At 48.6% G+C, this 105348-nt stretch overlaps 2 protein-coding genes and 1 long non-coding RNA gene across 6 annotated transcripts; 2 read left to right on the forward strand and 1 right to left on the reverse strand.

Moving 5' to 3' along the window:
• The first annotated feature begins 2828 nt into the window (after positions 1–2828).
• On the forward strand, positions 2829–25033 carry LOC102099445 (semaphorin-3D-like). Its single transcript, XM_005522194.3, has 18 exons — positions 2829–2987; positions 13844–14040; positions 18682–18842; positions 19524–19586; positions 19796–19915; positions 20234–20336; positions 20443–20571; positions 20884–21029; positions 21255–21369; positions 21521–21590; positions 21747–21891; positions 21968–22190; positions 22311–22399; positions 22913–22954; positions 23223–23380; positions 23606–23670; positions 23851–23981; positions 24063–25033. The coding sequence occupies exons 1-18, from the start codon at positions 2857–2859 to the stop codon at positions 24474–24476; spliced, it is 2502 nt and encodes an 833-aa protein (XP_005522251.2). The 5' UTR covers positions 2829–2856; the 3' UTR covers positions 24477–25033.
• A 108-nt stretch (positions 25034–25141) lies between these two features.
• RAD54L2 (RAD54 like 2) lies at positions 25142–96101 on the reverse strand. Of its 4 annotated transcripts, XM_014251709.2 has the most exons (23): positions 92706–92819; positions 71672–71878; positions 46510–46708; positions 45148–45287; positions 43452–43583; positions 42479–42711; positions 41803–41985; positions 41399–41532; positions 40491–40687; positions 39724–40066; positions 38326–38503; positions 37597–37848; positions 36929–37047; positions 36516–36631; positions 35411–35510; positions 34878–35083; positions 33512–33687; positions 32596–32792; positions 32287–32483; positions 31715–31804; positions 31080–31172; positions 30399–30863; positions 25142–27803 (listed from the first exon to the last, which is right to left on the reverse strand). In XM_014251709.2, the coding sequence occupies exons 2-23, from the start codon at positions 71820–71822 to the stop codon at positions 27736–27738; spliced, it is 3969 nt and encodes a 1322-aa protein (XP_014107184.1). In that variant the 5' UTR covers positions 71823–71878; positions 92706–92819; the 3' UTR covers positions 25142–27735. The 4 variants fall into 4 exon arrangements, with proteins under 4 accessions (XP_014107184.1, XP_087917868.1, XP_005522250.2 ...); XM_088061742.1 differs by lacking the exons at positions 25142–27803; positions 92706–92819 and adding an exon at positions 96038–96101 and having other exon boundaries at positions 29379–30863; XM_005522193.3 differs by lacking the exon at positions 25142–27803 and having other exon boundaries at positions 29379–30863.
• LOC148183205 (uncharacterized) lies at positions 52081–52910 on the forward strand. Its single transcript, XR_015773643.1, has 2 exons — positions 52081–52341; positions 52492–52910. It is a non-coding gene; the product is annotated as an uncharacterized LOC148183205 (long non-coding RNA).
• Positions 96102–105348: the final 9247 nt, after the last annotated feature.

Genomic DNA, 105348 nt, shown 5'->3' on the forward strand with positions numbered 1-105348 from the left:
AGGGAGAAAAGGCAGAACAAGGGGGTTAAAAGGGATTATTTAATTTAAAAGGAACAGGCAACAGGAGCGTTGGACTGAGAATGGGACCAATAGGGAGGTTAAATCCACCATTTAGAGGTTTGGAGGCACTGCTGCCTGGACCCCTGCCCAAGGAAATGTCGATCTCTGAGCTCTGTCAGTCACACAGGTTGATATGCAGGAGGCTGCTTCAGACACCTGAGAAGTTCTGGAGCAAGAGCTTCTTTTTTCCACCCTTTTCTCAATGTAGAGCAAGTAGATAGTCTTAGATTTCCAATATTTATTCATATTAATATTGATACAGCAGTGACTCAGGCCCTTTTCAATGAAACATATTTATGTAAAGAGCTGGAGCTATGCTTTGTAAATAGAAAAAAACAGTAAGTTGTGCTGAGGGAAGTGTTTGTAAAAGGGAAGAAGAGAGAAGCCAGGGAACGCATTTCCCTCTGCAGCAGTGACCTGCCTCAGGGACAGAAGGGCTGCTGGAAGGAGGATGAGGCTGGGAGCCACCCCTCAGGTACCAGATGAACATGACAGTCTTTCTCATTTCATGTTTTAAGACTCAAGAAACAGGAGTTCAGTATTCAGAGGAGGTTGCTGCTCAAATCATGCCCCCATTTTTAATGTACGTTCTCCATTTCCTTATTTATCCATATCCATACAAAGCCCATTCTGTTCTTTGTTCCTGTACTGGGGATGTTAACGCTTTCAAATGTCACCAAGTATAATCTTTGTGAAGCTGCACTTTAGTGGACTTCCTTTTGGTAGCACAAAGGTTCAAAGGAAGATGAATGACACTATAGTCAGTCACACAGTGCCCGGAATAGCTGGAATAAGCATTGACACAAGCCCTTGTCCAAGTTTCATGTGGATTTTTCTTGCCAGCACATTTTGAAGGGGTTGTGGTCTGGTCAAGCTACTGCTGGTGGTTGTATGGGTCTGTGTATGTGCTGCTCTGCCCTTTTTACAGCCTGGGGGTGGCCAGTCCTGTCCAGCTGTTAAAGTGCACCTCTTTCCCTGTGGAGTGCTGCAAGGAAGCTGGGAATGCGAGCACTGCCCCCCAGGGACAGAGTCCCCCCGTCCCACACAATGGAAGGATGGGCTGGTCCTGAAAAAGCAGAGGGCTGGGTAACAGCTTGGAGCTCACCCCTGGAGCTGCCTCAGCCTCACCATGGGCACTGCTGCTGCTGCAGACACCCGGTGAGCACCTCCCACCCCAGGACATCCCCCTGCCCACCTACAGCAGGATTTCACACTGCCCCATGCTGGGCTCCATTACCAGGGAAGGAGAGGATCAGCCTGAGGAGCTGGAGCACCTGTGCTGGGCTGGTTTGGACTCCTGTTAAGGAGGGGCAGCAGGAGCAGGGTCACCCCAGCTTGTGACAATGAGCTGTCAGAAAAGCTGCCTGTACCTCCTGTCCAAGGTCCCTCCACGAGATGGGGCTGCCCACCTGGGGCTGCAGTCTGGCCAGGAGAGAAGGCTGGACCCGCAGCACAGCTTGAGAGAGCACTCACAGCACTGACCTAGGCTTAAATGGAGTCCCCAGTCCAGTGAGCAGCAGATGGGTGAATGAGAGCTCACCTGAGGCCACTTAGTGTCTGCAGGGCCTCAGCAGGGACTTAGGGAACTCCCTTGGGTCCTTCTATTGCTGGGGCATAGGAGAGGGGCCAAGCAGCTCTCTTGGCAAAGACAGAAAAGGCTCTGGGGTGCACTCCTGAAATCCATCTCACAACTTCTCTCACTTTTGGATTGTGTCCTGGAGCAGCTCAGGAGAGGTCTGGCTTGGGCCAGTATCCACCAGATTCCTTTCAGATGAAACCAAACCCAATATGCTCCAGGAATGCACCTCATGCTCCCCAGCCACTGATGGGCGTTCAGGATGCAGGGTCAGCCCAGAGCCTGTCTGGAGCTAAAAATCACCTTGTAAATCACACAATCATTTAGATTGGAAAAGACCTCAAAGATCACTCAGCCCAGCTGTTAACACTGCCAAGCCCACCACTAAACCATGTCCCCAAGTACCACTTCTACATGATTTTTAAATCCCTCCAGGGATGGTGACTCCACCACTTCCCTGAAGAGCCTGTTTCAATGCCTGACAATCCTTTCAGTGAATTTTTTTTCCTAATATCCCATCTAAACCTTCTCTGGCAAAACTTGAAGCCATTTCCTCTTGTCCTGATTAAAACACAACACATTTGTTGCCTGGGGAGAGCCTAAACCCCCCCACCTCCTCCCAGGCTCCAGCCTGCTGCCAGGGAGTTGTAAAGAGCAATAAGGACTCTTTGTACCCTGTTTTCTCCAGGCTGGTCCCCCCCAGTTCCCCCTTCTCATCAGACTGTGCTCCCAGCTCCATTGCCCTTCTCTGGACATTCTCCAGCACCTCAACGTCCTTCTTGTTGTAAGGGCCCCAAAACTGAACACAGGATTCAAGGGGAGATGGTTAATACATCCTTGGATCTCTGTGTCTGCTCCTGCTGCACTGTGCTTGAGCATTGGAGCCCAGATCTCCCCACAGTTGCCTTTCCATTACATTTCACTCTGGAGTTGCTCATGGACCAGAGCTTTCCTCTCCATCCCTGCTGCCTGTGTCCACGAACCTCTCCCTCCACCGCGCTGCTCTTCCCAGTCCACAGCAGGAGCGCTGCTGTCCTCTCCCCCTCCATGAGGTGGGCCTGCAGGCATGGAACTTCCCGGGAAAAGACGAATATTTCCCTGGGACTCCATGGAAGCCCGGCAGCTCCGGCCACACCAATGCCACACCGCTAGATGGCAATTGCGGCGTGTGCATGGAGGGACGGAGCAGACGGAGATCCCGCAGCCGGGGCTGGGTATGAATGAGGGGCTGCCCCCGGCTGTCCTCCCCACCTCCGGCTCCTCCTGCCGCCTCCAGGTGCTCTGGCTTCACTGGGAGAAGAGGCTGGAGCCGGCGGCAGGGAGAGTATCGAGGCTGGGATCCCGCTGGCCGGTGAGTAATGAGCAATGGCTTTAATTGTTCTTAAGCTTGGGCTGCCTCGGTTCGCTCTCCGGGAGAGCTGGCTGGGGTTCCCAATGGGAATGTTAATTCCCAGCGGAGGGTTCATCAGTCCTGAGTTCGTCTGCTTTCACTGTCAGCTCGGTTTTGTTTCACAGCTTCGTGCAGAGTAACTCATGAGTGACTGATCTTATCCCAGAGGTCGCTCTGCTTGCCCTAGCTTGCCATGAAAAGTTCTACTAATCTTTATAGAATCATGGAATGGTTTGAGTTTGGACCCTAAAGATTACCTTATTCCAATCCCCTGCCACCATCTTCTATGTTTGTGTTATATCTTTTAATGCTGTAACTTGGGTCCCAGGAGGATTTGTGCTTTTTTACTATGCTGAAACCGTTCCTAGAGCTGATTTTTCGAGGGTTTCTCAGCTTCAGTGCTCTGCTTTGCTGCTGAGGTTTAACAGCCCAAAAACCTACACTGGGCTAATTGTCACTAGCCCATGCTGGGGACTTTGCCACCGCTCAGAGATAACTTTGTCAGATTTCTCCTTCCTCACCAGATAAAAATCAATCATTGCCTCCAAAACAGTTATGCTGTTCTTGATCTAAGGAGAAAAAAAAAAAACAACTAGCCTCCCTGATCAGTGAGAGAATTGTCTTCTGCTTGGGCTTTATAAAATCCATTGGGACAGAGAAATTGCGTTTCTTCAACCCCCTGTGCAACGCCTCAGCTCTCAGAAACTCGGGTCAAATGATACAGCAGGCAGAAAAGAAACAGAGCCTGAGAAATGCTGAGTGCTCTCCAAAAGAGTCCCTTAACTAATGATCCTTCTTCTTGGAAGCATCACAGATCTTGGGTATGGATGGCTGGGAGTTGGGAGCCTTGCATGCCTGAGTGTCCTGAGAGTGATGGGAGGCTGATACTCAGGGTGAGGGAGGAAAGAGAAGGCTGAATAGTTGTTTATGTCCAGAAACAAATAACAAAACACTTAAATTAAGATAAAGGGGGTTCTTTCTTTCTTTATGTCCTTGAAATAAGACCACCCTTGGTATGAATCACAGCTCCTGAGTGTGTGGCAGCCCTAGAAGGCAGCCAGGCCATGGGATGCACTGCCCACTGGAAATCAGCTCCAGTGAGCCTGCCCTTAGTTAAGAAGTTTATTGCATTTAAAGAATCACTGCATTGACCCAGCTGCTGAGTGCTGTCAGGAAAATACTGCTAAACTGGAAAGCAGCATTTTTTTTTCCTGCAGCCATGTGCCCAAGGGAAGGGGGGAAGTGCTGCAGGAGGTCCCAGAACTGTGGTCGTCCCTCACACATGCCAGCCACGCGCCCCATGCACGAGCCATGGGGAGCTTTCTCTTGGCCAAGTGGAGCGTGTCCCAGCTTTCTGCCGGCCACTCCTCGCTCAGCCTTCAAAGGGAGGGGGTCAAGCAGCCCTGACGGGTCACTGGCTTGACACGATGGGCTGCTAGAACAGATAGATTACTCCTGCTGAGCTAACGGGATTGAAAACGACAGAGACACAAACAGCCCGCTGATTAATGAGCCAGGGACGGGGAAGTCAATCTGAAAGCCAGGGCAGAGATATCAGCCCTATAAGAAATATGGGAAGAATTCACCCCTAATCTAATCTCTCTGAATTCCACAAGCGTGTAAGACAGGGATCATTTGCTGCAGTTCCTTAGGTTGAGAATTAAACAGGAAACCCCCAAGGATGTGAGATGTTCTCCCAAATACCAACATGCCTGTGCACAGAGGCTGGAGAGCGGCTGCCACTGTCTGAGCCATCTCATCTGGCTGGACAAGAGGTGATGCCCTCTTGTCCTGTGGTGCTGCCAGCAGCAGCATCCAGGTCCAGGACAGGGAGCTGGAGCCAATTCTGAGGTCTTTGGCAGCTCTTTCTCTTTGCCAAATCCAACCCGAGCCAGCAGGGCTGACAGAGGTTCCAGATGGGGGTTCTGCTGCCTCCATCTCTGCTGTGTCCTATAACACCCTCTCAGGGGCTGTTTACAGCAAGCACCAAGATTTATTGTAAATTTTGGCTCCCAGACTCTTGGAGCTGCCTCTTCCTCCAAGTTTGGTCTCTCCCCACTCCATCTGGGATTACAGGGAGAGGTGGTTCAGAGAGCACAGGGCAATTAGATCCTTACAGACACTCACTCATGTGGCTACAAACCTGCAGAGACACAGAGGTCAGTCAGCTGAGTCACCTCCTGGCCCAGAGGGCAGCCAGGAACAGCTTTTGGATGGGGAATAAGGGTACAAACCCAGCCTCACCTGCCCTTTTTGAGGAGCCCCCATTTGGAGGAGGTCAGATGAGGAGATCTTGCTCTCCACTGCTTGGAGCGGGGAGCAGAGGGGAGTGGGAACAGGGAGAGAGGATGAAAACAGTGTTACTCTGCTCTGGACTGGGTCTCCATCTTTGGTCCTCTCTGGTCCTTGCAAGCCACCTGATGCCTCCCTGCTCCTGCCTTGCCCACTGGAGCTGCCTGTGCCTTCTCCAGCACATTTTTACCTGGGGAAACTGAAGCACAGATGGTGAAATAACCTGTGTGATAGGGCTGGACTCACAGTACAGGGGACCTAGTCATTCTCCCTCCCTAAAAGCCAGATGATCCCAAATCACAGCCATAAAGCCCCAGCATCTCCTTGCAGGTAGATGCCGTGAATGATAGAGGTTCAGTAGTACCCAGAAGGGAGCACTCTATACCCTGGCAGAGATAAGCCTTGATTATTCCCCAGTGTAGTTGCTGTAGGATATTTGGGCTCTGCCACTTCCATGCTCAGCGATTCCAGGTACCCCCTGACCTCCCCCAGCTCCACTGTACCTGCAGGCATGGCATGGAGCACAACTCTTGCCAGCATCAGCCCTCATTGACTTGGGAGCCTGCCCAGGATCTGGTTTCCCTGGAATGACACCGTTCACAAGCACTCAGCCGTGTGGGATTATTGTTCTGCTCTCGTGTGCTGGCGAGCTGCCATTTATTGTGCGCAGGAACTCCCCTGCTTCTCCCACCCTCGGGTCCAGGTTTAGTTCCCCTTTTTCTGGGAGGAGACCACTGATGTCAGCTAACTTTCGTAGTGTGAAAAGCAAAACAAGGGCTTTCGGTTTCAATCTGTCCCTTCCTTGTCCTCTGAGGGGAGAGCCGGCCTTCCCACGGTGTGCGCTCCCACGGGGACAGCTCTACCACCATGTGCTGAAGCCCCGTGAATGGAGTCAGTGCTGAGCTGCTCTTTAGGGGAAGCTGAGACACTTGGGGTCAATCCCTGCCCTGCAGTGCTTCCCAACTGGACATGAGCAGGTCACTTGGTCCACCTGTTCCTCAGCTCCACACTGGAGTAATGACAGCCACGGTGGCCTTCCGTGGTGGAACCCTGTGCAGATGAAGCATGGAGGGCAGAGAGGCCTCACGTGAGGCAGAGGATGCGCAGGAGGACGTGGTTTGTGGTGCTGTGTCTGCTTCTGACCCTCTGGAGACACTGGCACAAAGAGCCCTGCTGGGAGGGGGTTCCCCCACTTGTGTCCATGCTCTGGGCTGGCCTCCCCCTGTGTTTGCTGGGCAGGGAAATGACAGAAAGCAGGGGAGCTGTGTGCTTTGGAGCATCGTGCTGTGACAGCTGGCCCTGTCCCAGACCCTCCAGCCGCTCTGCCGCACTCTTGGGAAGAATGGCCGGGCTGTGGTGATAGGCCCAGTGTCCAGCCCAGCGTCTCTGCTGCTCGCTGATCCCGGGAAATAGCGGGCACAGCCCCTCACAGCCCCGGCACAGCCCCCCATAGCCCGGCACAGCCCCTCACAGCCCCCCCACAGCCCCGGCACAGCCCCTCACAGCGCCCCCACAGCCCCGGTACAGCCCCCCCATAGCCCCCCCATAGCCCAGCACAGCCCCGGCACAGCCCCCCATAGCCCGGCACAGCCCCTCACAGCCCCCCACAGCCCCTCACAGCCCTGGCACAGTCCCCCATAGCCCCGGCACAGCCCCCCATAGCCCCCCACAGCCCAGCACAGCCCCTCACAGCCCCGGCACAGCCCCGGCACAGCCCCTCACAGCCCCCCCACAGCCCCTCACAGCCCGGCACAGCCCCCCATAGCTCGGCACAGCCCCTCACAGCCCCCCCACAGCCCCCCACAGCCCCGGCACAGCCCCTCCCAGCCCCCTCACAGCCCCCCCACAGCCCCGGTGCAGGCGGTCCCCAGGCCACTGCCGGGCTGGGATGGGGGCCGGGAGCCGCGGGTCCCTGGCTGCCGGAGCACGCTGCTCTGCGAGCCTGGAACCCGACCCAATCCAGGCTGTAATTCCCGAGGAGCCCAGCCAAGAGGCTCTGAGGAGGAGCAGATAACAGGTCAGGCACCTTCCATCCTCATTAAAATACTTTCTCCGGCGGAGCCCCCCACGCCTGCCCAGCCTGTTCCAATTAGCGCAGCGGCCAGGAGCGCCGGGAGCTGGGCTCCCGCTGATGAAAAGAAAACACTGCAGAGCTTTCAAGTGTCGGGGGAGGCGGGAGGCTCCAGCTGGGACAGCCAGTGGCCCCGGGAGTGCCACCAGCAGCCGTGTCGCTGGCTGGCAGTGGTGAAGTGGCTCATGAGCTGGGTTACTGAGCAGCAGAGCAGGTGTTTCACGGCCAGTTCCTGCCTGGAATGGGGAGATGTGGTAAAGCTAAAAGCTCTCTGAGAGGTGCTGAGCATCCCTGTCCAATAGGTTTGTAGGTGAGAAGCAATAATCCCAGCTGAATGAAGAAAACCAATGTTGCGGATCCTGTGGGTTTGCTGCGGAAAGATTTGGCATCTTCGGGAAGCAATCAGCACCGAGTTGGGAGTGCTGGGAAAGGCTGCAGCCTGCCCAGGAAACAGGAATTATTTCCCGGGGCTAGCTCTCCCTGGAGACACCCCTGGGGATGGAGCTGTATCTCCCAGCCCTTGGGTCTCTGCTGGAGCTCTTTGCAGGGGTCCCACCAGGAGCCCAGTCAAGCCCATCACCTCTTTTCCAGAGGCCACCAAAGGAGCAGCAGCCCATGACTCTGGGATCCAGCTGGTGACACAGGGCTGGAAAGCTCTGGATTGGAAACCCTGAGTGTCACTCAGTCCTCCTCCCAGCAGAGGCTTTACAGCCAGTCCATGGCAGGAGCATGGCCAAACCTGCCCCTCGCTGGACACCCTGCTGATTCCTGGCCTTGGAGCCCCTGCCAGGTTTTAGTGCACGTGGGATTTACCCAGGCTGAGCCTGGAGAATCTGAAGCCCAGAGAGCAGCTCCTGTGTGGGGCAGGGCTCCTGAGCCTCCCCAGGGCTCCTGAGCCTCCCCAGGGCTGTGCTGAGTGTCAGGCCATGTGGCAGACAGGTGACAAGGCTGGGTTTCAGCACTGGGGTATAAATGGCTCTGAGGAATTCAGTGCTGCCTCTGGCGACCCCCGAGGCTTTGGGGACCTGGCCTGGCAGCTCAGCAGGCAGTACACAGCCTCTTCTCTGCCTCATTTGGATACTTTAACACAGCCTTAAAGCATGGCAAGCCCCTCCAATTATGAATTGTCTCCTCTGAGGAGAGACTGCAGGAGCTGGGCCTGTTTAGTCTAGGGAAGAGAAGACTGAGAGGGAATCTCATTAATGCATATAAATATCTCAAAGGTGGGTGCCAAGAGGATGGTGCCAGACTCTCTTCAGTGGTACTCAGAAACAGGATGAGGAGTAATGGCCATGAAGCAAAACACAGGAAATTTCACCTCAACATGAGGAAGAACATTACTTTGAGGGTAGCAGAGTACTGGAACAGTTCCGCAGCAGTGTCATGGAGTTTCCCTCTCTGGAGACGTTCCAAACCCACCTGGACTCATTCCTGTGTAACCTGGTCCAGGTGACCCTGCCTTGATGGGGGGAGGGGGTGGACTGGATGGTATCCAGAGATCCCTTCCAACCCCAACAATTCTGTTATTCCGTGAAAGAAATTTAAGCTTCTCAATTGCCCTGGAAGGAAAATTGGGAATTTAGTATGCCAAGTCAGCCCAGAGTTTAATACAACAAGTTAACCCACACTTGTCCCACCTCTGCTTTGTCCATGGAGGAACCCAATCCTCTATGAATTTGCCACTCCCCACTGGTGTCCCAGTGTGGTTTGCCCACTCCGGGAGCCCTGGCGTGGACAACAGGACTGTGGCACTGCTCTGCGCTGGAAGCTGCCTGTGCTCTGGCAGCATTTTAGGTGAGAGCAGACCTGCAAGGTGCAATAAACGCTGGGTCTCCGCTCAGCTTTCTCTGCACACTGGACTTGCTGCCTCCCTGGGGCTGGATGCCCTTGGGGTAAATTAGGAGGAGGAACAGTGGAGGTCCCGTTCAAGCAGCACATTCAGGAGCACCTACAAGTCCTGCAGGGGCTGAAAGCAGGGGCTGATCCCGCCCTTCACTGTGCCTGTCACTGTGCCCTGAGACAAGACCACTGCTGGGCCACCTTCCCAGCCAGATGCCCAAGAGCCAGGCCAGGTCAGGCTTCACCTCTCAGTAGCAAGGGAAAGGTAGGGACTGAGCCAGCAGCCTCTCAAGAAAGGGATTAGCAGGATGTAAGGGGAAGCCAGCTTCTTATCCCTTCATAAACAGTTATTAATACCCTGGCCAGCCTCAGGCTTGGCAGTTCCCCATTTGCTTTCAGAGGATGTGGTCCCGACTGGAGCGTGCCTGGAGCTGCTGTAACTTCAGGGAGACAAACGCTGTTAGAGGAGATGTTGTGCACAGGCAGCGAGGTCCCTGTGATACACCCAGCCCCCGGGGCTGTCCCTGCCCCACTGTCATTGTCACCCGGTACCCAGGAGCCCGCAGGGCTGGCATCCCGAGGCTCTGCAGTGTGCCAGCAGCAGAGTGGTGCTCGCACACCCCAGCAGCGTTGTCCGGCAGGGCAGGGTGGTCTGGGGCTGACTGCAGCCAGGGGACTACACTCTCGAGAGGCGATAGAGGAGGAGATGTCCCGGCTGGACGGGATCCTGCTGGCCCTGGCTGGGTAGTGGCAGAGACGCGGCTGAACCTGGAGCAGCCTCAGCTTTCTGCTGCTGCCCAGCGATCCCTTCATCCAAGCCCTCCAAAACTCGGCTCCCCTCGGTCTCTGCGAATCTGTGTGGACACGTGTGACTTGTTACTGAAGGTTTTGCTGGGACCCCAATGCCACCCAAGCTCTGGCACTCGGTTTTGCGGTCCCAGCTTTGATGTCATGGAGCAGGACCATCACGTCCTCCTCCCACAAATCACTCAGCACCACAGGCTCCCTCAGGGGCTGGCTCTGCCCCAGCCTGGCAGCTCAGGGGGAGGGCAGGGAGGGCTCATCCTTGTGCCTTTGTCCTTCCACCGGAGAAAGTCGACAGCTGCCTCTCCCTGCAGCTGCCGGGGTATCCATCATCCCGCATGGGATGGAGAGGGACAGCCAGAGCCCTGAGCTGAGCAGGGAGGGGACAGGCGGTGATTTAGGGACAGCTGCGGGCAGGGATGCTCGGCGGGGCACAGGGCCAGCAGCTCACGCTCCCCTCACATGTGGCTTCACATTCCCCGAGCATGTGGCAGGGACCCAGCTGACCGCAGATGTGTGCTCAGGATGGGCACCAGGGCTGAGCCCACTGCACCTCCTGCCCTGGCTTTGCCCCTCAGTTTCCTTGCCAGGCTGTGACTCCTTTGTCCCAGCTCCCAAAAGCGGCACAGAGGAAAGCATCCACACCAGGGCTTATGCTAGGAGAGGCAGGACAGTCTCAGGAGCGTGGAGCCAGGGCTTGGGTGCTCGGGAACCTTGGGGAGCACCAGCCCCATGCGGGGGTCTTGGCCCCCTGAGGCTCCCCCCTCTCGCTCGGGTTCCAGCCCAGCGCTTCTGTCCTCTCTGTCCCCTCTGATGCTGACAAGGGGTGCAGCTCCTCTCCTCCCCCCGCTCCTCTCCCTTGAGGCCCCCCAGCTGTTGGGGACCAGCATTTCGCCCCTGGCCCTGCCAGCCCTGCCGTGTAACTGGAGAAGGCAACAGGCTGTCAAGGGAGCGTGGGGATTATCTGGGATACAATCGGGGCTGTGAAATGAGCGGAGCGCATGGATGGCAACGCGGCCGCCCCTCTTGGTGCCGCAGAGCTGAGTTCAGCGTGCTCTTCCCTTTCAAACATAATCTACAGCTTGATAAACCCGCTGCCAGCGCCCTTCCCCCTCTCAAATTTGGGCTGGTTTAAACTATTCACGGCATTGCAACACAAAGGAGTTGTCAGGAGGAAATTGGTGCTTTCATGGATAAATGATTCCCTCCTGTACCCACGTCTTAAACAGAAGGGATTTGTCTTTTCTCTGGGCTGCTCGCTCTCTGGCAAAGCTTTCCAGGGGATTTTGTGTGACAGCCCAGAACCTCAGACCTGCTGGACTTCTGTGGAGAACCCAACGCAGCCACACAGTAATTAAAGGGACCTAATAGAAATTAGGGAGAGTGACTTAGCCAGATAGTGATAGGACAAGGGGGAGATGTTTTTCAACTAAAAGAGGAGAGATTTAGATTAGATATTAATAAAAACTCTTTACTGGGAAGGTGGTGAGGCCCTGGCGCAGGCTGCCCAGAGAAGGGGTGGATGCCCCATCCCTGGAAGTGTTCACAGCCAGGTTGGACGGGCTCTGAGCAATCTGATGATCTGTGATTGTCTGGAACAAGAGGATCTGTAACGTCCCTTCCCAACCCAAACCGTTCTGTGATTCTGCCACTTCTGCAGATCCCCAGTAGAAGGGGAGGGAGGAAGGGAAGGCAGGAGAAGGGGAAGGAGGGCACAGGGAGGCCTCTGGGACCAGGGCACCTGGTGGATTGCTGGCAGACTCAGCCCAGAACCGTGGTGTCACCACCTGTGCCATCTATGCCTGGCACTCCTGGTGACTGCCAGCCCCCCAGAACAAGGCTGCCATCCCCCAAATCCTCCCCTGCAGGTCCTGCCATGCCTGGAGTATGAAATGTTAACCCCCTGCCTCCCCTTCTCTCGGCAGCCCACCCTCATCAGCACTTCCCTCTCCAAATGGAGATGGAAAGAGTTGCAGCTCTGGACAGTTGATTATTTAAAGCTGTCGGGAGTGTTTAATTTAACCCTGGATTCAGCATTCCCAGCTTGTTTCCATCCACCAGGCACCCGAGCTCCCCCTCTCTGTGTAAACTCTGCTGAGCTCTCACCTCCAGCAGATTTGTTTCCCTGTGTCCCCACGCTGACTGGCACAGTGAGGGATGTCCTTGTGCCAGGGGCTATGGGCACAGGATTTTAGCTGGGTGTCAGGAGGTGGATGTGCCTGGGCACGATGGAAGGGAGCCCCTAAATTCTCATGAAAGGATGACACCCATGAGAAATGTTTCTTACTGGAGGTTATCCTCTGGCAGATTTTTTCTTTCCTTATGTGCTGCAAAGCCCTGACTTTCCTATGCCTGTACACGGCTCTTCCAGGGCTCTGGGATCCTCCTGGACGTCTGTGGCTCCTGCTGCTATCGATGCTTTTGGCATTCCGAGAGCAGGAGACGGAGCATTGCTATAACCGAGCTGTACACGGGAGCGCGTGCCTGTCCCTAAAGCTCCTGTGTGTGAACGTGTCCTGAGGCAGGAGCAGTGCCCTGCCTGCCATCTGCAGAATCCCAGCCTGCCCTGGCATCCCCTGGGTCATGAAAGATTCCTCCAAGTCTGCCCTAGCCCAAAGTTAAGCTTAGCACAGACCCGGTTCCATTTATAGAAGCCTTCAATTAGAGGACAGCATTTTCCCAAGTCCTGCAGCAACACAACACACTTGGGCAAAGGAAAAAAAACAACTCCCTGTCAGATCCCAGCCCCGTCCTTGTGATGACCCTTGGGACAGCAGTGTTCACTCAGAGCATGGCTGTGGGTCCAGAGGACAGCTCTGGGACAGCACTGCTGAACAAAGGAAGAGCTGATGTGCAGCTTGGCATTGCTGCCTGTTGGGGAGGCGTCTGTGGGAGCAAGCACTGCCTGTGGATCCCCATGTGGCTGATGGGTTCCCAACAGAGAACCTCCCCACAATCCAGGAGCAGTTTGCACCTGGCTAAGCCCATCATGCTTATGGGGTGGTTTTTTTCCCCCTCCCTAGGCAATGCCTGACGCATGGAAAAGTGTCCAGGAAGGGCTGGCTGGGCAGAGAGAACAGCCCCAAGCTAAAGAGAGACAGAGCACAGCACAGCCACCACCCTGAGGTCACATCCATGTCCCAGCGTGGTCTCCTGGTACAGGGGAAGGACCTGGAGCAGCAGCAGGTTGTGCTGACCAGAGTGAGATCCAGGCAGTAGTGAAGGCAGGGAAGGGGCAAGAAAGGAGCTGCACCCCAGCTCAACCACAGTTTGCTGCTGGGAGGGAGAGAAACCCCAACTCCACCAGACCAAAACCTCCTCCCCAGGCAGAGCTAAGCACTCCTTCTTGTGCAAGGCAGTTGGAAAAGCTTGGCTCCACCATCCCTCCCACTGCCCATCGCTGGGATAGCAGGAATCCCCTGCTTCTTGTGCCAAGAGCCTCTGGCCAAGCTGAGAACAGACGAATATCAGGGATCCTTCACCAGGCTCTGCCAAGCACTGTGGTCTGAGCAGGTACTGAGCAGAGGATGGCCAAGCTCTGAGATCCCTCTGGAGGGTGCACTACTGCCCTTATGTCAGTCACCTCCAGGATGCCCAAATCCCGGTGCTCCCAGGTGGGCATGCTGGCATCACCCCTCACACCTCCCCTGGGCAGGCTGGAGCAGCTGGCCTGTGAACTCCCTGGACATGGAACGTGCTGGAGCTTCCAGGGGGGTGGGAGGTAAGAGGGTGTCCCAGCCACAGCTGCCTTGCCAGTGCCCACACTGGTGCAGTGAGCACAGCTGCAGCCTTCCCTCTTCTCTGCTTGCAGCCGGTGTTGGAGGTGGCATCTCGGCGCTGGACCATGGTGCTGTGAGGGCGAGCAGACCCTGCCCTGTGCCAGCATGGGGGCTCTCCCTGGCCACTGGCTGCCCCTGGCCACACTCCTGCTCGGCCTCCTCCTGCAGCAGCTGGGCAGCAGCAGGGCATGGAAACAGCACGCTCCACGCCTTCGCCTCACCTACAGAGGTAAGGGCTTCCTCGGGGTCTGCACCTTGCCTGGGAGGGCTGGGAGAGCACCCTGCAGGTAGAAAAAGGGGGGCTTGGGGAGACAGGCAGCCCTCTGGTTGTGGCTGTAACCCCTTCACACTCTGGGCCCCCGGGATGTTTCAGGGGTGCAGCTCCAGGCACAGTCCCTGAGTCCCTGAGTCCCTGCTGCCATTGGAAAAGGAGGTTGAACAGAGAATGTCCTGCTCTGATCCAGCAGAACACTGGGACCAGAGGAGATGTGTCCTTCTGCTCAGACTAACTGTGGACCTCTCTTGGTGTGTCCTGGGCTGGGGCTGAGCTGGGTACCCCTGGGGAATGACCCCTGCCTTCAGCTCACAGGGACACTGAGCCCCGGGACAGTCACAACATCCTCTTCCTCTGCCTCCCACCAGCACAGTCCTACCCCAGCTCAGCCCTTCTGCTTTTGTCCCTCCTCTTCTGGTAGGAGAGACTGATTCCCTGTGCAGATCATCTCCCTGCTGCACCTCTGCCTTCCTCCCTGCAGCTCTCTCTGTTTAGATGATGAGTTCTTCAGGGGAGGCACAGTTTGCCCCTCTCAAGCGTGATGCAGAGGGGGGACTGCTTTGGTGACCTGAAGATGCAGCAAGGACAGAATGACAGGCAGCATAAAACAGAGAAGTGTGCAAAGGGAGTACCTAGAGAAAGTCTACAGGGGAATGGCCTGAGCAGCTAGAACAGAAGCCTGCCAGCCTGGCAGTTTCTCACCCTGCCATGAACCTGCAACATGGATGTGGCCGATTGAGCTGCTTTCAGCTCCTCCTATATGAAAACCAGCAAGTTTCTTTGGAGAATGGCAGCTCAGCACATCCCCAGTGCTGTGCTGGATGTGACCATGAGGAGGGCTGGACCAGCCCTCTCCACACGTGAGAGAGGGTGGAGCAGCTTTCCCATGGGCACGGCACTCCAGGCTCCAGGGCCACGCTCTTGGCCAGCTCCATCACCCTGAGAAGTCCTGCTCTCCAGGCAGGGACAACAGCACAGTGAAAGATGTCCCCCATTTGTGGCTGAAGAGCACTGGATCTCCCAGGGATGCAGGATATCTGTGTGAGGAGATAGCCCTGCTGATAGCCCAACTTAGAAACAGCTCAGCTCTGCCTTTCCTTGGAGCCAGAGGAGGCAGATGGGGCAACAGGAGAGAAAGGGGACTGCTGACTTCAAAGCCCCACAGTGTCCTGGGGCCAGGCATGCCAAAAGCCCTCAAGCCTTGGGCAGAGGCAGAAGAGGAAGCTCCCAGCATCAGGAGGGCTCAAGGACGGAGCGAACAATGGTGAAGGGATGTGACTCATGGACAGCACCGGGCACTTTCAAGGACACAATGCCTTGAGAAGTTTAGGTTTAAAAACCCCTAGAAAAAAAAAAAATAAATAAAAGGAGACCTTTGAGAGTCCATCCACGGGATCAGCCTTGCGCTCAGATCCCAGCATGGGGGTGGCAGGCAGAGCCCTCGGTGGGGCGGGGGGAGAGGACGTAAGCAGGGTCGAGAGAAGGAAATGACAGCAGCGAGGGCCGGGAGAGCACAGGAAGGATGGGGCACAGGGCACGGGGCCAGGAACAACAGCAGCGGCTCCCACCCTGCCGAGGAGGAGAGAGGAGGTTTATAATAGCACACAGGGGCAGCCTGGGCTCGCCTGGGTCAGCCTGGGTCAGCCCCAGCGCTGCCTGAGCTCAGCCTCTCTCTGCCCAGGCTGAGCAGAAGTGAAGTCCCAGCACGGCTGCCAGCTCCTCCTGCGGGAATATCCCTGGAGCTGGCAAACGGGTCCTGTGCCAGCCTCTGATCTGCAGCCAGGCAGGACTCAGGGGCCACACCACACAGCAGGTGCTCCGGAGCACGGGGAGGTCCTGGGGCTCTGGTGTTCACACCAAGGGCTGCCCTGGCACATCCCTTACCAGCCGTGAGGGGCCAGAGCTCGATTTAGCACCAAGCTTCCCCTGGGCTTCGGGGATCTCCTCCGTAGGCTGCTGTGCCTGGCGAGGGGGAAGAGGAGGGGGCAGCCCCCCGGCACAGCCGGGCTGTGACCCCAGGAAACTCGGGGTCACCCTGCACAGAGGATGGTGTGGCTGAGGGGCAGGCAGAGATGATGGATGGGACCCAGTGCTTACAGTGGTCTCAGCAATGAAGACAAACAGCATGGCCTTGGGAGATAGTGAACACAAAGGAGAGGATGTTTCTCTGGGCTCACCCATAGGTTTGGCCATGGCATGGCTGCTGCAGAGCACCCCTGGTTCCCTGTCTCCAGGGTCAGGTTTGGGTCTAATGAGCTGAGGGTGAGAAGAGGCTGGTTTTGGTGCAGCAGCTTCCTGGGTCTGGATCCCAGCACTCGCTGTCCCCTCGGTGAGGGAGCAGAGTCATGGGTCAGGCTCAGACCCTCCTGGTCATTAACCTGCCAGAGGGTGCAAGTGTGGGGCAGTGAGTCCTTCCAGGGCTCTCCCACGTCCTACCAGAGGCAGCAGAGAGGGTTCTTCCATCAGCCTGCCTGACCTCGTCCTCAGACAGGGCTGCTGCAGCTCAGACCAGAGAGACCAGTCTTGTACCCATTCCTCCTAATTATACTCATGTTGCCCTTCCACCCCAACCCTTCCCCAGAGCCCTGCTTGACGTTTCCCCTGGACCAGGCAGGTCCTGGGAGCATTGGCAGACACAGGAAGGTGAACGATGCACCGCACCCTGTTGGAGATCCAGCAGGGACAATGGAAAGGCCAACAGGAATTCAGCTGTTAATCCCATTCAGCTGGTGGGAAATGGCCTGGAAGCCTTCTGCCCTGTATCCTGGGTACCCAGAGGAGGGCCCTTGGGCACCCAGGCAAAGCAGGGAGTGCAGTGGGGCTGTGCAATTTTTATGGCAGCAGGAGGACGAGAGCCAGGAGCTCCCTGATGTGGCTCAGAGCTGCTGCTGGCAGAGGAAGGTTTGTGTCCCCGCAGTGCCAGGAGCTCCCCGGAGCAGGGAGATGGAAGCTCTAGCTGGGAGCCAGCCTGGCTGCTCCATTCTGTCCCAGCAGGGACCAGGGGACGGCAGCGGCGTCTCCAGCCCACAGGCTCTGGCCTCGCTTCCCCTCTGCCCTGGAAGGAAGTGAGACAAGCTCCCGGGTCAGCCGGTTCCCTTTGGATGGAGCCGTGCCTGTGCCCACGTCCACCCCACCTGCAGCCGCACGTCCACACTGCACCCACCAGGCTTCCCCTGAGCGCCTCCTTCCCTCTGTCCTGACACACCGCTTCCCTCCCTGACATTTTGGGCAGACTTTCAGCTTTCTTACAGGTTTCCCTGAGTTTTCAGCCACATTCCATCTCCATTTAGTCCCCATCCACTGCAGCCCATCTCCATCTCCCCCTCCCACGGCCCCACTTTTGCTCGTTACTCAGGAGCAGCCTTGCCAGAGTAACCAACCCTCTATCCCAGCCACGTCCTGTCACTTTTGGAGAGGGAGGAGATGTGTTTTGGCTTCTGGAAGCTCCAAGGACTGCCTCCATGCTGGTTTTTGCCCCCCCTTGATCCTTGGGAGCAGGGGCTGGGGGGTGGCAGCTGCTGCGGTGCTGTGCTGGGGCAGCCGCCGCTCCATCTGCACTGGGGGATGCTCGCCCCACAGCCAGCCCCCAAACCTGGCACTGCACATCACGGACCGATACTGGCCCCAGGGATGTTGCTTCCGGAGTTTTAACCAAGACACAACAGCTTATTGTCCTCCTCACACACCCACAAGGCCACGACTGTGCCAGAAGGGCCGGGCGAGCTCCGGCTGCTGCACGGGCGGAGCCGTGGCCGGAGCAGCAGAGCCTTTCCCACTGTCCTGTCTCTGCTCCCAAAGGAGTGCACTGGCTCTATGGCACCCTCGGATCTTTCCCCGAGCCAGTCTAATGCTGGGTTTAGGCTGTGCCTCAGGACACAGAGTGGGAAATGTGGGGTGCTTGGTTGGGGTGGCACCGGAGCCACAGGTGGGGATCTCCCCTACAAGGTTCAGTCCCAGCACATCCACCCACCTGCCTGACTCTGTGAAAGCTGCTGGGCTCTACCCCACGCACAGACTCAGGGGTGGGTGTGGGGGGTGTTCAGACCAGGTTGTGTTGGCTCTGTTTCCATACAGCCTTTCCTTGGAGGGATGCTTTGCCCCAGCAAACAGCAAAAACCTTTTTAAATGTAAACTCTCTTGATCTGGAGCCCAGGAAAAACATACCAGGAGTCACAGCAAGCGAATCACCTCTCTGCTCCATCCTCTGCCCACCTGGTTTCAGGGTGCAGAGGCTTTGGGTCTGCAGGAGTTCCTCTGGAAGACAGGCTGGAAGCTGAGGCCTCTGACCTATTGGGGCTGAATCCCTGTCCTGCCCTGTGCCTGCAAACCAGCCCAGCCAGGGCAAGGTCAGCGCAGCTCTGCTCTCTGTAGGAGTGACTCTTTCCCTCAGCTTGGCTCGTGGAGGAGGCTCCATGATGAGCTCAGGGGCAGTGAGGGTGGTGGGTTTCGCCCTGGCAGTGGCAGGAATATCGTGTACCCTTGGAGCAAGGATGGGTAACCAAAGCTGTTCTAGAGAGGGAGGCATGGGGCCTCTTGCTGCTGTTGTGTCATTCATGGATGGGTTTCTCTTTCTCCCACCTTGTTTGTGCTCCTCAGACCTGCTGAAATCCAACAGCTCTCGCCTGCTGCTGGCTTCAGGGGATAAGATGGATTTCCAAGCCCTCTTGGTGGATGAAGACAGGGCCTGGCTGATGGTGGGAGCAAAGAACCATATCTTCCTTCTCCACCTGGACCATCCCAGCAGGGAGCCTGAGAAGGTCAGTGCTGGGAGGATGGTGGCACTGGCCAGGCTGGCGTCTTCCTCCCTGGGAACCACTCCTTGTCCCAGCACCAGGGCGTGGAGGTGGACGTGCTCTGAACTGGGCTGTTCTAACCTCACCAGGGACACATTTACACCAGGATGTCTCAATCAGTGGGGTCAGCCCATCCCTGGTGGAGCTGAGCCCTGCTGGGAAGGGCTGGCGCCAGAGGGTGGCTTGGCTAAGAGCTGTGACCTGGGTGGACTGCAGTGCCCGGAGCCCTGCTGTCACACCTAATCCCTGCTGCTGCTGCTGCCTCAAGAGCTTCAGCAGCGAGTCCACTAATGTCATCCCAAGACATCCTGCTGGCCGGGTGCTCGGCCGGAGCCCAACAAAAGAAAATCCCATTAAGGCGCTGCAGCCTGGTGTTCCCACAGGCTGGGATCCAGGAGAGCCTGCCCACAGCCTGGGTGGGCCACAGCACGCCCAGGCTCTGTCCCCACGCCAGGTTCACTCCGAGTTGATCTGGCAGGCTGCCCACAGGGCTCTGGGAGCTCAGGGGGGTGTCAGACCTGTGCCAGAGCAACCCCACGTCCTGCACCTGAGCCTGGCAGCGCCTGTGGGCTGAGCCTGTTCCCACTGGTGCCACAGGGGGCCGAGGGGAGCAGGGGCAGCATCCGTGGGGTCTTTGTGTTTCAGATTTTCTGGCCAGCCCCCAGGGAGCAGGTGGAGCACTGCCAGCTGGCAGGGAAGAACGTGGAGGTAAGTAGGGCTGGCATGCCCCACCTTGAGCCTTGGCAGCTCAGCACGGATATTAAACAACCCCATTGCCCCGAAAGGGAGCCTGGGGGTCTGCCTGGAATGGTGCTGTGCAGCCAGCCGGAGCTGAGCCAGCTGAACAGCTGCCAGGACAGGGACTGGCCAGGCTCCTCACCCCCAGCTCAGGCCTGACAAACATCTCCCCTGTGCAGACCGAGTGTGCCAACTTCATCCGCCTCCTCCAGCCCTTCAACCAGAGCCACGTGTTCGCCTGCGGCACCGGCTCCTACCAGCCTGTCTGTGCCTTCATCCAGCTGGGAGCCAGGGGGAAGGTGAGGGACACCCTGGACACACATATCCCTATGGCAGAAGGTGCCAAGAGATCCCCTCTCTCTGGGAACAGGGGGAGAGGGAGCCCCAGAGCCTCAGGGGGCAGGGGAGCAGCCAGCCTGGTGCAGTTCCTGGCATTCACATGGAGAGAGCAGCTCTGGCTTGGGAGTGTCAGGGTGTCCCAGTGGGGATGGGACCAGGCATTCTCCTCAGGAGCCCACTCATCACAGACACACCAACCTCCTTCCCACTCTTCCCCCCAAGTTCCACCTTGTTCCCAGGCTCCCCCTGGGCTGACATCTCCCCCTTGGCTCTGGCAGGATGCCAGGGCTCCCCGCATGCAGCTGGTGAGCCACTCCCTGGAATCGGGGCGAGGACGGTGCCCGTACAGCCCCCATGAACCCTTCACGGGGCTCCTCATGGGTAAGAGCGAGTGAGGAGCACAGGGGATGGTGGGAGGGGGAGCACTGGGAATAATCTGTGCTGGGAGGTGCTGCTGCTTCCCACCCACACCCCCCTGACCCTGCAGGTGGGGAGCTGTATTCAGGCACCTCCAGTGACTTCATGGGCAGCAGCGCTGCCTTCTTCCGGACCTGGGTCCATGGGGCCGAGCAGAGCTACATCCGCACGGAGCAGAACCAGGACCACTGGCTCCACGGTAGGAGCAGGGGGACCTGTGGGGAATGGGAGCCTCTCCTGTCAGCTGGGGAGAGGCTGGGGCCAGCACTGGGGCCAGAGTACTGCTCTGGGCCCTCTGTCCTTGCTGGGGAGAAGCACTGATGAAGCCCCTGGTGAGACCCATGCTCCAGCACATATTCCACAACCTCAGCACTGGGAATGGTGTTCTGCCTTCTCGGCTCTGTGTCCCCTCAGCACCTCACACTGTTCCCAAGGGCTTTCAGGGCTGTACCACAGGGTGGGATCAGGGCACAGGGCCACACTGTGGCCACATTGCTCCTTCCCTCCGCAGAGCCCACATTTGTTGGTGCCTATGCCATCCCCGATACCCACAACCCCCATGATGATAAAGTCTACATCTTCTTCCGTGAGACGGCCATGGAAGCTGGGCAGTGGGAGCGGCGGCACATCCACGCCAGGGTGGCCAGGGTCTGCAAGGTCAGTTTCCAAGGCCAGCACCCTGTGGCCTGTTGTTGTCCCACCAAAAGTGGGCTTTTACCTGCTTTGGACCAAGGAGCAGCCCAAGCAGAGGAGTGTGAGGGTGCCAATGCACACCTACCACAGGGCAGAAGGCTCAGGGCGGGGGGTGTGGGAATGAGGGGGGCACAGCACTGGAGGAAACTCAGAGAGGCTGGGCTGATCCTGGCTCTTGGTGCCTGGCAGAACGATGTTGGTGGGAAGCGCAGCCTCATCAACCGCTGGAGCACGTTCCTGAAGGCCCGCCTGGTGTGCTCCATCCCCGGGCCCCAGGGCACTGAGACCCACTTCGACCAATTGGGTGAGTGCCCAGCCCTGTCTGCAGCCGGGAGCAAGGCAACTCCACCGCGGCTGTTCCCTCCAGCACGCCCCCCCAGGATGCCCACCTGCATCCCCTGGATGGACGGGTGCTCCAGCTCTGGAGTGCCTCACCTACACCCCTCTCTTTGCAGAGGATGTTTTCCTCCTGCGCACCCGGGACCCGCAGAACCCCCTTGTCTTTGGGCTCTTCACGGTCTCCAGGTGAGCAGGACCCTCATCAGGGCTGGCTGTGTCAAAGGGATTCCTGTCACCGCCTCACTCCAGGGCCCACAGGGGACAGCGTGGGCTCAGCGGGGTGGGTGTGCATACACCTGGTCCCCGTGGAGCTGACACCGAGAGCCCTGTGCTTCCCGACAGCGGCGTCTTCAGCGGCTCTGCCGTCTGCATCTACTCCATGGCTGCGGTGAGAGCTGCCTTCAGCGGCCCCTTCGCGCACAAGGAGGGATTCGACTACCGCTGGGTGGAATACAAGGGACGCGTTCCCTACCCCCGGCCCGGCACGGTAAGGGAATGGGGAGCAGCTGCAGGGGGAGCGGGACAGGCTGGCCTGGCCCTAATGCAGCCCCTGTGTCACACAGTGCCCCAGTGAGACGTACGACCCCCTCCTGCAGTCCACCAAGGACTTTCCCGACGAGCTGATCAGCTTCATGCGCGGCCACCAGCTGATGTGGGAGCCCGTGTACCCTCAGGGCCGGCAGCCCGTGCTGCTCCGGGTCAATGTTCCCTACCGGCTGCGGCGGCTGCTGGTGCACCGGCTGGACACCGAGAGCCGCCACTACGACCTGCTCTTCCTCGGCACAGGTGGGAGCTCACCGCGGCTCTGGGAACGCTGCCACCGCGGGGCAGCTTGTGTCGCACTCGGGTTCCTCCAGCCCGGGGGGCTCCCGACCCTGACAGCTCCTCCTCCCGCTGCCTTCCCAGATGACGGCAAAGTCCTGAAGGTGGCTCTGGCCGGCGGGGTGAGCCGTGGTCCCGAGGTGATCAGCCTGGAGGAGATCAGCGTCACTAAGGTACGGGCAGCCGGGGTGGCACCGAGGGGGGCTGAAATGAGATGGTTGGACCGCACAGCCTCCCCTCCCGTGGCCGTGGCACCCTCCCTGCAGGCTCTGCACTCTCAGGGAGTTTCTCACCTCACTGCTGGGGGCTCCCACCTGCCCTGGGCAGCTGAAAATGTTACAAGCACCCAGAGGTGCCAGTGGGGCTGGAGCCATGTCATCTTCCAGCTCCCCATCCAGTCCATGAGGGAGCTTGAGGGTTGCACTTTGGAGCCCACGCTGAAATGGGAGGGCTGAGCCCAGCTTTGAAAGCAGATCTGCTGGGCAGAGCTGTCCTGGGCTGCCCACACCAGGCAGAGCCAGCCCAGGTCCCGGGCTCCTTGCACGGAGCAGGTGGAGCTGTGACCTGGCCCAGGGGCCTGGCATCCTGTAACCCCTGGGGACACAATCCTACTTGGTACACCAATCCTCCTTGGGGCACCCAGGAGGGACTGATGTGGCTGCAGCACCCTCTTGCTTCCCCTCCAGGTACCTTCTCCCATCCTGGACATGAAGTTATCACCAAAGCGGGTGAGTGTCCCTTCTTCTCCCTAAAGCAGTCCGGGAACAGGCACAGAGGCCAGCTGGTCCCAGCCACTCTGCCGGGTCCCTTGGCCTCAGGGGGTGCACATTTAGGGAATGGGATCCTGCCAGGGCATTAAGGGGGAGGCAGGCTCTGTCTCCCACCCCTACTGTCCCCCAGCGTGCCCACCCCAGCACGGGGCAGGGGCTCTGTTCCCTGCCAGTCCCGGCCTCCAGCCGTGGGTGCTGACTGCCGCTGTCCCGCTTGCCCGAGCAGCAGGAGCTGTTTGTGAGCAGCACCCACGGGCTGCTCCAGCTCTCCCTGTACCGCTGCGAGCTCTACGGAAAAACCTGCACCGACTGCTGCCTGGCCAGGGATCCCTACTGCACCTGGGACGGAAAGACCTGCACCCCGCACCTGCTCACCGAGAAGAGGTGAGCGTGTGCCCGCACCAGCCCTGCATCCTCCTGCAAGGTGATGCTGTTGGGAGCAGGGAAGGGCAAGGGCAGCCCTGGAGCTGGAGTCCCATCAGCCAGACCCCTATTGCCGCTCTGCCTGCCTGCCACCCACCCTTTCCTGGCCCCCTTCTTGAGGCATTGCCACGGAGGGGTGCCACAGCCTGGGGTGGGACAGCCACAGCCCTCTCTGCTCTCCCGCAGGCGTGCCCGCTGCCAGGATGTGCTGAAAGCCGACCCGCTCAGCCAGTGCCAGGACACGGCCGAGGGTGAGCGCCAGCTCCGGCGGGGGCAGCCGGCTGTGCCCGGGGAGCGCCGTGCCCAGGAGGGCGGGGAGCACCGCGCTGGGAAACCAGTGCCAACTCCGCGGGCTGGCTGCTCCCTGCTGCCCTCCCTCCCTCCGGTCACACAGCCCCCCACTGAGGGTACTCATCCCCTCCCCTGCACAGGGACTGCTGCGCTGGAGAAGGTGGTTTTTGGGGTGGAGAAGAACTCCACTTTCCTCGAGTGCCTGGCGCGCTCCCCGCAGATCACGACCCGCTGGCTGGTGCGGCGCGGCGAGGAGACAGCACCGAGCGAGGTACGGGACAGGGAGCAGGGACGGGGAGCAGGAGGGGCTTTATCCCCCAGAACTGACCCACGAGCTCTGTCTTCGCCCCAGGTCAGAAACAACGGGCATTTCTTGGTGCTGGAGCAAGGGCTGCTGATCCGCCAGCTGGCGAGGGAGGACATGGGCACCTACGAGTGCCAGGCGGTGGAACGCTCCTTCTCCCGGCTCCTCACCCGCTACAGCCTCCGCATCATCAGACACGAGGCCGCGGAGCTGCCACCGTACAAACGGAGCAAGGGGGATGAGCCGGGAGGGACCCACCAGAGCCCCCGGCCCCGGATTGACCTGCACCCGGGCTCCAAGGGCTTCCCTCGGGCCCTGGGGGCACCGGGCACCAGCCTGGACGCCTATTGCAATGCCCTGAGGCTGCAGGAGCGCCAGCGGCAGCGAGCCTGGCACAAGTGGCAGCACCGGTCCCCGGACAGCAAGAACGGCCGGGTGCGGAGGCACCCGCAGCGCCTGTGAGCGGCAGAGGGAGCCGGGGCTGCCCACAGCTCCCTCCCCGGTCTCTCCAGGGCCCTTCTCGCACGTCGGCACCAGCTCCGGGACATCTCTCGCCTTCCCGTGCAGAACCGCCTCGCTGTTACTACCTCAACCCCCGCCAGCCCCGCGGCCTCTCCGCGCCCCACGGGGCACCGGGGACAGGGCACGCAGCCTGCGCCGGCTCCCCGAGACTCAAAGCTATTCACCTGCAGAATATTTATTGTCCCTGTTTTCCCCTGGCCCCGACTGATGATCAGCAGCTGCAACAGAGGACAGGGAGGGGCGAGGGCCAGCTGTCCCAATGGTTCCCTGACTCCCGCAGCAGCCAGCCCAGGCAGGGCCGGCCGTGTGATGCCTCCCTTCCCTCTGGAGGCGGCAGGATGCTCACCCGGATGCTGCCGAGATGTGGATGGAGCCCAGATGCTGCTGGAAGCAGCAGGACACAGCTGCTGGCTGAGCCTGGGCTCCAGGTGTGCAGAGATGCTCATACCCAGCCCAGCTCCAACCCGCACCAGCTTCAAACCACACCACTTTTTTTAATTTTGACATTTATTTTACGGGGGGGGGGGGGGGACCAAAAAAGAGAGAAGCAAAAGGCAGTTATACCAACTTACAGTTTATTATTTTTTTAAAAAATGACATGAAACACAAGTAAAAATAAATACATCATATAAACAACAAATTGTTCAAAGTCTCTGTTCTGGGAGATCAGGCGAGCACATCCCGTTCGACAGAGAGAAGAGGGAAGCACATGATCATGCGTGGGGCCAACTGACCGACCCACCCTGCTAGCAATACTCCTCTTTCCAACCACAACAAGACAGGCCACAAACTAAGGCGGTAGTAAAAAAAAAAAAAAGAAAAGAAAAAAAAAAAAAGAAAGAAAAAGAAACCCAAACCAATAGAAAACCCCAAATGAGACTCAGTGATGGATTCTTTCAGGCTCCCATGGATCTGCCAGACTCCAGCTCTGGGTACCACGAAGCTGCCAAGGCAGCAGTGGTGGTCGGGGAGGTGGCAGAGGTTGCTCTCCCTCACTTGCCCCATCACCCCTTCACAGGGAGCGCTTGCTCCAAGATGCAAGGAGCCATCCCTCACTGTAATCTAGCTGGACTATGGTCCCTGTTTAACACCTGCTCCCTGCCCCAGCCCTCCCCCACCCCCGGTTCTTCCAAGACTGGATCAACAGAATTTATTCCAGAGTGGCGAGAAATACCAGCTGTGAAGGTATTTGCTGTACTTGTCCCTGTTGGCCTGGAAGCCACCCCCAAACCAGCAGCAATTCTTGCACATTCAGCCTCTTGAATTTGTTGCCCAGAGAAGCTGCGGCTGCCCCATCTCTGGAAATGCCCAAGGCCAGGCTGGACAGGGCTTGGAGCAACCTGGTCTAGTGGAAGGTGTCCCTGCCATGGCAGGGGGGCTGGAACAAGACAGCCCAAACCATTCTATGATTCACTGACATCATTAAGTCAAAATATACATAATTTCTAGTGGAGACCCTGTGGAAATCCCACCCTTTGCTTGCCGGAATATTTGCTTTCTCCAAGTAGCTGCACCCAACCTCCCCACCTTCCCAGACACTCCAGGACAACATGCAGCAGATCCTGCCCAACATGGGCCAGGCTGGGCTGTGTTGCCCCCACCCTACAGCCCCCCAGGAAGCCCCAAGAGCCACATCAGTAGTGGGGACAACAAGGCCACCAAGCCCCGTGCCATGGGGACTGTCCCACAGTGGTACCCAGCCTTCACCTGACTGTCCCCAGGACAGCAAACCTCACACCAAAGGCAAGGGCTGAGGGCTGGGTGCCAGTGCACAGGGCAGCTGACCATTCCTGAGGCCCCCACAGATTTGCCCTGGCCTTGGGCTGTGCTCAGAAATCTTCCTTATTGTCCAAAACTCTCTGCAGAGAGTCCTGCACTGCTGTCCTCAGTGTCATCCACAGCCCCTCTGAGAACCAGCAGCTGCTTCCCATCGGGTCATTTGGAGACAGAAATTCAGCAGCAAAAGAAAAATTTAACCCGTGCAGGGAAAGCCCCTGTTCCAGGCTCAGGAAAACCGAGAGGACCCTCTGCAGCAGAATCACATGCTGGGGAGGAGAAACCTCTGGGGAGAGCAGATGAGGGAGAAGAGCAGGCCCCACAGGAGGGGAGTTTAAGAATTTAGAGAGCTCCCCCACTGGGGATAACCCACACCCTCCTGTGGCTTCTGTGGGGCAGAGGAAATCCTTCCCATGGCACTGTGGCAGAGCAGGTGCCTCTGGCTGCCTTGGAGCAGCCCCAGCCACACATGGGAACTCCCATGGGAGCCCTGTGGGCACCACGGCCATCCCTGTGACACCTCAGCCGAGGCTCTGCCAGGGCCCACCCCCTCACTAAGGGGGGGCCCAGGGCTGGTGGATGGGGCAGAGCTGGGCCCTTGTTGTGCAAGGCCCCTGTGCTGCAGCTGCTGGGGCTGCAGATGTTTGCCAGCAGCAGGTCATACGCAGGACAGCCCCACCACAGGAGGGTGCCAAGGGGTGTACAAGCCACGGACACACAGGAGGTGGGACAGCCCTCACACCTCACCCTGGTGCTGGGTTAACAGCCAGCCCGGAGCACAGTCTGCACCCTGTGGCAGCAGAATGCCAGTCATCCTCAGCTCCTACAGCCACAGGGCTCAGGCTGTGCTGGGGGACCACTGGAGAACATCGGGTGGCAGCACAGGGACGTGCCAGGGCGTGCTCTGGAAGCCCTGGGCGCTCTCCTGGAGAGGCAAGGAGCAGAGAGGTGTGCAGTCACCAGTACCACATCAAGACCACAGTGCTGACTGCCCCCAGCCACATCTTCACACCTTGTCCCAGCACAGGCCCCATTCAGAGATGACGTGGGAGGGTCCCTTGGATGAGCCCCACTACCCTAACCCCACAGGAAGGGCTGGGGTGGCCACAAGGCTCTGGAGGGTCTGCTCACATTCCCACCTCCCACACGTGCCCACAGGTCTCAACACTTGCTACTCTTGACAAGGAAAGCCCTTGCTAGGTCAATTCCCCAGATCCACAGGAAAACTGACAGCCTCACAGGGACGCAACGGACATCTGGGCAAGCTGGTCATACAATCAGTGTCACAGGGTAGTGCATGAGGTGGACACACAGAGCACAGGAGGGCATGACTCACAGATGCAGCACTGTCAAGTCTTTGGAGAAACTTGCATGAACACCATCAGTTAATTTGCTTTGTTACTTTTGTGGGGGGGTTTGATTTTTATTTCCATGGTGCATCCAAAGACAAGTTGTCCAGCAGTTTGCTCAGAACCCCTCGGTTTTCAACTCCTAGGATATGTTAAAGAAGAAAGCACTATTTTAATGTTTGTTTTTTTAAAAAAATAATTAAAATAATTTGCATAGCTAAACTGTTGATCTAAGGCTTCTATGAATGGTGTGGTTATGTTTGACAGACAATGTCCATTAAACAGAGAAAGACACTAGGAAAGCCCCATAACATTTTTTATTGTGTTTCCGTAACACACGCGTGCACACACAACCCTCTCTCTCAGGAAGGGAGGTCCCCATCTTTCAGCACCCCTTTGGTGGAGGATGTCAGGACATCCTGCCCTTTCCTACACCTAGTTGGTCCCAGCAAACACCAGTGACTGCAGCTTCCATGGCCTAGGGATCCCTTACAGGCTACCACCAGCTCCAGGGACATCCAAGGCAGGCGAGCACAGCTCCTGCATGGTGACACCCAGATGTGACACGGAGGTTCCTGGATTTCAGGTGTCCATCCTAGTGTGTTCTCACACACAGTCGCACGCTCCAAGTCCAGCTGCACCTGGGTATCCCAGCCTCGCCCTAGGAGCCCTGGCCCTGAGGAGCAGCTGGGTGCTCGCTGGCAGCACCAGAACCAGGCCCTGCACTCCTGGGGCCAATCCCTGTGTGGGGAAAGGCGCTTCCCCAGCAAGAGCTCTGTTTTCCCAGCTCCATGCACCTCACAGCTCTCCTTCTCACTGGGAATGAGCACAGGAGGCTTCCACATGTGCTCCTCCACTATGACAAGAGGATTCCATCCTCCCTCCAGCTGCTCAAAACCCAGAGCAGCTCCTGCCCTGGCAGAATGTCCTGATGGAACACATCCAACCGCTGCCAGCCGGTCAGCCACAGGCCACCTCCACAGTAGGCCCTGCTCCTAGGCTAGGCTTTGGTCAACCATCTGCTTCTCCCCACACAGACAACCCAACAAGCGACCACTGCGTGATGGAGGCCAGCTTTTTATTTTTTTAATATGGAAATTAATTTAAAAGTAGAAAGAAAGATTCCCCCAGACAATAAATATTATGCCTTCATGAAATAAATTAACGTAGAAATTCTGTGCAGGGGAAAGTCTCTCCAGTCACAGATTCAACAGCAACTGGCACTGGTCCAGTGTCCCCTCCCAGCCTTCTCCACTGCCTAGTGTTCAGAAGCAGCAGTGAGCCCACCCACCCCTGGATCTGGTGGACCACAGCAGGGTGAGATGCGGCCGTCATACAGCCTGGCAGGGTACGGGGAAGTCAGCAGGATTCCCCTCTGATGGCCACCAAGACCAAGACATGTGGGATTGCTCCACTCATCTGGCCTGGCACACAGAGGTGGCATCAGACCCACAGGGCCAACCTACCTTGGCTGGGACTCTCCAGAAGGGCCTCAGGGAGACCCTCACCAGAGCCCCGGCACAGGAACTTCCCTGGAGCCCTCACTCTAGTCTCATGTGAATTTGAAGAGGGTGACAAATTGTGGGGTATTTTTTTTTATCTTTTTTTTTGTCTTTTTTTTCTTATTTTATTTGACATCAATCCCCTCCCTCCCTGCCCCAACATACACAATGTAGATGCCGCCCCACTCCCTCCCCATTAAAAACACTTTGTCCCCAACCTCTGGTGGAGTCACCCCTGGCCCACCCCTCTTGCAGTGAGAGAAGTTCACAGATAAGGCAGTTCATGTGAGAGGGAGCTCGGCCCTGCCAGTGGTCAAGCCTGCTCCTCCAGGCCTGAGAAGGGCAGTGACTCACAACACCAAGCCTCCACGGCCAGACAAGACAGAGAACAGAGACAGACAGACAGACAGAGCGTGGGGGGAGGCACTCCTACAGTTTGCATTGCTGCTTCCCTCCTCCCCGACTCTTGCTCCCCCGGCTCTCAAAGGTCCACTCTATCCCTCTCCCATCTCCCAGCCCCTAATACAATTCTTATCCTTACAGCTATAAAACAACAAAACAAAATGAAAAGAACAAAACCACCCCCACGCCACACCCTTCGCATCCTTCTCCACCCACTGCCGTGGCCCAGAGGGAAAATCCTGACTCCCAAAAAGGTCCTGGAACTTTTGCCTCCTGGCAGAGCTGAGACCAAGCAGGAGCTGGGCCTTTTTATTTCCCTGTGATCTCTATGACATCGTCGTCTTTGTCCTCGTCATTAGAGCTGCATCCCACCTCTGGGACCTCCTGGGGTTCAAACTGAGGCACCTGGGACCGAAGGAGACCCCCAGCTGGGTAGCCCGAGTGAGGGGACATGTAGCCAGGGTAGGCAGATGCCACGCTCCTGGGAAGGCTGCTAGGCAAGACGGGGGCTGGGAAAGGAGCGAACATCCTGGGCTCAGACAGGAGTGACTGCGTGAAGGGAAGCGAGTAATTGGGCAGCACCCCTGCCAGAGAAGGGTTTAGCATGAATGAGGGGACGCTGGCGGTGGCTGAGGTAGCAGCAGAAGAGCTGGCGGTGCCGGCTGTCAGCAGAGGGTCAGTAGTCACAGGGAACACCAGATGAGGGTCTGGGAGTAAATTGGGCAGCTGGTAATAAGAGGAGCCAGCACCCATGTACAAGGAGTTTCCTGGCTGGGAGGCAAATGGATGGGTTAGGTTGTGGTTTAAAGAGACAGGAGGCATGGTGAACCCACCAGAGACGGGGAACCCGTGTTCGTACGGCTGCACGGACGATGGCAACTGGCGCTTCTTCTGCTGCCTCCGGGACTGCTCCTCTGGAGCCGACGGCGACGTTGACTTGCGCTTGTTGCCCCGTAAGTCCAACACCGGGTGGGCATCGCCGTGCTGGCTGGTGGCTGGCAGGGCCGAGGACACGGAGGGAGCCATGCAGTGAACTCCCACGCGCTGCTCGGCTCCTCGGGCGGCGGCGCCGGGCGCGTTGTCCGTGCGGGCGGCGTGGCCCTGCGCCGCGGTGGTGCTGGGAGAGCTGTGGCGCGACTCGCGCGCGGCCGCCGCCTCCGCGTACTGCTGCAGCTCGCTGATGATCTCGGGGCTGTCGGGGGAGATGGGCCGAGTGAGCTCCTCAGCGCTGGGGAGCTGTGGGGATGAGGCACTGTGTCTGCCATTGCTCGTGGACTCCAGGGAAGAGCTCTGGGAGCCTGCAAACAAGGAGTTAGGGCAGGTGAGAAATATGACCTCAGAGAAACATCCGCGGGCCAAGAGGCAACAGTGGAAAGGAAGGTGGGAGTATCTTGGGGATATGGCAGGGACAGCTCTAAACACAGACATGATGGAATACACCAGGGAATACTGCCCCAGACACTCCAGTAGGAAAGCACATGTGCAAGGCCCACACAGCACCCACAGGCCCCTACCTGAGGCAGCTGTCCGACGGTCTTCACTGCCCTTTGGCTTCCCAGTGGTCCGTATGGCAAAAATCCGACCGTCGCTGGTCCGGATGTACGTCCCTGGAACAGAGGCAGGACAACTTCAACAACTTCATTACAACTCCAGTCTCGGCTCAGGACCTAGATCTACGAGCCTGCAAGGTTCCTTGGGCAAGAATAGGACAGCAGTGCTGCACAGGCCCAGTGGAAGGGCTCTCCCCTTCCTCACCCTTCACTTTTACCCCTTCAGCTTTCCTGGACTGGAGATCACCCCCCGCAGTGTGCCAGTGGGAAATGTGGAACTTCACACTTGAAACACTTTGCTCTGGGAGAACCAGGGAGTGTTTGGTGGCCTCAGGACTTGCAGTGAGTGTTTTAAGAAGAAAGAACTGAGCCACGAAGTTCAACAGCTCCTCTCAGGGACAGGAGCAGCCACAGCTGCAACAGTCATGCAGCATCAGCACACCCAGATCATGGGCTGCAAAAGTCACTGCAAACTCTAGACCTCCTTCCCTTCTTGTTTCTTTTTTTCTCAAGGGATTGATTCAAGCCTTTACATAATTTTCTTTTCTAATTAGCACTGTCCAGGACCCTATCCACAAGTCTTAGCAGGACAGAATTACCTTTTGTCCCTCGGATGATGTGGATGCTCTCACCAGCACTGATTCTTGCTTGTACATCAGTGGATGTGTTTGTACCCGGAATCACAATATCTGTCAGTGGGGAAAGAAACAGAATACTGCCCATTAAACTACATGCCAGACACACATAGGAGAGGGCAGGTGCACCACCAACTCCTTTTTTTTGCAGTGTAATTGTCTTTCCTATATGCCTTATATGCCATGCTATAAGCAAGCCCTGGGTTTATTTCTACACAACCCAGTAAGGCAGCAGAAGCCATTCTCTCCTGGCACAGCATCTCCAGAACCACCAGCAACAATATTGCAGGTCCTAGCAGGGAAAGTTCACTCCCAACAATCCACCAGGTCCATGGCTCTTGTATTCCTGCAGGGAAAGTCCTCCAGGCACAGAGGAACCACTCAAATACAGAGAGACCTTATCTTTGCCTCTGATGCCCATCTGCCCACAGCCCACATGGACATCAACAACTCACCCTGATCTTCAGTTCATGATGGGCATCCTCAATTTACCATGGGCATCATGACCCAACCCACTTCGAGCAGTAGCAACTCACCCGTGGTGGTAACAATCTTCTGCACAAAGACACCAGCTCGCTGTAGATAGTTGATGGGAAAGTTGACAGCAGGGTTGGAACTTGAGGTTGATCCTGCACTGCCCACGGGGACATGCCGGGGCATCATTGGAATGGGGGTGGACTGAACTGGGCGGACGCTTGCCACTGGTTTGTCCTCACCCTTGAGGGCTGGTCGCCTAGTGAGAGAGGTGGGAGGAGAATGCAGCACCCATCCCACAGTGATAAGCATCCTCTGCCCCCTCATTTCATGTCTACAGCATGAGGAGAAGGGAAGGGGCAGGTGCTCACCAGTTCCTCTGGCTAAAGGCAGGGATGCTTGTCAGACTCTGGTCACTGGCTGGGTAATACTGTGCGTAGGACGGCCGGGTGTAGGGGACGGATGCTCGCTTTTCCTCCTCATAGCTCTTCTTGGCTGCTTTCTTCTCTGCCTTGGTCAGTTTGTGCTCCTTCCGGTCGATCAGCAGTGACTCGTGCTGAAAAGGCTCCTGCAACCCCACAGCACAGCGGTTCTGGCACCCACACACCGCAAGAGGGAACCAGCACACCCCAAAAGGCAGCCGCCTGCTCCCTGCAGCAGCCTGTCTCCTTCCCAGGCTGGCAGAGCTGCCTGTGGCAAAGCATGTGTGGGAGGCACTGCTGTGGATGTGACCAAGGCTCATCTTGAAGGGTGACAGTCAGCTAATGCCACCACCTGCCCAGGCAAGGCCATCACTTACCACGAGCAAAACCCAGGAGCTTTGGCTAGACCACGAGCACAAGCACGGAGCCCGCCACGATGTCACACAGCCCCCAGAGCCCCGCAGCACCTGGCACAGGTGCGCTCTGCAGCAGCACCCCACCAGTGACACTCCTGACACCAGTGACAGACTCCTGTCTGTCCCAGCTTTGGCTTAAAGTCACCCCAGGAAAAGAGCTGGCAGCAAGCTGGGATATTCCACTGCCACCTTCATGCCCAGCACCAAGCTGAAGTAAGGAGTGCCTGACAACTACCCCCAAACCTGTACAGGACAGAGGCGCTTCTCGATGAGTGGAAGATATCACAGGGAAGGGCAGGGATCTTTGGGTCCTCTCTAGAGAGTTCTCTGCCTATTCCCACCAGTACCTAGGTGCATTCTGCTTGCCACCATGTCCCCATCACACCGCCAGACTCCTCTAGGCCCACTCCTGCCTGTGCAGTGCCAGCAAAGAAGCAGGCTGGTCTTACCTTGGTGATGAGGTGAGGATACTTGAGACAGGCTAACTGTAGAACAGACTCCTTCATCTTGCTTGGATTGAGGGAGAGCTGAGCAGGGTCAGATTCTTCTTCCACAAAATGCAGCAGGTTCTCCACCTCCCGTCGAGTGAAATTCAGCACTGGGTTCAGATCATCCACCACCCGATCTGGAAGAGAGAGAGAATGGAGTGAGCAGACTAGGGAAGAGATCAGCACTGCTTGCCTGTTGCCCTTCCTATTCTTCTGTCCTAGTACAGCTCCCTCCTTGCAATCTACAGAGTCCTCAGAAGTATTCTGTAAATGTCAGGGCAAGGAGAAAAATCATCATGTTCAGAGCTCAGCCTGTTTGACCAAGTCAGGATGACAAGTGCCTGTGCTCCAGACTGCACAGCAAAGCTGTGCAGGTCACCAAGCTCCTGGCAAACACAAAACTAATTATGGGTAGTGTCCCACCTCATGTAACAAGGCTGTAAACATACACATCCTGGGACAGCCACATCAGTATGTGTTCTCCCACAAATCCCACTAAAAAGGCTCAAATTAATAACTATGTACTAAAGTGGAAAGGTCAGAAAAGCAGCCACATTCCCTCACTCACAAGAGCCTGAATGTTTTCCTAGAACATTCCCTCCTGCACACAGGTCAAATGGGAGCACAAGAAGAAAACACCTATCCAGGACTCTCCTGGGAGCCAGGCCAGCTGCCAGGGGACTCCACCTCAAGTGCACAACAGCAAACTGAGCTGATCATGCTGGGCTGCTGCCTCTGGAGTTTTGAGCAAAGAAGGAGACAGTGCTCTCTTTGGGTCACCACAACCCTCAGCTGCAGATTCTATGAGAGCAGCTTGACAACAGGCACAAGCAAGCACAAAAGATATTTTTGTTACAAAGGCAGGTCAGAACCCCAATGAATTATTCTTGGAAAGCACTATCAGTCAAAGGTATTAATATATGTTTTAATTTAGCTATTTTCCCTCTCTTACAGCAGGAAAAATGAAGATAGTTATTTTAGTAGTAATACCCAGCTTAAGATGAGCAATATCCAGGCAGAAGGGAAAACAGGATGAGCACTCCCCAAGTCTCCAGTCTGTTGCAGAAGCCAGAAGAGGAGCAGAGAAAGTAAATGGCACAGCAGTGAACTGGGACCACAACCTTGCTGCAGGATGCTGGCTCTACCAGCATGAATTTCTTATGGGATCCCATGTCAAACATCAAACACAGCCCTGGAATAGTGCTACCACCCCTTTGTCTGCTCTTCAACCTTTAGAAAAGAAGTTACAAAACCCACAGAAACAGGACTTCCAGGAGCTAAAAGGAGTGAAAGCTGAGAGTGGAACGTTGTGCTCATCCACACTTACCTGACATGCCCTGCTTGGAGATCTGACGGTCATAGATCTTCTTCTCCAGGGTGTAATCAGAAACCAGTCTGTAGATGTGGCACGGCTTCTTCTGCCCGTAGCGGTACACCCGGCACACGGCCTGAGCATCGTGGCACGGGTTCCAGGAAGCATCAAACACCACCACTCTGTTTGCTCCAATGAGGTTGACACCCAAACAGCCAGCACTGGAAAATTAAGGCAAATTTTAAACTGCTGCCCTGGTCAATTTTTAAAACTTCTTGGCAGGGATAACCAACACAGCCAAGAGTCCATAGAGAGTCTATGGAATGTTTCCTCCAGTCAAACTTTAAACCCAAGCTCAGTTTCCAAGACTGTTAAGCTGTTGCAGAGGCCTAAGGCTGAAATCCTACATCTCTAGGGAATTCAGAAGCAGATGGCACTATCATACCATGGAGAGCACATTACAAGGGAAGTTAAGAACTGAAAACCCACATGCATCCAGAACGTCAGGATGAGTCCTCCCCTGTGCCCTCCTGCTCCAGCCAACTCACCGTGTGGACAAAAGGAAGAGCCAAACAGAGGCATTGCTGGGATCATTGAACTGGTTAATCAGCCGCTCCCTTTCTGAGGCAGAGGTGCTGCCATCCAGTCCTGAGAAGGGAATTAAAGACACATGTAAAAGCTCTGTATGTTTGGGGGATTTCTATTGGAACAAACCCACTTCCCAAACACTGAGCTTTAAAACTGGTTCCAAACCAATTAATGTACTCCAGGATCTCAACTGGACCACTCTGTACCTGTAATATGCCCAAAAAGGCAGGTGCAATGCAGCCAGCCAGGTTGGGACTTGCTCAGCTGAAAGATCAAATCTTTCAGTTACATTAAGTAAGCAGTACTCAAGCTTGTCAAGGCCAGGCCTGGGAGCACTACAACACATCTTGCCCTTTAAGGCTCTGCTTTGGCCAAAGTGGACAGCAAACAGGAACAAAGGCCTCATGTATGCAGGAAGTTCCAGGAATCAAGAGAAAGCAAAATTGTAATGCCTTTGGCAAACCCCCAGAAACTAGACCTGAGCACAGAGAATGCTGGTGTAAAGGAGTGCAGGGGGTGTCATGTCTCTGCTCCTGGGCAGCAGCTTGCTTCTGGCAGCTCTGCAAAAATCAGGAACACTACATCCACCACTCTTCTCAGTCTTGGCCTCCAAAGTAGCCACACAAAGCAACAACCCATACTAGAGAAAGATTTAAAGCTGGGGAAGAGGGGAGAGGAGTTCACAGCCTTGAGCAAGTGAAAGCATTCCACAGTGATTCTGGTTTTGGAAGCAAGATGTAGCAAATAGCCAACATGAAGCAAAAAGTATCTTTTGCAACTTTAAAAAAGCAGTAGTGTGTTAGTGAGATGTCAAAGATGTCTAACATCTTCTAAGTAAGACGTCAAAAGAGGATTTGAAATTACTGCTTAGCTGCTATCCAACTGACATTATCTTCCAAAACAACTAAAGTAAGAACAGTCTGAAAGATGTTAATCAGAAGAATGCTTCAGAAGAGCATTTTCACACCCAAAGACAACTAAAAGAAGATGGTGGGCAACTTTCAGGAATTAGTCCTTCACACGATCGGTGTCACAACAAAAGAGAGGAGGACTGGATGCACTCACTGTAGTAGTTGATGTTTCGGACCCAGTTATGAACTCCTCCATCTGAGTCTGGAGGACTCGGCATCGGTCTTTTTGCCAAAAACTCTTCAATGACAGATAAGGTGGACAAGCTCTGGCTGCAAAACCAAGATCTCTGTTCAGAAAAACGCCCCCCACAGCAGAAGTGGAGTATCAGAAGCCTTCCCCAGCCGTGACAGTGCTGATGGTTGTCAAACCCTGTTTGTGCAGCACACCCCTCACTAGTAAATGTGACAGTGGCACAAGTATATAATCCACAGATGAAAATCCACATTAATACAACAAAGGAGAAAAGGGGAACTGCCACACCATTGTAAAAACCTCCTAGTACCAGGAGGGATCCAACTGCTCCAGTATTTATTTACCGTAGGATCAGTTGGTGATACTCTGCTTACCTGAAGACCAAGATCTTGTCTCCAAGCTTCACACTTTCCTCAATTAGGTGGAAAAGTAACACCATCTTGGGTGAGTTCTCCAGGACTCCCGTCTGGTAATCACACAAGATGTCTTTGGCCTACCGAGAAACAGGAGACTATTACAGGTGGAGTTGCTCATTCCCTGTTTAGTTCAATAACCCTGTCTCAAGGTGAGAGAAATGAATCATGGCAACGAGGTTATTTACATCCAGTTGTTTGAAGTGATAATGTTACTCCCAACTACTGCTGCTACCTCCCATTCCAGAAGCTCCAAATGACAAACTTTCTCGATGAATGAGTGTTCTCTTAACCTCTCATGACTCTTTTATCTCAAAGAGCTTTCCTCCATCCTTCCAGATTTACCACCATCTTATTTAGATCAAACTTCATCCTAACACCTTTATTTAGGATAACGAAGTCCACTGTGTTTTTGGTCAGGTAAGAACAAAGACATAAGAGTGCTGCCTACAATTCTACCTCATGACAGTCACAAACCTCTCCTAGTACCATGCAGATCTGCTTATCAAGATGCTCTATGGTAAAGAGAACATAAGAGAAACCCATAACTCAGAGGAGTCTATTCTGCTTCAGAAAACTGTACAATCTTTCAGACTCTCCAAATAGAGTTTTCCAGCAGTGACACTCACCCACTCGTAAGTTACGACCTGATTTGCTCTCTCCTGAAAAGGGTTGAAGCCAACACTCTGCAGGAACTTGCTATTAGTAGCTTCTCCAACTGGTGATGCCAAAGCATTACTCTCTGTTTTGACTTTAATTCCCTGAGGCTGGCAGCGGGAATTAGTGCTTGCTGTGCCAAGGTCATCCACATCCAAATCCTGATCATTTGCCAGATTCTCCTTTTGCAGAGCTTCATACAACACATCTGGATGGTTCCAGATCTGAAGGGATAAAGAAAGAAAGATTAGACCTGCACCGGTCTGCTGCTTGCCAATGATTGTGACCTGAAAGCCCCCACAGCTATTCAAAGGGAAGAACTAATACTTCTTCTGGCTCTCTTAATTTTATAAGTGCCCAATTCTTTCCTTGAGAACAAACCAGGAGGTCACTGTGAACTCCCCACAGCATTAAGGCAGAGAAAGCTGCCTGTTTGCACTAAGCAGGTATGGTTATGCAGTTTCAGGTTATCAGCCCAGACTGTTTCAGCTGATGGTAGTATGTTTCTTGCACTGTGTGAAAGAGACATTTAACATCCCTGTACCTCAGTTCTGGAAGCAAAGATAACAACACTGTTGAACCACTGCAGAGCACTCTGGGGAGAGATGGTGGCCAACCACACTTTCACCTCCTCTTTTGATTCATATTCCCCTGTCCCAAACATATTAGAATCTTTCTTTGCATCTTCTGCCAAAACCTACCTTACAGCAGACACAGAAAGCTTTGAGTGGGTTCAGCCCCAGCCAGCCACTGTTGCCTGCATCTCGGAACCGGTTCATGAACTCCGTGTAAAGGGCCCGCTGGATCTTGGACAGACGTACCAGAATGACGTGTTCTTCCTTAGATGGGAGCTGAACCTTCAGCACGTTGTGGCCTCGCCTGTGGAGGAAATAAAAAGAGTGAGATAAATACAGGGAAGGGAATTTCTCAATATGATCTCCCTGTGGCTGCCTGTAGGGTAAGATTTTGACTTCTTGCCCACCCAGCTGCAGGGAGAAGGACCTCAAAATTGCATGTTTCTCTAATGCATGTCACTTCTGAGATACTCTCCCTGCAGCCAAATACCAATTGTAAGCACTATTATAAAGCTCTCAAACATTACAATCCTGTAGCACAGGTCACAGAGTTAACAGGGTGATGAAAGTCCTGTTTTCCATGGTAGCTGCAAAATAGAAATAAGATGTAAAGTCTATTTTCAGCTCTGCCAAAGATTAAGATGCTCCAGACCACCATCTTAGAAACCTCATCTGAGAAAAAAAAAGTGATTTGTTTCATGTAACACTTTCAGATCACTGGATAAGAATGTCACAAAGTGCACATCCAAATTGGCTATTAAGCCATGAAAATAAACCTGAGGTCACTCTGGGGCAGTTAGAGGTGTAGTTCTCCATTATCAGAGTCTGTGGTACCAAAACAAACCAACTTCAGTGTGGCCAGCAGGGCCAGGGGAGTGAACCTCCCCCTGAACTCAGCACGGGTGAGGCCCTGCCTTGAATCCTGGGTTCAGTTTTGGGCCCCTCACTACAAGATAGTGAGGTGCTGGAGCATATCCAGATTCAGGCAACAGAGATAGGGAAGGGTCTGGAGCACAAGCCTGAAGAGGACAGCTGAGGGGGCTCAGCCTGGAGAAGAGAAGGCTTTGGGGGGACCTCCCTCTCTCTCTCCACAACTTTCTAAAAGTAGGTTATATCCAGGTAGGGAACAGTCTCTTGGTCCCAGGTAACAGTAACAGGACAAGGGAAAATGGCCTCATATTGTGCCAGGGAGGTTTAGATTGGATATTAGAAAACATTTCTTCATGGAAAGGAAGAAACTGATATTCAGATATTGGAACAGACAGTTCAGGAAAGCGGTGGAGTCACCAGGCCTGGAGGGATTTAAAAGACTCATAGATGTGGCACAAGCTTTAGGGGTGGCTGTGCTGGGTTAACAGCTGGACTTGATGATCCTACAGGTCTTTTCCAACCTTAACGATTCCATGATTCTGTAAGGCGGCAAGATTCAGTTGTACTGCATCAACTCAGCAAACAAGCCAGGTAACTTGTGATGAAGGAGCTGTTTGCATGGACTACACCCCTGAGAAGTCCCCGTGGACTCACCGCTGCACGAAGCCCTCCAGCAGGCTGTGCAGGACGTGGCTGCGGTAGCGCATCAGCCGCACGTCCTGGGGGGTGCTGTCAATGCACTGCCCGTTCAGGATGGGCCGCTCAAACATGTTGCTGAATTCCTGCCGCGAGCCCAGGAAGTCAGGCCGGACAAAGTCCACCATGCACCAGTACTCAATGAGGTTGTTCTGGAGCGGGTACCCTGTCAGCACCACCCGCCGGCGCGAGCGGATGTTCTTCAGCGCCTGGGAAGTGCTGGCATGGCAGTTCTTTATGCGGTGTCCTTCGTCACAAATCACCACATCGGGGCCCGGGCGAGACAAAGCCTTCTCAATCCCTGAGGATGAGGGACATTAAGTGTTAGTTAGAGATTAACAAAGCAAAGTTCTGGTTTTATAAGGTCATCAGCTTCACAAAAGAGGGGTATTTCTGAAAGAAAAAAAAGCGGCATCCATGGGTGCAGAGAGCAAGGCTGATGCAGGAGATAACACATGACTAGACACTAGTTCTGATTTAGCAAGATGTGGTAATGAGCAAACATGACTGTCCCTTGATTTCTGTTCAATGACCTGCATTGCATCAAGTTGGGTGTCTCACATCAAATCAGAGCTCAACAACCTTCTGCCTCCAAAGACACAATCCTGCCCAGCAAAGTTCTATCATGTCAGTGACACTAAAAGCAAGTTATAGGTTGCTTCCCTGTGCTGACAGCCAACTGGACAGCAGGGTCACATTCTCCCTCTTGAGGGCTGACTTCCCACCTTTCAGAAGCTCCTGCTGCCGGTCTTCCTCATCCAAGTCAATAATGACAGGGCCAGTTTGTTTCTTTGTTCTCTTCTTCCTGCCAGTGGCAAAGGACTTCTTCAATGAGAGGAGACGGTACATCTCATATCCCATCAGCAGCACACCACCTTCTGTCACCCAGTCATTCACCACCTTTGCACGTGCAGCTGTCGTCCTGCAAAACAACCAAATAAACTGTAAGCTTTACTCCAATTGCAGGTTGAATCACTGGATTGGAGACTGCTGAGAAAAAATACCCATTCAATTAACTAAAGCACTTTTTTCACATCAAACCAGATGGAGGTTTACAATGAAATTTCTTTAGGAAACAAACAGATACAGAGTGGGGGGAAAAAAGCCTTTTATGTGCCATGGATAGCAGGATTGAGAATGACAAATCCTTACAGGAACTGAGGTGTACAAGTTTGTCATGCACAAAAGCATACCAAACTCAAGAGTTCCCTTTTTATAGAGCTGTTGAGTTTGCCTCTGCAAAAACCATTTTCAGAACAAGCTGCCAATGCACATGGCTGTAATCTTCAAGTTGTTTATCCCCTGTTGTCTCTTTCAATGCTGCTGTCCCCCAGACTTTCTTCCCTTCCAGCCTGCTCAGAATTGGATCAGATCAAGAAACTATCTCCTCTCAGTCCACCCCAGTACATCAGCTCCTGGCCAACAGCAAATATATAGCTGCAGCAGCATCAGCAGATTCAAATATATCCCACCCAGAAGGTGAAGACACCAACAGGTAGGTGTATAGACACAGCCAATGAACTGAGAATTCCCCAGGACCACTGCACTGCCCTGATCCATGCAAGGAAAATGACCCAGAAAGAAGCAGAGGTCCCTGAGCCAAGAGCTCAGAAAAGCTTTTACTGTCACCTACTTGTGTTCATCATTCAGGATGTGGACTTTGAAGGTGCGTGGCTGGACTTCTTTAGAGTTATAATCAGCAGGAAGGTTTTCAGGTGCTGGGAGCCACATGTTGAACTCTGCTAGCCAGTTTTGGAGCGTATTCACCTGAAAAAGTTAGCCACGGAAGGATTAAAAACCCAATTGAGTCACTTGGGATTTTTAAGAGCAAAAACGAGGGAATGACACCCGATGTGCCCAGATGGAAGCAGCAGCTCACAGCATGCAAATTCAGGAACACAGGGAATGATAAAGGGGGAAGAGCAGCAAGGATGTGATAGAGCTTGATGAGTGATGGGACACTAATCAATCTTCTTGATACAAAGAAAGAAGTAGTGTAAGGAAGCCCCTCAGCCAGCCCTTCGTGTGGCTACTTACAGGTACAATGGCAAGAACAGTCTTTGCCTCCGTGTGCCGAAAAAGTACATCCAAGAAAGAGATGACCTGTATGGTCTTGCCCAGGCCCATGCTATGTGCTAAAATACACCCAAACCCACTGCTGGTTTTAAATCTCTCCAAGGACTCGACCAAGTTGTCATAAAGGAATCGGATCCCACCAATCTAGGCAGAAAAGTAGAAGAAGTCTTAGAATGATGGCACACGAAAAAGCCCAAGATGGGTATGTATTTACAGAGTGGCAAGTACATGAGGACCATGAAAACGTAAAGGGGATGTTTCAAGTTCACTAGACTAGTCTAATCTAGGGAAGGCTCAGGAACTCAGTGTTTTTAGATGCTCATAGCATTTCTTGAGAATATGTCAAAAAAATAAAAATTAATTTGTAGCCAAAGGATCTTAATTAGGGTTGATTAGTTTGTTTATAAATATAATTTTATTTTTTAAAAGTTCATCTAAATATACAAAGGTCTGATAATAGCAACAGCTGAAGTTATACAGAGCCCTGGCCTTCCTCTAATTCAGTTTTATCTTTTGACTGTCCACAACAGTCACCACCACAACCAGACTGGTCACAGAGCTCACCAAAGAAGTTCTGCTGAGATTCCCAGGCAAGCTTGCCCTAATTTATTGCATTTTCAAGGCTAACAAAGCCTACCTGATGAGGTTTTACTGCATGTGCAAGCTGGGGAGCCAGGAAAATGTCCTCTTCATTTGGTGGATGATTTATGTTGACAATGACTTGCCCCAGAGCATCTGACTGATTTAAGGCATCATTCACATGAGAGCCACTGCTCTCTTCATTGCCATCCTCCTCCCCCTCATTGCCAGAGTCACTGCTGTCCACAATTTGGAGGGCATCATCCTCTCCTGAGCTCAGCTCAATCACTTCTGTAAAGTAACCAAAACCAGAGAGAACAAGGACAAAGTTAACTTGACATCAGGCTTTATCATGAATGGAAAAAAACTGTCAGGAAATAAGGCTACCTCCAGCTTTTGCAATTCCACCCTGGCCTAATGATGTATCCTGAACAAGCAGGTGTGATACAGGCACACACCAGACCTGTCAGACCAGCATATGAAAGCATCAGCTTCCCTGTCTTCCAAATGTTTCAGGGAACATTAACTTTGGCTGATCCAAAGAGAACATGAGATGGTATCTAGGAGTGTTTTACACTCTCTTCTATATGTTTTCTTAATTCCTAAGCCCAGACATGAATTTTATGTACTGATGTAATGCCTAAGGATCGCCAAGGAGTCCGGTTGAACCCATTTGGGACAAGGGACACAAAAACCACTTCCAGCTGCAGATCTGAATACTTAAATGCTCCTTCTACAAGCAGCAAATGGTGCCACATCTCCTGTAAGCATTCTTCAGCAATGCACTGAGCAAAGATAGGTGCATTTATAAAGCAGGAATAAACACAAGTTCAAAAGAGGGCCTGACAGGTCATTTTATAAATGTTGTTCTAGGACTCACAGGCCAGAACTGCTCATATAAATGGAAATCAATAGGTCTACAAAAGTCTGAAGTGATTCACCACTGGAGCATCTGACCAGATGAGAACAGACTTGTGGCTGAATAAACAGCATATTGTGAGAAGAGCAGGCTGAGGCAATTGGTCACTTACCATCTTTAATGCTATTTTTTCCTTCAGTATCATCTTCACTGCCACTGCTGGTACTGTCGAGGCAGATCACTTCCTGAGCCAGGACCTGAGGGGGGAGCTGGGTCGCTTCTGCTGTTCGGAAAACGATGTCCTCTACAAACATGTATTACAAACAATAAGTAATTCATAATAATGGGGAAGGAGACAAAACTGTTCAGAAACCAGACAGTATTTCCTTCCACTTAGCTCCAATAACTTAGTCCTGGAATTTTCCATAACAGACTCTCACTGTCTACAATACTGCTATGACTCAGCTTCCTGGGTCACACTCTCCTCCATTCTCAATATGCTGAAACAATAGCCCATTGCTGATGGCAACCTCTGTTTCATGCCCTGACTGGGGCACACTGACCATGCAGCATGCTAAAGCCCTTTGTTTCTCTTTTTTTTGGTCTCAGTAAAAGCTGTGTTTCATCCAGAAGAGAAAGTACCAATTGCTGAAGGGATGATAACTGTCCTTTGTTAGTAGGGACACTGTAATAATTACATCCCACATATGGGGGAAAAACAACTTTTGCTGATCAAGAGCATTTGTTTGTATGTTTTTAGTGCTGTCATTTGAGGGAGAGGCGAATGGGGTCAAACAGCACCACTGCAGTGTCACAGCAAGCAACGACATTCCCTGGGGCTGAACCTACCCTGCATAAGTGTTTTAAACAGCTCTTATTCCTTCTCCCACATGTAGAAGTGTTTTTAACACTTGCACATAAGGGAGAATATAAATCTCCTCAAGAGGCAAGGCCAACTCAAGAATTCCTTACCCTTGCCCAATATCCAGCTGCACTTCTCTGCCCTTTACACCTTTTGAAGCAGTGATACAAGCTAAATCACCAAGATGCTCCAGACTGGGAAACAGTGCAAGGTGACGTATTCACACAAAGACATGAGTGATGCTTAACCATTTATACTGTCTGCAACTCACTGCCTGCTGAAACATGCAAGGAAGGCCAAGGTTACATGACCAATATATGTGCACCCAGTCTATTGTTCCACTATCCCCACTACCAGAAACATCCGTTACCAGACCGTTCCCAGGACAAACAGGATCTGGCATTTCTGCCAAGCCTTTTGATTTAAGCTCCCATACCAGATGGAAAGACAAGAGAGCTCTGCTTCGACATCCCCCTTGTCATGGGGTAGCTTACACTTAATATATGTCAAAATATCTTCAACGATCATTACCTGACATCTTTCATCAAGCGGCCACTGTATCTTGATACAAAACAAACACAGAAGTGCAACTGCCTACACCGAACCTACAAGTGGTTTGGAACTGCTGTTTACACTTGAAAGTCCAAGCACAGCACAGAATCACATGTTTGGGGTTAGAAAGACCCTCCAAAGGTCATCTAGTCCAACCCCTCTACACTGAGCAGGGACATCTTCAGCTACATCCGGTTGCCTAAAGCCCAATCCAACCTTGAATGTTTCCAGGAATGGGACATTTACCACATCTCTGCACAACCAGATGTGGTAAATTCCAGAGTTTCACCATCCTCATTGTAAACCATTTCTTCCTTGTATCTAGCCTGTATCTACCTTCATTTAGGTCAAAACTATTGCCCCTTGTCCTATCATGGACAAGCATGGCACTACCTTCTTCATTCAGCTTCTATCCTGAAAGCTCTTGCTTTGGCTGGCACCTCCCAGTGCTTACCAGGAAGAAACTCCAGGGGTACAGTTGGTATAGAGGCTGGATAATCCTTCCGCTGCTGCTCAAGCCGTTTCCGTCTCTCTAACTCTTCCTGCTGGGCTGCCTTTGTCACGGCTTCCAGTTGGTCCTCACGCAACAGCTTTCTGAACACGGGAGCAAACGTGATTTGGTTACACTTGATTTCTTCCATAGCAAAGTAATGAAAGGAGGAAAAACATCAGTGGGTAAGCACATACTTAAACTAGGTTACCAGAGACTAGTTCTTCTGCCTGAAAGGATGTTTTTTATTGATATGCAGTTTATAGACACAAAATGCACCAAGTCGTGCAAAGAAGATATATAGGAAGAAAATGCATCAATTCCCCCACAAAAAGTCATCACCCTGATTCTCTTTTGACAGCATTTTCAGGAGCTAGGATCGCTAAGGTTTTAACAATCATTTCGCTGCATTCTCCAAAAGCACCCTCCCTTTACAGGTAATCTTATTTACTTCCAGAAGTTGCTTTTCCCCTGCTTCAATGTCACATGTCCAGTTCTGGAAATGAAGGTGCTTCTGCCAGAGGAGAGGTACAGTAGTGGTAAAATCCAGCTCATTCAAACTAGTCTTTAAAAACACCCAATCCCACACTTCAGGGACATCTCCTTCATCCTAATGAAGTCTCATTTTCCAGTGTCTATTCAATGCTTATTCCTTCAGCTTTAAGAACATCAATCTGCACAAGCTTAAATAGGAACCAAAGACCACCAGCACAGGGCATGAGAGCCACTTGTTGCTACAGGAGTTCCTGCTCCATTAGTTCTCCTCTGAGCTTGTAAAATTCCCTTGAGCAAAATTTCTTAGCGATTTACCAGCTCACAACTTGTCCCAGAATATGTGGTGAATTACACAATCAAACAATTACTGCTTTATAAAATCCAGGTGAAACTGACTTTCAACATTTCAGTTGCTAGCTGTAGCATCAGCATTCCTGTCAACAAGTACCCAGGACAGTACAGGAAAGGACTGTATTTTAGGCTGTTTGCAACAGAATTCACCTCAGCAAATATCTGAAACTGGTACTTACTTTATGGTGGTACTGTTTTTCAATTACATCTCTCAAAAGACAGCAGCAATTACACAATTTTTGCAATATATTCCATAACCAAATAGTCACTCTTCTGAAATACCAAACAAGTCTGCACCCACATGCAGCACTCCAGTCTGAGATCACTCTACTCCCACTGGTGAAATCCTAAGGTTTTGGAAAAGAAAAACCATCTGGTTTGCCAGCAGTGGCACAATGTAGCTCAGAAGCAAAGTGCAGAGATTCTGTTTTCACCACCATATGTGACCCGAGCTCGCTCTGTCCTGCTGCTGCTGCTTACCTTATGTTCCTCCGCATGTGAGACGGTTTCTGAGCCCTCTTCTTTTTGGTGTCCTCAGAGGCCAGGCTCTTGTGCTGGTTCTGCAAGAGTTGCTCTGCCCGCTCGCTCTGAGATGAGGTAGTTGAAGTCGAGCGCTGCCATTCTCCATCCTCCGCGTGCTCCGCATGGTCACCGCTGAACACGGCTTCCTGGGGTTGGTCTGCAAGGGGAAGAACGTGCCATGGGAACAGCTGTGCCAGGCTGGCAGCTGGCTTTTCCATGGGCATTCAGCAGGATTTGAGCTCTCACTCATTTGCAAGCATTTCACTCTGAGGGTCAAAACTGGGGTCCTTTCTGACAGTCAAAGAGAGTTAAAAAGTTTTACAGTGAAGGGTCTGTCCCTAGTGAAAGCCAAGACTAACACCCCTCAAGACAGCCCAAAAGTGTCCTGACAAGAAAACAAGGCAAAATTATTTAGGTCCATGTGGAGCACTTCCTGTCCCAAGAGTCTGTTTTTCTATGAGGACCTGATAAGCTCTGATCAAAACAAGGAACTTAAATCTCTTTCTTTGTTTCACATCATTCAAGACAGAAATTTCCATCTATACGACACCTGTGTAACCATCTCCCAGGTCAACAGGACACAGTATGTGAAAGGTTATCTGGATCAGGTAATGGGTGATGGCTCAGCAGGCAGTTCAGTGGTTTTAGCACCAGACTTCACTCTCATGGTTTAAATGGTAATTTCCAACAAGCTTTTTGTCAAACAAAACCCAAGTGGCAATACTCTTTCTACATTATAAATCACATGCATTCCTTTTCCTCTTCATTCTCCTATTTGCAGACTTCCATTTGTGCCTGATTCCACTCTTAAAATGTGAAATGACACCTTGTTCTAAGTGACACTCCAATAGGCTGCCAGTGACCAAGCTAACGCTTCCAGAGCAAAGAAAGGAAATGTTTCTGTTCAAAAGTTTCCCTTGAAGCAAACTGTTTCTGACAAGCGTTGTAATAGCTTCTTTGAAGCATCTTGTCCCCTTGTGTCAGGCAAAGAGATACCCTGAACTTCATCTTGTAATCAGCTTTCTTGCTTACATTGTGTATCTGAGCTAATGACTGAACTGAAATGACACTTAGACAGTACTTTGGAGGAAAGAAGACATCAGTGCAGAGGAATGTGGCAGATGAAGTAATACAGATCCAACAAGCATCACATTGTGACTTGAGGGATCTGGAGACAGAGAGCATTCCTTCTCAAAATGCTGGGAGCTTAAATGAAGGAAGCTTCAGTACAGCACATTGCACCTACAGCTGTCATGTTGATATGCCCATTAAATTAACCTTATTTCCAGTATCATCTCATCTTAAAGTCACATCTTAAAGACATCTTAAGAGGTGTCATATCATCTTAAAATTGAGATGACTAGAAGTAGATTCACACCTTGTTCAAAAGCACCAACTTTGCAAACTTCTTCTCCAGACATCCTACCAGACCCACCCCAGCATTTGCTGCAAGGTTTTGTCAGAACACATTTAGGACTTCAGAGCTCAGCCCACCATGGACCAGTACCAGCAGAGGAGCTCAAACATTTCTGTGAGTATCTGTCTGCAAGCCTTACAAACCAGGTGTCCACAGCTTACAGGATGGAACAGATCTCATGATGAATGCAAGGAGAGTTATGCATATGAAGATAAAGGCAAAGGGGTTCACTGCTACAAGCACAGCAGTTCTCCTACCACAGCCAAGGTCTTAGAGCCCTGTGCTCCCACCATGCCTCTTTAGATTTACAAGCTCAGATATCAAGCATCAGCTCACTTGCAGACAGAGAACGGTGCTGGGAATAAAGCCAGTTTCTCAGGCTTCCCAGACAACAACTCTGCTATTTGAGCTACAGACACATTTTAGTCACATTACCTGCAATTCTTCAGCACTGTTTCCTTCCCCCCACCCCTCTTGACTCCTGGTTATATAACTAGATCAAAAGATTGGATGAAATAGGGCAAAGGGAAGCAGGGAGGCTGCACACGTGATCACATGCTCCGGGATGAGTCATTAAACCGGAGACAAACACTGCCATGGTTACACTGCTGCCATCTCACCCTGTGCCTGGAGGACCTTGACAAGGCACCAGAGAGCACAAAGCCATGCCTGTTTGGAAGAGGAAGCGCTTCCCTCCCCATACTCCAGCAATTGCCCACATCACCTCCTCCAGCAGCCACCCTGCCACCTGCACTGTGCCAGGGAAGGGTGTCTTCAGGACAAGGATGATAATAGCAAAACCCAAAGGCTCAGGAGCCCAAATTATTACGTCTTCTCTATGTGTCCAGATGTGTTGTATAATCCCTATGTAGACTCATTCCATTTCTGCATTTTACCTTTTCTTTCCTCTTAATGATATGTAATATGAGCCCTGGTGAAACCTACACACAGCTGGACAGGGCTTTTAGAATATAATTCTCATCTGACCAGGAACCTGAAGCCCAAAATTTGATGAATTTGGTGCTGCAATGAGTACAAGCCCTCATCCGCCACAGCCATGTCTGCTCAGGCTGGTGTTTGTCCTGCCAATACAAGTTCTGAGGTGAGGAACACAATCTGTGCCTCAGCCCACATTCCTGACACATATGCATCAAGAGAGCTCTTCCCCACTAGTGACAGCTCCAAACATCTCACTGATTCAGCTGCAGTGGGATTCAGGGGACAGCCAGCTTCCCAAAGGCTGCTCCTATCCTTGCCACCACCATGAATAAAGCACTTCACAAAGTTTAACTAACACAATGAAAAAATCGCAAGTCTAACCTTGCAACAGCTCCCGCCACACCTGTGGCATGAGCTGGCAGTTACCAGCAGGAATTGTTTTGCTGCTGCTTTGTATTAAACTCCTGATTATGTGCACAGCCTAAACCCAACCCAGATGAAAAGTGAGGCTCCCTGCTGCAGTCGTGTGGCTGCTCTCCAATACAGTGAGCTCCAAGCTGTGTAAATGGGACCCACACTGGGACAGAAACACATTAAGAAACAATAACTACACACAAACACCTATTTTGTATAAGAACAGCTCTGATCTTTGGGTTGGAGGGAGTGTGGGAACAGCCTCGTTGAACAGGTCCCATCAGGTAATCAATGGAATAATCCTGCCCCAATTTTGCCAAACCTACATCTACAACAGAAATGCAATTATGGTTTTGTAACAGGAGCTCAACACACTACTCTGACATGGTTATACAAGTAGTGTTTTACACAACACAAAAATTCATCAGCCACGTTTGCATGTTGACAACTGTCTGATCATGCTGGAGCTGCTGTGCACTCTAGGAAGACCTGGGCATTTATCCACATTGCCTGCTTGAGAAGAGCATTGCCACCAGCCTGGGGGGTGACAAGCCAGCACAGCCCTGCACAGCAAGATGAGCCACATCAGAAAAAGCAGGCCCAAGTCTGCCCAGCAGAAGACAGCCATGGGTCAGGTATGGTTGTTGGCAAGGGTGTAAATCCATTCCATGGTTACACACAGTGGGCATCAAGAATCAGGCGGTTCACACCAGCTTTGTTCCATCTTTTATGCTGTCCTCACCAGATCTACAAAGAGGATTTCCCAAGGGAAGTGGTGGTAGCATCAGTGAAACTGCTCCTTCAGGTGGGCAACAGCTCTGAGAAATCCCCAAACAGTTCCCAGTGGTTATGGACACCTGCACACACCTAGGCACTCTGTCCTGCAAGGTACCCTGAACGCCAAGAGGGGCACAACTATCCTTTCTCATGCACTTTAGAGGTGTGAAATGTGCCTGCACTCTCAAAACCCAACAGACCTGGTTACAGCAGAGTTCTGGTTTGTGCTGCAGGACAGAGGTTGCAGGTTTTCTTTGCTCAATAAGCTGCAGCACCACCCCCAGATGCACATACAAACAGGGGGGAGGCATTTGGTTTCTCAACCAAAACTTGCGTGTCACAGTATTACAGTTCAGAAGTCTCTGTAGGAAAGAGAGTCGTGACTGCTGTGTAACGCTGCTTCGGATGCTCCCTGTGTGGTGTGATCTGTCCCTAAACATTGCACACAGCTGTGACTCATGATGTGTAACACAGCAAAAGATTTGTCCTGCAGTCAGGCACCTCCTATTGCAGCCAAACTCACCTCATCACCTCCCTTCTCAAACTTCTGTTACAACAGCACAGGATTCAGCCTGGAGAATATTCTCTAGATCATTGATTCAGTAATGAATTGCTCTCAACACAGCTTGCTCTGCAAAATGGATCAGGTTGCTGCAAAGTGTCATGAAGCAGCAGGTTGTTTTGAGGTGTAACATTTGTGTAACTGTCTTCTGACACTAAGGTAAGTGAAAAACAGTGTTACAGCCAGTCTCCACACTCCAAGGTACACCTCAGTAAGTCCAAGTGTCTGTGCATCCACAGTTTGGCTCTAGCAACAGTCAGCACTCTTAGGTGTACAGAAAATTCCCATTCAAAAGATCTGAGGGTCTCCTACCTGAGGTTGCTGCATAAGAAGATCCAAGAGAACAGTGGACAAACTATTGTGTAGGTTGCTGATTTCCTTGCCTAATCAGTTACTAGCCAGCTAACAGGGCTAGCTAGAGCTATGTACACCTCTTCCTGGGAGACCAGTTTCATTGCCAGTGTAACTCTAGTGCCTCCAGGAAAGACACAGCACTGAAAACCAGACACTTGTTTATTTCTAAAATCATTTCACTATGGAAACTCAGGATACCAAATAGGACAATTTTGCTGAGTCTTTGGGCATTATTTCCTATCCTAAGGACAGGGATGTGCATGCATGGTGAGGAAGATAGCTGCATGCAGAGCAGCGAGCAGTTAATTCTTATTTTGGGAGCTTTCTTTTGTCCTGCACAAAGAACAAAGAGCAGTTAAATATTATTGCAGGCCTTCTGGGAACTTCTATGCAGTTTGTGGGCAAAAGCCTGTCAGATACTAGCTAATACTAGCTAGTGCTACTACAGCCAGTACCGAGCTGTCAAAGCAGGAATGGGAGGAGCACTGAGGGATGGCACAAGGAAGTCTAATTGCACAGCTCCAGCTGCAACTCAGTCCCTGACACACTGAACTACAACTGGAGTGTCAAAGGCTGGAGGAGCAACTCTGCAGAGCAAGCCCGACTACAAAGGCTCTGCCAGCCTGGCAGATGCTCTGTGGGGTTATGTGATGTTTCTCCAGCGTGCTGGGAGCTGGAATGGTGGATAGGTGATGCCAGAGTGCAACTGTACCTGGCTCACAAAGAACAGTGGTTCTCTAACTGTAGTAGTACAGCAATCAACTCGGACGCTGGCAACAGCCAGAGTCTTCTGGCTCATCCTGCATTCAGCTGTGCAATATAAATGAAATATTTTCAAAATATTCTTTGTATGCAACTGGCGCAGCTGTTAGTGGATGTCATGCAAGAAGGGAGAAGTGGTGTCTGCACAGAAGCACCTCTCACAGAGGTGGCATTGTGTGAAAACACTTCAGCACCACAAGGCTGGGCTGGAGGCAGGAAACTCCTTGTGAAACCCCTCAAGTACACTGTTGGTGAAAGTAGGGGAAAAGCTCAGATTCCCTTCCTCCAGGCTTTACCTGTTGCAACACCCAGGAGAGGCACAAAGACGGCACACATCAACACCTGGTTGCTTCCACCCAAAGCCCTGGGAAAGCCACCTCAGAGGGGGTGGGAGCGGGATAGAGCAGGACGCGGCCCCTCCGGGAACTCGGGGCTCTCCGCGGCAGCCGCTGTCAGGGCAGCTAATTAGCAACAAGACTTTTTTCTCCTCGGAAAATAATCGGGCTAAGTCTTCGACGGCAGGACGCTCCTCCCAGCCACCAGCGCTTAACAAAGCCCTAATTATGTAAGTATTATATAACCCGGCACACCTGCCCCCCCGCGCCGGCCGCGGCACCCGCGCCCGGCCGCCCCTCGGCCCTCTCCGGTCACCAGCAGCTGCCACTGCTGCCAGTACGACAGCCGGGACCAGCCTTTTGTCCGCTTGTTCACACAGGACCACGGCTGTGGGAGCTCCCAGGCCAGGCACTGCGCCCTGGCCAAGCGGGCAGCCAGGCCGTGAGGCGCTGGCCCGACAGCCCCGGGCCGGGCTGTCCCCGGGCGGCTCCAGCGGAACGCAGCCCGCTGAGCCCGGCAGTGACCGACCCTCGCTCCGCTCTCGCCCCAGCTCTGCTGCCGGCTGCGATGCCCGCTGTCCTGCTGAGTCACAGCCACCGTACTGCCAGGCACAAGGGCGTCTTTCGGGCCGAGCCTCATCCCTGGGGAAGCTTCCCTGAACTGTCAAAAAGCACGTACGTCTTCATTCCCGTTGCTGATTTATCTAGGAGTTAACCACCCCAGGTCTGTCGTTCATACCTGTCACTGTAACCAGACACAGAGTCTGTCATATTGGTATAACAATGAGCGCTGCTTGAAGTCTGAGTAACGTGTTTTTCATTTCTCTAAGTATCAGTAAAGCGATCACTCGCTGTGGGTTCGACACCTACGTGAAATCTGCAGATTGATGGTGAGGGATGGCTGGCTGCCTTTGTCCCCAGTGCAGGACCAGAGGATGGAGGGAGGAGATGAGCTCTAAAGAAAAAGCCACCAGCTCTGACTCTGTGGGCCAGAGCATGAGGAGGGAGCCAGACCATGAGCATACACAGGTCAAACCCATCTCCAGTCTCCTTTGGCAAGAAGTAAGCCCAAATCCATGGAAAACTTTAAAAGATAAATTACAAAGCAGCACTTCCCTTCTTTTTTCCTTCAGACATCTTTCAGCATACCATTCGCTGATGAGGTTATGGTGCAGAATAAAACTCCTTTCCTGGCCTGAAGGAATCCTTCAGGAACAAAAGACAGCAGAATTGAAGGGCAGAGCAAGGAATATACCACCCAGAAACCAAAGGGCAAGGAAGCGGCCAAGAAGTGCTGAGAGGCAAACTGGAATATCAAACAGCCAACTTTGGTGACAGGCAATATATCTTCTAACCGTGGGATTATGCAAGCAGAACCAGGCCCCAAATACCCAAGAGATCTTGTTCTGGCTGGGCCTCAATGCTGCGGACGCTGAGACCCGGGTTACATAAACACCAAAGAGCACTTATATAACTGTTGTATGGCACAGGCTCACAGCCACTGGCGCCCCATTGCCACGGGAGTGTGGCAGGTACCTGCTCTGGCACCCAGCCCCTCCAGGATCTCCTCCCATCCCTGCACAAACCCATGAATGCAGCCCAGGTGAGGTGCCCATCCGGTTGTCCCTTTCGCAGGCACCACAGGCTCACGGTTGCTCTGGAGCAGTGGGCAATCCTTTATCCATTTCCAGCTCCAATATGCTCAAAAGAGGACTGTGAAATTTCAAATCAAACATTTTCACAGCACTTTGAGACAGCAACACCTGGAGAGAATACAGAACGCTGCTACCTGCCATCCCTCTTCTAGGTGTGTAATCAAAACTACTTTTCCCGATGAAAAGTCCTCAAACCTAAACTGTTCCCTCCTGCGGTGCCCCCTCTTGCACAGACACTGTGGGCTTTAGTGAAGACAGAAACAGAGACAAGAAAGGTACCCACTAAGTTAGCAAGGGAAGTGGGGACCGGTCACATTTGTCCTTTAGCCAGGGGTGTGCGAGAGCAATGAGTTACATAAAGCTACTGCTCTGCTCTGGAGTCAGGAAGTGTTTCAGACTGAGTGCTGGGAAGTTTTCAACAAGCTGTGTGCAGGAGGGAACCGAAACCTCCCATTTCTGGTTATCCCAGTTAACTAGTAACCCAGAATAGAGTTTTGTCAGCCAGATTACGAAAATTACCATGGGGATCTAAACCACAAGTAACCGGATTTAACCTTATTTACTTTCACAACAGTTCAAAGCTTTTTCAAAAAAGAGAAATATGACCTAGTTTATTGAGGTGGCTAAATATTGATTTAGGTAACAAAGATAAATTTCCCCTTTCCAGCTTCAGAAAATAGATGCATATGGGGGCTTGTCACATTCCGAGCACAGCAAATCCAGCTGGCTTCTACCATGACTCTTCTAGGGATAAATTTCAGGGACTAAGAAAAGAGGACGAGTAGGGGAGCAAGCATTCTGCATTATGCAATGATTACATAAGCATTAATTTACACTAGGTAGCTGGGAGTTGTAGCTTTATACCAGCATACCCTCAGAGCAATGAGAAATAATAAAGAAGGGATTATTGCTGCCACACACTTCCAAGGCCACCAAAATGGCAAACAAACAAGAATCTGCTGAACTTTAAACTCTGCCTCAAGCTCTCACCATAGCTTTGCTCAGAACCTGCTAACAAGGACAGGGAGAAGACAGGTGACACACATTCCTAATTTAAAAGAGCAGCATGGGAAATAATCCCAGCACAAGGTATCCTCCAGCACGAGTCCTGATGGCAGTGGTATAAGAGAGGAGTGATTTCAAAATTATAATAGTGTCATTTGTACCTTCATCAGTGTCAAAGGAGCTCATGGGCATGATGAGCTCCTCACAGTAACCCTCCTGCCCATTGTGCAGACGAGGAAACTAAATCAAAGCAATCAGGTAGGCATCAGTGCTGAGTAACTCAAGTTATTGGCTCCCTGAGCTCTAATCAACAATTCTCCTTCTCCTTAAATATAATTTCCTACTTGAAAAAAACAAAACATATTTTTTGATTTTTTTTAGAACTGTAACAAAGCACAGAACTTCAGCTACATTCCCTTTTTCTGCCTCAGTGTCTAAAGTAATTTCAGAGGAATTTTTAAGAACTCTGTTTAATGAGGGAGGCATCACTTGGGAGAAAAATTCAAATTGTTGAGTTTGAGCCTGTGTGCCACCGCATTCCACTGGCACTTCTCCCATCAACTGCAGCCAGAAAAGTGACCGAGAGCACTGGAGAAAGTTAATAAGACCAGGATGAAACACCATCGCTGAAAGAACGATCTGTTTCTAGTTTTCCTTTCCAAAATACTGGTGCTGCTAAAGGAGTTTGACAAAAGGCTGCAAAGTTGTTTGTGGCAATCAGACTCGCACAAACTGAAGTCACGATGTCACAAGGACCACCCCCTACCCCTCCACCCCCCCCAAATACACAACACCCTAAAATCTAAGCACATTAAAGCCTGGAAAAGAAACAGGCACCTGGTTCCTTCCTAAGGTTGCTAAAATGACAATTACCTCTATGGTCAAAAAATAAATATATGTGTATGTCAGGAGGAAACCGGGATCTTTACATAAAAGACATTTTTCTCACAGGACAACAGGGGGATAGGTAGTGTGCTGCAACAAACCTTGATTTACTAGCTGGTGGGTGCTACCATAAAATAATTAAAATCTGCTCTAACTTTTCAGAAATATTTTTAAAATAACAAAAAGGTATCACAGCACTGCATGTACAGGAACTTGCTACTTTGAAGACCCCAAAGAACTGTTCAGGCACCTGGACTGAGGAAAACCCATATAAACCAGAGAGGAAAAAAAAACATTGCTCAGTGGTTGAAGCACACGATGTGTAAGTTCTGCACAGACTCACTCAGTGACCTTGTGCAGTTTATCATCTCTCTTGGGACAGGAAGGTTGTGCAGAAGTGTGATGGAGACTCTCCTGGATCTACCAGCCAGAATAGAACCTCATTAGATCAGTTAAAAAAGCTTCCTGAAAGAGAGATAATTTTCTCCTGCTAGAGACTTTGGTAGAGACTGTGACAAACCTTGTCCCAGACTTTACAAGTTGACGAGTACAAAGAGGAGTTAATTTGCACTTTTGCTCTCTTACTTTTGTACAAATACCTTTCCACCCAAAATTTTTGAAAGGCCTCTAACCTTGTATTCTCACTCCATCTATGACCTACAGTCTCATTTCCAAAAGCATCTTTCTCTCCCTGTCTTCTCTTTTTATACCTATTATCTAGACTAAGTTACATAAGCCACTTGTATCATCACCCAGATTCCTCATTTATCCAAACTCATTTTCTATTGTAATTCCTTTTTTACTCAGTTCACACTCTCCCAGAATTAGCTTCTTTGTCCTGCCACCACAACCAGAAAAACAAGATGGATTTCTTTTTCTAGAACTCCCCTTCCCACTAATGGATAACAAATATTGCATGTCTTATTTCTGTAAAAACTCATGACAACCACACTGCACTTCTGTAATAAACCAGAATTCCACAGTTGGAACTCCTGGGGACCATATTTGATCAGTCTGTTAGGTTTATAGCATGTCTTGGGAGGTATTTGCCACATGAACAAGGTGCAGGAAGCTTGACATCACAAAGTACCTCACCTCAAAGTAAGAAGTTAAATTACAAATTTAGAAAGTTCTTCAGATCTGCTCAAACCAACATACATCTTCCCACCAGCAAACAAATTAAGTGGCAGCTATCCCCAAACTGTAAACTCCTGTTAGGATTTCACCAGCATCTTCCATTTGACAGGGGGGGAAACAGCCAAGTAGCTTTTAGTCTCTTAGGCACTAATTAGGGGATCTGGAGCAAGCACCAACAGCTCTGCCTGGTGCTCAGATTGTTGCCCGGTCAGCAAGTCACCAAATATTTCACCGACAAAAGAAGCTCTTGAAACTCTTATCAAGTAGGATGTTACAGGGAAAGCATACACCCAAAGTCAAAGGGGGTGGGGGAGAGGACAGTGGATATAGAACAATGCTGCTAGTAACAACTGCCTCCTCTCTTGGAAAAAATAACTTTTGCAGCATTATAACACAACAGCAGCAGAAACAGTAACAGCCAGACCCAGAATGTCACATCACCAAAGACTTCAGAATTACAGCCACAAAGGAAGAGTGAGCTTCCTTTTCATGTCCCCTCCATCAGGCCAACAGGCACTGCAAGGCTCTAAATCTCAACCTTTTCCATTCCTGCCTGGTAGGGAGCACAATAAAATCTGGGACCTACAGAAGAGCCTTGGTTCCTGATGCCTTTTACTAGCTACTGAGCGGGGTGCTCCAGCCCAGGGGTGGGAAAATGAATGGCCTGTAAGAGGAAAGCAAGAGGGAAACGAAAACAAAGGAGAAAAAGAAAGAAAAATCAACCCTCAAAAATCCCCACCTGTGTCCTACCTGGAAACTGCTGAGACTCATCCAAGAGTAGCATGCTGCTCAGTGCACCGAGGCAAGCCCTTTCCCTGCACACTTGTTCAACGAGGCTGCACACTCTCAGCTCTTCTGCTATTCTTGTCTCAGGGTCTTCAGGACAAAAGTTTCCAGTCACTCCTGACAACTCCTTATCTCTTCCCACAGCCCAGCGAGCACTAAATCCACTCTCACTGGCTGTTCAGTTTGCAGGCGGGAAAAGACTCCTGATAAAACAGTCCAGGGTACAGGCAGGGAAACCTGCTCTTAAAGTTTCTGAAAATAACTTTGGTAAATATCTCCTAGTGCTTGAATCCACCCAACTGGTGTGACGAGAAGCAGTACGTATATATCCTCCCTGCACCCAGCCGAGACGGACCAGGGTCACTGTTATATAACTAGTTAAATATGCCTCGTGTTCAGCCTAAATAAAAATTGTCACTATCTCCTCCCCTGCTTGGAGAGTCAAACAACACAGCCCTGCCCCAGGTAGCTGCTGCTCCACTGGGGACCGATGCCTGGAGCTGTGCTGCCGGGATGGTTTGGCTTCCCGGGAGCAACCTCAGCTATGCTGAGGAAAAGAGTTTTAGAAGAGAGAAGAGGAGCAGGGAGGCTGAGTGGGTGTGTACGGGGGAGGTCTCTCTCCTCTGGAGCAGCAGAGCTGCACGCTGTACGGATCAGATCCCATTCACTCAGCCTGTGATCCAGTTCAACTAGTGGCAGAGACCAAGACTGAGAATAAAATAAAAATCCTTACATAACCGTTCAGGCTCCGGTGGGGCCCCGTGCAAGGGGAATCCCAACAGACAACAGGACGTTCAGAGCAGGGGACATGCAGGACCCTAACTCTGCTTCCCAGCTTCAGAGCATGTAAGGAAAAGTGGGTGGGAAGGAGATGCAGAAAGGAGTACAGCCTTTCTGGTTTTGAACACAATTGTGATTTTATGAGCTATTTGCATGGTGCCTGCTAATTTGCAAGAAACTTGGACAACTGAGACTGAAACTTGAGCAATTTGATGGAGCTGGTAACCTGTTTGCACAGTAACAGGTGAAAGAGCATCCTGTTTGCTTGGTTAAATCAGCAGCTTGTAGACCACTACAAAATGTTTCTCAGTTTTCAGGAAAGAACTTGTCAGAATTTGTGGAGTGGAAGATTACTTTAAGTAAGCCTTTGTCCCAGTCATTCACCTGCATCAGGACAGGCACAAGAGAGAATAAGTAAGTACAGAATAAGTCCTTTAAAGCTGTGGTTGAACCCCTAAAGGCTATCCAGCCTGCCTGACCTTCTTCAGTGTTAGAGACTTCATCCATGCCCAATTCCCCTCACAGGCATATCTAATGCCAGTAATAAACAGCAAACCTGGGCTGAGAGACATGTAATGAAATTAGCTCACTGGTAGTGAGCATTTGTCCATGTAACCAAGTCAGCTGTTTATTGAAACAGCTGGTGAGGGAGCGCTGGGAAAGGCAGGACATGCACAAGAAATGCAAAGCAGGTGGTGTCCGAACAGCCCTCGCACAAACCTGCAGGAGTCCAGGACAATGAGCTGCACTCACAACAGCAAAAGCTGATCTAAAGGTCTGCAAGCACAGCCAGGGCAGAGCCCAGTTCCTCTTTCTTTGTGTGACTCCAGCCATTTTTATTTGACCTTTTATTTGAGAGGGTAGCAAGGAACTGTGAATACTTGCTGCCATCAAAACACCCTCAGTGCTTCAGGGTACATCACAACTTTGAAACAAACCCAAAATGCCTTTTCATAATTAGAGCTATATAAATTTTACAAATAAAAAATTAAAAAATGAACTCTTCTACAATTAAGACACTGAGTAACAAGACAGCCTTTCACCTATGTCACAGATTCAAACAGCCTGGCTGGCACACAATGTTTATCATGGGGGGAAAAGAGGGACAAATATATTAAAAAAGTGCAGAGCCAAGGATCTTGTAACAAGCCTTATAAGGACTTTGTAGGGTTGGAATAAATAAGCAAACATGACCTCAGCATCTGACCTAACAGATTTTTGAAACTGGAAAGCAAGATTTAAAAACAAATACTGGGTAAATACAACTGGGTATTTGCAAAGCATGCAGTGCTGGTTTTGGCTGGGAGAGAGTTAATTTTTTTTCATAGCAGCTAGTATGGGGCTATGTTTTGGATTTGTGTTGGAAATAGTGTTGATAATTGAGATGTTTTTGCTGTTGGTGAGCAGGACTAACACAGAGTTCAAGGCCTTTTCTGCTTCTGACACTGCCCCACCAGTGAGGAAGCTGGGGTGCACAAGGAGTTAGGAGGGGACACAGCTGGGACAGCTGACCCCAAGTGGCCCCAGGGATACCCCAGACCATATGGTGTCATGCTCAGCATATAGAGCTGGGGAAAGGAGGAGGAGGAGGAGGAGGAGAGGGGGCATGTCTGGAGTGATGGTGTTTGTCTTCCCAAGTCACTGTTACTGTGATGGAGCCCTGCTTTCTTGGGGATGGCTGAACACTTGCCTGCCCATGGGAAGGAGTTAATGAATTCCTTCTTCTGCTTTGCTGTTAAACTATCTTTATCCCAGCCCACCAGCTTCGTCACTTTCACCCTTCCAATTCTCTCCTCCATCCCACTAGGGGATAGTGAGTGGCTGTGTGGGGCTGAGCTGCCAGCTGGGGTTAAACCACAACACATCCATATTACAGCAGTCAAGCATGAGAAAAATGGAAATTCAATTCACTGGGGGAAACAGGAAACCTATACCTGTCTTCTGCACACAGCAATAGAAAGGGAATTCCCTTCTTCACCTCAGTGTGCAAAATGGAAAAGGAATTTTTCTAGCTTTCCTACTCACAACAGCCTGCTGGTGAGGCTACCACTGTTAGCCAGAATAAATACATATTCACACAACCAAGAATTAGATCTGCCTGAAACAGTCAGTTTATAAAATTATCTCCTCATGGAAGGTAATCTTGTTATAGGTAAGTCCATTTACTGAATAGCTTTTCCATGAGGTCAGTCTTACCGGTAAGGAACAACATTCTCCCTGCCTGTGGTCTGAAATCTTACCCAGCTGTCACACCTTACCTTCCTCATCTCAAACCACAAGCTCTTTGCAAGCATACAGACTGTGCTATACATCACAAAAGGCTTCTCAAAAAACTTTTGTCACCTGAGAGATTCCCTTGCTAAAAACTTAGAAGATTACCTGTTAAAAAAACCCCAAACAACACTATGAAGTTTGTATTTTCATAGACTATTAAGACAAAGATCCTTCAGAATATGTTTTTTATTTGGCTGACAAGTGCTTCCAGCAGCAATGTCAGCATCCCTGAACACTGCAAATTCACAAGCATTAGAACTCATACCTAACCTGTAGACATATACAGACAAGAAACTTGACCGTAAAGTATATCAGGACTAGTTCCTTCATATAGCAAAGAACATTATCAAACTGAAGTCAGTTAAACTAAGAAATATTTCAACAAAATGTCCCAAAACATGCACTCCCTTCAAGGTGGAGTAGCTCCTTCCCTAGCTGTTGCCCAACTTGAACCTCCCAACCCCTGCTCCTCAGACTGAGCAGCTCCATGCCTTCTCAAGAGTGATCTGATCCAAGCTCAGTGAGGATAGCATGAGAGAGAAGCACTGGATCAGGATGTACCACCCTGCTCTTGGTCCCTGCAAGCTGGGGTTGTTCCCTTCTCTCCAGGCTGTTCATCCTCATCACCACCCCATAAAGCAGAAGAGACCTTCCTTGCCCACCTTCAGCTGCTCCACACTGGCTGCACAGTCCCTTCCCCAGCCCACAGCTTTCTCCCAGCCATGCTCCACATCCACCAGCTCCTTCTGCACACCCCACTGACCTCCGCTGTAGAGGGAAGCTGCCTACTAACCCAAATTTTAAGTTACTGAAAGTGAACTAGGCTTGACAGGCACATTTCACTCTTGATTAGCACCTGCTAGTAGCACATACACATATCATTAAGGCCACTTTCCCTGCCCTAGTTTCCATGTTGTTTTAGCAACACAGAAAACACAAGAATACCAGGTTTGAGTTGGACACAGTATAAGGTGTTGTTTATCCACCCAGAACAGTTCAGACAGAATCACACTTGGACTCCACAACACCCTGTGCTGGCAACTTAGTATTGCTGGGCTTTGAGAATCATTTGCTTTTTAAACAAACACTGCACTGCAAATAATTTATTTTTTTTTAATAAGATCTAAACCAACCCTGGAAAACCAGAGGACTTTTTCCATTGACTTTAGTGAGCTTTAGACTGAACCATAAGGCATGAATTTTGATAAATCTGGTTTTTTCTCATTTTATTTTATTAATATAAATCTTGGTTTATTTTCTTTCCCAAATTCATCTAAATCATAAGTGGGGGGAGGTTGGGAAGTTGTACATAATGTAACAAAAATCTAATTGCACAAAATACAGGAAGTGACACAATGAAGTGCCTCTTGCAAATGCTTTTCACACTGGCACTGTGGCAAAACACACTGCTTGAGATTCCAAAGCTTTCAAAGGTTGTTTACATGTACCAAAGCCAATATAATGATTTAAAGTCAAAGAATATATACCATACATATTTATCATCATTTAATAAAAATTAAATCCATTGAGTTACAATCCCAGTTACATTCAATAAACTGATTCCTCCCTTTCTGTAACTTGCTCAATTTCTCTCCTGCTGTAGATGACACAATGTATTTGTGCATCACTGAAGAGCTTTTTGGTACAGCTTTCATTTCATTCCATTCATTTTCAGCTATGTGCAAATTTGACACAAATCACAAGCTGAGTACACAAAAGTACCACTTTAAAATTGCTTCTAGCAGTTCAATTATTTAAAAACTTTACAGACAAAGATTACCTGCAGATGTTTTAATTGCAAAATTTGTTTTGACAGAGATTTAAGCTAGAAGCTTCTGTTCACCTAGCCCAAAAAGATTTTATCTTGTAGCTTTCTCCTGTCTCATTCCTATTTGCATATTTGCAAGTGAAAATAAAGTCCTCTGACTCCTACTTAGAATTTTTTTGAGGCTGAGTCAGTGAACTACATATCGAAGAAAATGTGAACAACACATTTTAAACATCTGCAGTACAAAATATTGTTAACAGAAAATACTTTGATCCAAACAATGAACCAGACACTTCTAAAAATTCAGTTTTGCAGTTTCTTTAAAGCCTAAGCAAGAAGTTAAAAAGATAAATAAAGGAAATAACTATGATGTGATATTGTGTTTTAAAATCTGAAGAATACTTTTAATTTAATTAACAGTTCCTCACCTCCTTCCACACTTTCATTATTTAATATTGCACTTGTATAACATATAGCTCCGTGCACATTTTATTTAACCAGTCATTAAAACCAGCACAATGCCATATAAATTAGGGGAAAATTAAATTAAGGACCCTTTGCATGGTTTTAACCTCAGATGAAAATCAAGGAAGTGTTTCACCTAGTACATTTGAACATAAAAGGGGGTGCTGCCTTAAAATGTAAACCAGAGGATTTTCACTTTGGCTTCTTCACACTCATCAGGTGAACTTGGCAAAGTGACTTTGCCACTCCTTACCTGATCAAGAGGGAAAATACCACATTACAAATTTGCTAATTAGTTTCCATATGATTTCATCACCATTACAGAGATTGCAGATGAGGGAATACAGTATCTATTAGCAATGGCAAGGTGTGGTACAAAGCTGACAATCCAAAACGTACATGGAGGAAAAAGGTACCAAACAGGACAGAGGAGCGAGTGGGAATGTCTTTTGTTAGAGATTCTCTGGCTTTATGAAAAGAAAAAAAGTGAGTTTTTGGCCAAGAAAACACAATCTCTATATCCTGCAAAGCTTATCAGGAAAGCAGGAAGACAACTTGGAGCAATTGTTTTTTCAATTAACATCAGCTCACGCACTGACCCTGCTCCCCACACCTTCATGCTACTCTCACACTTGTGACAGCTTTAAGAGAAGAGATAAAAGAGAGGCAAAAAACCATTTGAGAAACTCCATATACATATATATATAGAAAATGCAGAGCCATGGACGTGGGCTGCTCCTGAACTGCATAGAAAGATTTCTATTTTGTATTCCATCATACGCAATAGATCAAAGGGAAGGAGGGAGAAAAGAGGGGGGGAAAGCGTAGCTGGTTATAACACCACATCATTTCACGAGATCTGCCAGTCCCTGTGCCCAATTGGCGGCTCTGGAGGAAGCAGAGCTCTGGCGTCATCACCTCCTTTTAAAGAAGTAAAGCAAGTCATTACTCCAGGTTATATAACACTCAGACTATGCCAGACTTTGTGCCACCCTCTCAAAAAGGAAGCCGCTGTCACAGAGCCTGGGAGGCGGGCAGGGGAGTCACCGACGTTTTCTTTCGGAGCTTCCCCCTGCTCGGGATAAGCCGAGGAGACCGGGAAGGAGTCCTGGCGTTCGGGCAGAGAGAAGGCTCAGCGACTGACCTGCAACATCGGCAGTCCGTAATCCCCTGCACAGGGGGCTGGGGGACAGCACTCCTCAGGATCTCATCCTTCCTTCCCACAACAGCCCCCAGGCCACACCTCACCCTGCTGAGAATAACCGAGTTCACAGGGTTAGTTAGAATGCTGGAATCAGCAAGTAAAGCCCCCAGACCTCAGGCACCACTCCTCCCCATTCTTCCCTGATTTATTGGCAAACAGCAAGGCAAAGGACCTCTACCGTCCTCCCACCACCGAAACCGCCCCAATACAACAGAATGCCCAGCCAGGCAATCTGCAGCTCCGGAATCGGCAGGAGGGGAGATAAAGCATCCAGCATTGGCTGCTCCCAGCAAAGCACCCAAGAGGATTTTTCTTTAACAGCACCATTTAGTAAGTCCAGTAAATCCAGTTCAAGGGTCTGCACAACGTGCTGGGGACAGGGACCCTCGCTGGCTGGGCAGGGCCAAGCCCCTCAGACTGGACACACAAACATCATTTTGCTCTGACACACACTGTGCTCCCGGGAAACCACCAGGATAAAAGCAATGGGTAAAATCTGCAGCTTTCTGTAATGAAGCAAAGTTCCCAGAGAAACCAGTGGGTCTTTTGCCTTAATGAGAGGCAAACCTCCACTGTAATTTCAATGTAACCCTTCAGTAACCAGGTCTGCTATAACAGCAAATGCTACCATCCCGACTCTTTCTATCTTTGATACTAACTACATCTTCTCTATTTTATTCAGCTGGATTGTGGAAACACAGAAGCCAGCCAGCTCCTATTTTTTTGGGTCCTATGAAACCAACACAAGTCTTGAACAGAAGGTTTGTGGACACAGAGAGCGTATGCTGAACAGACACAAACCTCTTAGCACTCTGAGGAACTGAGAGAACAACAGAACCCCCTCAGCTTCTTAGTTACAGTACATCACCTGAGAAACACATCCACTATCTGCAATTGGATGCAGATTTACTGAGTTACCCACAACCATCTGAGGCTGAGCCCCACACTCTGCACCTATGATAAAGTACATTTAAACACACTGATCCATAAGGATCATTTTCTAATGTAATGTAATGCAGTTTCCTACAACAATTTGATTACGTTTAAACACATGTCAATAGGCAGGATATTAGTTGACAAGTAAATTATTTTACAGATGGGTGCCACCTGCAAAAGTGACTGCTTTTGTACCTCTTATGATACCACACAAGCCATCCTCTTTGCAGGCAAATTATTGGCTTGGAAGGCAGGCTACATAAAGTTACTACAATCATGAAAACCTACCTGGCTTGTAAGGATCAAAGTGCACAGTGGTACATAAAAGTTCAGTTCTGGCTCTTTACTAAGACCAGAGCCATTGCACAGGCAACAAACCTAGACATGAGAAAAGGTTTATTTCCCCCCCAGGATATGCCCTTCCAGCTTACTTGGAAATAGTACTGGTGGGCTCTAGAGGGAGCTGCATCCAGCCACAAAAAACCAAAATAAAAGAATCTACATTGGGAAGTCCATCAAGAAGAAAAAAGTGAGATGGTGTCAATCATCACTCTTCTCTTTCCCCAAGAAATCCACCTTTTGCACTGCAAATATCCACTTGTAGTCTAAACTGCAGGATTATGACTAATGGGGACTCACCACTGGCATAGGTACGTATAGAACACAGAGGAGATTACACTTAAAGCCTCCCTCATGATGGTATTCAGGGCTTTTCCAGATTTAGGCAAGTCCTGCCTTCTGTTTCTTTCCATACCTTTTGCTCCAACTCTTCCACTTTCAAGCAACAAGAAGAGTCACTCCAAGCTTAGTCAGATGGGCTTGTGCCTTTCCTTAGCCCCAGCACCTGCCTCCAGCTAAAGAAGGACAGGAGATCAAAGCACGTGTCACCAGTCTGAGGCAGGAAGCATGCAGCAACCAAGGCCACCGTGTCTCACACACTGCAGCAGATGGAAGCAGGGCTCCTCAAAGAGCAGTTCTGTTCTCTGAGGCTGCCTCGACCTTGGGATGCCCATCTGCCCTTGGTGCCACCTGGAGACACAGCTGTGAAAGGCTGCTTTCTAAAAGGAGTGGAGGGATTAAAGCAGTAAGTGCCTAATTACTCCTCCTCTTCTTAAGGAATAAATTTAATTTTCTAGCAGATATGAAGGACAACTTTAAACCAGTGTTTCCTAAAAGAGAATGCTGTACAGTCTGGTCAAAAGTAGAAGGCAAAAGGTTTCAGGTTGTTGGAACAAATCTCCATTTACCAACACAAGCAGGATCATTCGTTTCAGGTAAATGTGCAGGGAAATTACTTTCTAACAGCAGTTTCTATTTTCTTCTCCTTTTTATCTCTAGCAAGATGGGCCATTCTAAATCTGGATATAAAATGATACAGAATACGATACCATTTAGCAAGATAGGAGACTGTCTCCATACTCTGCCTCTCTCTCAGTTTCATACAGGTAAGTATAACATGACCTAATTTATAACAATAACTACAGTCAAAAAGCAAAAACTCACATATTTGAGGAGGAGGAGGAGCCCACAAAATTAACAGATTTATACCAAAGACTTTACTCTTTTTTGTAAGGACAGAAAGTTACTCTGTTCCCAACCACACACATCCAGCTGGGGACTCCCACACACCCCACTTTTGTTTTGTTCCAGCACTTTGTTGGGGAGAAGAAAAGACAGAATGCTTTGGGGAGGGAAGCACTTGAATAACACCATCTCCAAAATGAGCAGCAGATCTCTATACCTCAAGAATGCATTCATGTATCATTCAAAGAAGTATTAACCCACACTTCCACACGACTTTAAAAACAGATTTTCAAAATAATTTCAGCTTTAATAACTCCAGGTGCTAATGAACTTTCTAGTAATTATTAACTACTATAAAATTAACTACTAATTTTTGTCATCAGATTAGACAAAGAAATTGCCCAGGCAGCTACAAATTGATATACTTTTCAATGTAATTGCACCCCACAATGAAGACCCACGAAGAGCACCATATTAAATAAAATCCATACTTGCTATAATTTCATGCCAATATTTTTCCTCCAGAAAACAAGTGAAAATTGTAGGAAAAGCTGGTCAAGCAGGACCCCTTTAAATGAACAGGCTTTCCTCTAGTGAGGGTTCAAGGGAAGCAAAGATCTTTTCAAGCTTCGATCAGCTGTGGCTGCCATCTGAAATCAAGAATTCTTGCCTTGGTATCAAGGGGAGAAGCTCAAAACTTTGAGTACCGAGTGGCAGCTCAATTTCAAGCAGAGAGCAGCTACTGCAATACATTGTGGATTGTGCTGCAGAAAGGAAAGGTAGCTCTCTTTGAGCTATCAAATGTCATAAGCAGGATGAGCACAGTTTTAAGAGGCTAGGGTGAGAAAAAGGGTCTCACCCCCTCCCTCACCTCATGTGCCAATCTCTCAGATGTTCTGAGATTTCCTCATGACCTCACCCTACCAAGGAGCTGCAGTGCAAAACATCACTACACCCATGTGTCCTCCACTCCTGGACTTTCCATTCTGCACCACCAACCAACCGTGCTTCTCATTCACTCCTCTTTAAGAGCCTGTATGTCCACAAAACTACACAAACCAGTGTTGGTTTGCTCCAGCACTTTGTCAGGCAGTAGGAGGAACAGTATGAGTCTGAGCTGGGAAGAGGGAGCTCCTCCAGTTCTCCAGTAGTCAGAGATGCCACAGAGCTTGCACGTTCCCAGCCCTGGGAAAGAAAGAGGGGGCAGGAAAGGAGAAAAAGTGCACAACACAGGGCAGGAGACAAAACCAATTCCATGGAGTTTGTCTTATCACAACAGTATCATCTAATATGTTATTATTTGGGATTGGCTGGTATCTTTGTACAGTAAAAATTGCAGCACTACTGTAGTACTGGAAAATTGTTTACCCTAAAAGCACCAATTCCAACCATGCTGTACCATGCACCCTGTAATGCAAACACAACTAAGAGCCTTTGAGGACAGCATCTGAATGCTTGCACTCATTAAGACATCTTTGAGAGAACTGAGCAACCACTTCTATCCCAAACTGCACTTAAATAAAGTGTTTAACCCATATACTCAGAGGTAAGAAAACAAGAAACTTGCCATCACTGTTAATAGCAGAATTACAGCAATATGCATAAATATGAGATAATGAATTCCAGAGACATCAGTCAGAATAATCCAGAGACATTCCCAAAGTGGAAAAACAGAACAGTTCAGTGGGATTCATTCAAACACTCAACAGCTTTCCCTGGGAAAGCTCTGAGGTATAAACGGTCCATGCATTTGAAATTATCTGTAAAATCCATATTGGAGGTTTGTTTCCTCTTTGCTCAAATTAGATTTTATTCCTATGGAGTCCCACACAGCCCTGAGCAACAACCAGGATCAGAGAAAAAGTGCAGGACTTGAAACAGCCCTTTATCTCTACAGTCATCAGTACATCACATTTCTAGTGAAAATGATTGAAGGAGTTAACGAAAAAAGTTCCTAGCAGTCACGCATTGCTATCACAAAATCAAACATGATAAAACAGGTGCTGCAACCCACAAGTGATGAGAAAACAGATGAAGTGGGCAGGGATGACAAGGCTGGAAAAGCAGTGGCAGCCACTGGCTAGGATTGAAGCGTGCTGCTGGGATGGGTGTGCAGTCTGGCAGCTGGGGAAGGGGCTGTGAGTGTCAGAATAGGTATGTTCTGGAAGGAGCACTTTAGGAAAAAAAAGACTAAAGCTTTAAGAGCTCCTGCACATGATGCTCAGGTTCATTAACTGGCCACCACTGAAAATATGGATAAAGGATGTAAGACATGTGGTTATTAGCTTTCACTTACTCAGAAATATTTAGAAAACTAAACTCTAGACCACCTGCAGGACAGCCTATACTAAATGCAAACAAAACTGAGCAGAAATGAGAAAAATGTACCAAAACTGAAGATAGCACTCAAGTACCAGAATATAAAAAGAACTCCTAGAAGACTGTGAAACTGAAACTACACACGAGGATCAGCTCCACACACAACATGTATCATAAAGACAAATGCAGGTTAAATGTGCAAAACACAAGTCACTGCTAAGTCTGAGATGATACTATCGACCACCACCAAGTGTGGGTAACATTACATTAACACCGGAGAGTTCTTCAGTTATTTGAGCCGCTATCAATACATGGACATACTAAACAAAGCCACTAGTTTGCAAGCAAACTGTAAAAATATTAGTTTTGTAATTGATATAATCACTATTATTTAAAACAAGTAATCAGTTTCAGTTTGGAGAAAATGTTTATGCAGCCTGTCGCCCTTCCAAGGAAATAGCTGTGAAGGATTAATAATCATCTAAAGCTTGTAGTGCTACAAATATGCATGAGTCCATCCCCAAGGGAAAGATCCCCAAGGATCCCCAGTGGGATCAGAACAACCACCATACCAGGAGGGGAGGAGAACAGCACAGCTGGGAATAGGGAGAACAAAGTTTTAACAGAAATTATTAAAATTAAGCTTTTTAAAAGCTTCGTAATATAAACATCAGAGCACTGCATCCCTTCTTATGAATAAAACTGTCTGTTCCAAATATGATATTTATGAATGAGGTTAGTCTACAAAGCAACAGGACTGCAAACATCAGATTGGAAAAATAAAATGAACCACTTAATTCTGAAGTTGGTTATACTTCATAGACTAAAGAGCAGGAGACTGGTTTATATTAGATCTAAGGTGATACAGATGCCAAATGACATTTTGGAGGCAGTGTGTAGCTGTTAGGAGATATCAGGAAAAGCAGACTGGACACCTCCACAGAAGATAATTATACATCTAAGCACCCAGAAAGCATTCTGATATTGTGGCAGACAGAATTAAAGCTAAACAATCTGAAACCTCAGAGGCAATCTAGCTTTGCTCAGCTCATGGGAGTTTTCCCTTGTACCTAATGAGCAGCCACAAAAAATATTTTATATTAGTTTTATGTAAATTCTTTTTACTGTTCCTCATTATTTTCTGCATTTGTTAAAATTAATTTTTAATTAGTCACTACAAAAATATAAAACATGAACATATTTCTAATGTGTTTTGACATGAAAATACATAGCTGTCATTAGCATTTCACAATGTTCTGTATACCTACATTGATCTTGTTTGCTTTGGAAAGAATAATCCTGACAGATAACTGTGAGTATTCACTCACAATAATATAGATGTTGATGATAAAGTACATAAATCTATGATAAAATATCCATGGGGAATGACCCAATTGAATGTGACGTACAGACACTCCCTTCTGTTAATGAAAGTCTGGCAACCACGTCACACTTCCTCCTACTCCACTGGCTGCAGGATCCTGTGAACAAAGTGACATCATCATCACCAGCCTGAGACAGTAATCTGTGACCTTGTAACTCTTATCTGTGTTGCTATTGGGAATTCCCTTGTTTCTTACCTGAACTAACACTTTCATCTCTGCTACTTTCTCATTAGAAAAAACCATCATGTGAATACAAAAAAGAGGAATACATTTTTTTTTTGTGTAAACATTTTTATAAAAGCATTTAAAATCAAAACAGCATCTTCAAGTAGCACATGGCTGAAAGAATATAACAACAAAACAAACAACACTTGAGGACAACAATTTATTTTGAAGCCAAAAATTCTTTACTAACTAGAAGAAGAGAGAAGTCTCTTTCTTTAACACATTTTATGCTAAGAAAAGGAAGACTACTCTCAGTTGGTTTAGGTAGGTGTATTCAAATACCTGTATACCCTTTGAAGTTATTAAAAATTGCAATTTTAAAGGAAGCAAATAGAGCATCCCCTTAGGCTCTGGCTACAGTTTCGTGATATAAAGAGTTTGATGGCAAATTCAGCATGGGGAATTTCCACCCGAGCTCTGCATCCCTGTCTATGTGCCCATGAACATCAGCCCTTCTGGACCAACAAACATTTCCAGGATCATGCTGTGACCCAGAACTGTTATCTAGTAACACTCAAATGTAACCTGCACACCACAGGCCAACAAACACCTGTATTAGCCTTGACCTAAATTGTTTCTCTCCTGAAGAGGAGAGTAGGGCAGCTGAAACTAGGTGAGGACAGAAGGTGACAACTTACTTAGCACTTCCATCTTTCATACTGTGAAACAAACAAAGGAGAACCCAACCAGTGTGCTGGTAGAAAACAATATTTTCCAGCTGTTAAATATTATTACTGTGAATAAGCAATAATTGCCCATAGCATCCATCAAATTGTTTATGTATGGGGCAAGCCAATGATAATAAATAAATATATTATATAAAAGAATTTTTATTTATTATATATATTGTATATTTTACATATATTATATAAAAGAAATACATATATTTCTTTTCACCACATCTTTTAAATAATACAAGTAATTGTAAATAGACTTATTTACTTCTTTATATAGTTGCTTCCCCAAAATTTCAAGCTATTTAAAAAATTCTATCCTACTTACAATTTATACTTGTGGCTTGTTTTCATGATGGAAATATTTTTTTGGCCAGGAGACCATATTTAACATACATTAAATATCTATTTAAATTAAACAGCCACATAAAGACTTCTCCCTACCAAGAGCTGGACAAACCCTAACCCTTACACCATCTCCCAAGGGGTGACAGCCAGTTTTCTGTAACAATGTGTATTCCCAACCCCATTCACTCACCACTTTCATCAAGTAAGTCCTCCTCATCATCCCCATCATTGTCCTCCTCCATCGCCTCCTCCTCATCTTCCTCCTCCTCCTCTTCCATATCCTCCTGCTCCAAGTCCGGGTCCAGGTCCGGATCACTCCCTGAGATTGACTCGTCTGACATGATTCCCAGTGGTGCTCCTTGTGCATTACCTGCTCATGTTCTACCGTGAGGCAGCCCTGGAAGGACACGAAAGAGGTAGGTGAGCCCAGCAAATCCCAACCTTTGAGCCTCAAGGCTCAACATCAGAGCAGCATTATTGCTCCAAAGGAAAAAACCAAATCAGCCTTTTAAACAAGAGACTTAGATACCAGACAAAGCACAAAATCCTGTGTAGAAAACACTTGCCATAAGAAATGGATCATAATGGTAGAGGCCCAGCACTGAAGAATCTCCATTCTCTTTGGTATCCCTGACATGCACACAGCAGGAAGATTCCTGGTATCAATGCCTGATTATCCAGAGATGCAAAAATTAATAAATTATATGAAGAACCTCAGAACACTACCATCCAAACAGGAAGCATACAAAAAAGGACCAGTGTCAGCATCCCCTCTGGATACCTGTTACCCTGATCCCTGCAAACACCATCACATTGTGCAGATGAGGGTCAGGGACAGAAACCCCCTCCTGCCTCAGCTGTACCCACTACAAAGGTCACTCAGCTCCTCACCACAGCCTAGCTGAACTGTCTGATTCAGCCACACAACAAAAACAATGTTATCTTCATAATTTGGGCAGAAGACAACAAAGATCCAGTTCGAAAGGTTCAACTTCCTTTGTAAAACAGGGCAGGAAGAATAGTAAACATAAAAGAAGGATGAATCAGACAAAATTTGTGTTTCCTTTCTCTCAAGGACAAGAACTGGGGCTGGCTGTGCATAACTTCTGTTACACCACTCCACTGCATCACAGCAGAAGTTGTGGTAGAACACAAAAATAAAGCCTGAAGAGAGGACCGAGGCAATCACAAAGTTACCAGTTTATCTGTTCAGATCGTGCACTCTTACTTCTGGACAGTGATGAGTACTCCTGAGCACTCCTCTTCCATACACACAGAATGATCCTAAAGGAGCTGTGTAAGATGGATGAAAAGAAACACAACCAAGAAAGGAAAATAAAGAAGGCATCTTGATCTTAAGGAAGATAAGCAAAGGATGAATTCAAAGATCAAGCTGCAGAGGAATTACTACCCACACATTCTCCAGAAAGCTTTAAAGAAAGACAAAGGAAACATTTCCTCATCACTCACTTCCCACTGCCCCCTACTTATACCACATTTCCACTGTAAACTATAAAATGTTTGAGAACTAATCAGCCACTTAAAAACAAAAAAAAATACTAAACTCCAAACTTCTAAACAGATAAGACAGTTCAAATATCTATAAACACTTAAAATTTCACTTCATTTAACACTTACATTTCATTTTCAGCTGTGTTTCAGCAGTTACCAGATTAACTCAGAAACCTGAAGGTTAGAGACGAACACCTCTGTAGCAGAGCTGAAAATCGAACTGTTGAGTATGCTGAATTATTCCAGCTGAAGTCATCAGCTCCTGCTCTGCCCCTCTTGGCTCCTCAATAACATTGAAGATTGTCAGAAAGAAAGTAAACACAGGGAAGAGAAGGCTGTGCAGAGATTGGCTTTGGAACAGGAATCCTTTCACCACTCAGTCCCAGGAGCATTTTACCACCAGGCAGAGACAACTGAAGTCCCTCCACTATTACACGTGTCACACAAAGTAAGTTGGCTTAGTCAAACAGATGGCAGAAAAGGCCAAAACCTGAATTAGCTCAAGTGGAACTGTGCCAGTTTCCACAAGCCAAAGATATTAATTCAGCTTCTGTGGTCTGCTGGTAGGCAGGTACAAGCCCAGTTGCTGCCAGGCTGCTGCAACACGGTAACCTCCAGCATCCCTTGTTTTCTGATGTCTGATGACTTCAGTCAAGGGCTGCAGACACAAAGCTATTTATTATCAGAAGTTTTTCCTAACAAATGTGCTAAAGTCTAAGTGTATTTCAAAACAGTGGCTTATTTTTCCTTTTACATAGAAGCAACCAACCAACGAAACACAAACACTGCTAATGTGGCAGCAATGAACTCTCCTCCACAAACAGAAAAAGCAGAAGTGCTGTAATGTCACTAAATGCTCCAGGTCAAAGAATGACACATGATACAGTTTCTCCCATCACTATCCTCCTGTGTGTCATCCTCTCAACTTCCATCATGTGTCCCAGAACTTTAAAATAAAAAAAAAAAAAAATCAAAACACAAAACATTCTCTAAAAATTGTTTAAAGGCAAGGACATGGGCCCTTGTATTTCTACAGATAAAATCAAACCCAGTGGAGAGCAGCTCTCCCTCAGACAGGAGCACAAAAGGGCTCGATTCTAAGCTTTATTTTTGTTTAGCAGTAAGTACACGTTCTGTATAAGCCAGCTCCTGACACCCGCCCGGCCATATGCAGGAGAGTTAAACAGAAGCATTTGAAAAGACTTAATTAAATCTTGCAGAGCTGGGTGAAACAAATTCGTTTAATTCCTCTGTGCCTATTGTCACGCTGTGTATCTCTGTCCCTTCCCTCCCTGTGCTGGGCTCGCTGCCGCTGCCCGAGCCAGGTCCCGGGAGGGTTCGCACCCTGCCTGGTGCCCAGCCCAGAGCCTGCCCTCGTTTCTCACACCGATCTGACCCACTTCAGAGCCTCCCACCAAGGGGAATTACACAACAGGGCCAGATTGTGGCTGCCGCTCCTGTTTTATGGCTGAGTTATTCCAACCTGCCCCATCTCCTGCCTTTGCACACGCAGGCACACTGCTCAATGTTTAATCGCCGGAGGAAGGGCACTCTGAGAGAGATAAACTGATTATCTGCCACTGGGCTCTTCCCAGTCCCACACTGGATCTGCCAGAAGCTGGCCCCGAGCAGGATGTGTGTTTGAAGAGGGTTACAGCTCTCAGAAATCCAAATCAAACCCTCTGCACCACCCTTCCAGCAGAGAGCCAGCCAGCCTTCCAGCACAGTGCCTCAACAGTGGGGAGGCTGCTGAGAAACCAGGCTGCGATATTAGGGGGAAACACTTGGAAAAATTCCTCTTGCTTACTCAGGGAGGAAGAAAGAGCTGTCATGTTTATCCTACCCAGAAGTTAAACCCTGCAATCAACTGCACATCAAATTAACATCCGAGACAGCCTCACTCATGTATTATGTCCTGTCTTTCAACAAAGATAAAAATAGTTCTGAAGTTTTCTGGGCTTTGCTTTTTTAAGGTAGAGCACTTCAGATAGTAAGTAAATGCCACGTGCTGATGACTGCCTCCTCCTCAAGCCTGCAGAAAAAGAAGGCCCACTTCTAGATGAGGAAACCTTGAGAATTTGGACACATTTCTGTTCTCCTCATGTTTTTCCTTCACTCTGCAAAGCTTTAAAATCACTTCTCACATGTAAAGTTGAGAGAAATGTGAAAGCAACTCTTCCCATTCTACACAATAGTTGTTCCCAGCAGGGCTGTGTATTCTATGTGCCAAACTCTTAGGGGAAAGAGCAATCATCAGGGGATGTGGGGACTTAGGCCATTTCTGTACATCACTGTCCCCAGAGCATCCACTAGCACTGTAAATACTAAACCATTATTTAATTAGTTATTGTAAATACTATTGAGTAAAAAAGCAAGGATGCAGGACAAGGCAGAATGGAGTCCTTCCTCACTCAAGGAAAAGGAGCAGGGTTCCCCTGTACCTATAGAAAGCCACAAAAGCCAAAGTGACTTCACAGAATCTCTTTTCCCACTACAACACAAGTGATTTAGGCACAGGACATGCTCCTGAGTACACAACTATCCCATATAAATCCCTTCAAAAAGGGCAGGTTTAACACTAATGCCCCAGTGCTGAACAGTAAAGAGGATTCCATCACCTCTCCAACCTCCAGCCAAGCCCAATATCTGGGACTCATCAAGATTTGTCCCTTAAAGCCGGTTTTGTAACCAAGACTTCACACTGGCCATTGTGGTGCCTGGCCATAGAAACGGGATCAAGCTCCCTGGCAAATCACAAAGATGATTTACACAGACAGTTTAATAAAAACAGATATTTCTAAGTCTGTACTGCATAACGCTCTTCAGCGTCTGTTACACACTCATGTTTTATGGCAATAATAATTTCCTTTTATGTTTTTCTTTTTTGTTTGGCAGCAAAAGACTAAAATGGTTGGTCAGGGCCATAAGATTCCTCTTAATACCCTCAGGTCACACACAAACGCTCCTGACTGGAAGTGTATGAAGGTAACTGCTGCTTCCTCAGGGGAAATTTCATCTGTGTGTTAGACACTACTAGCACCATTTTGGTACCTCATAGGCAGCCTTCAGTACCTAGCAGAACATTACTATAAAGTATACAACTGCATGAGTAAAGGAACTATGAGCTTAAGCTTCTGTATGACAAAATGTAACAGTTTGCAAGAGATAACTTGCAATGTTACTGTAAAATAACAATTAGTATTTCTCTGTTCCACTTAAAAATCTAGTAATAAATAAACCTGAGATCAGTGGTTTTGAACAGTTTGATTCTAATAAACACTAGGATTTCTCTAATTTACATTATGCAACATATTAACACCTAAAAGGATATATATTTTTTTCAAAAAGGAGGCAACAGTTTTACTATACTAGTCCAGCAGGCCCCTATATGCTTTAAACAAAGCAAAGAAGTGTTTACTGAAAAATTACATAAATAAAAGGAACTTGTTCCTCTCAAATTGCAATTAAAGCCATCCTTAATTGATTACTTCATGATTTAAATCCCTTCTTCCTTTGCAGCCTGAGACTGTTGAGACTCCAGCTACGCAGTTTCTCTGCTGTGACTCACAGCTAACTGGTGGCCACACACTGCTGGCTGGGAAGGAAGAAAACAATTCTCCTCCTTCATTTCATCTTGTTTAAATCACAAACAAATTAAGTGGCATTGATCCCCTTTAACTGATGTGTTCTCCACAGGAATATTAAACTGAAGGAAAAAGAAGCAGCCTGTGAAATCATAAACTGGAGAGCATCTGCTTGTCCTGGACCACCCTTCCGAGGAAGGCAAGTGTGCTTCTCCCCACTCCACAGAAATATTGGACAATAGATCTAGTCTTCACCCACACTGATGTGAGTATTGAGGAGCCCACTGTGATTTGTGGGGAACAAGAACTGAGAGAAAAAAATAACAGACTGCTTTTAGAAACACATCCATAGATCAGTTTTGAGACAGTTGCAGGACCTGCTCTTTTATTCTCTCCAGGCTAACAATCTCCCTCCTAAAAGGCACCACAAAACTAAAAACAGACTGAAACTCGTTGTTCCCTCACGACATAAACAACAAAAGCTGCTGCAAAAGAGGGTGGGAGAAATGAAATAAAAAATAACAAGACCAACCAAAAAATCTTTTAAAACCCCATAAAATCAACCCATAAAGCAAGAAAAGGGAGAGCTAATCCTTCCCCTCTGCTGACATGACAGTGCTGGCACTGAGAATGTGACAATGAACATTACATAAGGCCTGGCTCCCACTGCGATGGGAACAAAAAGAGCCAGTGTGAGTCAATGGCAGCATCTGCAGCTCCTTACACAACCTGAGCATCCATCACCTGCTGTGGGAGCCGCCCCCCAGCCACTGGGTCCTTCTCTCCTGCAGTTCGGGAGGGATGTGGGAACACCCTACTGCCGGCAGTGACAACCTTTTGTAACCCTTAAACAAAATCTGAACTCTCCATAAGATGCCAACACTCCTTTCCCCACAGACTTTGTGAGGTTCTTCACCTCTGGACACAGCCGGCAGAAATGGGTGAATGTTTTTGTGCTTTTATGTATGTATATATAGATATGTGTGTAATTATTTGCCTAATCATTGAGGTGTTGCTTCTAGAAGCAATTTTGTTTAATTGTATTAAAGAAGAAACTGACTACCTATAAGCCAACTCTCTCAAGTACTCAAAATGTCCTCACCAGTCAAGACCACCATGGAAGAGTAGTTTGTTTTTTACTGCATAAAAGTTCAGGCTACCTGAGGCAAGAAGCATGTGATCAGTTTTGTTTCCAGTAATTACTGACATCTGGACTAACACCATCACAAAATACCAAAAAAAATCTCTTACTTGACAGAATCTCCATCTACGCTTTTGTCAAATTATGCTTTGTCAAATTCTATATAAATGGCACTTTATGACATGCTAAAGGAAACTCTCCTTCCCTGATCACTGTTTCTTTCAAAGCAAACAGCATTTCAATACAAAAGCCACTTTTGAGTGTGTTTTTGTATGTTCTGCTCATGCTGCTACAGCTATAGAAAAAACAACCAAAATCTGTGTAAGGAGTAAAATCCTGAGAAAATATTTCAAATGGTAGGCAAAACTCAATGGCAGGGCACAATGTGTCAGGATTCTAAATTACATTCAATACATTATATACAGCAGATTAATCTGGGAAAGACTTGCCTACCTTGCATTAATGATAATCATTCTCAAATTCCAAAAGATAAGTTTGAAAAGTCAGCTCATGGGAGAGGTGTGCCAAACCCTCTCTTTGTGAAAACCCAAACTATGTCAAGATGTGAGCCAGTTCCCAAGCAGGAAAGATAAAGATAACTGGAAGATCCCTCTGGAATTTAAGCTCTTGTCATACACAGGTGCCAGAGAAGAAGTTATGTAATAAATCAAGATTAAATTCCATAAACAGAAGCAATGGAAAAGAGAGGAGCAAAAGCCACAGAGCTTTTCCCCTCTCAAGGAAAGATCAGTCACTGCCACTTTTTGAAGACAAACTGTGGCTTTGTTAATGCTAACATTATGGCTTACCTCCTTGAAGGGTATCCCCCACAAACTGACTGGGATAATTCATAAAAAATGTTTTCATCTTTCAGGATGAGGAGAACTGCAAGTTTTCCCAATGTTAAAAGGTCTAATTTTATCCTATTTTCTCAGTATCACCCCATCCACACTCTCATCTCTCTGTGCCATCCAGAGAAGCCCATCTCCTTACAGGGGGGTGATTCACTGCCCTCAGCTGTGTCCCTGCTCAGGAATTGAGCTTTCCCATCAGCAGCAGCCCAGGGCAGCCCCCATCTGTGTGAGACAGACACCAGTCACATTGCACACTGGCATCACCAGACCACAAAGCAAACACAACTTAACTGTGCCTTGGGTCACAGGTCTGCATTTCAGTACAAAGAATCACAGAGGTCTGGGAGTTTGGTTTTGATGCCCCATCCTTCTCCCTCTTCAAAACTGAACTTAAAATCTGAGATTCTGGTTTATGTAGTTTGTAGAAAAAGGAAGAATTCCACAAGAGTTTGTTCTTCTTTATTCCCCACCCCACCTCCAGCAATGATAATTACACCAGGGATGAGGAAGCATTTCTTATGCCACCTACAGTTTACGAAAGAAATTTGAACATGAGCGAAAACAAGAAGGAGGAAAACCAAAAATTCCTGAAGTAGGAGGAAATGGAAACAAACAGTTTTGAACTCATGTGATATAACAATTAGCATATATTAGACCCAATCTGCTGCCAAGCAATCAGACATTAAACTAATTTTTATTGGATTCCAGCATACATTAAAAATCCATTAATGTCATAAACTTCTTTCAGAATAATTTCCTCCCTGCCACATTGCACAGTGCTGGAAAAACTTAATGTTTAAGTGCCACTTTTCTGCTAGTTTTGAGAACAAAGTAACCAAAACCTGTTGATTTTTGCCTTTCCTACTAAACAAGTCAAAATGAAACACACTGATCCTTAGCTATGCTGCACAAATACATCTGCTTTGGTAACACTGACACACAGGCAGCTCACACGAAAAGCAATTGGATGAAAGAGCCTCCTGTGCCTCTGTCCTTAGTAATGGAAGCACTTTGGTTGTGCTATGCTGGCTGAAAACTTCCCAATGGTTTGGAAAGGCCTGAAAGGGAAAAGAATGCAGCTTACTGCCTCTCCCCACAGAGCACAAATAATCCAACACACTGCTGAGGGGATCACTTGGATACACACAAAAGTCACCCCAATGGAGATAATAAATATTATTTCACAAAAGAAATAGAGCTATGAGTCTCATGATATGTATATTATATGTTTAGCTTATAAAATTGGGAGTGTACTGCTCTACATACTGGAGTTTACTTCCAAAAGAGCTTTAAAAGCAGCACAATGCAAGTTGGGCTAAGGAGATACACAAATATTTGCAGGAAGATAATATATCCTGAGGGATACCATACCCTTTTGGTAAACATATCCAACTGTCCTGTCCCAATTTATGTTAAACACGATTATTAACTACCAACCAGCACAAGCATATCCAGTGTTAAGCCAGGAAGGAGCAACTGAAAAGGGACATATTAACAAATTACTGTGAAACACTCTGTGACAAATAAGCACCACAACAATCATCCAGAGAAGTAGCTGCTGGCTACCAAACACAGCTCTTTTAGAGTAAAAATGTCACTACCTCCCAAGTGCATAAATTCACTTAACGTTTGTAAATGCTAGCAATGCCTTTTGCAGTACTTGTTCTTACCAAACACACAATACTGTATATTCATACCCACACAGAATCCAAAATGTTACATTTCCAAGATTCAGAAGCAGAATGACAAAGAGCATTCGGCTGTGATCTTCAAAAAACCCACAACCTTCTGGGTATTCTTTCTCTCAAAGTTAGGAGCAAGTCTCAATCAAGTGCTTTCCCCAAATGACCACTTTTTCTATCAAAGCTCATTTAGCATTTGCAAATACTGCCTGACTGGCAGCCGTGCCCAATGAGCAAGAACAGAGGGAACAGCAGGAAAACCAGTTCTTCTTGTGTCCTCTTGACTTGTTACCATCCCAAGTGAAGGCAACCATATGTCATAAGAAGTCAACATCCCTACAATCAGATGCTGTTATCTCCCCAAATAGACCAGGAATGGAATGTCTTGCCTCGACATCTCCCTGCCTTTTCAATTATTAGTTAGATTATTGAATTATTAGTCTTGAATCACAGAACTGTTGAGTTGGAAAAGAGCTCTAAGATCATAGCATTCAACTACTAACCCAGCACCATAAAGTTCACCACTAATCCATGTCTCCAGGTGACACATTGATGCATCTTTTAAATCCCTCCAAGGATGGTGACTTCACCACTTCCCTCAACAGCCTGTTCTGATGCTTGACAACCCTTTCAATGAAGAAATCTTGCCTCATGTCCAATCTCCCTGGCACAACCTGAGACCATTTTCTCTTATCCTGTTGCTTGTTCCTTAAGAGACCAACCCTCACCTGGCAACAACCTCCTTTCAGGGAATTGCAGAGGGCAATAAGGACCCTCCTGAGCCGCCTCAAGGGTGAGGCCCCTCTGCTCCCTAAGCCGCTCCTCATCTGACTTGTGCTCCAGACCCTTCCCCAGCTCTGTTCCCACTCTGAAGAAGCTCCAGCATCTCAATGTGTTTCTTGTCGTGAGAAGCCCAAAAGTGCCTCACCAGCACCCAGCACAGGGGACAGTCCCTGCCCTGCTCCTGCTGCTCACACCAGTGCTGGTACAAGCCAGGTGCCATTGACCTCCCTGGCCACCTGGGCTCATGTTCAGCCACTGTTGACCAGAGCTTTCCTGCTGGGCAGCTTTCCAGACACTCTGCCCCAGCCTGTAGTGCTGCAGGGGAGTGTTGTGGCCTTCCTGCCCTCCAAGAGATCAATGCTCCTGCCCAAACTGGTACCACATGCAAACTTACTGAGGGTGCCCTCGATCCTCTCATCCAAGTAACTCCTGAAGAACTTCTACTCAAGATATTCAATAGGTGTGGCCCCAATACCAAACTCTGGAAAAACCCACTAGTGCCCAGTTGGATGTGGCACCATTCTCCACCACTCTGGGCTTGGCCAGTTTTTTTGCCCAGTCATTTAACTGAATTTGCTCATTTACCTAATTGTAGGAATTCTTGATTACTATTGATTTGGGCTGAAGTAAGAAATATGTGTAGTAATTACAACTCTTATTTTGATGGGCGATTTTGGGTACAGTTAACAGCATTCTTCAACAGAGAAAACTAATTACATTGCACTTCCAAAGCAGATTTACTGGCAATGCTGTAAAATCTCAATCAACTTCATTCATAGTTGTCCCCTTGCTAGGAATGAAGAAGGCAAATGATAAAAGTTAAAGACTTTCTCATCACAATAAAGGGATAGATATTCACAAAGAGGTCCCACACTAGCACAGAGGCAGAGTATCTCATTCTGTTCAAATAAGCATTTCAGTGACCAGAAGTATTGATTAAATGAAACATAAGATCTCCCTTGCTTTTTGTGAGTGCTATGGTAAGTACAGGAGAAAGGAAAAGGCACCTCTAAACAATTTTTTTGTAAGAGAGGAAAAAAAAGAGAGCATTTTCCTACAGTCTGTATGACTAAGCAGATCACCCACTTCTCCAGTGTTCTCTACTCATTATCTGGGTCTTACTTCTCTCAAGCAGTTAACTATTGTCATTATAAAATAAACAAATTCAGATCACAGACCTGAACTACTCCCATACATTGGAGAACAGGATGTGAAGTTACAGTTGACAGGCTAGGGTCAATTTTACTATGCATTGTCCAGAATTAAGAGCTCCCCCCGAACCAAAAAAAACCCTGCTTCCCCAGGAAATTCTTCTTCAGAGATAACAGGACCACATACCAAGACTGCAGGAAAAATCAGGAGAAAAAAATTAATCTCTTCTGGGATAACAGCTTTTCCCCAAATATCTGATCTCAAATGCACTCCTTCAATTTCAAATCTTCTCTATTCCATGCAACAATCACCTTGACACCCAGTTTTCAGGGCAACTGTTTCTCCCTACTTGGATCCTGTGTTACACTTCATGCGCTAAGCACAAAAAGCCACTGGTCTTCTAAGGCTTATTTCTTGGTCCTGTTCCCTAAATTCCTTGACACCTACGGACAAGGAACTTAAAATCCAACTGATGTCACCACTCCTACAACTTCTCAATTTAAGAAAATATTCTTTGTTCCTGCAATCTCCTCCACCCAACATCCCCTACAAAAGCAAGCTGGTTTTTCTTACTTCCTATGCCCGGAAGCTTGTGTTTGGTTGCTGAGGTGCATTCCAAAACCCAGGCACTTTTTTTAAGGAAGGAATATACAGCTCCTGCACTACTTTGGGAAAGGAGAAGCCAGCTGCCTTTTCACACAAGAGTTAAGTAGCAATGCTGCAAGAGTAATCAAACCTCTGGGCAGTTATGTTACACCGGGAATGCTGTTCCTTTCACTTCCATCAGTAAGTGATTCAAATAATAAACGCAAAGACTGAATAAAACAGCACATTAAACAGAAGATGCCAACCAAACTCTGATGCTAAACCCACCAATTAGAGAGACAGAGACCTGCCTTGACACTGACAGAGAGTTTCCAGACTTCACAGGCACCAGAAGGGCAATAAACATTTGGCCTTGATTAAATTACCCATTTTTCCTGTTGCTGACTGCAACCTCACAGGCCTCGGACACATTTTCTGCAGCAGCTGCTCTTTTCCCAACTCACACACTGCTCCCACACCATGCTAGCACAACCCTCTGCGTGGCTGGACAGCAAACTGATTCAGCTGAAAACCTACCTGGAAGCAAAATCCAGTTCCCAAATGTGATTTATCACAAAGTTGCATGAGAAGCTGTGCAAGCACAAAGGGGAAGAAAAAACAGTGAGAGGGTGAGAATGTGCAGCCCTGGGTATGGGCTGATCAAGCTGGAGTCACTGTCACCAAGGCCATGCTCTAAGCAGCCAGATACTGCTCCAGTGCAGGGGACAGACAGCATTTCTATTTGAGAAATTGAGATGGTCCCTGTGACAAAGCCTTGCCTTCAAAACTCCAATGGATAGTGCATGTAGCCAAGGGGAGATAATCTTCTCAATTGTCTCTTTCTTTGAATAGTCATGGCATCAATATGTGGTTTGTGTAAAGTGGTTCTGAACGTCATTTTGCTGGACTTTTTCAATTGAAAAAACCAATGCAATTGCCACTCAAAGCACAGAAGTATCATGTCATGCAGTCAGACACGCTTGCTGTGCACATCTCTCTCCCCACAGCAAATACTCTTAAACTGCCCAAAGATTAAAGCAAAACCCACCTCCTCATGTAAGTCCTTAGCATGCAGCACCTTTAGTGAGAGCCTCTGTAAACAGATCCTTCCAATTACACATGGGCACCAGAAAAAGCAGGATAATGCTCTGTTTTAGGGAACAGGAAGATAAGCTGTCCCAACCTTGAGACACCGATAATCCACACTGACAGAAATTTCTCTGAGTCAAGGCATGTCCCCTCCTAAAGGCACTTGGGGGACTTGTTAAAGGAACACCTCTATGGGGTGACAAAAGGAAGTAATGCAATCTGTACCATGAGAACAAATGGGTAATTTCTTTAACCTCATGAGAAGAATTTACTTTGGCTGTGATGACCACCCCCCACCCCCACCCATTATCAAGGGATGATTTTAGTACTTGAATAAGAGAATCACTTTCTTTAGCCCTCTGCCTTTGTTTTCTTCTTGTATCTTATGTCTGGGATAAGCAGATATTCCTGGGCTGTCCCAGAACATAGACCTTTCCCCAAAATGCAGCCAAGAGTCACTGTGGGGATCTGGCTATAAATACATACTGGTATATGTAGCCTCTCATGCACATCCCCTGTGTTTGCCTTGTGTTTGTTTCACTCAACACTTGAACTTCACCCAAACTGTTCAAAGAGGCATAAACACCCTTGGTATAAGGTCCTAAAAGTCTTCTCTCATCCTGTCTTCTCACAAGAATGATGTTGCCACTCCAAAGACCATTCCTCTTAGTCTCAGTTTTCTCACTCAAGCCACAGGTAAACTTTTTCACATTCTATAGCTTATACTAAATAATGTCACAGCCAAGCAGAGATACAAGTGAGAAGTGACAGGTCCCCTCAGTAACCATGAGAAAGATACCTGTCTGATATAGGATACAGGAAGAGTTCCAGCACATTAAGACCAAATGAAATAAAAAATCTGAAATCCTTATCTCCTGAGTTCTACAATCTCCTCCAAACCCCAAAATTTTATACAGACTCCCAGACAATTAACTCTGTTCACCTTCAACCTTCCCTGCCATAAAGCAACTGCAAAGAGAAGCCAGCAGATCACTGTGGGGAGGGGGGAGGTAAAGAAATTGTTCACTTATAACCACTTCTGTCTCTCTTCACTGCCTGCCTTCTCTTTGTCAGCAAAATGGGTCAGACAAGATAACAGAAAGGAGAGCAAGAGATGCAGAGGAGACACACCCCCTCCAAGCTGCAAGGAGATGAAAGATAAACAATTTCCTTCAACAGAGGGATTTACCTCCAAGTCTTCCTGCACAAGCCAGCCCAGGAGTGCAAAAAAAAGGAATACAAGACAACCTGCCATGAGCAGAGCATCCAGCATTTCCCACGACCCCTCCTCTGACACATGACTGGGCACGCACCCATCCTGTGATGGGGAAAAGATCAGGGTGTCTGGAAAGGTGCCTAGCAGGCACAAGCTGCTGTCACAGCCAGACTAGTTTCCATTGTACTTCCAGAAGGGTTTAGGAAAACATCCCAAAACAGTTGTCCATGGATGACCAGTAATCTCCCTAAAGGCCAAGGCAGGAGAGGACCCACAGTTTTTTCCTCTCTACCAGATCCTTCACAGCTTTGGCAGACAGAACACAACAGAAACCATTCTTCTGGTGGACAAGGGACACACTGATTTCACACCAGCAGAGACACACAAGGCACAACTTCAGCATCCACACTCAGCTACCTCTGCCAGCAAGAACACATGCAATTTCTTCCCCCAATGAAAAAGCAATTTCTACAGAATGTAAAGACTACTCACTACTGGAGTAAACATCTTCAGAGTACATTATCAGATGTTTTTGAGGAAAAACACTGGGGAAGATATTCCAACCTCTTCAAGAAATGAAACAGCTACCCCTGTCCTTCCCCATACAGCCCCTTCCTCCCCCCATCACCAAAATGACAGCGCTTCCCAAACAAAAGAGACCACAAATATTTGATTTCATTTAAGTACATGATGCATACCAGCACATTTATTCCCTCAAGAGAAAACGTACACTTAATAGATTTAAAGGAGTGCTATAAGAGAACAACCACCACCACCAGATCCCTCGACTGACTCCAGCACGTGCAGCAGGACTGGGTGAGATTTGTTTAGCAAGTGCCAATGCCCCTGAACTTGTATGGTGCCAGGTACACTCACACAATTACAGTGCATTTCCTCACCCATATCTTCCAAATGATAATCCAGCCTGACTTGATGACTTCGACAGATAGAGACATCCTAATTTTCCTTAATACTTACAAGCATCTTCCTAATGTCTTCAGTGGTTGATCACATTCACTGTGCCTTTTTCCTAATTTGAAATAATCTTTTTAATTTCCAGGCACTGGCTTCTATTGTATCTTTTTTCACTAAATTAAAGAGCCCTCTGGTACACAGCCTTTTCTGCCCTAAAAAAAATTGAGAAACTTTTAAGTACCTTGTGATAAGGTAAACCGATTGAGCTGTTCAAGAAAAAGTTTTATAATGAGCAGTTTAATCCCTCAAATAATATTGAACCCTACATCTTTCTTGCCTTTGAACATCTCTTTAAAAACACCAACATTAAACCTTGTCAAAATACTCTGCAACTGATTTCACCTCTCTGTCTTTATTCAGTATTTCCTGTTATTATGAATGTACATTAGTATTAAAAAATTAATTAGCTTCTTATTTTAAGCTCTGAGGACTCACTGCCATATATTTGATCTGCTCCTGCCATCCTTTCCAAGGTCACTGGTTTCTGAAAGCACAATTCTGTATTCTAAATCTACAGCCTCCAGTCTTTCCCATAACATGCATAACATGCTCCAGCTCTATAAAAACATTTGGCCATATTAAAACCAGTTACCCAAACAATTCAGAGGACACTGTAAGCTGCTGTTCCCTTCTTCATGCTTCACCACTCAGGCACAACCTTTACATAATCCACAAATTTGAACAGCTCTAATTTCACGTTTTCTTCCAGGCCACTGACAAGAATACTACAAAGCTCTGGACCTACTATAAATCCCTGAAAAAATCCTCCATTCATATTCTATTTTCCACATCTACTGTTTTTAATCCAGCTGTTGACTCACAGATCATACATGAAACTGTATCTGTTAAACAAGATTCACTTTTCAACAACACCCTCACTGACTGAAGTAGTCATGGGAATACAATTACCACACAAATCCCATTTGTAAGTATGTGTTTGATACAAGAGATTTAATTAGAATTTTTTGATCTTCCAGAGCACCACTACTCCCCAGCTACATAAGAGAGTCTCTTTTACTTCACTACTTTTGAGTAAACCCCACCAGCAGCCCTCTTCAATCAATTCCTTTTTAAGCAACATTTCATTTTCCATGTTGACTCAGCAGGCAGTCAGAGCACCTGTGCTCCACTATCCACACCCAGGCTTTGACAGGGCCATGGATTTTGTTTGGTTTGGGGTTTGGTTGGTTGTTGTTGTATCAGCAACAAACAGCTAGAGTAATTCACATAAGATCAATACATTTTAACAACCTATTTATTCTGAATTCAACAACTCCAAATATAATAACACACACTTCATTGATGTGGATGTTCTAGGTAAGACTTGACAAACTGAAGAAAAACCCTTGGTGAATTACCACGTCTCTAAAACATCATTTCCACAGTTCTGTTGGGCTAGAAAAGTTCTCTTCACAAGAATTTTAGATTAAAAATTTCACTGTGAAGAGAAGAAAGTACAATTCAAAATTGTATTATTTTGTTAATTATGTTACTTCCACCATGTTTCAATTACTTTCCGGTCTGTGTTTGCCCTACAAACTCTTTGTACCCGACCAGCCAGGTTCTGCACTTTTCTGTTGGTCAATTCTGCCCTCGTATAACTCCACTTCTTTGTTAATTATATTAAGCTAGTTTGACACAGAGAACACCAGAGTAAAGTTTTCTGCCAAATCACCACAAAACCCCTTTAATTGCTTTTATAAGCTTAATGCCTCTCTTATATAAAGCATGTTGCTTTGCACTTGACCCAAGCCCTCCTGGTTCAGCGTTAAGTTTCAATGTATTTGTAACCCAAGAAAGCACGTTGAGCTTTTACACCTTTGGTTTTCTACCTATCTTCCATCAAAGGTCTACCAGCATAGGAACAGTTAGTGGCAGAAGAGAAATTTTGTAATATGCTTAATTCTTGGCTAGCTTTTACCAGTACCATTGTGTGCACAGGTGTAGAGGAGGAGAGAGTAACTCAAGTCATACCAGCAAGAAGCTGGTCCATCTCATCAACTCTCCTTTGTTTCAAATAGGTGTCCAAGAAGCAAATGGTAGCCGCAATTTGCAGCTCAGAAATTCCTCTTAGGATTTAGGACAGTAGTAGAGGGCAGCGTTTTTATGGTTAGAATGCTGCACTCTGTGTTTGTACCACAAGCTGCACTGATTGCATCTAACAGATTTCTTCAGCCGGTTTCAAAGCAACTGGCCAACTGTCTTCCCCTAAAGATTTATCCATGTTTGAATGAGATCTTCAGTCATGAAGTTATTCAGCACTTTTCCCCAGCACAGGATCAATACTTCCTCCACACCAAGTGCCTACCAGCCTCTACATCTTTTCCAATGCTTGAATAACTGAGCGTCACTAATACCAAACTCGGATCATTCTTCCTTTCTTTCTTTGTGCATTTCAACTTGCAGATACAGTCTCAGAACAGCAGCTTTGGGACAAGCTGACAGGCCACCCCAGAGGGCTTCAAATCACTGCTCCTACTTGAAGGTTTTAGAGCATGCTGAAAATGCTGCTATGAGGTCTAAGTGATGGGTGTAACACTTCAAGTGAGTCACAGATACCTTTGAAACACCACAAGATTTTTAGAAGTGTCAGACTGACCCCAACTCCAGCATTACCACCACGTAAGAGCAAGATTTCAATTACTACAGCTGCTCTGAGATTACAATAGCACTGAATCAGCCTTGCTCACAGGACTGCACAGAAAATCTACTATTCCGCATCAGGCATAAATTGAGTCAATGGTACATCTGGCCTTTAAGAATTTCTGAAAGGTTATTTTCTATTCCTTGAGATATTTTTCAAAGTAACAAATATTATTGATATTCTTATGCAGTTTTATATCTGCATGAATTAAAGTGATATCTATTTTTTTGCTTTTTCCCCTCAAAACTTGTTCCAACTTCAGATATACCAATTTTGTCAGCAAATGTGCAGCTGGCATTTGCTGGTTATCACATACAAAATACTGATCAATAACTCACTGTTATGTAGAATGTCATGCCACCAGCAAGCTGGTTTTAAAAAATTATGACTTAAAAAAAAGACAAACAAAACAATACCACCATATTCCCAGAAACTCAAGCAGCTTCTAAAGGTTCAAGAAATTTTACCTTCTCATGGCTACCTTCTTTCTCCTTCCAGTATATGACACTTGATTTCATCAGCTAATTCTGTACCTTTGTCAAACAACAAATGATTGTTTATTATTTCATAATTCCCATTCATCTTTAAGATTGTTTTTTAATAAGCATAAAGCCCTAAAAATTAAATGTGAGGTTTCTAAAAGTTAACAAAAACCAAAATTTTCATTCAATTCTTCAAATTACCTAAATATCAGATTCTACACAAGTCTTCTGTGCTGGCAAAAATACTCACTAAGCACTGATCTGGGGGGCAGGGGAAACCCCAGCTCTCTATAAATTATTTTTATATAGCTAAAATGTTGCTTAAACACAGTAAATTCCTGTCTCAAGACAAGCATTCTCTGAAACAAGTTCAGCTGTAATTAACTCAACAATCAAGTAAATATAATGCAGAACTTATTTTGTGTAAGTAGAAAACATGTCTCAAAACTGTATCTGTACCAAGGTTCTAGGAATAGCAAACAGTACTTTAACCTCTGCAGGAACTAAGTTCTGGAGAATTAGGTTTAACATAAGAGACTTTGTTAGCACAGAATATTTATCCCACAAAGTATTGTCTCCCAAAAACCTCTAAGCACCTGATGGAAACAAGTTCAGAGAAATTATAGAAACTCACTGCACGGTGACTAACAGAATTCTTAGAAACCTTGTACCCAACTGTTTTATTCAATTCACACCCAAAACCCAACATATTTGAAAGCACACCTTCTGCATTGTTACATTCTGGATTTGATCAAATGGGATTCAACTCCATCCCCATGGGAAAAGCTTGCCACTCCCTCCCTAGCACAGTAACTTGATGCAGCTCAAGGAAGTGTTTGAAACAAAAAAATTTTGAGAAACAAAGTGAAGGCAACAGGCAGACCTGTCAGCTGGGAAGTCAGGATATGTGTGACAGCAGAACACTTAGGAAAGGGAGCCAGGGAGCCAAGAGTCACACTAGTGACAAGTGGAATATGTGGAAAAGGATGAAACAACTACTGCTCAGTGCTGCAGGTGGTGTGATTTGACACGTGTGTGCACATGAACGAGGCTCTCTGCAGAGCTGTGTGGCAGGAGGGGGAGAGACGTGGGTGGTGAGCATGTGTGTACAAATACATCCCTGCACACAGGAGATGCAACACATGGTGATAGCACTGGGCTGTCAACAGCAGCACAGCCACCCTGATCGAGGGAAACCACAGCTCCCTGGCACTCGGCACTTTTCAGAGCCATTGGAAACACCACAGGCAGTTTTGGGCACCCCCAGTACGTGACAGGCACTGATAAACCAGAGTGGGTTTGGTGGGGGCTACCAAGATGCTCACAGGGACAGAGCAGTGTGAAGAGAGGCTGTGGGAAACGGGAAGGTCAAGTTTGGAGAAGAAAAGGCTTTGGGGAGCTGACAGCAGATCTACTGGACCTACAGATGGCTCTGTGCACAGGGGCACGTGGCAGGACATCAGACACAAACTGCAATGGTGCAGGTGTGACCTGACCTAGAGAAAAGGTCTTTCCTGGTGTGAGGACAGTCAAGCACCAGAACAAGAACACAGAAACTGACAAACTTTGTCTTTGGAGGGTTTAAAACCTGAATGAACAAAGTCCTGGTCTGACCTTGGTGTACATCCCACTTTGAGCAGCAGGTTGGACTAGACACCCCTTGAGGCCCTTTGCAGTCTGAATTATTCCAACTATTATGCAGCTTGGATCCCAGAAAGCTCTACAATGTCCTGTTACAAATTTACTATGCCAGGTTATACCTTTCAAATCTTCACTAAAATACAACCATTATCGAGAGGAGACAAAACATACGCTGTTCAGTTCATCTCCTCACAAGAACCCAGGATCTGGAATAGCCTTGAGTATCAAATCTGGAATTCCAAGAGATTTTAGAGGCACAGAAGTTACTAGTTACCTGAGTGCACTACAAGTGGAACCCTGTGCCTGAACATTCTGAGTTTTTTTGGGAGATGGTGGTGTTTACTGAGAGACAGAAAACATCACACATCCACAACAGCTCTTCCTTAAAGTAGCGACTCTTGAAAATATCACGTTCAGGACCTACACTCAAGGAACAACCCCTACATTCTGATGCTGTAAAGGTGATGCTGTAGTATATGCAGGGTATACAGCTCCACACCTGGGAAAAAAAAGCTCACTTTGTGAACCAAAACCATGCCAGCTCCCACCAAGAGTACCTGCAGTAGTCTAAGCAGACTGTTTTGTCTTCATTCTTCTGCTGGGTGCTGCTGCCCCTAGAGCAGAGCTACTTAAACAAAGGCTGTTTATTCTAAATTAACTGACTCTGCATTGAAGCACATAGAGACCACTCACAATGTCCATTACTCTAAGTCAGAAGGGAGCTATCACCTTCAACCAGGCAGCAGAACATCTTGAACCAACACAGAAGTTTCTGCAGTGATTTCCTATAGACTAAGTGATTATTCACCCAGCATGATGCTTGCATAACCATACAAAGGATATCCAATGTTAACAAAGTTCTAAAGACAAGCAAATGTAACCATCTTATTAGCATAAAAAACCCAAACAAACTCCAAACAAACAGAAAAACCCGGTTATTTCCTTTTACTGTTTGGGTTTCTACTGTTTGGTGGTTTGGGTTCAGGCTGGTTTTTTTTGGTTTTTGTTATGTTTTTAATCAAAATTCCCCTACCTGCATAAAGACTGGAGGGATGTAGTGAGAACTTTTTCAAGTACCATTTTTGTACCAATCGACAAAGAGACAGGAGGGGATTTCAATGGAGTTTATGAGCATCTCTCAAATGTGAGCACAGAAACATACACCCAAAACCTATTCCTCGGAAGGAGCAAGTTAAAAAGCTGTGAGACGGGATCCGGAGAGGAGAGGTAACAAGATCAGCACCACCAGCTCAGCACACCGAGCCTTCCCCTTCCACAGCTCACAAACAAGTCTCACACAGACAATAAATTATGACTTTGCATGTCTGTTTACCAGTCCCATAGACCATGTTTACCAGTACCACAGATCACTGCTGCTCGGCCACAGCAGAGCGTGACACCCGCAGTACCCGGGCTCCGCCAGGCCCTTCCGCCTCCGCACGGCCAGCACGGACGGACCCCCGGGAGCCGCGGCACCCCACAGGGGGCATGCGCACCCCCCGGCTCCCCCACAACTACAACCTCGCTCAGGCCCCGAAGCTCGGCCAGGCGAGCCCCGGGCCGGCCGCCTCTCTCCCGGTGCCGGGTGCAGCTTCAGCCCCGGGCCCAGCCCCGCAGCCCCCAGCTCCTCGCCCCGCACCGGGACCCGCCCCCCGGGCGGCCCGGCAGCACCGCCCCTCCGCCCTCCCACCCCCGCAACGCTCCCGGCCCCTCGGACCGCGGCAGCCGCTCCCCCGCCGCCCCCACTCGGCGCCCACCGCGGGCCGGGCGGGCGCCCCGCGCCGCTCCGCGCACACCCCCGGCGGGGCGGGCGGGCCTCCGCCGGCGTGCCCCTGCCCGGCCCGCTCCCATTGTGGCGGCAGCCCCCCAGCGCTGCGCTCTCACCTGGACGGCGGGCGGGGGCTGCGGCCCGGCGGCCCGGGGAGCTGCGGCCGCCCCGGGAGCTCCGGGAGCTGCGGCCGCCCCGCCGCCTCCTCCCGCCTCCGCCGCTCCTCGGGCTCCGCCGCCGCTCGGGGCCGCCCCCCGTCGCAGCGCCCGCCTCGTCCCCCGGGCAGCAACAGGCGCCTCCGCCGCGAAGGTTCCGCAGGGCGCAGAAAGGTTCCCCCCGGCCCCAGGGGTCCCGGGGCTGGAGCGGGATGAGGCGGGATGCGGGGCCCGGGCTGCCTCTGCCGGTTCCATCGCTGTGAGGAGAGCGACTGCAAGGGGCAACCCCCCACCGCCCGTGGAAAGCTCCTAATTAGCCACAGGGACCCGTGGTCATTCAGCCTGAGTAGCCTCAGGGGCCTCTCCTCCAGCCGCCCTCAAGGCAGCGACAGTAAGAAGCTTGGCTCTGGGCCTTGGCCCATCGAGGTTAAATCCCTCCACATGCATAAAAACCCATCAGGCTCCCAGCCCCTGCCCTGGGCGCTGGGCTCATCACAGGAGAGAACTTTTTTCTCATACCCAGTGATACAGGACCCATTTATGTTCACCACTGCTGTTCCCTGTTCTCCTGCCACGAACCTGGCTCTGCTGCCTCATACCTTGCACACAGGGATGGGGCAACCAGCACTGAGCCCACTCAAACCCTTCTCCAGCTCGACATTCCCACTTCCCTCAGCCTGTTAAACTCCAGCCTTTCTGCGGCCTCCCCAGGGCTCTTAAAAATTCAAGGTCTCACATACCAGGGGTATCAAAAAGCACAGGCAGCATTTCTGATGCAAGTGCTGAGAAAATGGTGAGCTCATTGCTCATCTCCATGGGCTGGCTGTGGTCCCGCAGACAGAGAGCCCAGCAGGTCCAGAGCCTCGGGCACTGCCAGGACACTGCTGACACCACACCAAGGTGCTCAGCCTGCTGCTGTAGCCTGTGTTGTGTTTTCATCTGTTGCAGGGAAGAAAGAGGACAAGCAGAGAAAGTGCCTGTCTGGTTCCCTCATGCTCAAATACCCAGAGCAAGAAAAATACAAGTGGGAGACTGGTGTCTGGGTATAGATATGTTCTGGCAACCTAAGGATCATCAATGTAACTCAACTGTGAGTACTTCAGGGGCCTGCTGAGTTTCAGGGATGCCAGAGCTGATCCAAAATAAAAAGGGCACAGCACCACAGAACTATCACCAACAGTGTGCCCCAGGGTACTTGGCAAAGGCATGAAGAGATCACAGTAAGCCTTTACCCTTCTCCCATCTAGACACATCCAAATCCTCTATGGGATCTTCTGGTATGAAAGTACAGATTTTCCTACCGTGCCTCAGCCTGTCACACAGGGGAGACCTTCAGAGAGAGGGATGGTACCTCAGAAGCAACAGAACAAGTGCAAGTTAAAGCAGGCAGAATGCCTCCAGCAGAGCAGCGAGGAGTCCTTATGGGCTTTTATTCTGTATGACAACATTATCACGTCTTATGCTTCAGGCATTTTCCCCACAGCAACATGGACATGCACAGCCAGCTAAGGGTGGCTGCTTCACAGGCCATTCCTGAGCACTCCAGCAGCTAAGCACCTCCTCCTTATTTCTATCAAGTCAGCTAAAACAGAAAGCCTAGAAGGCTATTCTTGCCTTCTATAGATGTATGACCACTATCTTTGATAGCCAAGGAACCTTTGCAGTGGGACATCCATGTTGTCTGGTGGACACACTGAGCTGGGTCTGCACAGTCCCACTGCAGAGCGCATCCCTTCACACAGCTCCACATCTCCCATGCTTCCCCAGCAGGCAGCTCATGGGGCAGCCTCAGGACAGCCACTGAAGCCACAACCAAAAACATGCCGTCCAAGCAGCAAGTGTGGGTTATGACTGCTCGTTTGCAACGTTGAGGCTGGAGTTGCACCATCCAGAGAGAACTGAGGTAGCAAACTCAGGTATTATTTCTCAAGGAAGTAACCTCAAGTCCCACCACACACAACAGCTCTGGGTCCTTAAACAGCTAGCAGCTGTCCTTCACCATCTCTGGTGGAGGATAAGTTTGTAGCAGAATAAGCAAATAAAGAAATTATCTGAAATCTTCCAGGTGGGATCAGTGGTTGCCCCATAAATTCAGTGGAGCAGCCACCTACACAACCCCCCAAGTGCTTTTGCAGCCTTTCACATGTCAGCCACCAACAGAAGTGCTCTACAAACAACCAACACTGTTCCTCAGGCCGGTGGCTGGCTACTGACCACAACATGTGACCTCTGCCCTTCCCTCATATTCTGTGCCTCAGCTGAATACAACAGGGCCCCTGCTGCAGGTTTTGCTCTGGGCTGGGCAGGCACCCAAGCATTGGGAAATTCCTGCAGCTGGGTGTTGGGAAGCACCAAAGCAGAGGGACCTGGAGCACTCCTGCTTTGCCAGGCTCCTGCTCTAGCCTACAGCAGTTAATTCAGTCTCAGAGTTGACACTTAGCTTTTTCAAACCCAACCAGTGCATGGACCCAAGGGGAGACCTATAAGATCTGAAGAGCAGTTGATTTTGACCCACAGATCAGTATGTGGGGGTAGAATATGTGAACAGCAACAGAACATTCCTCACCTGTGGGGAAGCCTGGCTCCCAGACTTACTCCAACACCCCACTGCACTGGATCTTCTTTGAAGATCCCTGCACATATCCAAGGAACAGCAGAGCCACACCTCAAGGGATAAATAGAGCTGACTGATTGATGCCCTACAACTGGATCCCAAGCAAGGCAGACATTGTCTTAATACAGGAAAGACCATCAGATTTCAAAGCAAGAGCTTCAACTTCTGACTCTTTAAATGCTCATATCATTTACAGTCTGAATGGTGTTCTTGGGCAGTATCAGTTACATGGATTAGGAGCTGTAGAGGACATAAGTACAATTCCTCTTCCTGAGGTTTTTACAGCTTAATGGACAGGAAGCATTGTTGATGAGTCTCCAGCTTCTTACACTGTGACCAGAATCTCCCCATCTTCCCTTTGTGCTTTTCTTCTGTCCTAGAATTACTCTCAATTAACAGTACAAAAATAAAACCGATGTCATCCATCTCTCCTAAGCTGCACATGCATTATTCATCAACATGCCCTAATTGATTCTCTTATAACCATGAGCACTTCTGGACTTGGCTGTGCTCTTCTTGTCCAGCAGAGCACAATTTATGACGTTTTATTCCACTTGGAAAAGGCACTTTCAAAGTGGTACCTTCCATGGCTTTTCTGATCAGAACATCAAGTTTAATCTCAATTCATAGAGGCTTCAGTCCTGAGTTTTGTGCCCAAATAAAAGTGTCAGTCAAGTACCTCTGGTGCACTGATGCTCAGTGTTCTGACTGGGAGGTCAGTACTCCTCTGGATACTCTGGGCCTTCTTCCCCATAACAGGATCTATAAAAGAGGTAAAAGGGAAGAGCTGAAAAGGACTCCACACCCCGGATTAAATGCTCTGAAATGTGTAATCTACAAAACATGTAGGGAGCCAAAATACCCTCGCAACAGATTTCCATGGTAGTTATACAAGCATCTCCTGAACTACTTAGTCAGAGGACAAGACTCTCTCAAGGTTCCCTCTAGAGCAAGAGAAAAATACATATCCCATTTACATAAGACTAACTCAGTTTTGCCTTCAGCATCCTGACACTAGAATACCTCTGGATTCTTTCATCCTAAGATTTGACCAAGATTTCTGGGAACTCAAAGCATGTGCCAGAATCCTTAGAAACAGCACATACTATCAACGTGCAGTCCAGACATCCAGTGACGTGACCAGGTGTGAATTTTACTCTACAGCCCAAGCAGATACAACTCAGCATATGACACCCTATACAGAGCAATTAAAAACATCAATCCTCACCATTGGCACAAGTGTGTTTGGTTGGATGGGACCATACATCACAGCAATTTATTCTCAAGTACTTGAGTGACAGCACAATTCCTCCTACTGGTGGATGTGCCCTTTCTTAGATCCTTCTCTTTCAAATGTGGGGTTTAACCTCTTATGTCAGCTGCCACTGAAGAGACACAGACATCAGTGTGCCATGGTGACACCACCTGTGCTCACTGGAGACCATCCGTGGCCAGGGGTGTCACACAGTGCTCTGCATCACACCACCATTCACCATTAAACACATCTGAGTTGTCTCCTTTTCCACATGCCTTTACTAATCTCTGACATTCCTCATTTCTCTATTTGGTGCTTGCTCCAGATGCTATTCACTGGTCTCTCTGCTTGCTGCTCCACTGTCCAATTGTGAAAGACAGGGGGAGACTCCAGCCAGTCCCTCACAGGAAGCCCATCTAACTACAGGATGGGAAACCTGATGGTGCTGCCAAGCTGTTTTCATCCTGAAAGAAGGGCTCAATCAGTCGTGCAGGGAGAAGTGGAAAATCAGAAGCAGAATTTCACTCGATTTCTAATATCACAAGGTATCACTGGGCTTTGTGCTGCAGGACTTGCTCAAGGAGCCACAACTCAGAGCAGCCTGTAAGGTTTGTGGTGCTCCAGTTTAATCAGCGTCGTGATATCCAGGCTGGATTTCACCTGCACTTCAAGACTCAGCCTGCAGCCTGCTCCTTCCCCCGCTAGAAGGGGCTAAGAACCAGCCACTGCAGAGCACCAACAAGGGAGTTTCGTTAGGGGCAAGTTCAAGGCAGATCTCACCCCATGAAACGACTTGAACATTTCCTCTGCTTGTTAGGCTCTGCACTAGCCCAGTCCAGAAGGGATTCAGTGTACCTACAAAGCAAGATCTCTCTGCTTGAAAAGGTAAGGCTTTGGTGTCTCAATCCTATGGTGAGCTGCTTTGGGGAGGATTGCAGTACTGAAACGCTGTAACGTCATTGCATAATTCAGCACAGCACTGCTCACCTGAAACACTCCTCAGCCTTCAACACTCCGTTTTCAAACACTGGGTGCAGGAAGGTAAAAAAAGTCACCACTTCTCCCGGAAGAGGCTGGAAGGGTTTATGGTTTCAGGAAAGTAAAGAAAATAGCAAAGGTATGACATACAACAGGAGGGAGAAAGATTGAGACAGGGTGTTTTGCTCACAGAAGAGGTAGATTTGTATTTAAAGCATTAAAAGTAACAAGTTTACAAACTAATACAAGGCAACACCTTATTAGAAAAGGTCATACAGCTGCTCCTGGCAGTCCCCAGAGCAGTGTGCTGGCTAAAACCAGGCTCGAGCTGCTTAATCTCCCACTCCAATTGTGATGTGAATGAGGGCAACAGTGAACCCCCAGACACCCGTAATGCTCACACCTCCCAGAGGGGGTGGCAAAGTTAAACCCACAGCTCCAGCACATGTAAATGCATCATTGAACTACCTTGTGAAGGCCCATTAGCAAATTCACAGCAGTGCCAAAAACACTTGATGTAGCTTTCTCCTTGCTCTGCTTTACTAGAACTACAGAGCATGATACAACTGAGAAGCAAATAAACAAAATGCAATCTTACAAGATGGCATCACCCTACTTGCTTTTAAGCCCAGCCTAAGAAACCAGACATCTCCACAACTCCAGCTTCAGCTTGCTCCTTTTAAGCCCTCCTTCCCAGCCAGGTGGTTACAGCAGGTACAACAAGGTGAGTGCAACAACATCCACCCTCACACCACCCCTGAAGCGTGCTGACCCCTTCCTAGCCAACACAGGCTTCCTGCACTCCAGGATGTTTCATTCACTTTGGGCAAGAGGAGAGTACAGAGTTAAACTCCCTCACATTCCTTAGTGGAAAATAAACCCACCTGCTGGTCAGGAATGCCCTGCTCCCAGCTGTGCTTTGGAAGCTACAAGAAGAAGGCTCTAAGTGTTTTTGTCTTTCTAGCAGGCAGCTCTTGGCTGGTCCTTATTGGGGACACCACCAATTTTACTGCACTCCAAGGAGACAAGGCAACCTCCTGCCAAGAGAAGAGCTGGATCACAGACCCAGCTGCTTATCACTTTGTTTTTGCCTCTAGCCAGCTCTACTTTTCTGCCATTAGCTGTGGGGCAGGGAAGATGGCACAATGTACAACCAATGTGAGTAGGTTTTTACTGCCAGTGCTCTGCCAGTGCCTCCTCTGCAATGCTACAGTGAGCTTTTTCCTGAGGAATTTTAACTTTGATAACAGTTCATACAAGAAGGTTTTCCCCTGTGTGACAACACTGTCAGGGCCATAGTGTCCCTAATGCCCTGACCAGCCTTGCCTGGGACTCCCACCCACACACCCAGCCCCACTCATTAGCACAGGGCTCAGTTTAAACCCAACTCTGGCACTTAGTTTTGGGCTATGCCTGCTTTGTTTTGCTGGGTCTGGCCTACAAACTTTCTTTCCCCGCTTTTAACTTTCATTTTACCTTATTGCCATGAGCTTGTCTGATGACCTGGATTGTTGGTGATGCTGCTTGCTGTTCCTCAGCCTGCTTAGCTTTTCTTTTTCACTCTGGTGTTGTGGTGCAAGCACTGACTGGGGAGACCCCTACTCTGCTGGTCCTGGGGTCTCCTTGGCTCCTGGTTTCTTGTCCCTTTAGAGAACAGCAGGTATTTGCTATTGATGGAGAAGTGAGGGACTATTCAGCCTCTGCTCTTTTCCCCATGGTTAAACCTGTTAACCTTCGGCCTCAGAGTCCGTGTTTATGAAGACCCTGGGGCTTTAGCAGGGACAGGAAGGAAGGCTTCAGACAATGAGATATTTTTGTGTTGCTCATTTCACAACTGTGTTTTAGTTGATTAGCCTGAAATTTATCCTTACACAAGGGTGTCACAAAAACGAGGGATTTTTAGGAGGTGAGAAGGATGTGTGCAATTAATTGACTAATAATAAAAGAGTTTTTGGTTTTGGGTAGATATGCAACATACATAAGGACTATCAGTGGATTATCAAGGTTTCAGAAGAGAATTTAATGCACTTTTCATATTAATGCTGGTAAAACCTACATTTGTTTCTTCAATCTTTACACTCATCTAGGATTTATTATTAATCTGCCGCCATAAAACAAGGTAGAGAACTTTTCTGTTTTTCAATACACTTTCTACTCTTTTGTTCTTCATATAGGAGCTAATCTTTTGTTTATTAGAACAGTTGTAATCACTGCAAATTCTTTAAGCAGCCCATATGTAGGGGGTTGGTGTTAATTTCACTTTTCATTTATTAGCAGTAATGCTTCTTTTTAGTATCATAATCCTGAAACGATGTGCCACATGAGACTCCCTAGTCAAGCACACGATTGTTCAGGCAATGAGTGGCACCAGGAGCTGTTCCTTTCCCTACACTCCCCTGGTAGCCAAGGTTGGCTCCCACCTGGATCCCTGCAGGCACTGCCCACCATCTACCACACAGAGCCAGTTGTTCTAGAGGGGTGTAATCATACTAATGGCAAAAACTGGTGTGTTTGAAATCCACATTCTTTATGCTGTTCATCCCAGCACCTCTTGTGTTTGGGAGAGGTTCTTCATAGCAGTTATTTCTGCTTCTTCATTCAGTGGGAATACACTGGTGCAATTCAGTGCTCTCTGCAGCCTGCTCTCCTGCAGTGGGTGGTATCTGAGTTTTGAAATCGGCAAACACCATTGTAGTTTATTTTTTCTCCACAGCAGGTAAACTAACTCTTTTGAAAAGCAGTCCCTGAACAACAACTGTTTAAAGTACATTAAACAACATTTTCCCTTTCATTGTCTCTTTCATTGACTCTTCTGGCTTTACAGTTGTTTGAGGTTTAGGAGCTCAAGGAAATTTCTGTTTCAAAAGCACATTTTCATTCCTGCAAGGCCCAATCTCTGGGGCATGACTTTAACTAGATAATTTTGATGGTGGATGTATTTAAGTAGGGAAATTATGGAACTATATGTATGAAGGAGGTAATTTGGGGCTGCCTGTATGAATAAAACATCCCAATACATAAAATGGGAAGCACCATTAACACGTGATTTCTTCACCTGCATGGCTGGAGCCATGGTGAATGACTTTCCTTGATCAAATGCAACAAGATCTGCCAGCTAGGCCAATGCAGCAGGGAGGGGAGGATGATGAAAGTACAGTTTGGAAACTGTACTGGGCTCCCTTTTGGGCACTACCAAAGGGTTATGAAACACCAAGTGGTTCTTTTTATAGTGCAGGGACAGGTGTTCATCATGTGGGGAAACAAGACTCGGACCCTTCCCTTTCTCCAGCTTCTGGTAGAGGAAGCAGCCTCTAGGATTCCCCTCATCACCCTGTGTGGTGACCCAGCATAGGACCCATGGACACGTCCAAATATACTCTTTCTGACTTGCAGTTGTAATGTGCTGCTTCCTTGCCCCTTGCCACCCACCTTAAAATTAAGCCATACAATTTGTATTCCTGTCTGCACTCTGGTCTAGACCACAAAAATGATGATTTTGAAAAGGATTAATTTGCTGAAGTTAATTTGCATTAGGAGAGGGAAGGTATCAGTAACAGCTTTATTTTATTTCCAAGCATCTAAAATAACTATACCAAAAAAAAGCAAATTAATCAGCAAAGTGTCCTCACTGCAGCCAAGCTGCACATAGCCATGGAGAGGGGTTGTTACAGGCAGCTGAGCCTGCAAACCCTGCATAGCAACAAGAATTATGTGAAGTATTAGGGCAAAATTAAAGAAAAAACACAAAAGAAGAGACAGAAGGTGGCAGACAATGGCGGGACTGCAGATGCAGAGGGTCAGAAGTCAGCCAAGAGATAGGAGTGAATTTTACCCAGATATATTTGTCTGCACCTGCCACCAACTTCCACAGCCCTGGTGTGCTTTGCCACAGAGTCACAAATAGGCAGGACATGGGCAGAGGGCTGCAGCAGGAGCTGACAGCCCTGCTTGTTTCTTTGCACAGCTCTGTGCTCCAAAGAAGTGAAGAGCAGTGGGCAGAGCAGGTTTTTCCACTGATAGAGCGTCCTGGAAGCCCAGCAGCCAGAAGAGGTGTTTTGGCACATCTGCTGGCCGATGAGCTGCAGGCAGGGACTCTGGCTCTTGGGATGCCTTGATGTTATCAAATCCGTGCCCCTCTCAGGGCTTTGCAGGAAAATTGTAGAGCTCTTCAGCTGTTTTAGGCTGGAAATAATTCCACAGCACACAGGCTTGTTTTTCTTAGTCATCTTTCATTTTCTTAGTCATTTTCAGCTAGTCCACACCCTGGATTTAAAACTGCTTGTGTACAGTCTGGGTGCAGAGCTGAGCAGGAATGGATTGCTCCCAGCTGGTGTCTGCGTGGGAAGGAGACTGCAGAATTCCCAAGAGATGTTTGGGACATGAGTACTCCCAGCAATTTCCCAGCATCAAGTGATTTGAGGTGGGATGAGAGGCATGGACCAGAACTGGCAGACCTGCATGCTGTGACTGTAGCTGAAGCACAGGGTGAAGTCAAAGAGTCCTTCCAGAAAAAAACAGCTCAGGGATGTGGATGCTGCACCTGACACTCACATGGGGAAGAGGGGAGCTACAGCCCTCTTTCCATCAAATCCTCCTCAGCCAGTGATGAATTCCTCCTGGGGATTATTCCTAACTGAGCAAAGCCCCCTGCCTCACTGTTTCCTTAGGAAGGAAGATACAGTCTGTGGAATTTGATAGTGTCTGCAGGGTGACATATTCTCCTACGTACACAGGATAAGGGGTACAAGTCCCCCAACTACAAAATCTTTGTGTTACTAAAGTCTTGGCAAAGGTTCAGCCAGAGAGAAAAGCTGCATCAGGAATAGGAGCAAAAACTTTTCTTTGTTCGTGTGGGATGTCTGCAACCAGTCCAGCAAGACAAAAGGTTTTGTGAACCTGCCTGGAAGAAAGCTGCTTTCTTCCTCCTCCTTTCCGATTTTCCAAGGCTCTTGGGAGAGTGATGCTGATCAAGTCCAGGGAAAGAGGGAACTAGTTCAGAAGAGCTGGAACTGTGAGACCTCAACACTCCCATTTTCCTTTGTGAAAGGGAGAGATGGGGAGTTGCATGGTTGCATCTGGAACTGTTGCTCTAAAGCAAACACTGAATATTCACCATCTGGATAGTGGGTAACCACAGCTCGTTTGTAAAACTTTCCACAGCAGGCAATGCTGTTCCCTAGAGCTCTGCCTTGGGGAACCATCTTCCAGGGGATTCTCTCCTTGCTCATGGCAGTTTTCTGTACCCCAGGAGAGCATAACTGTGGTTAACAGTAAGTAGCGGGAGGAGACTGTGTCTCAAGGAGCTCATCTGCCCTGATGCACCTGTCTGCTACAAAATAGGCTGGGAACAATCCCAGCCAGTCTGCTGGGAGAGGCTGGGATGAGGAGAATTCAAAATGTCTATGGTGAAATCTCACCTTTATTATCCTAGTCACTAACATCCCACATATTTCAAGGAGACCAGCATTTTACTCCCACGATCCAAAGACAAAGCAAAATAAATCTCGGTACTCTCAGCCACACTGCAAAACTCTGATTTATAGAAAATAGCATCCTATTGAAAATAGCACACTTGAAGAGTGGCTAAACACACCTCCTTCTTCCTTCCTGGCTTAAAGATTTGCATCCCTATTGCCAAAATCTCCTGTGAGTTCTGCTGTCCAAACAGCCTGTAAAAGCCATCAACATCTCTCATTATGCCCTTGCATATTTTTAACTTCTCTTTGGCCTAAAGCATTGTTTTCCTTGCAGACTACACTGAAGACTGCTGTCCAGGTCCTACATTAAATGTCATGAAATTATGATAAGCACACATGTGTTATATTAAACACAAATACAGACTGTGAAATAAGGTAATACAGGGAGAATTCCTGTTGATCCTATCCAGTTGTACTGGTGATTTGGTATGTCCAATAGCTGAAAATTATCTTTTTTCTCGGTAGAAGACTTGATGAAAAGAGAGGCAAGATAAAAAAATCTTGCAAAAAAAAATTTCTTCATTGGGGTATGCCAAAATGGTTCCTCCAAAATGTCCCTATTTCATAATTAGTCACCACTTTTTATTGTAATTTAAGAATCATACTGCAGCAGGTAGTTCAAATATTGTCCAAATGCAATATTGTGAATGAAGTGCACTTCCAGGCTGTGAATAGTATCCGCTTCTCTATAACTGCTCCTCACTGATGACATTGGTTTTTGATAGTTTATTGTTCCCTTGCATTCAGAAGTGGTAAAAATGTGACTTTCTCAGAAACCTCTTCCATTACAGCACGAGAGGTGTGTGTGTTACACACATGCCTGGTGTTCAAACTGAATGGAAATGCAGAGCTTTGCATCACCCAGTTATTGTCATTTGTAGCTCTCACTGCACATCTGAGTTGCCCTTAAACCCCAGCTCCAGAAGCAGGGAGGACATTCAGATATTTTTCTGGTTATCATTTATCAATGCTGGTTTTAGAAAAAGGATAAGGATACAACACTTATCTACATCCCAAAAGGAATAGACTACTATGTCAAGTACCCTGCACTCCTATAAATGCAACTAAATGTTCACAAACAAGGTTCCCTGGAGACCAAAGCCCTTGAGTATGTCGCTGCAGTTGCTAACAGAGCATGCTGTACCCAGGGAGGCAGTGGTATTTTTCTACTTTGTGGCTTGGCATCCAATTTGATTCCTAAAAATTCAGTGCTTTTCTCTTTCCCTTCCTCCATGTTGTCAGGTGCTTCTGATTTATTTGGGCGAAGAAAACTTATGAAGCTTCATTCTTGCTCTATTAGTTCTCCACTGACTGGGGATATGAAGCTCCTAGAAGGAAGAAAAGACACTGTCGTCTACGTGAGGGAACAAGTGGAAGAGGGAAGAGCCTAGAACTGGTGCTGCTGTCTTGATGTGGCACTTTGAGTTCAGCAGCAGAACCAGAACTTTGTTAAGTCACCACTATGTCAGGGATCTGGGTCTCCACCAGTAACATCGTGCCCCAAGGCCCAGCTGCATTCCTAGGTACCTGGGCTTGGAGGTGCACAGTGTTCCAGAAAGCCCTCAAATGTCCCTGTGCCAGAATGTTTCTGGGGCTGCAGAGTCTGTTCAGGATCAGGGCAGCTCAGACAGAGGTGTTGCCAGAGGAAGTTATTCCTTCTGGGTGAAAAGACATGGCCTATTTCATGGCAGAGAAAAACTTAGGGCAAGAGTCCTGTGTGAATCCCAGCACAGACTCACTCAGCTTTACATTACCTCATTTCAGCTGGGGATTTTCCCCAAGTCAAACCCTGTTGGAGGCTTCATGCTGCTAAAGGATCTTGAGAGCTTCATCCTAAGTGTGGCTGAATGTGAGAGCCAAGAGTTCAGACTTCATAGTGCTGCAGGTCCCAGTGTTTGGGCAGTGCCTGCAGTGGGGCCATGCACATGTGGCTGCTGAGAGCTCCCAGAGCCATAAGCACCACAATGGACCAGAATTGCCAGGAGATGCTGCATATGATCAGCCTTCATACCAAGGATAAAGACCCTTGGTGGAATCCCTCCATGATAAAAAACTCATGAATACAAAATTAACATTTGCACATGTGCCTGCCACAATTATAGCCCACTTTCACCAATTTGCTTATTGTTTCCATGTGCATCAAAAACTGAGACATAAATGCACTTGACCTAGCTAACTCCTATAGGAAAAAGTCATGAAGAAAGCAGATAAAAAAAATCTGAACTTAAGGCCTGATGAAAAGAAAAGAAAAGAGCAGAAAAAAATAAAACAAACCCCACC

Source organism: Pseudopodoces humilis, chromosome 13, assembly GCF_049639895.1.
Source record: "Pseudopodoces humilis isolate 2021_Gansu_Grassland_sample_001 chromosome 13, ASM4963989v1, whole genome shotgun sequence".
Taxonomy (NCBI): domain Eukaryota; kingdom Metazoa; phylum Chordata; class Aves; order Passeriformes; family Paridae; genus Pseudopodoces; species Pseudopodoces humilis.

Excerpts from the sequence above, each read along its gene's own strand:
- RAD54L2 (XM_088061742.1), bottom strand. The coding sequence starts at position 71,822 with ATGTCAGACGAGTCAATCTCAGGGAGTGATCCGGACCTGGACCCGGAC. Across the intron at positions 40,688-41,398 it reads ATCCTGAATGATGAACACAA|GACGACAGCTGCACGTGCAA; the intron begins GTAGGTGACAGT and ends GTTGTTTTGCAG. Across the intron at positions 31,173-31,714 it reads CATCATCCGAGGGACAAAAG|GGACGTACATCCGGACCAGC; the intron begins GTAATTCTGTCC and ends CCTCTGTTCCAG.
- LOC102099445 (XM_005522194.3), top strand. The coding sequence starts at position 2,857 with ATGAGGGGCTGCCCCCGGCTGTCCTCCCCACCTCCGGCTCCTCCTGCC. Across the intron at positions 21,370-21,520 it reads GACCCACTTCGACCAATTGG|AGGATGTTTTCCTCCTGCGC; the intron begins GTGAGTGCCCAG and ends CTCTCTTTGCAG. Across the intron at positions 23,671-23,850 it reads GTGCCAGGACACGGCCGAGG|GGACTGCTGCGCTGGAGAAG; the intron begins GTGAGCGCCAGC and ends TCCCCTGCACAG.